The sequence below is a fragment of the Ochotona princeps genome, chromosome 1 (genome assembly GCF_030435755.1).
Source record: "Ochotona princeps isolate mOchPri1 chromosome 1, mOchPri1.hap1, whole genome shotgun sequence".
In the NCBI taxonomy this organism is placed as follows: domain Eukaryota; kingdom Metazoa; phylum Chordata; class Mammalia; order Lagomorpha; family Ochotonidae; genus Ochotona; species Ochotona princeps.
The window spans coordinates 78,124,182-78,245,776 of record NC_080832.1 but is presented as its reverse complement, the minus strand read 5'-3'; the positions used below and the strand labels follow the sequence as shown (position 1 = coordinate 78,245,776).

The 121,595-nt window shown below is 41.4% G+C and overlaps 1 protein-coding gene and 1 long non-coding RNA gene across 2 annotated transcripts; one reads left to right on the top strand and one right to left on the bottom strand.

Annotated features, from left to right (window-relative positions):
* Positions 1-2,492: 2,492 nt before the first annotated feature.
* Positions 2,493-40,777, bottom strand: LOC131479788 (uncharacterized). Its single transcript, XR_009245097.1, has 3 exons — positions 40,654-40,777; positions 3,196-3,322; positions 2,493-2,599 (listed from the first exon to the last, which is right to left on the bottom strand). It is a non-coding gene; the product is annotated as an uncharacterized LOC131479788 (long non-coding RNA).
* A 151-nt stretch (positions 40,778-40,928) lies between these two features.
* SH3BGRL2 (SH3 domain binding glutamate rich protein like 2) lies at positions 40,929-101,555 on the top strand. Its single transcript, XM_058661172.1, has 4 exons — positions 40,929-41,087; positions 79,458-79,643; positions 94,142-94,222; positions 98,602-101,555. Exons 1-4 carry the CDS (start codon positions 41,043-41,045, stop codon positions 98,611-98,613), a joined length of 324 nt encoding a protein of 107 aa, XP_058517155.1. The 5' UTR covers positions 40,929-41,042; the 3' UTR covers positions 98,614-101,555.
* Positions 101,556-121,595: the final 20,040 nt, after the last annotated feature.

Here is a 121,595-nt window from a genome sequence, read left to right as displayed (position 1 = left end):
CATAAAGGCAATCACCTACATTCTTTTCACATTCTATATCTGACAAAAGACTTATATGTTGGATATATAACAAACTATTTTATAATGAAAGACAAATAATCTGATGTTCAGAATGGTCAAAGGATCTGAAACCAGACATTTGTCCAAAAATATATGCAAATGGCCAATAAAAACCTGTGAGACTACAATCAACATCCCAGGCATCCACCTGGTAAATGAAATCTCAACCAAACTGAGGTACGATACTGCATTGCACTAGGGTCAAAAGGCAGTAATACGTCGGTGAAGAAGCAGAGAACTGAAACCCTTGGAAACTGGATAGGAGTGGAAAATGATGTAGCCACTTGGAAATCAGTTTCAAAATTTCTCAAAATGTTGAGCCTAGAGCTGCCGTCCAACTCAGCAATCTACTCTGAGGTTCGTCCTTGAGAGAAATGAGGCTACATGTCTAAGAAAAAAATCGTGGATGAATGTTCATAGCAGCATTATTCATAACAGCTGGAAGTGAAAACAATCCAAATGTTGTACTTATATATAACATTCAACTAATAAATACACAGAATGAGACACAATTTTTATAATGGAAGATTATTCAGCAATAAAAATGAACGAAGTACTGCCACAGCATGAATAAATCTTAAAAACATTATACTAAGTGGGGAACACTCACAACAAAGAACCTCATTATTATATGACTGTATTCATAGGAGATGCCCAGAGTAACAAATCTTTAGAGACATAAAGTCATCAGGGCTGAGAGACTTGAAGGAAAATGAGAAATGACTACCAAGAGTACAGGGTTCTTCTAAGAATGATGAAAATAGTCTAAAATTATGGTATTGGTTCTATAATTCTGTACATAAACTAAAAATTACTGAATTATACACTTCAAATGAGTGAATTGCAATATTATAAAATTTAACTCAACCAAGTTGTTAAAAATGTTTTTAAGCTAAAAAGAGCTCAATCACATTCACTATCAGATGGATATAATTTAAAATCATCTTGAGGGCCTGGTGCAGTGGCCTAGTGGCTAAAGTTCTTGCCTTGAACGCCCCAGGATCCCATACAGGCACTGGTTCTATTCCCGGCAGCCCTGCTTCCCATTCAGCTCCCTGACTGTGGCCTGGGAAAGCAGTCAAGGACGGTCGAAAACCTTGGACCCTGCACCCATGTGGGAGACCTGGAGGGAGTTCCTGGCTCCTGGCTTCGGATCGGCGCAGCACCGGCCGTTGTGGTCAATTGGGGAGTGAATCATTGGATGGAAGATTTTTCTCTCTGTCTCTCCTCATCTCTGTATATCTGACTTTGCAATAAAAAGAAAATAAATCTTTAAAATAAAATCACCTTGACACATTATTTTGCTACAGATATGAAAGAAACACTAAAACGTGGGTAAATGTCAAGTATTAGCATAAACACAAGAGAGTGAGAACTGTCCTTTACTGCTTAAGCAAGTGCAAATTGAGGCACCACTTCATGAAACACTTTGGCAGTATCTCCTGACCCGGAAAATAGCCTCTCCTACATTAAACAGCAGGAGATATATTTAACAATGTTTGTAGTAGCTCTTTTTACAACAGTAAAAGTCTGGGTACAGCCCAAATGTTCATCAGCTGTAGGGATGATTCAATTGGCTAGGACAGGACAGTCACTTTATTAACTGTCCCATCAAAACTGGCTACAGGGGGAAAATGAACATTCTGCAAATTGAAATTGGCTGTTATTAGGAAAGAAGAATGGCAAACATCATCATGACAAAACAAATCGCCTGTACATGCTAGCTTCTGTTTGTTTGTTTCTACTTGTTGGTTCAGACCCCACAGGTAGTATGGTTTTGATTATTTAACTCCTTCGAACTCTTGGAAGATAATAACCCCTATTATTAATCCACAAACCCAGATTTGTGGAAAGAATGTGAGGGTAGAGAAAATGGGGGCATGGCAATGGAATGGTTCCAGAGTAAAGATGGGACCCTGTGAGCCAAGGACATTGGGTCCCTTGCTATGCAAAGCGGAAAAGTGAAAAGTTGGTACAAGGCTGGTCAGTCTCCACTTGCCTCCTGGCTATCCTCCCTTAGCCCAAGAGAAATCAGGAACAGGGCTGGCAGAAGCCACTGGACCTTGCATTCACAAGCTGCCTCAAAACCTGTGTTAGTGGCCTTGAACTTTCCTCCCCTCACCCATGGACACTCAGGGGAGTGAAATCACCCTCAATCCCCTTTCTTTCATTCCTGTCCTCTTAGGCACAGGAATGCTCTCTTCACTGCTGGGAAAAGTGCTTCCTTTTATCTGAAGTGGGTGTCCAGTGTCTCTTGCCTCTATATCACTTATTTTTAAAGTGCATCTTTTCCCCAATTGCCCTCTCTGTTAATAATTCCTCACTCATCTCACCCTCTTCCCAGGTGACCCTGATGGTGTTGAATTACTCTCATCACAGCCCTCTCCTATGGCCAAATACTTACAGTCACCTCAGGAGCCCCTTCTCCAGCCCTTTGCCTCCCCTTCTTCTCCTCCCCCTCTATCCATGGTCGATACATTTGCATGTCGGCTGAAGGATTCCATGTACTGGATTTGCCCACCAGAATCATCCAGTATCACTGTTTATGCAAGGTGACAAAAAGTCATGACTCACAAATGTTACACTGGCTTTTCTTCCTCATGAAAATAGCAGGAAACTCCTCCAGGCCACAGAGACACAGGGCTTTAAGGGGTCAGCAAGGACATTTTTCAAAACAGGTAGCAGAGATATGCTTCAGTAATTCAAGTGAATATTACCCCTTCAAACAGAGTTCAACCATTTTGCCGATAAATGTGCTTAGTTTTATGTATAAAGCTTACTGATCCTGACTCCATGTGCTATGGCTAGATGAAGAACGAAAAAGCCCTTTGAATTTTCCATTAAAGTTTCTTTGGTCATCATCCATGTCAATATTTTAACAGAGTTAATCTTTCATAGGACAGATAATTCGTTTGGGAAGATGCCTGAAAGTCGATTTAACTTTGAAGCATTTCATACATTTTTTATGATAGTTGCCATAGAGGCAGACATTTGGCATGGTGGTAAAGGCACCTGCATATCATATCAAAGTGCCCAGGTTCAAATCTCCTTTTCCCCCTGAATTCCAGCCTCCTGCTAATGTGCACTCTAGAAAGCCGCAGGTGATGGCTCAAATAGTGGGGCACCACCACCCACCTGGAGACCTGGATGAAGTTCCTGGTTCCTGGCTTTATCCTGCTCCAACTCCAGTTGTTGCAGGCATCTGAGGAGTTACCCAGTTGGTAGAATGTTTCTTGCTCTCTTGCTCTCTCATTTTCTGTGTCTATTTTTCAAACAAAATTAATTTTAAAATACATAAAAGTAATGCCAGTACAACAGTAAAGGAAAAAAAAGCATGCAAAATGGGGGGAACAAATATGTTAGCTTATAGTAAATACAGCTACATTAACTGAACATTAACTTCAGCTCTGAGCTTCCTATCTTTCAGTGCAAAAAGAGAAACGGATACAGAACCAACTTTTCAAGCTAGAAAAACAGTTTGTGATTTGTTTTGAAGCCAAATTCTTAAAGAAGTGTAACAGAAAGGAAACATCCATTCATTCACTTGAAAAACATTTATTTAATATTTAGAATAAGCCAAATTGTGCACAAGATACTGGCATAGAGCATCAGGCATTTTCAAAATGATCTCTTTCCCCATAGAGCTTGGAGTTGGTTAAGATAGACAGAGAATAAACTAATGTTCACACAAATATATTACATTTGGAGAAGTGCACTGGGAACTAAGAGAATAAGGAGAACCTGGGAAGGCCTCCCTGAATGGGTGGTATTTTAAAAACAAACATTAAAATATTGTTTCTATTTATAGATAAGGTTCAGGGGAGAGCAGAAGGTCTGTTGGCATGGTGAAAAACCCCCTGGTGTGCTTGTCAGGTGTCTTGCCTAGCAATGTTCCAGAGGGACAGACTGGAGTAGATTGCAGACGCATAAGTAATACACCCAAATACCAAATACCAAAAGGCCGTGAAAGCAGAATGACAGGAAGTCAATGTGGTCCAAAGAAACAGCAGGATTTGTCCCAGCAGTCCTTATATGACACACCCATGTACTTAGGCCCATGCGTTCTTGTCTCAACTCAAGGTTGAGAGAAACGGTCTTAACTGGGTAGCTTCAAATCTCAGGTAAAAGAAAAACACATAAGACAGGTAATTTTATGATAATGACAAGTCCAGACCTCATATTTAAGGTTTCAGTAATTTAGCCATTGAAAACCCAGAAGACAGTTATCTGAAGTGTTTTTGTCATTGAGTCGAGGGAGATAAAATTCAAGGGGAGCTGGAGAAAAGCGAGGAATTGGGAGATTAGGAGGGGTGGGGGAGGAGTGAGGGAAGGAGAAAGCCTCTGCTTTAAAAAGAACATGATGTTGAAAAAAACTGACAGGCAGAAAACGAGCGTAAGTGCTGTTGCTATGGAAACACTGAACCATCTGTGTTCTTGCCTACCTAACATCAAGGGTTTATATAACCTGGTAACAAGATAAATACTAAAATGTCCTAACAATGAAACCTGATATTTTTATTACTTTTTAAAAGGGTGACTCAAAGTCAAAATGAAACACAGTATAACTGTCTTTAATATCTGCCTAAGGGAGGCATACCAGGATGCAAATACAATTTCCTTTCTGCCAGGAGTATCTAATGTACACTCAGGTCTTTGTATCTCCTGGAGACTGGTTCCAGAACTACCCCCTGCCCAAGATACCAAACTGTGAGGATGCTCAGATCTTTTATATATCTTTTATATGTGACTACACATAAAACCTGCATAGTCCCCTGTTTACTTTAAATCTTCTCTAGATTGTCTATAACACTTAATACAATGCAAATGCTGTTTAATAGTTGTTGTACTGTTTTGTTTAGAAATTATGGCATTTAAAAGTCTATACATATTTGCTACAATTTTAAATGTTTTACTTATTTATTTTTATTTATTTGAAAGGCAGGAAGAGAGACCAAAAGAAATATTCCATCCACTGATTCATTCCCCAAAACAACAGTCAGGACTGGACCAGGTCAAGTTGGAAGACAGGAGCAAAACAGCTTGGGTTTCCTACGTGGGTGGTGGAGACCCAACTACTTCAGCCATCACTGTGGCTTCCAAAGGTTGTGCATGAGCAGGGTGAGGCATTCAGGGACAGAGCTGAGACCTAAACCCAAGTACTCGGATATGAGATGCAGGCATCACAGAGTCTTAACTCTGTGCCAAACATCTGCCCCAGTTGCAATTTTTGGTCTTACAGGCTCGAACCCACAGATGCAAAGACCAATACTACTACAACGGTCCTAAATTTCAATCCTTGAGAGGCTGTTGTTTGAGTTTAATTATACCTAGGCCATGTCACAGGACTTGCAATTTATGTGCTTATAGCTGAATTAGACCTAAATTGAACCAAAGGTAGGCTAAACTATAAGAATAGTCTCTTCAAGGAAGAAAAAATTCCACTGACGAGACAATAATCCAGTTTTCTTGAAATGCAGGAGCATGCAAAGAAAAAAAAGCACTTTCTTGTGAAAGATCATAGGACTGTGGCATCCCAAACAGCAGAAAAAACAGCCTTGAACCATCTCACCTACCCATGATAGGCCAAGACACAAATCAACAGTTTCCAAGAAATATAAATTAGAATTGGGCATTAGATTTAGTATTTTCCAGAGTTTCAATCCCTGCACTGCTTCTCTGTCTTTTCAGAAGAACTCCTGGGGCCAGTACAGTGATGCAACAAGCGAATTGTCCATCTTGTGGTGCTGGCATCCCATACAGGCATTGGTTTGCATCCAGGCTGCTCCACCTCCAATCTGGTTCTCTATATACAGCCTGGGAAAGCAACAGAAAATGGCCCAAGTCCTTGGGACTCTGTACTCAAGTGGAAAATTCAGAAGAAGCTCCTGCATTCTGGCTTTGGACTAGCTTAGTGACCATTCGTGAAGTGAACCAGAAAATGGAAGACCTTCTCATAGTCATGACCATGCCTTGCTGAAAAACTTCAGAGGCTCCTACCATGTGTTTTCCTGAGGGGAGGACACCTACACATCCCTCATTACTCTGTTTCCTTCACAGCCTCAGTTTTGCATAGCGCATAATCTGTGCTTGGCAGTTTTGCTGTGCTTGACTTATCATTGTGTGTTCAGTGTGGGGACAGCAGATCCTTGTGTTTTTTTAGTTCACAAACTTCCATATGGAGAGAGCACCTCGGTAGCTACAATCAAGGAATACAAGAAGTCTCATCCCTTAATATGGGTGCCTGATTGAGATGACCAGACTGTACACTTAGAGCAGGTGGAACAACAGGATGAGCCATGCAGAGAGGTAATAAGTAGTATGATTTGCAGTGGGGAGAAATGTGAATTATTTTACTTTGGAGGACAAATGTAGCAAAAAGCTTTCAAAAAAGCTGTGACCATTCTGTAAGCCTTTGAAATGCGACTTCTTTTCTTTCTCCTTAAGAAGGGAGTCTCTTTTCTCTCCCTTAGGGACTAAGCTGGCTTTGCAATTTGCTCTAACCAATAAAATGTGGAAATCACCGAGGCTTCAGTTCAAAAGGTTTTGAATCTCTATTTTCACAATTTTAGAATGTTGCCTGTAAGAAGGCTGTGTTGGTGTTGGCATTGTAGCATAGCACGCTAGGTTGTCACCTGCAATGTTGACTAGGGTCCTGGCTTTTCAGTTTCTGATTCAAATCCCTGCTAATGTACTTGGGAAGGCAGTGGCAGTTGATCCAAGCACTTGACCAGCCCTGGTCACTGCAGTCATTTGGGGAGTGAACCAGTTAATTGAGAATTTCTCTATATCTTACTTTCTCTTTTCTCTTGCTGTATGTATTTCACTTTCTCTGTCTGTTTCTCTGTAATTCTTTCTAATGAATAAATAAGTCTTTTTAAAAGCAACACTAATTTAATCCTCCCCATTGTACATAAGCCCAAGTAGACGATGTAGTGTGGCTACATGTTGCAAGATACATGTGGCATGGCTGAGTCCAGCTCCCAGCTAATCAACCATAGAGTTGCAGCCAAATGAGTGAGGCTAAGACAGAAATACAGAATAATCACTGAGGCAAACTATGTGAATGCGAGAAAAATAAATTGTTTAGCTATTAATCACATAAATAAAAACCTCCACAATCTGGTTCCACTCTTCCATTACAGTTTAATTTCTTGTTCTCTTAACTTGTGGTCATATCAGGAACTATTTAGACAAATACTACTTAAGAGTATAACACCATTCACAGAGCATTATTCATAACAATCTTGAATTTTCAAAGTTGTGGTACATATGTAATATCTGTAGCACATTTTAAAGTGTGAGGAATTAATCCAGTGAACGCCTAAATTCAAGTTTTAAGTGCCAATTTTAAACCCATAACTTGGGAATTCAAACAGCTTAACAGGCACCTTGATTAGCCATTAATTGCTGGTGTGCTACTTAAAACATGAAAGTCAAAATGTAAGTTTTGCAAAGAAAACTTTGAACACGTGTCATTACTCCACTTTGATCTGACACCTTCAAAGGATAAATTCTTCCTACTGAGTGAGTCAAGAAATAAAAACAAGTGATTTAAGGTATGCTGAAATAGTTAGTCATCAGGAAGCACATTTCATTTGGAAATAAAATGCTGGTAAAAATATTGACTTCCAGTATTTCTTATTGGATGTACAATGGTCAACTTCCTTGTATTTAGTACCCAGTAGAAAGAATCCAGCATTTTGTACAATTAACAGTAATACAATTAAGTTTTATTGCGCTGCTTGATGGGTCTTCAGACTCTGCATTTTGCAAGTTGGGACACTGCTGTGAAAGGGCAGAGCAAGTCCTCCAGAGCTGAGAGATGCTGTGTGGAATTACCTGGCTGAGGCAAGTTCACAAACCACTTCACAACCTATTGATCTCAGCCGAGGACTCTAAAGTATTCTTTCCACTGACGGTTATGTCTAGTCTGCTCTGCTTAGTTCTCTGGCATCCTTGAAGTCATGGGAGCACATTTACACAAGTTTTAGATTCATTTGTCAGACTTGTATTCCATTTTCCGTAATTCTTCTTAGCCATATACACGTCTATAGCTAACTTCTGTATTCTCAGGTCATGGAAAACCTTGTTTTCTTCACACGGGGAGTCAGATACTCTTCCTGGAAGAATGCAAACCCTTTTATTGCCTCAACTATGCAATATGACATTTCTCCTACCATGATCAGTGAGTACATCTGGGTAGTTACAACTGGAACTGGGACTGGATCAGAAAAACAGTTCAGCCCACCTGTGAGGTGGGTGCTAGATCCGTGAGCCCCAGGGGTGGGAGGTCCTGGTGGGGCCTGAGTCACCTGGCTCAGGTCACTGGTCTTGCCTGTGTAGTGGGTGTCAGACCCTTGAGTCCTGAGGGTGAGGAGTCCAGCAGTCCTGGGCCATCAGGCCAGGGTCCTTGGGCCCACCTGTAATGTGGGTACTGGATCCATGAGCCCCAGGGATGGGGCATTCAGCAGGTCCCAGGTAGCCTGACCTTGGTCCTTGAGCTGGCCTGCACCATGGGTGCCAGGTTCATGAGGCTCTGGGGATGGGGGATCTGGCAGAGCCTGGATCCTCTGGCCCAGGAGCTTTGGCCCACCTGTAAGGTAGGTGTTGGATCTGTGAAACCCAAGTATTGGGGGTTTGGCGGGTCCTGGGTACTTGGGCCCACCTGCACAATGGTTTCTGGGTCTGTGAGCCCAAGGTGTGGGTGGTCCTTGGGCCCTCCTGTATGGTGGATGCCATGTCCGTGAGCCCCAGGGACAGGGAGTCTGGCAGGGTTCAGGTCACCTGGCCCAGGTCCATGAACCTCCTATGAGAACAGGTCCTCCTCAGTGTAAAGGACAGAGTGGCAGACAGCAGCTGTGGTGCACATAGAGAATGTGGTAGCCCATTGGGGTTCGCAGAGGACATCTGCTACCATAGCAGAGAATGGCTAGCAAAACATATTGGACAACTACCCCAGTCAAACGATGGCAGCAAATATCTTGACAAATGGAGACACTAAGGCTATGTCAGCCAGTAGACATTGGAATGGTTTCCTCATCCATAGATAGAGGAAATCGACAGCATTTCAGAACTATTGCATCCAACTGGGCAGAACCCTTGAAGCATGTGCCACATGAGGAACCTCGGTTGGAGCTGGTTGGCCTTTCCCCATCCCCAGGTATTGGAGTGGTTTAGAGGCTGGGTACGGCTTCTCCCCTTCTCCCCCACTCCTCCCACAAATGGGAAGCAGAAACAGGAAGTTTGGAAACAATTACACCCACTTTTCCCTAACCCTGGATCTTTTCCATCCTGATGAACTATGTAAACATCATCTAAAATTAGGCAAAAAATTACACTTTGGATCTTGGTACTTGCATAACAGGCTGGCAGACCCTTGAGAAGTAATTTGTGTTTTGGCTAAAATGCCACAGGTTACTGTGTCAAGGTAATTTGATATCAGGTCTTTTAAAAATCAGAAATACACATTCTTCCATTTTATTGAACCTCTTTTTTAAATTATTAATGCAGGGACATTTCCTGTTTCAAATGAGTTTATATAAATTAACAACATTTGCCACTTACTTGTACACTAATATCTGGATAAAAAATGTTAATAATACATATTGTAAATAGTGTAATACCATGAATGCATTCTTCTTTTTGAGAAAATGATTTCAGTTTTGAACACCCATTACTTTTAGAATCAAACACTAAAACTTTGAGATAGGCATAGACATTTTTTTCTCATTGTTTCATGTTGTTTTCTTATTAGAATACAAACACATTCTTCCCAATGCATTTTTAGATCCTTCAGTCTTTCAGAAGGAGTTCACTGCTGATTTTACAACCAGAACCCCATATAGTTTTTCCTGTAGCACTGGTTTTAGAAGAATGTAAATAATCTTGTTTCACAACCCAGCCTCATGCACCCAGCCCTGCTTGCATGCAGATTCATGGTGATCTCAGTTGATATGGTTTGGTTCAGCTTCTCTTACAATTTTCTATAGTTGGGAGCTTCCTATTCCCAGCAGATTCTTGCAGCTTCAAAGCCACAGCAGAGGAACTCCAGAAGGAATAAACAACAAAACCAGTGGTTTGATGGACAGACCAAGGAATGGAAAGCAGAGCACTGGACTACAAACCTCAAAATGCACAACTAAGCAAATCACGCACATTGAGCTCCCAATTTACTAGGCAGAACTTGGAATTCTCCAGTTATTTGAAATAGGAGGAGCTCTTCTTATTTTCTCTTCAATATTACCATCGCACTTTTTTTAAAGATTTATTTATTTGGAAAGCAGAGAGTGAGTAGAACACAGGTAGAGGCTGATTTTTCATTTTCCTGTTCATACCTCAAATACCTGCAATAGACAGGGTGGGTCAGGCTGAAGCCAGGAACTCAGATCTCAATCAGGATATCTCACAGAGGTATGAAGAACTCAAGTATCTGAGTCATGATCTACTGTCTACCAGGGTGTACTTTAGCATCAGGCACCTGCTACAGCGCATGGCATGCATTGACAGGAAGTTAAAATCTGGAATGAAGTCAGGACTCAAATCCAGACACCCCTTTATAAGCTGCAGGTGTTACTTATTTAAAAAGTTGGAGAGTGTTCTAGTTCATAGGATATTACAATATTATTACGCGCAGTTAATTCCCACAACCTGGTTCTTTACCGTGAGCTGGATCACACCAGACGCAAGGAGGTATCTTAGGAGGTTTATTCCAACGGGGCAGGAACAGGGTAGAGGTGGTGAAGATCAGGAAAGAAGGAAGAAGAGAGAGAGGAAGAGAGAGGGAGAGAGGAGACCAGAGAGGGAGGGATAAGAGAGACCAGAGAGCCCAGAGAGAGAGAGAGCAGAAACAGAGATCAGAGAAGGAGGGATAAGAGAGACCAGAGAGACCAGAGAGAGAGAGAGCAGAGAGACAGAGACCAGAGACGGAGGGATAAGAGAGCGAGCCGCACCTGGGGGGGCCTTTTTGTCTGCCAGGTGTAGGGGGTGGGGATTGGGAGGGATTGAGGCCAGGCCCCCAGGGGATTGGCACCTGCAGGTGAATGCCTAGGGATGGTTGGTGAGTGGGCGGAGTTGGGGAGGGGGCTGGAAGATTCAGGTGGAATGCCAGGTTACATCTGATTGGTGGATGGCTGGACCGGCGTGAACTTCATGAGCTGTGAGGAAGAAGCAATGGCGCCGGGTCCAGGGAAGGATATTGGAATAACTCCTTACAGCAGGTATCTCAAATGAGAGTGTAAATCCCAGGCTAAGCACTGGCACTTCTTTCCCTCTTCAAACCTATAATTCTGTTGGATATTTACCCCCTCTGATGTAGGGTTTTGTTGACTGCTCTGGGCTTCTATTCTTCCCATTGACATTGCTGTGTCCTAGCCTAATGAGGACAACTGTGGCCAGTACGGATGCATCACACCTTGAATATTCCTTCAATCACAAAGAATAGAAGCAGCTCTTCCTAGAAGGACATTATTGACAGCAGCTGAACAACTTGTACCAGGACCAAAACCCTTCAGAGCTTCTGGTTCTTTTATTCTTTCAGTTACCATCATCTGTTCGCCTGTATGAGTATTAATTTCCATGGTCTAGATGCAGTGTCAGTTTCCCATAGAGAGAAAACAAATTTAACCTGTTGTATTGACCAAGGGACTTGGCATGTGGCAGTTGTCTCTCTTCTGACTTAACAGGATCCAGAGCTTCCTTTACAAAGACCACAATCCCAACTGAGAGCAGTAGCATGAGCTCTTGTAACAACTATTTTATAAAGAGTCCATAAATGCTTTAGCAGTTCTTATTCAGGGCAAAAGTTCTGACATAGAAATTTTGTGTGTGTTACAAAATTCACACCAGGAAGCCAGCTTCTTATCCTGGCTGTAGCTGAGAACCACCTGGAGTGCTTGTTGAAACTAAAAACTTCCCACCCACACTCCATTCCCAATTTTGATTCATTGAATATAGGTCACAGTTGGAAATCATACATTTAAGCTGCCTAGATGATTGGCAAGGTCTGGGTACACTGCCCCCACAATGCTGAATGCTGAAATACAGAGCTCTGTGCTATAAATGTAGCAAGGCTAATTCTTCCATATCTTTGTGATTTTCCTGAGAGGCTGGAGGCCTCACATCCTTGTTCCTCCTTCATACTTTGCTTGTGGCAGGTCAAGAACCGAGAAGGGTGTGGATTCAAGTTGATCACTGACAACTAACCACACTCCCACTGGTGTTGCTAAGGTGCCTCCTCATTGGTAAGCAACAGAATTTTCCCTTGGGTGATAAGCTTTATTTTGTATTCATGACATTTGGACATTTGGATATAAGATTTGAGGCTGCTATGCTGATAAAGCAATTAGGTAACAATGTAAAGTGCAAGTTTTGTGAGGGTAAAATCTATCTAGAGGAGGAAGTGGGTATTATTTGAAGTTTCTGCTTACTAAGGATATGGTTTAGACACACCCAGACAAGTCTGATAAGAGGAGCAGCCATATCCAATAATGCCTTTTATTCAAGCATATCCCTTGCCTTTACAGACTCAACAGTCCCCATCTACTCCAGCCTGCCGCACCTCCCTCCCTCATTAAAAGGTTGCTCTCCACTTAAATAGTGTCTCTTCCATTCGTGGACTCCTAATGCATCTGGCCAGCCTTACACATTCCCAGCTCCACAGCATGGTTTAGTCAATAGAACCATCAGAGTTGTCACAACTTTTTCTACTGCAATTATTAACGACTCATTCAAGCTCACTTGATCCAACAGCTATATTGATCTTGTAGTCACAAAGCTGTATTCTCATTAGTTTTCAGGATTCCAAAGCTCTGAATCAGGCATGTCTTGGCCTAGCCACTTTTTATAACAACAGTCATATTTTCCAAGAATGCCAAAATATACTTATGGACACAGAGTTCAGAGAGGTTTGCTAAAAGTTCATCCATTTATCTGACTAAAGAGGCAAGCTGTTCAAATCTTGTTTCTCATGTATCATAGCCAATGGAATTATTGTAGTCCTACACAGAGAAGGCACATTTCCAATATTAAATTAGAGAATTTTTAAAATACCATTATTTAGTTCATTACCATTTTGGAGATATGCTGCCTGGGATAATGCCTACTTTTACATTTGCTTCCTCAAACATTGCAAGACATGTTGCTGATATTCTTATCTGGATAAAGGAGGCATAATTTAACTATCCTTTTTGATTATTGTGGAAAATTCTAAAGAGGAAAATCAGTAGAATTAATATCAAACAAAGGCTTCAGGTCCAATATTGCTGTTAATTAGTTATATGACCTTGTATGACCTTGCGCTCATTTTTCATAACCATACAGGTTTTTACATTTATTGCATACTTCTTGTATTATGTGCAAATATTTAGAGCCAAAAGAATTTCACAAATAAAGTGCTACAGAAGCTCATTGTTTTAGCTTGGAGAGACAAAGTCCCATGCCCTTGCAGCAGCTGAATCTGTGCCAGCCTGTGTGCAGTGCGACCTACTCTTCTTACCTTCATAAATGCTCACAACAGCTTGCATGTCACAAACATGACGTATATGAACCTTTGTTATAGAAACAGGTGCTTCTTGTTATTTTTATTAAATCCATCAAAATCAATCATCCTAGGATTCAAAGAAGATCAAATGAAAACATTGGGTTTCATCTCAAATAAGTCACTCCAAAAGGAGAGTGGAAGGGTACTTTGGACATTCAGGCTTAGGATCCATCTATCCTTGCTGTCTGACTCTGACTGCTCCTTGCTGGCTTTAGGGCAGGCTGAATATTTGTCTCACTCACACGGTCAGGACTATGATTTAGACCTCATGTCCTGCTGCACAATCCCCATCCTGGCCACAGAAAATTTCTCTGTCTGAGAGATAAAAGACTTAGTAGGCACCTGAATTAAAACTGATTAGTTGAATTGAGCCTGAATTTCAATCTTGGATTTACAACCAACTGGATGAAATGCTATTTGAATGAGGGTAGGGAACAAAATTACAGTCCTAACATGCAAAATCAGGAAAGTTAGACGAGGCTACTTTGACTGTCCTGTAGCATTAATATTTTATTTCCTAGCTTTACCAAACTACATAATAACCTTCCATTGTAAGACCCAGAACCTCTATGATGTTCTCATACAAAAACACATGTTTGCCCCTCTGAATTTCACTGTCCCTATCAATAAGGGGAGATTGTAGCCAGCGCTGCTTTTTTGGATTAAACAAATTGAGGATTTGAGCTACTTAGAACATTCCTGTTACAGAGAAGGTACCCAACAATGATCACTGTGATTATTTTCATTATTAACTGGCCTTAAGTTAACTACACTGTTTAACAAAGTCTCTGGTTTGAAAGTATCCAACAGTTCTGGACTGTTAGCAAATGTGGTTTCCGATAATATCTCAAATCTTACTAGTTGTGTAAGCCCAAATTGGTCACTTATCAGAACATCAGTCTCTTCACCTCTAAAATACGGATCATCATGCATCTCTTGCAGGCTTTCTGTGAGAATTAATTATGTGTAAAAGGGCCGGGCATAGGGACAGTTACATGGAGCAAAAGGTTAAGGCACTGCTTAGAATGCCTATATGTCATATCTAAGTACCTGGATTCAAGGATTGACTTAATTTCTGATTCCAGCTTCCTGCTAATACACACCCTAGGAAGAAGCAGATGATGTCTCAACTACTTGATTTCCTGTCACCTACATGGGAGATCCAGATTGAGTTTATGGCTCCTGGCTTTAGTGTGGCCCAGCCCCAGCTCTTGTGGGCATTTGGGGAGTAAACTATTTTATGAATAATCTCTATCTCTTTTTGCCTTTCACATAAATAAAAAACAAACAAAAGTTTTAACAGAAAAGCAGCAATAAAGGTTCGTAAGACTGGGCCCTGGGTTTTACAAGTTCATCATTTATGGGAGGGAACAAGCAAATGTAGTCTACTAATTTTGTTCTCCCAGTAGTGGCGGATCATGATTTCACCAGCATTGGCCATGGCTTTACTTTCCTTGAACTATCTTTATGTGGTAATTTTCAGATTATTATCTGAAACCAGTTAAGTATGTGAGTGAATTTAATCAGGCTCCAGCCCTCGATAATTTACTACACCATGCTGTCCATTATGGTGTTGTTGGAAAACAAACATGGGGCTTCTGTGCAATGCAGACCAGTGAGTAATGCAAAAACCATTTGAGTTTGACTTTGAAATGATGCTTAGGATGTTTTGGCAGCACATTTCCTCTCTAATTAAGTTCTGTACAGAATAAAATCAATTCCCATTTTCTGAGCCCACCTCAAATGAAAGCAGAAGAGGCAGCTCAAAAGTCTATTGGCTTGAAATCCCACTGTGTCCAGCATTTAGTATTTGTTATAAATAACCTTCAAGAATCCAAAACTGCCTAGAACCAGAATTGTCTACTCATTCAATCGGAAGTGTGTGGAGAACGTTGGTTCTCTAAATTCTGCAGGTGCCAGCCAAGCCTATTCCCTGGCAACTAAGCCTTTCCTGGTTGCATACAGATCCGAGAGCAGCTCTAGTGGACACTGGGCTGCCCTCCCTACAGTCAGTAGGTTATGGAAGACGGCTGGGTGGGCAGGGCTCAGGTTTGCCACTGTGGAAAGCTGGTCTTAGCTGGACTTTATCTGGGAGTGAATGTGGAGCTAACTGCAGGGCTGCCTAACCTCAGATGTGAGTAACACTCTATTTAGCCCACAGCTAATGAAAGGTACCACCAACTGTCCTTTTTTAGAATCAGAAATGAAAAGAACCTGCAGCTCAAAGTGAGAACAGTTTCAAAGGGCATCACTTATCAGTATTTTTCTAGTAACAAAGCCCGCATCAAAATCCAACTCTTCAAACGTCAAAAGTAGATCTTTATGCCTGAAATAGTCCTGCTTGAGTGACAGAAAGAACTGCATTCATAGACTGATTTTGTGACACTGTCCTACAGTTTGTGCTCTATTTCAACCCACTGTTTCTCAGGACCTTTCAGGAAAATAATGGAGAGAAGGAGTTAAGCCCTTTCAGATAGTTAATGTTTGTCCTCTGGAGATAAGGCTTTTGGGTAAACTTTAGACAGAATGTTTGCATGGACTTTGGAACTTACTGCTGTCTGAGAATTCTATTTCACTTACCCCTGAGAGCAATTATTTTGGACCTGATTGTTTAAGTGACACTGAAGGTAGGTGAGTCTGAGGCCGCAGTGATATGAAGTAGGGACTACTGTAACTTGAACTCCCCACCTCAGTCCCAGAGTTGGGATCTGGGGAGAGAGGAGAAGACAAATCTGCTGTCCAAGTGTTGAGAAGATACCACAGTTAACGGCTGCAGGATAGTCTGAATTGGGAGGTGTTTTCTTCATAAACATTCTGTTCACCCAGATCCGCCTCCTCCTGCTGTTCTTGTTTCATTGCCTCAGGGGAGACAGAGGTGAGCCTGAAGTGCAAGAGTATGTAAGCTCTCCTGGGTTTTGTTTTCCAAAAGCCAAACTTGTTGAAGGAGCTCGGTTTGTGGAGACAGAGGCCTACAGCTGGTGGAGAGCAGGGCTCCTCTACATTAGAACAATTTCCCCAGGTCTCTATCCAAGAGAAGAAAGAGCACTGTGAGCCCCTGCTGGGAGGGTGCCCACCCTCAGGGAGACAGGTGGCTGGCTGTGCTCCTGAAGGCCCTCAGGCCTTGGGAGTGTGTGTGACAGCAAGGCAGCAGGCCCAGAACACCAGCCTGCTGCATTGTGGCTTGACACACTACCACAGACTGAATGTTTGTGTTCTCCCCAAATTCATATATTGATGCCTTAACCCTAGTGGATAGTATTATAACACGGTGCCTCTAGAAGACAACTAGATTCAGATTAGGTCATGAGGTGATGGTCTCACAGTGGAATTAGTGACCTAGAAAGAAAATAGCAAGGAGTGCATGTGTTGTGCCCAGATTTTGTGATCCCCAGAAAATTATCAGGAGTCTAAAGTTGATGCAAATGCATAAGGGCGGTTTATTCAGACTAACCTAGGCTCCCAGCCACCACCCCAGCCCAGCAGGACGGGCGAGCAGTAGCAGCCACCATGGCGGTGCTGGAAGCAGGAAAAGCTGCAGCAGAAAGGGAAGAAAAGAGCGAGGTTGAACACCACAGGGTTTTTATACATTTCAGGCCAATTCTATATAATTACACAGCAATGATTGGTCAGTTTATCTGTTAACCTTTTTAAAAAAAGATTTATTTATTTTTATTGGAAAGGCAGACATACAGAGAGGAGGAGAGATAGAAAGGAAGATCTTCTGTCTGATGGGACACTCTCCAAGTAGCCGCAACAGCTGGAGCTGAGTCAATCCGAAGCCAGGAGCCAGGATCCTCTTCCATGTCTTCCACATGGGTGCAGGGTCCCAAGGCTTTGGGCCGTCCTCGACTGCCTTCCCAGGCCACAAGCAGGGAGCTGGATGGGAAGCGGGGCCGCTGGGATTAGAACCAGCACCCATACAGGATCCCAGCATGTGCAAAGCGAGGACTTTAACCACTACACTATTGCGCCGGGCCCTATATGTTAACTTTTAAAAAGATCAAGTTGGCAGGCTTTTATTGGTGAGTTTGAAGCAAGCAACTTTCAAATAATACAAACTGGTGGGTTATGGGGCAGTGAGGAGTCTTATCTAATACCAGGGGCCTCCTTCCTGAGGAGTGCTCTGCTTCTGTGACCTGCCAGGTGTCACGAAGACCGTCAGGCCTGGAGTTCACACAGCCCCCAGCCAGGCAAGTAAGGCAGAAATCACAAAAGCAGAAAACACTTAGGTTCTTCACACACACAGAGGAAAGACCCTGGAGGTACATAGCAACAAAACAGCCTTCTGTATAGTTTAGGAGGTGGGCCTTCACCTGGATTAAATCTGCCAGCGCCTTGCTCTTGGATTTAGCAACTTGCACACTGGTGAGACCTACCTGTCTATTTAAGTCAGCCAATGCATGGCACTTTGTCATAGCAGCCCAAAACAAAGAGGGATTATATCAAAGTTCTGTCTTTCCCAGCATTGAGGCAGTCCTGCAGGAAGAGGGCCCCTAAGTGTAGGCCAGGGCTACTCAGGAAGGACCCTGAAGACTAAGTTGATGAGAAGATTACAGGCAAAAGCAATATTTCTTGGATTTGTGGATAAAAACACATAAAAAAGAATAGGATGTTTTCTGTTTTCAAATCATTCTGAACTTAAATTTTGGAAAACGTAATATTCAAAGTGAACAAGTCGTCACAAGTGCTATAAAACAGACTCTTTTCTGTCTTTTGTATTTCATACAAAATATTACATTAATCTAGAGTCAACTCCTTTTTGTACCAAAGCTGTTTTGATATTTTGTTTTGTTTTGTCTTTAAAAAGACACATGAGACCAACTCCCTGCTAATGGCTTGAGAAAAGCAGAACATTGGCCCGGTGGTTGGGCCCCTGCCACCTGTAACATGCAGGCCTGGGACTAAGTTCCTGACACCTGGCTTCAGTCTAGTCAGCCCTAATTTGTACAGCCATCTGGGAAATAAACCAGTGGGTAGATCTATGTGTGTGTGTGTGTGTGTGTGTGTATGTGTGTGTGTGTGTGTGTCTCCTTCCCTCTGTAACTATGACTTTTATTTATTTATTTATTTATTTATTTATCTTTAAATATTTATTTATTTTTATTACAAAGTCAGATATACAGACAGGAGAGACAGAGAGGAAGATCCTCCGTCCGATGATTCACTCCCCAACTGATCCACAACGGGCCAGTGCCATGCCGATCCGAAGCTGGGAACCAGGAACCTCCTCCGGATCTCCCACGCAGGTGCAGTGTCCCAATGCATTGGGCCATCCTCAACTGCTTTCCCAGGCCACAAGCAGGGAGCTGGATGGGAAGTCGAGCTGCCGGGATCAGAACCGGTGCCCATAGGGGATCCCGGGGCTTTCAAGGCGAGGACCTTAGCCGCTAGGCCACGCTGCCAGGCCCAATACATAAATCTTTAAAAAATAAACTGCTCAACCTCATTTGTTTTGTCTTGCCTTTTTTTTAAAGGAAATGTATTTATTTCTTTATTTAAAAGTCACAGTTACAGGGCCCGGCACAGTGGCCTAGTAGCTGAAGTCCTCGCCTTGAACGCGCCGAGATCCCCTATGGGCACCGGTTCTGATCCCGGCAGCTCCACTTCCCATCCAGCTCCCTGCTTGTGGCCTGGGAAAGCAGTCGAGGATGGCCCAAGGATTTGGGACCCTGCGCCTGCGTGGGAGACCCGGAGGAGGTTCCAGGTTCCCGGCTTCGGATCGGCCTGTTGCGGCTCACTTGGGGAGTGAATCATTGGATGGAAGATCTTCCTCTCTGTCTCTCCTCCTCTGTGTATATCTGGCTATAATAAAAATGAATAAGTCTTAAAAAAAAAGATTTATGTATTTTATTTACTCGAAAAGGTAGAGAGAGTAATAGTGAGAGGGAAAAGGGTAAGGTAAGGGGAGAGACAGATGGTTTTCCCACTGGTTCACACACTTCCCCAGTGGTCAGGGTGGGCCAGGTGAGTAGCCTGGAATTCCATCCAGGTCTCTCACACAGGATAGCAGGAGCCCAGTACTTGGGCCATTTTCCTCTACTTTCTCAGGTGCATTAGCAGGAAGCTGGATCAGAAGTAAAGCATCTGGGACTCAAATTGGTGCTCAGATACGGGGTGCTGGTTTTGCAAGCCGTGGTTTAGCCCCTAACAACACTGGCCGCTGTGCAGATTCTTGAACATTTCTATCTCACCTAACTGAAAACAATCATGAGCAACCTGAGGTACTGATCTCCAGTCTTTGGCTATTGTAGTCTTGGTCTCTGTGACTATGTTACCACCCCTGACTTCATTTCTTTTCCCAGACCTAAATAATGTTGAATGGATACTCAGCAAGCAGATATGACTTAATGATAATGATGATGGAGTGGTGTACTGTGATAATGATCCCAAACATCTGTTGAGCATTCATGGTTCATAAGGCAGTTTCCAATATTTAATGTGATTTGAGACACTCTATGAAGTAAGTGTTGCCATGTCCCTATTTCAGATAAACAAACCCAAAAAGCTAATGTAAGAAGCTGCCATGGTAAAAGTATCAAGTTCATTACCTGTCACATGGCAGAAAAGCTAGGGTTGGCCCCAGAGGACACAGAGGTAATATTGGTCCCTGTCTTCATTTTCTAAGTCCTTCAGCTTTAAAAAAGCAAAAAATTTACTTCAACAAGAAACTGAGAATATATTTTCCCCACTTATGCTTTAAAGTAAATGTATAGATTTCTGTAACTTTCATTAAGGATGATATAATTTAAACAGGATTTGATTCTTGAACTCATGCTGACATTTAAACCCCAAAGTCATTAGTTAATGGTTCTAAGAGGGTAGAAGCTTAACCAGTTTTTGATGTGTAGCAGGTGGGCCTAGTGAGAGCTCCCTAGACCATTGGGGATGTGTCCTCAAATAATGGAGAGAATTAGTTATTAAAGTGAGCCCAGCTACCCTGCTTTCTGGCTCACTGTATCATCCTTTCTTTTCTCTCTCTCTCTCACTCTCTCTCTCACTCACTCTCTTAAGGTTTATTTATTTTCACTGGAATGTCAGATATACAGAGATGAGGAGAGACAGAGAGAAGGATTCTCCATCCTCTGATTCACTCTCCAAGTGGCCACAATGGCCAGAGTCGAACTGGTCTGAAACCAGGAGCCAGAAGCCTCTTCTGGGTCCTCCACATGGGCTCAGGGTCCCAAGGCCTTGGGCCATCCTTTTCTGCCTTCCCAGGCCACAAGCAGTGAACTGGAAGGGAAGCAGGGCCACCAGGACCAGAACGGGTGGCCATACAGCATCACAGCATGTGCAAGGCAAGGATTCCAGCTGGCTGCTGAGCCAGGTCCATCAGCCTTTCTTGAACTTCTTTCACCATTGCCATCCTCTGTTCTCACTGGACTGATGCACAAACAGTTGAGATGCCTGCTGTTGGACTTAAGCCTCTAGAACCATGCACCAAAATGGAGCTTTTTTTCAATTGTTTAGTTATAGTAAAAAAAAAGGCTAATATAAAGGCTATTAAAATATTTTTTAAAAAGTGAGACTGCATGTCCTCAGGCTTCCTTCTCAGTCCCATTTCCTGTTCTTTACCTTTATTCATCCTTGTTCTTTTGTACTGCTTTATTTTCTATTATTGCTAAGGAGACAGAGTGGCATAGCTGTTCCAAGAGAGGACAACAGAGCAACCTCAGCAAGCTTCCCAACCTCAGACTTCCTACCTGTAACATTTGGGTCATGTTCACTTCATAATGTCCTGACAATTAAGTAAAAACTCACATAAGGAACCTGGTGCAATGCCCAACTCTTTCCTATGGTTCCACAGGAAAAGCATCTCATCACTTAATCGTGACTCAAGTATGTTGGAACAAGTTGGAATCATGTACAACTGTCTCGCTGGGTTTGGATTCAGTGAGTATCAGTTAGATGAGGGTATCTGCCCATGCAGGACTGGGTGACTGATGTCCTAACAGCCCAAGCACAGATGGAAGAGTAAGGGTCTGGAAGCAGAGAGATCTAAGTGGGTTTCTAGTCATGTGACCTGGTACCTGTCAGTTAATTCACTATACTGTACCCCCAAATTAGGCATGAAATAACTGTGATGGACTTATCATGGGGAAAAAGCTAACAGTCTGAAAAGTTTCTAGCATCGTGGAATCTGATTGAGGGCACTGTATATAGAAGGAACTTCAGGGAACTTTCAGCTAACCCCCTTTGTATTACCAAAAGAAACACAGTTTTTAAGTTAGTTCTCAAAAATACTCAAGGGATCAGAGAGTGACCGTAAGAGTTGGGACTTGAATTTGTACTTCCTGTGAGAGTCAAACTCAAGGGCATAATGGAATCCAACATTTTAGAACACACACACACACACACATCTTCCTCTTTCTCATATATTATTAGTGTATAATACTCAAGATCTGTAGAAGGAATAGTGATTATCACAGCACACTAGACTGGCAATGGAAGGATAATTAGGGAAAAGTAAGTTAACTTCTCATCTTTTTTTTTTTTTTTTGTCTTCCTGCTCTCTGCTTTTTCTTTCCACCTCTGCTAGACGTGCTAAGTTCTATATAGTACTGCAGTCCAGGGAAAAGGTTAACCCTAGAGGTTTCCTTCTATATTCTCCCAGCATCAAATACCCATCTAGATACTCCATTACTGTGGAAATATCATGAACAATTTCCTGAACTGCAGAAGCAGAATACAACTCCCTTCTCGGGTACTGATTCATGGCATTTACCATTCTCCCCTAAAAATCAAGAATTCTCACCCTTAGAGTTGCAAGGAAAGTCAGAAATATTTTACACATCATGAATTTTAGAGCCGGAAGGGATTAAAGATAAATGTTTTCAATGTTCTTTTGACTACAATTCAGAGTAAGAAAATCCATTTACATAAGATTGCCTCTCCATAAACACAAACATTTTGTTTAATACTTAATTCTATTATGTTTCATATTATTGATGCTAATTATATTTTCATTTAAAATAATTATTTTGACCCATTAAATTGATTTATAGCCCCTCTAGTAGGTCATGACTTCAAGTTTAAAAAAATGCTGAAGAAATGACTATCCAATTTCTCTGTGTTATAGCAAAAAAAAAAGCAAGCCCAGAAAGATAAATCGATTTGCTCAAGTTCACACAAGAACTGTCTACAAAAACATTAATTACAGAACAAGGCGTGTAACCCAATCATCATATTTTCAACTCTCATGACACAATTCAACTACTGGATTAATTGATAAACCATTATATACAATTTTGGAACAGGGTCTACAAACTGTGGGATTCAAGGAAGAATTTCAAATTGGCATCTGGCCAAGTTTATGTTTTCAGCTATTTGGTGGCTAGAGCACTGAGAATGTAATGGGTATGGAGGACTGGGCAGAGGCCATCTCCCCTCTCTGAGATGGGAAATGAAACTGTGCTAATAATCACCACCCATACCATCGATGACAGTGAGACACATGTTGCTGAGTCCACTAAAGTACCTCTAGCGGAGAATGTGCCTACAGAGGTGACCCCCAACATGAGTCTGGTAATGTAGTGCCTGCTGGAAATGATGGGTGGAAAGGAAGAGAATAAGGTAGAAAGAGCTAACAGTTGATGATAAAAAGTGATAGAGTACAATACAGCATTGAGACAGCAAGTGGTTTAGCTTGGCTGGAATGAAAAGGAAGGCATATGTAGGTAAGGCAAGAACATGAGGTAGGCAAGATACATAATGTGCTTAGTTTGTGTTCTAGTACATAAGGTTTGACATCAAAAAGATTTGTTAGACTCTCATTTAAAATGACATTCTTAATAACTTTCTTGATCTTTGTCTAACTAGAGATTTTTTTTCTTTTTTTGTCAATCCATGTAACATTTTTTTTGTTTTAATTTGAAAAACATTACTCTGAGCCTTACACAACTACTTTTGTGTTTATGTTTTCTGTCAGATTTTGAGGGCCCTCTTTGAAAGCTCTTGAGAAAAGCTTTGCACATAGCAGACAGTCACTTATTTACTTACCTAACTAGCTCTAGGAAGAACTCAGTGGCAGTCAGAGGAATGTACCTGACAAGTTGTATACAGAAGCCTCTGATTCTAAGATAAATCCTAAGAGGACTGTTGGTGGAAGTAAGATACGTGTTCTGTGCATCATGGGACCTGGTGGCCATAGGAGATCAAAGGGATCATTTTTGGAAGGATTAGAAAGGTAATCCTTGACAACCCTTGAGGCCCTAAAGGAGAGCTGAAAGCTGCATTCTGATTTGGCGGGACTCTGGTAGCATCAACAGAAAGAACCATCGGGGTATTCCAAGGTGCCCTGGTGGTTTACTCTTAGAAAGAAGGTTCTACCCCAGGTAACCAGTTCTGATGTCTCCTCTCAGAGCCTAGACCAAAGGTTGCTTGCACAAGGGACTAACACAGCAGTAAGCAGGGGCAGACAGAAGATCCATTGTTAACATCTGCAGTGAACAATGCCCTTGACATCAACATTCACACTCTCTTGGATTGGCTGGCAGCCATCTCACTGCTTGAGAGGACACAGAGTCCCACAGTTGCTTTATGTGTGGGAGATCAACCTTGAGCAAGTGACTCAAATGGAGTTCAGGTTTCAGTCAATCATGACCGAGGCTACACCATATTAGCAGTTGACACTGTGACTTTAATTCTCAGCTGATGTGATGTAAAAAATATCTTTAGAGTCCATCATAGCCATTATCCTTACAATAACCCCTGTGGAGCCACTTCTCTGCTGAGTGACTCTGCAGTCTGCTGCACCTTACTAGTTCATAAAGGTACAGCCTTTGGAGTGAGACCCAGATGCAATGTGGTGGCACACCTTACTGATTCAATTACCTTCTGCATAAATCTCTCTAAGCCACACCATTCTCGTCTATCAAAGGGAAGATAGTTCTCAAAGAATAACCACATGTGGTCTCACCTGAAAAGCAGCTAATGAAATGCCGAATGCACAAAAATGCCACACTAATTAGTATTTTCTTGAATTTAAATGTCCTTGGCTCTTCCTGTATGAATTGTAGCACATGATAAAACATACCCATATAAATGCCAAATGATTTCTGGATTTATGTTTTTCCTAATATTTTGCACGTGTTTAAAAAAATCTGTTTTGAAATCAGGCCTGATTTCAAGGGTTTTATTTTGTGATAATGTGGGCGGCAGCCACTTTCTTGTGTCATATTTGGCACGAATCAGGGCCCCGGGCAGCTGTGAGTGATGCTTCCTCAGCAGAAGGCACTGCAGGGCTCCGATCAGAGGGCAGGGCAAGAACAACCACATGGACCGACAGGAACTGCTGGCCTTAGGATCCTACACGTGCACTTCTCAACATGTGCAAATGAGAGGACTGCGGCCAGTGACCAATATAGGAAAAGCCCAAGTAGCAAGAGAATAAAGAGAAGGGCGGTGAGGGTCCAGAAGCAGGACTCCTAAGAACCCACACTACTGACCTTCTTGGCTCGACAAAACCACTTAACCACATTTCACTCACTCCATTCTCAAAATGATTGTGTCAGATATGGCTTACTTTCCTGACAAACCATGAAGGGCTACATCTCAGCCACGTTCACGGACTTTCCCAAGATCACACTGATTGTTGGCTCATTCTCCTAGCAGGAGGAACAATGGAGTATCAAGAAACCTGGTCTTCCTTGTCTGCTTTATGCTGACTCTTAGGGACTAGATGAGATGATCTCCATGGCCCCTTCCATCTCTCCCATACTGTTTATTACCATGGAAAGCTCTGCTGGAATATTTAGAGAAGGAAGAACATCTAGTAGCTACCTACTAGTTGCCAGATATCATCACATATGAATATAATTTCTGTATGAATTGCCCCAAACTGGCCTTGAAAAATATCACTCAGATTCAACAATGATGAACATTTCTGATCCTTCTGTGCCTTTCCATCATCCTGCCTCCCTCCCTGTCTTCTGGCCTTTCTTCCTCCCTTACACACGTTCTCCCTTCCTTTTTCCTGTTTTAAATTTATCTATTTGGTGACCAGTATTATGGCAGAGCAGGTAAATTCACTGTTTCCAATGCCAGCATTGTGGTTTGTATCTTCAAAAGATTTCCAATTTAGAAGGCAGACAGAGAGAGACAGGCAGACACTGGTTCACTCTCTAAGTCCCAACACGGTCCAGGGCCAGGCCAGGCTGAAGCTGAGAGCCTGGAACTCCATGAGAGTGACAGGAAACCATGCACTTAAGCTATTAACTCTGCCTCCCAGGGTGTGCACTGCAAGGTTGGATTCGAAATGGAGCTGTATCTAATACGGGACACAGGTAGACAAAGTGGTCTCTTAACAACTGTGCCAAACACCTTTCACATATAAATAAATTATATAATAAAATCTTGAAATTTCATCCTAAATATTTCATTCTGTGTCTCCTAAAAATAAGAGTATTACATACTTACAATGCATTTTCACATCCAAGAAAATTAACAATAGTTCTATTCATGTTTAGTAGCCTGTGCAGATTAAAATTTCCTTGTTTCCAAAAGGTCATTTACAGCTTTTGTTTTTTTGAAACAAGACCAATCAAGTTTCACTCATTCTGGTTAAGCAAGTTAAGCAAGAATTGTTCCTCAAGCATTCAATTGTTTGTGTTGTTTTATGATATTGACTTTAGCAAAACCCAGTCCCAAGTGCAGTAGACTAACTGTTCCTTTTCTGGATTTGTCTGCTGCTTTGTGGTGTTAGTTTACTCCAATCTCCCTCCTCCAGTTGTTCCTGTACAATGAGATTGAGTCTAACAGTCAAATTGGAATTAGAATGAATATTTGGTAGGAATATTCCAGAGGTGCTTCATCCTTTACAATCCATCAATGAGGAGGTACGTAATGCCAGGTTGTCCAACACCAGTGATGCTAAGGATGATCACATGACTAAAGTGAGGCCTGGACTTACAGGTGCTTCCATTGAAAAGGCATGGATTTCCTTGAAAACAGCCTCCAATCTGTAAACAATATGTCCAAAACAACTGTACATTTAATCGTTAGCATTCAATGGTTTTTGTTTAGTTATATAAATTGTTTTATCACTACACAATTTTTTTCTCAGTTTTAGTTTCTTCATGTATTTGATGTATAACTATAAAGAAGAGCTTTTCTAATCTATTGGGGATACATTATAATTTCTTCTTTTTGTAAAATTCATCTTATTTACTTGAAAGGCAGAGTGAGAGAGAGAAAGAGAGAGGGAGGGAGAGGGAGAAAGAGGAGAGGGAAAAAGAGAGGGAAAGACAGGGAGAGGGAAAGAGAAAGACAGAGACAGAGAAAGATATCCTCCACCTACTGGTTCATTCCCCAATTATTCAGCACTGGATTAGGCCAAAGCCAGGAGTGCGCAACTCAATCTAAGACTCCTATCTGGGTAGCAGAGGCCCAAGAAGTTGGGTCATCTCCTACTGCTTTCCTAGACACATCAGCAGGAATCTTGAGCAGAGCAGCTAGAATTTTGACATGGAATATAGATGTCAGCTGGGCACTTATCTTGCTATGCTACAACATCAACTACATAATTCCTTCGATTCCTTCATAAAAATCAATATACACGTTATCCTGCAATTATCTTCAAGCACAGCAAGTTGTTTCTTGCTGTCTAATGGACTATGTGAATATTTATTTATTTATTTATTTTGTTTATTTCTATTTGAAACTCAGATTTTACAAGGAGATAGAGAAGGAGAAATATAGAAGGTCTTCCATCTGCTGGTTCACTCCCCACATGACAATAGCCAGAGCTGAGCTGATCCAAAGCTGGGAGGCAGGAGTTTCCTCCACATCTGCCACATGGGTGCAGGAGCCCGAGGACTTTAGCCATCCTTCATTACTTTCCTGGGCAATAAGCAGAGAGCTGGATCAGGAGTGAAGCTGCTGGGGCACAACTGGTGCCCATATGGTATCCCAGAGTCAACCCCTTTAACTTTTTAAAAAATGTACTTTGTGAAAATCAGAGTTACTAAGACAGAGATAAAATGGGCAGAGACAGAGGGTGGGGAAAGAGAGGGAAAGGGAAAGAGAGAGAGGGAGATCTTCCATTAGTTGGTTCACTCCCAAATGGCATCAACAGCCAAGGTTAAACCAAGTTAAAGCCAGGGGCCAGGTGCTCTTTTCAAGTCTCCTCTGTAGGTGCAGGAGCCTGACTACTTGAGTCATCCTCTGCTTTCCAAGGCACACTTGCATGAAACTGGACTGAAAATGAGGCAGCAGGGACTTGAGCCATTGCCACTCATATGGGAATCCATGTGTTGCAGGTAGCAGGTTATTCACCATAACACAAGCTCCATCTTCAATCTTCATGTCAGTTGCAGTCACTGACTTTTGTAATGTCCAAAGTACCCCAAATGGGACCAGAGGGAACTCCTTCAACTGGCTGCCTCCTGTATCCTTTAGAAATATCCCCATCATTCTTTGAGATTGCATTAGTCCACTCTCCATAACTGTAATGAAATATTTGAGGTGGACAAGCTTTATAGGGAGTTAGATGCACACATAGGTAGATAGGGTTAGGTCCCTGTTGGAATAAAAAATCTTATTTTTAAAAAGATTTATTTATTTTTATTGAAAAGACAGATTTTACGAAGTTGAGGGGATTGCTTCGTGGCCTTTGGTTAAGATCAAGTGTAGTACAAAATTAAGGGCGGACGGATCTGTCTGTTGGTTCACTCCTTGAATGCCCAGAACAGCAGGAGCCAATCCAATCTGAAACCAGGAGTTTGGACATATGGGCTTGAATCATATGGGGTACCAATGTTTGCAAGTGGAAGATTAGCCAACTGAGGCATCATGCCACTCCCAAGGGGGAATACTTTTAAAAATGACAAGGTGCTTACTTCTACTCCCCAAGGGATTCTAATTTTATCATGAGACTATCAAGGAAGTAATGAATCAGCTTTCAGAGGGTGCAAAAAAGCTGTTTCTCCCAAAAGGCTGCCTTTAGCAAGATGCCAATCTCCATTCCTCTGGGTTTCCAGTTTTATCATCAGAAAGCAAGGGGATAATGATTCCAACAGTAAGAGCTTTCAGCTTATTATGAGAAAAAAAAGTTTGTGTTTGAGTACTGACTCTTACTGAACCCACTGCCTGGAATGCATGTCCCAGGAGGCAGCAGACGATGATCTCAGTACTTGGATGCTTTCTGTCCAAGGTGGGACCCTGATTGAGTTTTTCATCTCCTGGGCCAGCCTGGTTCAGCCCTGGTTGTTGCACGTGTTTGGAGAGTGAACCAGTGGAAGGGCCCTCTCTCTCCTCTCTCACGCTAGTTGTCCTTATATTTCTTTTGCTATCTTTGTCTCTTTCAAATAAATGAAAATAAAGAAACATGCTTTTTTAAGGAAAAAAAAATAGTACTATGTTCCAAAGCACTTGAAAGATTTATATTTCATTCAAGTTATATAGTTAGGATAATTTGCTTTCAAATTTAGTTCGCTTTTAATTTTTTGTAATTAAATTTAATTTTTGAACTGATCTATCTATTCAACCTCAAAATTACCTAAAAATGTAGTAAGAAAAATCAATTATATTTATCTAGGTGCCCATCTTCCCTGCCTCCCTTCCACCTCACTGCTTCATGCTGATAAATAACCAATTGTTTTATCTGCTTTAGCTTGATATTTGATTATATCTATGTATATAATTCTCTACTTTTTCAGATAAAAAATTAGCAAACAATATTCACTGATTTGGGCCTCATGGTTTCTTTCTTAACAATATATTTTGGGGGCCTGGCAGCGTGGCCTAGCGGCTAAAGTCCTCGTCTTGAATGTGCCTGGATCCCATAATCCTGGCTCCTCCACTTTCCATCCAGCTCCCTACTTGTGGCCTGGGAAAGCAGTGGAGGATAGCCCAAAGCCTTTGGGAACCTGCATCCACGTGGGAGACCTGGAAGAAGTTCCTGGATCCGGGCTTTGGATCGGCATAGCATCAGCCCTTGCGCACATTTGGGGAGCGAATCATCAAATGGAAGATCTTCCTCTCTATCTCTCCTCCTCTCTATATATCTGACTTTCCAATAAAAATAAATAAATCTTGGGCTCAGCAGCGTGGCCTAGTGGCTAAGGTCCTCGCCTTGATCCCATATGGCCGCTGGTTCTAGTCCCGGTGGCTCTACTTCCTCTCTATCTCTCCTCCTCTCAGTATATCTGACTTTGTAATAAAAATAAAATAAATCTTTAAAAAAAAATAAATCTTTTAAAAAAAACAATATATTTTGGACAATGTACAGGAATCATGCATATCTTCCTCATTCTTTTTTGCTACTGCCTACTTTGCTAACAGTCTTAAGTGGTAGTGTTGCTACTGAGTCTCAAAAGAAGTAGGTTGGGGTAATTGTTTGGTCTAGCATTTTGGATATCTGTGTCTCATTTAAGAGTACCTGGTTTGACTTCTGGATCCTGTCTCCTGCTTCCTACTACTGCAGAACCACACTTTTGGAGGGTGGCTTCCTGCTAACCCCATAAAAGTCAGGAAGGCCTGAATTCCAGGCTTCTGCTTAGGTCCCAACCAACTGTGGGCTTCTGGGGAGTGAACCAGTAGATTGAAATGCTCTGCTCCAGCCTCTTCTCCTTTCATACTCTCTCTCTCAAATAAACACAAATCTTACAATCAATCCCCTTAGCTTGCTTGCTTTTATTCATGGCCTGTTCCACCTTTGTTTATCGCCCACTGATCCCTGTAGGCATTTGAGCTTCTGACCTTTGCTGAGGCTTTCCGGATGAGCAGAAGCCAGGAATGCAAGGAGGAGTTAGCTCTCAGGAGTCAGTGTGTCAAGTTCGCTTGCCATTTCCAGCCCAAGGCACACCAGCTTTCTCCTGCTGAGATGGAAAGCTGAGGAGGGATGAATGAGAAAGGGGTGCAGTTCTCATGGTATCCCCCACCTTGGTCAGTAAATATGATTCATTTACTGTGTAATTATGATGGCTGGAATAAAACAGCAAATGTTCTAAAAGTTAAAAGGAGATAGAGATCACTGTGGTTTCCTCTGATACCTTCTTCACAGGTGTTGTGGGTTTATGTTTTTTTTTTAAATATTTATTTATTTTTGTTGGAAAGACAGATCCACAGATAGAGGGGGAGACAGAATGAAAGATCTTCCATCTGCTGGTTCACTTCCCAAATGGCCACAACGGCCGGAGCCCAGCCAATCCAAAGCTAGGAGTCAGGAGCTTCTTCTGGGTCTCCTACATGGGTGCAGACTCCCAAGGCTTTGGACCATCCTCGACTGCTTTCCCAGGCCACAAGCAGGGAGCTTGATGGGAAGAGCAGCAGCCAGGACACGAACTAGTGCCCATACAGGATCCCAACGCTTACAAGCACAAGTGGAACTCATTTCCCTCCTGTGCTAATTTAAAGGAAATTTAAGAAAGGAAAAAAAGTACTTAGAATTTGGCTAACATTTAGAAGTTATAACATTTGGTTAATGGAATGTGAAGATTTTGTTGCACAATGAAGCCGAAGCTTCAACTTTCTATACTTTAAATATTTGTATGTGACATCTCTTCACTCATACTTTCTCCCATGTTCATCTCCTAAATTCATAGCATTCACATTTTCTAGTTGTCTTTTTCTGTTATACTTTATTCACCTCTCATTAGAGTGGGGTTATTTTTTGGGGGGGAGGGGAGAATAGGCAATCATTCTTTACTGCTGGGTAATTCTTTCAAAAATTTATTTCTCAATGCTTATTTCTTAGGTTGTTTGTCTTATTCGGACCTAATCTTTTAAAAATATGAGTGCATTACTTTGGTCAAACTTAAAGGGCTTTTTCACCCTCTAAATGGATTTCCTGGTGATGATTATAAGAGCAATGTAGCAGAAAGAAAACAGCCCAAAGAAATGTGTTTATCAGATAACTGATGTGTATTAGGTTTAGGACTCCTGCCTGGCTTTTGGATTACACTTATTTTAGTACATGCAAAATAAACTAATCAAGCCCTCAACAGATCACCTTTTAGTTTTTGAAGGATAATGGTTTCACAGGAATCTGAAGTACTGTGTGAGGTGCTGCAAGCTGTTGAAGTCTATCCTAACAATGAGTCAGAGGCAGACTCTTAGAATGGTTGCTGTCGAGGGTTATAGCGCACACTGGCATGAAAAACTATCAAATCAGCTAAGTTAATATTGGCATGGGCACAAAAGACTATCCTCTTTTGGAGTCTTATCATTTGCAGGTGGACACCCAAGCTCTGAACTGGCCAACTGGCTGGCAAAGTGGAGGGGGACACTCCATGCTGTTAAACTACATCAGCACCCAAAGGTGAGTGGACAGTCATTTGATGATGCTTGAGAGCCTGCAGTGTGGGAAGAGTGCTCCAAGGACATGATACAATTGATTTTGATAGTCCTGAGACAGCATCAGCTTCGTTGCACAGGGTTGAGAAAGTCTTTCCAAGGTCTGTTGGCTGACTAAGTCCATCTTAGTCCATCTAACATAAAACTTGTAACATGTAAAACATGTAAAGCTTGGCCAGGAGAGTTATTCAACCTGTTTTTCCTCTTATACTCTGATAAGGCACTTGACATCCTCTGCTTGACTAGATGAGCTGACTCTCACGTCCCTGTGTGAATCTGGGTATGCTGTCCACTGCACAGGCATCAGCAACTGAGGAGGTTCAGTCTCAATACATGCACTCCAAGGTCAGACCTCATATACTGTGATTTTCCCTGTGGACAGGTTTTCAGTTCAGTGATTTAGTTGGGGAGTCCCGTAAGAACCTCGTCTGGGGTGACCTCATACTTGACTCTCATGTGCCGCAACCAGTGCAAGGTTAGGTTCAGTCCATTGCCTGCACCAGCCAATGAACATACCAGTGGATATAGCTGCCTGGTCAGTTCCATCCTAGCTGTATTTCTCATACAAACTGATGGGTGCTGCAGCCTTGCCCAGCCCAGTTTGCCATAGGCCCAGTCTTCACACACACCAGAAAGTGCAATGGCCTAGTCAGGGTGACCCCTAAAAACTATCAACAGGTCCCCAACCAGCCATAATTTTTGCATGTGCTAGTATGTGATGTAGTCTGTCTTAGTCCTTCCCATATTCCATTTGACTCTCGTGTACGCTTGTGGGTGCTGCAGCTTAGCTCAGCCTGCTCCACAGCCATTCCCAGCCCATTTGAATGATGACAAGTGCTGCTGCTTTTCCGAACTGGTCCACCACCAGCCCTGGTTCTTTCTCCCTCTAAACCACCCGGTCTCAGCTCCCTTGCCTACCTGTAAGTGGTGGGGTCCGCGGAAGTCCCCAGAAGTCATTCCTCCCCTGTCAAACATACCTCAAGCACTCCCACTCCTGTATGCTCCCAGGTCCCCTTCCCTAGGCAATCTGCAGCACCTCCACCTTGGTGCCATGGTGGTGTATCCCAGCCTGGCATTCCTTGCCTTACACACATATCTTTAAAAAAATAAAAACAGAATAGGCAACCATGCTGGCACACTGGTACTTAACACAATTTTGGCATTAACCATGCCCAGAATTCCCATTAGTCTTAACTTTTCCTCCCAGCGGTGCAACACTTGCCTCCAAGTACAACGCAACCTGGGCAGTTGCCTACAGCTGGGGTGTTCCATTAACTTTTAAAATTAGCTGGATAAGTTGAGGTAAGCTAAATGGGCTTTTAAAAAGCTGTGTGTTTTGGGCAAATACCAAATTGTTGTTAATGTAAATTATTTTACTACACTGATCTTGAGGCAAGAAGAATTCAATGAACTTTAAAAATGTCTGATTTACGACCAGAGTGGAATTATACAGGAAGAAACAAATTTCACTAACGAGTGCCTTCATTTTGTCTTGACCTTAGTGATACTCGGGTCCATTCAGAGTTCCTGTTTGGTAAGATGTGTTAACAGGAATGTTAGTTCCCTGACATTAGCATTAATGGAAATTTTGCATATTCTAAAAATGCTTCCCCTTTTAAATATGCTACTTGAACCCAAATAATCTCATAGTGGTGTAGAAAGAGTGATATTTGTATTTTAAAGCAGCCTCTGAATGAACTGGTTAGAAGTGAGTGCAGAGAACTGAAGAAAAGAAGTGGTCACTTAAGGTGTAGGTGCTCTGTTTTTCTCATCCCTTTATTTTACTTTCAGGAAAAAGTCAAAGAATTTAAAGACCCTGTTCCTAGTAAAACTTGATGGTTTAAGGTACTAAAATGCACCAGAGGCAAATGTTCATAATTTCTATTCAACAGGCTCTTCAGAATCACTGTAAAAGCAATAATAAAAATAATTGCTATAAAAATAGCACTTCAGGTTTGTTTAACCTGACTTTGCCATTTTTCTCTTAGCTGTATCTATAACCATTTTTTTACACTTTCTCAGCTGCAATTACTCTAAATGGCCTTTATGCTTAGGGTAATGAGGAATTATAATGAATTCTGAAAACTCATTAGCAATATATTTATGAAGAATGAAAACAGTTTCTACATTCAACAATAACCTTAATGCATATTTTATGTTTAACATTAACATGGTAATCATTTACCCAGCAGTAAACTAATAACTAAAACATAGATTATCAGAAATTCTTATAACTTGTGTTGCCATTGCCTAAAATTATTCAAACAATAAATCAAGTTTGATTCCTCATTGTTATAGAGATGTTGCCTCAACTCAGATACAATCATAAGAAAACTTTACACACACTTTTATATGTGTGTGTGTGTATACATATTATATAGATATACATACATATCATATTTAGAAAACAACTCACTAGGAGAGTGCTACAAGACTAAAAAGCAAAGGGCAAGCATCGTGGCACAATAGGCTAGGTCGCCTCCTGTCTGTAGGTGCCAACATCCCACATGGGTGCCAGTTCAAGTGCTGGCTGCTGCACTTCCAATTTAGCTCCCTGCTAATGTGCTTGGGATAGCAGTGGAAGATAAGCTGAGCATTTGGGGCCTTGCCACCTTCAGGCCTGGATGATAGCTAGTCTCTTTGTTTATGCACATAACATATTCCACTTTCCTCTTCCCCAGTTAGGTGATAACTTCCACGAAGGCAGGGACTGTGTTTGATTGGCAGCTGTCTCCTTAGCATCTGACATAATGTCTGGCATGTCTGGCACTCACCGAGTGAGTATTGCAGCAAGAAATGAACTGCACACAAGGATTTTATTTTTTCTGTGGTTACCCAGTCATCAGATCTTAAAGCCTTCTCGTTACAGTTTCAATACTGTGGCTTATGCTCATCACCTGCTTTCCATCTCACAACTTTTTTTTTTTTTTTTTTAGTTTGCTGTGTTTTTCCAGTGGAAATAAAGCATTGGAAAGAAGTGTTTCTTCCTGTTACAGCAGATAGAGGAGACTGTTGCTTGAGATAAATGTGAACTGTTTCAAGAACACGCCCTAAGTGATTCATTTTTTACTTCTATTCCTTGAGTGCTAAAGGCTCCATCTCACTCAGGGATTGGGTAGCATGGTACCTATTAAGATTTTATTTGATCAAGAATCAGCCTGATTAAGCAACCTAGAGCAGTGAATGAATTTTTGCTTCTTATGAAATTCAAGTTGTATTATTTGACTTCACAGCTGCTTCATTTTCCTAATATTCTTTTATGTTGAGTATGGTTCCTAAGCTCCTTAACATCAAAAAGATTTTGTTAAGAATTGTAACTGAAACTGGCATCGAATGAAGAGGCTTACATGAACCAGATCTTTGTTATTTAGAAGGCTGAAATCACAGACATGAAACAAATGTTTATTGAGTTTATTCTACATTATGCAAATGTAGGCCATTCCTTGATTTATTTTGCATGACTAATAATCATTATTATTAAGTCATAACTGTGTGCCTGGAACCATGTGAAAAAAAATCTTGACATATTCATACATCATTTCCACTGAGCCCCCAATAATAAGCAAGACGAGGTCCTCCGAGTTAAGTGAACTGGTGAAGGTCACACTGCTGGGACATTGACCAGGCCTGACTCTGAGGCGCAGTCCTTCACCTTTATGACCTACCCCTACTCCTGGGCTCATAGCCTCCTCCCTCACGAACTTCCCACTCACAAACAGCCAAGAGCGCCTACATCTTGGGGCATTCAGGAATTGTGGCACGAATGATGTGGTGACTGACATTTCTTAGTCCGATGCTTTGGGACATATGCAGTAACAGTTTAAAGTGCTGTTAATGGGGCAACCTTGGCAAAACAGAATTATTGGTCAGGTTTAGTTCCACTCTAAAAACACAATCTGAACAGCTGACACAAACTTGATGAAAAGAACTCTAATCTATACAACAGCCTTACTGAATAGTGTCTACTGTCGTCCACTGTTGCTCTCTCCCCCTCAATCACTGATTAGCTGCCAAACAAGACAGCCTAAATCTAGGCAGATGCTGTGGTGAGGACCACTTCAGGAGCCAGGTTCTCCAACTACCCCAACTGGGCTGCCTCCTCTGCTCTCTGCTGTGATGTTCTGCACTGACGCTCAGCCATCCCCCCAGGACAAGCTGGTGCTTCTTAGGAGTTTATTGGGCATCAAACTCTAGTCTCAATGATTTACATGAGAGAAAAAAGAAACCTAGAGAACTGTTTCTGCCTAGTACCTGCAAGTGGCTGTGATTTAGGAATCTCAGTATTTAAAAATTAACAAGCATTTATTGACAAATGTTTCAAACATCTGAATGAGACACACCATGCAATTTTCAACAGCTTCCATCCCTCATACAAAGTATAAGGGTCCTTTATTAAAAAGTTCAGGGAGGGGACTGGCAGTGGTATTCAGCAGGCTAACCATTATTTGTGATGCTGGCATCCCATATTACAGTGTTCGTTCGAGTCCAGATTGCCCTATTTCCGATCCAGTTCCTTGCTAATGTGCCTGCAAGAGCAGTGGAAGACAGTCAGATCCTTGGGTCCCTGCCACTCTGGCATGGAGTTCTTAGCTTCCAACTTCAGTCTGCCTCAGCCCTGGCTGTTGCTGTCACAAGGGAGTGAACTTGGAGAGTAAATCTCTAAAAACAAACAAAATCTCCAGAGGTTTGTGGAAACAAGGAATTGAAAGACATGTTTATTATGCTGCAAAATCCTTTTGAAATCCATGAACAGTTTTTTCTCATATGCATTATTCATGAGTGTTTTAAAGATTTTTCTATGCATGGATTTCAAATTTCGTACCAAAACAGACTTTTAATTCCATGTTTCCAAGAACATTTTGAAGTCCATTCACATATGAGCACTGCAAACCTTCTCCTCTTCTACTTTACTCCCATGGCACTTGCCTGACCATCAAAGGACCATGATTTGCTATCCATGCTTTTCACGGGTGAATATTTTACAACTGCTGGGAAAACAGACTCAATTGAAATTGTGCAACATGGAAGAGAGGCTGCACGGAATGGCCACTGAAGGGCAGGAACTGCGGCCCCCTGGGACACCTGCACACTGACATAGGAGGAAAGACAGCCTCCGGCCTCCCTGTCGGGGTGTCTGCTCCGCTCTCCATGGCAGCAGTCCTCTGGCCGGACTGGCCTCCTCTTCACTTCGGTTCCCTTACTGTCCCAACATGCTCTAAGATCCCAATCCCTGGGGCCAGAACTGTGGTGAAGTGGATAAAGCTGCTGCGTATGGGCACAGGCATCTCCCATGGATGCTGATTCAAGTCTCACATGTTCCACTTTCAATCAAACCCCTTGCTACTGCACCTGAGAAAGCAACTGAGCTCCTGACCCCTTTCTCATCCTCTGGCCCGAGCATCTGTCTTTGCCCTCTGCTGCTGTCTTGGTCTTTCACTTTTCTCAATGGAAGATCTGGAAAGAGGAATGCAATGGGCTAGCATGTATCTTTAGTTCTAGTTATATTTGTCAAGTTATTTTCAAGCTTCAGTAGGCCTTACTGGGGCAAGGACACAGATGTGGTACAAACATAGTAACCAGACTGACTAGGAGTTTCCACTAACTGTTGGGTATTTGTTAGTTTCCAATTCCTTTAGCTATTTGTTATTCCTTAGCTGTTCTCTAAGTTCTAAAACTTAAAAATTCTTTCCTTGGTTTCTGTCACACTGTCACTGTTCGGTTTGGGGCTGTTCTGATTGCTCCTCCATACTCTTGGGTTCCTTGTTCTTTTTCCAATTCATAAACTTAGGAATTCTTCATGGGACTTTTCAGGACTTCCTCTCATTTCTTTCTAAACTGTGGTTTTAGCAAAATGTTAGGTTTCCCCAGGTTGCATCCCATCAGACACTGTGATTTCTCAGCCTAGACTTCTTGGATCTTATTCCTCCTTTACCCTGACACCCTGTCCAAAGGAACTTACAGATGGAACCTAGATGGTTTGTGAGTTTGAATGAGAAAACAATTTATGTCTCTATATTTTCACTAAACACTAGCTAAAGCTTACCAATTCCTTCGATTGTGAAAAAGCATTACAGAGATTATTTTGTTATTTTGTTGCCAGTAAAAATCAGAAGTGTTTTACTATTTTCCCATTTTTGCAAATACTTAAACATTTTTCTTTTTAAATTGAGAGTTTTCCCCAAAAGTTTGGCCTGCAACAGCCAAGGCTGGGCTAGACTGAACCCCAGAGCTGGGAAGTGGGAATGCAATCACCTGCTAACAATAAGTTGAGTCAGGAGCTAGGCCACATTTGGAACTCCAGCACTCTGATGTGGGACGCAGCCATATTAGTGTTAAGCCCAATGACCACTATCTTTAAATACTTATTTGCATTAATAAGACAGCATGCATAACCATATCAAACATTTGATATTTGAATAACCTTTGTAGCATGGCTTCCTTTATAATTCTGAGTCTTTCATTTTGTATATTTAGAAAAAAATTTTAACTGAGAGTGTCCACAGACTTCACCAGATTGTAAAAGGCCCTTGTCAGTCCCTTATACACATACACACAAAGGGTGAGGAGTTTGCTGTAAAATACTAGAACCAGATGTAAGAAAGACCAAGTGTTATCCAGGGATTTCACTTCTACCCATTCAAGTTAGTTCTGACAAGATGAGAAAATTGATATGATAAAGGATGTTACAGGATTTTCAACCCTGTGATAGATTGAACCATAAACAGGAATTGGCAGTCTTTCTGTACATAACCAGATACTAAGGATCAAGTGGTCTTGGTCACTCTAACACTAAGCATACATACAAAAAGGAACATGTCTCCGTAAAACTTGCTGCTGAATTTGATGCGCATCACAGATTAGAGACCTGGATTTAAGAACTGTTAGGACTCTTTGAAACTTATCTCTGCACCCTCCCCGTATCTACTTTGTTGATTTATCCCTCCATCCTGACCAGCTCCAGCTTTCATGTTGACACCTGCCTTTTGGAAGTTCTGAGCATCCATGCCACAAATTCAAGCTTTCTTACATGCCCACTTCCAATTTCAGATCCTTAGGGCAAGGAAGCTTCCCAATCAGTTGTTACATGAACATGGCTTTGTAGGCATCTGACCTACCACTTTAAGGATCACAGCTGAGCAACAGATACCAGCAAAGTGCAAGGAGCTGGGCTGACATCTCAGGATTGCAGTGTTTTAACAAGGTTCTACTAGCTCCCCTCTCCCTTTCTGAGGCAATGAGCACTTTGCCAGCCTCCTCACACCCTGCGGCCTCCCTGTCTGCTGGTAGGGACATTATTCTCCTTTAAAATCTCCTCTGTCAAAAGCCGCCTCTTCCTTCTTTTTCCTTTTATATCCACACAACACTGTATTGCCATGCCACAGTGTGTCTTGTTCTGTCACTATTTTTGTACATGTCTCTTTTCACATGCAGACAATAGGCACCCTGTGACTAAAGACATGGTTTGCTCAACTTTTTATCTCTTCTGGTACCTTTCCCAAACCAGGCTCTCAGCTCCAATTTTATGAACATATGTCTTCATAACCAAGTAATGCTACACCAAAGAAATGCTGAGTTCTTAGTAAGGCTTGCACTTACGCCGGAGAACTGCTATCAGCTCTTAGGCTACATACTTTATAATTTATAGATACACATTTTGATAATCATGGCAGCAAAATTCCAAAGACATTTACAAAGACATTTTGGAATAAAATAATCTCTTACTTCCATCTGCTACCTACTTTTTGAAGTACCTTCCTATTTAAAACTTTTCAATATTAAAAAAAGAATAAATTCCCATCAGGAGTGTATCTTCTGTGAGTATGCTATATTGATAAACCAATACACAGAATCAGCTTAAACAATAGGCAAAGTTAGAAATTTTAAGTTCTAAAAACTGCTTTCAAAAAAATACCCCAAATGACTCACAGTTGTGCAAGAAACTTCGCAAAGATCCAGGGACCTTGACATCCGATTCTTTTTTTTTTTCTTTGAACTACTATTAATTATCAGATTCCCTAGGAGGCTGTTGAATCCCCTCCTGGAATAAAAAATGTAAATACAGCACTACAGGCAAACTTTTTTTTTTTTTGTCTACTTCACTGAGAAAGGCTTGGGCTCTATCAGTCACAAAACACCAGCTATAGAACTATGCCTAGACTATTAGGAACTGCAGAAAAGTCTTCTTATTTAACAGCATCCCCCAGGGAGACCGCTGAAATTTGCAGCAGTTCTTAAAACCTCTCAGAGTTGACTCCACTGTTAACGTTAGGTGCAGAGCAACCAAGTCATTGTGTCTGGTAAGGGGTGGGAGGGTAGGGTCTGATTCTCAACGATGACAGAAGGATTCTCATTTCCCTGGGTATTTATTTATTTATTTTTGGCTATAGTTACAGTTTTGCTACGAAAAATAAAATACCAGCTATTCTGTCGTCTGGGTTTCTAATTTTCAGCGTCTCCAGAAGCAAAGAAACCCGCTCATTAACTTCACAGAATCACCCTTTTGCAGTCTCCGGAGGGGATGGGCAAACAGGTGAGTCCAGCCCCGCAGCGCCCACCAGCTCTGGACACCCTGACCAGCCGGTCCCACCTTGCGGGCGCACGGCCTCCAGTCGCCGGTCCCGGCGGCACCTCAGCGTCTTTGGGCATTTCAGGGTGGAGATGCTCTAAACCAGCAAACCGCAGTACAGAACCCATGCATGGACTTTGCCCTTTTGCCTCCTTGGCTTTTTGCTCGCATGGCCGCGGTCCTGGCCACCCCGACTTACAGCTCCTTCCCGGCTCGCGGGTTCCCTCCACACCGCTGTGCGCGCTGAGGGCATCCACCGGCGGTCTAGAAGGGGCTGGAGGTGGGCCGAACTCGGTCTACCGAGCGCGCCAGGGAGACTTGGGAACTACAACTCCCATCACGCCCCGCAGCCGGCTCCCTCCTCCTCCCCTCCCCGCGCTCCAGCCAGAGGCCGGGCGGCGCTGGGCTTTTATCTGAGGACCCGGCGGGAGGGAGCCAGGTCCCGGTGAACTTCCCCGACGGCAGCGGCGGCGTGGGCTGTGGCGGCGGTGGTGGCAGCAGTGGCGGCGTAAGCCAAATTCAGCCCCCTGCATCTTTGCCAGCCGGGATCCCGCAGGGCAGACGATCCGTCCCCGGAGCAGGGAGAGGATGGTTATCCGCGTGTTCGTCGCCTCTTCCTCGGGCTTCGTGGCGGTGAGCTCTGCTGGGGTCGGCAGCCAGCTGGGGGCGCGGGGCGCCGGGGTGGCGGGGCCTCCAGGCAGCTAGCCCTGCTGGCCCCAGCGCGTCCCGGCACGCGACGCGTCAACCCGCTGGAGCCCGAGGCGGCCAGGTGCTCCATCACACTTGGACAACAATGAGCAGGAGAGGGAGGAAAGGTGGGTGGGTGGGGGGACCCTGTGCTCACCCACCTGCCCACGCTGCGCAGCGGGAAGCCAGACTTGGGGGAGCCCCTACCCACTCCTATTGTGTGACTCAGGGATTTGGGGAGGGGGTGGTTCTCGAGCTTCGTCCTATCTTCCACCCCACCCGTTTCCTTAGTTCGGTTTTGTCTCGTTTGGGGACTTTCAGCAAGGTTATGTCTTACATTGGAGGCTTTTTTGGTCCTAAAACTAGACCTCTCCCGAATGAAACAAGTTTCGGTGGGGATTTGCTCTCTCACCTCCCTTCCGGCCACCAACTACATTTCTGGTATTTCCTCACCTAAACACAGAGAGAATGGTAAACCAGGTTTGTCCTGTTGAGCCTGCGTTGTGTGACTGATGGAATTTTGACTGGAGTGCTCTGAGATTTCTAAGTCCGTGTGAGCATGCTTGTGTGTCCCGGGTCATTCTTGATAAATTTCATCTTGGCCAACATATAATTTGTGAGCTTTAATTGATTTTTAGCTCTTCTGTCAGGTGATGGTTCTTGAATCTTTTAGGGAAAACATTTTTTAAAATTATTATTTAAAGTAGTTAAATAGCTGGAGAAATCAGACTTTAAGGAAAAATTCAGTAGGCTACTTACCAGCCCATAAGTGTTTTGAGTGATTGAGACTTGGTCTGTTAGCTTAAACTATAGGCTTATGAGGCTCTTTTGTGAGAGACATAGCAGATATGTCAAAAAGAGCAATATTGATTTGTTTGAAGTTTGATTTGGCCAACTGCCTGCCCAGTAGCTCAGTCAGCTTGTCCCAAAATTTGTTTCATTAAGTGGGTGGAGTAGAGGACAGAAAAAAAAAATATTGCTTGAACGTGCTTATAAGCCACTGAAGCTTTGTATTTGAGAAGTCAACAATATGGTAGGAAGACTACTGCTTGGAGTAGGAACAATATGTGGGAAACTCCAACTTATCTCTGTGTGCAGGCATATTCTGATCCTCAGACTCCTGACTCTTTTTGGTGTTTTTTGTGGTTATTTGTGGTTGCTTAGTCATACCTGCCCTTTGTAGCTTTTTTCCTTAAAGCTGCACTTTGTTTGGAAGGCTGTGCTGGTTCTTGAATAGATTTATGTAGACATGCTGCTTACTAACACTGCTTTTGGTTTCACTACCCACTTTGCATTCTCCAGTTCTCCAATCACATTTTATTGGTCACAGAATGAATGAATGCTTTATAGCATGAAACCCAGGCATCCTTGGATCAAGTCCTTGGGTTAAAGTCAAGGTAGTTACGTGGCTAATGTGAGCAGGTAGTATTCCAAGACAGTACTGGAACTCTACACTTTTGTTTCCTCTGTCATTTTAACTTGTATTTATTGCCTATCTGCCATGTTACTTTTTTTTTAGTTTTTCAATTTAATGTTAGATGTTATGCTAAAAATTGCGAACTTACATTTCAGTGTGGACTAGCAAGGTAACTTTTTTTAGTGAGTGGTGATGTAAAACCGGATTAAGTACCCCACCTCAGATTGAGATCCTCTGGTGTAAAATGCAGGCTTTGGACAAATAACTCAGAATCACACTCTTGCTTTAGAATGCTTTGATGTCCTCAGCTGGGCAAATGTAGTTTCTGGTCAGATCTTAGTTTGGAGAGGTGAATGAAGTAATAACATTCAAGTTATTTTAGGCTTCTGTGATGTAGTTACAATGTTTTACCTCAGCGGTGCTGGGTTAATGCTGGTACTGTTTTATTCGGTATGCAACAGTAACCACCAAGTGCAAAGTAAAGCAACTACTTTGATTCCCAAGTCAGTTTGGTTTTAGCTGAAATTTATTAAACCACAAGGCACGATTGTGACAAGAATTAGAACTAGGTAAGCTCAGAAATTTCCAAAACGATGCTTCATTTAATTAGTGATAGATTTAAATAACCCCTTGAAAGAACATCTTTGCATCTGGTTCTGAGTCCCCTGAGTTTTCTAGCTTCAAAAGTTGAAACAGCTGACACCATGGATAGGGTCATTGCCCAGCTCCAGGTGAAGTCCACTTTTAGCAGAAACAAAGTACAGCCCAAGGACACATTCCTTGCTCAGGAACGTTCTTACCAAACATAGAAATAATATAGGCAGCGAGGGATGCATTGCAGGATGTCAGATGATGTCAGAAATGTGCCAGAAATCATAAAATATGTATGTGGGAGCTGGAGGCAGATGGCAGGGAGCAAAACTGAGTGCAGTTTGGAACCTGCGAGAGAGTTTGTGAGCCCATTCTGCTCAGATTGGAAAGGGAGTGGTCCCCGGTGGAGAGAGCCGACAGCAGGACCTCGTAGACCCCTTTGGAGGACCAGGTGAACTCTTCCTCGTCTCCGAAAGAAGGAGGATAACAAACTCCATAGGGTTCAGCTGCTCAAGGATGTGTTCCCTATCCAGAGTTTGTGGCTGCCTGCTGTTCCCCAGGAAAAAGGATGTTTGTGTGGTATGTGATTTAGAAGAATCTTTACAGTCCTGCTTGCCTTGACTAACGTTTCTCACAGAAGTCTGTAACCATCATTCATCAAGGTTCCTGGAATCTGTCAGAATCAGAACGATGCCCAAGGAGAGTTTCCAGTGAAGTCTTGCCACATGATTGCAGAAATGTAAAATTGGACCCAGAAATGAGTGAGTAGCTTGCCCCTTAGCATGTCAGTCAGGACAGTGATCAGAAGTAATTGGAAGCCAGATTTCCTTTTTTTCTTTTAACTTTTTTAAAAAAAAGATTTATTTATTTATTTTTATTGTGAAGTTTCTTGATGGTTGCTCTTGCATACCGAATAAAACAATACCAGCATTAACCCAGCACTGCTGAGGTAAAACATTGTAATTACATCATAGAAGCCTAAAATAACTTGAATGTTGTTACTTCATTCACCTCTCCAAACCAAGAGCTGACCAGAAGTCATCATTATGGAGTTTCTGGGCGAGGCATGTGAATAGAAGTTAGGGAAGAGGTAGGCGTGGGCACGAAGGCATCCAGGGGCTCAAAACCTCCAGAAACTCCATTCTCCAGGTACCCACATGGCACACTCAGTCCCTTCCTCATGCATCTGCTCAGGTGTTTCCTTACCAGAAAGGCTTTTCTGATGACTCATCTGTGTTGGAACTTGCACTTCCTTCTGGTATGCAAGTGGAAGACATGCACGAACTTTGGTCATGATCTGCTGCTTCCCAGGCACATCAGCAGGAAGCTGGATCCAAAGCTCCGAGTAGCCAGGACTCAAACCAGGCACCCCAGTAGAGATGTAGCCATCTCCAGCAGTAGCTTCATCTGTTTACCACAAAGGTGTTTTCATAAAAACTGAACTTTCACGGATGTAGTGTGAAGTACAGGGTTGTTTCTAAGCTGCAGGAATGTAAGAATTTTTTTTGACTCCTCTCATTTTTCTTTTTTGAAAATTCAGTAACAGAAAAGGAAAGCAACCTTTGTGAAAAAACTCGGGTTTAGCAGGAAGCTAGGAGATACTAATTCTAAGTAATGTTTTGTTGATTTTTTTTCATGTGTAATGTGTGAAAGTGATTTTTCTTCAGTCAAGTTATAAATAAAAACAGAAGTTTGGATTTTTTAAGAAACATTTTAAAATAAAAAATGAGCATGATTTACTGTTCATATATATATACATATATATATATATACTGTTTATATATACTGTTTAAAATACTTCAGTTTTGAAATGCAGATTTAAAAATTGAGCCTGCATTGTGAGGAAGCTGGGATCAGGATCAGAGCCCAGGAACAAACCCAGGCACGCTGATTTGGGACATGAACTTCTTAACTACAAGGCTAATTACCTGCCCCTTAATGTCAGTTTTTTAGAAAGTCACTGTTCAAGCTTTCATCGTAGAAGAACCTGGTAAACCATCAGGGATTTCCACAAGGAAGTTGCTTTCTTGGGTGTTATTTTAGCTGCAGAGCTATAAACTGATTTCAGTCACATGATTGTACTCATTTTTTTATGATTAATCTACATCGTACTGTTTATCCATTATGCAAAGCAGAACTTTGGCTTTCCAAATTAGAAATTCAGTGACAATTTGCTGTTTTCTATGAAATGACAAATTAATGTATCAGGAACATTTTGTACATTTGACTCTATTATGTATAATGTTCGCCCTAGGGTCCTTTTCCAGCTATAGCTTAAGCTCATGCCATGCAGCCTTTCTATTGAGTTTAGACAGCCGGCCCTGGCCTTGTTTTGAGACATTGATTGAGGTGGCTGGGAGGGGTGAAGGTGGGCGGGCAGACAGGTGGGGATTAGAGGTTGGAAGTCTATAATGGCTGGCAAGTGAGCAATCTAATTTAAAGCAATACAGATTCCCTTTTCTCTGTTCTTAATAGGCTTTGTGAGTTTATCTGTCCACCCTGGCTAGTTATTTTGGAGCTGAGCTGTGGTAATTTAAAGGGTTGCTGTTTTTATCTCTTTTATATCTTATTGTTTTTTTCCCCAAACTGGAAAACAGACTTCAAACTAGGAATAGCCCTTAGTTAAAGGTAATTGAATGTTTTCCTTCTGGTCTCATGACAGCTTTGCTGAGGATGAAAGACCTTGCCTGCCTGCCTGCCTGCCCGCCTTCCGTTGTGCAGGCAGGTTGGGTTCACTGATAGCAACTGGGGAGCGTGGAGGCTGGTGCAACTGCAGCTCTCTGTTAGAATTTGTCTGGCACCCTGAATCTGGTTCCCTTGCTACTCTTGAGAGCTTTTTCTAAAGCAGATCTGACTCCTTGGGGGACTTCCTGGAACTGACACCTGAGAGGAGGAGCAGAGTGAGGTGTGTATCAGGGTGTGATCTGCATGGGCTTCTGCCAGCTCTGCCTGGAGCTCCGCAAGCAGAAATGGAAGTGTTGCTTGTGACTGGGGGCAGAAACTTCTAAGGACTTCAGAACACGTTTTCCATTTCATGGTGGGTGATGCCGAAAATAAAGAATGACCTTTTGTTGCTTTTGATCTGTAGGCCTTGGGAGTGGATGGCTGAGAATAAAAGAGATTCGCTTAAGTGACTTTCTTGAAAGGTCAGATCAGTGGAATTTGGTAAATGCAAATATAGTTGAAGTCAGCAGCTATCACTGCATACTAAGCTAATATTAAAAGCAAAATGAGAAACAACAGCCCACATAATTTTGAATTTGTTTTTCTTCTGTGGGTTACACTAAGGAGTGGGAGTATGATCTTCATTCAAGACATTCCTGTGTGGATTGAAGACACTACTTCTGTGCTTTAATGGCCATGTCCAGTGGTACAGTTCCCTCCAGTGGAAAATGATCTCTTCCATTAGCTTGGATCATCATTGAAAGAATTTTGGGGTTGCACTGTGCACTTAAGAAAAGCTACTTACTAGTCGAGTGTTTGAATTTACTGTGTACTGGTATATTTAATTCAGGACTTTATATGCAAGTACCTAATTCTTTCCCATCTATGAGGCATCTATCACAGAAGGGGAGTGAAGCAGTATGATTAAGGGAGGGAATGACTATGAAACCCAGCTCTGTCACTCATGGAGGATGTGATGTTAGAAAGGTAAGCTCAGCTTCTTCATCTGCAGAAGCAGAATAGGAAAAGCACCATAATATATAGGATTGCTGGGAGCTATGAATGATGGATAATTCCACAAAGGCAGCTAGCAAAGTGTCAGTGTATGTAACCTGAGAACTGTCATCAACTTCAGCATAAGTCGTGGTAATAGTATTAGAAAAATTAATGACCTTGGGACAGGTGTTTAGTACTCAAGATGCCTGTTTAAGATGCTGCATGTCCCATTTCCCAATACCCGGTTTGTTTCTCAGTGGCAGCTCCTAACTCCATCAGGCCCGAGGAGGAGGAGCTGGTAATGACTCAACTAATTGAGTTTCTTCTACCCTGGTAGGGGACCTGGATTGAGTTTCTGGCTCCTGCTTTTGATCTGGTCTGGTTCTAGCCCCTGTGGGAATTTGGAGAATGAACCAGCAGATGAAAAGTATGACCTTGACTATGTAAAATCTTCAACCATCAGAAAATTATGGATAGTATGTAACACTAAGTAAAAGCTGCATGCTCATGAAATTATGAAAATTTTTGTATATTTAGATATAAAACAATTGTTAGTTAAGTTTGAATTAATAAAAATGTTTCCATTAATTAAACAATTGCAGTTTAAGCAGGTTATTCCCCAGATTTGCCACTTAGGATTCTACTGCAATTTTAAAATATTTTATGATTCTGTAGCACTTTGTGCACAAACCACTTAGGCCATATTCACTGACTGCTATGCTAATGGCTACTGTTCTTTGCTGTACACAGTACATGGTTTTTAGAGTTCTGGCTTGATTTAAGGTTTCTGAAGCATGACAAATAGATGCCTTTCCGAGAGACAGCTGTGACAGATGGTCAGTAGCTGCCTGAAGAGCTGGGTTTTGGAGCCTTATCAGAGATGGGCAGGAACGTGTGACTGATCACTGGTACCACCTCTGGCACCAGAGGATGGCAGGTCAGGGCTTCTGTCTCATACTTATCATCCTTGCCTCAGACTCAGCATTTGCTCTCTGTCTTTCAGGCTAGAGTGGCTGGGTAGAGAATGTTTTGAGTCTGTACATCACAGGGAAGAGATATATGCAAAATCTAATTGAACCGATTGATATCATCCTCTCCCAGTGTCTGATTTGTCTGTGATTTCAGATTTGTGGGGGGGAGATTGCAAAGAGGGTCAGAATTTGTATGTTGAATGAAGATGAATGATATTTTCTGGAATCTTGACTGTAAAACGGAACACTGGAATTTGAATGCTTATGATACATAGTTTGGGCACTTTCTGATGTGACACGTGGGCAGGTGAGTGTTTGCACAACACGAAAGTGGGCTTTGTGAGAAAATGTGGCAGAGACAGGAGGGAAAAAGGCACTTATGTGGTCTCAGTGTGCCTTGTTGGAGGGCAGGTGAACCATGGTTATTTCCTGTTCCTAGAAATATGGTAACAATTTTCCTGCAGATTACTTATCCTTACAATTGTCCAACATACTATGCTGTCTCGTTCTCATTTAACAGAAGGGATATTGAGGCACAAGGTGATTAAGTCCCAAGGCTGACATCATTTAGTTTAGTGGCAGAAATCTAGATTTGAAGCCTTTTCTTCCAACGTTGTGTTTAGTGCTTTCTAAAGCCACCTCATCGTGCCACTGGAAGAGCTCTTGAGCACACTGGTGAGCACATTGATGTCTAACCTAGCAGGAAGGCCAGAATCGTAGCTCATAAACTCAGCTAATAGAAAGGAGTGGGCAAGTCTCCTGAGCAGCAGTGCCAGGGCTCCCTGGCCGGCTGCTGAGCAGGTAGTCATGGACACTATGCTTGAGGTCAGCTAAGGCAGTGACTGAGAAAATCCAAGGAAAACAGATGAAGCAGAAAGCTAATATTTCATCTTAATTGTAATTATTAATTCATATTAATATCAATAGTAATGAACATTACCATTCACATGGTATATAGGAAGTTTTAAGGGTTTTGTGTCTGTTTTTTGTGTCCCTTAACAGAATTCTGTTATTTGTGTCCTTTAAAGGAATTGTTGCCATACACATTTTGTCTCATGGAAATGGAAGCTGAAACTTTAAATAGCCTTGTCATGGAACCCAGAAGGCTCAGATGCCCAGGGATGTACCATCAGCTTCCTACTAGCCATGTCCCAGAGCAAGGAATCAAGGGTCAACCAGAATTGGGAATAAGAGGCATTGTAAAGAGACTTAAAATGTTTGTCCAGAAACTCAGTGTTTGATTTTGTTTAAATGTGAGCCGCTTGCTGTATGTGACAGTTGGGTAGAACTGACATGATACGTTGAACTGGAGGCAGCAGGATGGGTTGGAAGGATACCAGGGAAAGAGGGAATGTTTGGGATAGCTGGAACCTAGAGAATGGTCAAGGGCAGAGGTGATGTGCCCTTGGGACCTCCTGGATACCATGAGATCTGCCAACACATGATGTGATGGAGTTGGTGCCCTCATCCTTGTTATCATGAATGCTGAGTCCTCTTGGAATGGTCTTGAAGAAGCTTGTCAGACATTTCATCTGCCCCAGGTCTTTTACATGGTTTAATATTAATCCTCTTTTTTTTTTTTTTTCTAAGATTTACTCACTTCATTACAGTCAGATGTACAGAGAGGAGGAGAGACAGAGAGGAAGATCCTCCATCCGATGATTCACTCCCCAAGTGAGCCGCAACGGGCCGGTGCCATGCCGATCCGAAGCCAGGAACCAGGAACCTCTTCTGGGTCTCCCACGCGGGTGCAGGGTTCCAAGGCTTTGGGCCGTCCTCGACTGCTTTCCCAGGCCACAAGCAGGGAGCTGGATGGGAAGTGGAGCCGTCGGGACCAGAACCGGCGCCCATATGGCGTTCAAGGCGAGGACCCCAGCCACTAGGCCACGCGCTGGGCCCAATATTAATCCTCTTGCTAAGCTTGGATTCCTCACATGTGTCTGCTGAGGGACATTTAGAAGCTTAGTGTACACAAGTGGGGAAGTTCATGGAAAGAACATGGACTTCAGGCTCAGAAGGACCTGGGTTTGAATTCTGGCTCTTACTGTCTAACGAGTCATGTCTCAATCTCAGAATCCGTGCTTGTAAAGTTGATGTGGCTTTAATACAATGGCAGCCATTATTATTATTACGAGTATAATTTAAACTTAATTCTGTGGTAATTTTCTCCTCTTTTGGGCTTTTCAGCTTTAAATGAGCTGTTAAGGTTTAACTGAGGAAATAAATTGCTCCAATAATGAAATGATAGGTCCTGAGTTAGTTGGAAAATGGCATAGCCTTGGGAAGGCCCCCAGACGACATTGTTTATGAAGGTTAATGAGGGAAGAAGTCATGATCTGATTGCAAACTCAGAAAACCTCCCTGTTTTTGAGATGGCATAGTGTTTTAAAACTTTTGGGAAGATATTTTAAATATTGACAAGTATCTTTCTCATACATAGACAATCTGGATTTCCCCCTTTTTCTGAGGCTTTTAAAGATCTCAGTCTCTTGATCCTGGGCTTGCTCTGGCATACAGTGGATCTGGTGGGTCTGTCAGAGCTGAGTAGTGGGAACATCTCCATCAGGGCATATCCCTGTAGGGTTTCCATGCTCCTTAATACCTGGCCATTTGTTGTAGAGCTTTTGCTAAGTAATAAAAACTTTGTGTTTTTGCATCTATGTCAATCAAAAGTGGGAGCCCACAAAGTTACATGGAAAGACTTGTACGATAGGGTAATCCAGAAGTTTGTGGGATAAATGGAAATAAAGGATATGTTTATTTTGGTGACAGCCCCAACTGAAATCCGTAATAAACATTTCTTGATGAACTATTTGAAGACACTGCAACATAGAACTGAGTCTTAAGGGGATGTGTGTTTTGGCAGTTAGTCAAGCTGTATGTTTATGAGTATCTTCTGTGGCCCAGGGTTAGGCACATTCAAGCTATTGAATGAATGTATGGCATAATTCTGCCCCTCAAAGAATTTCTGCCCTGAGTGGGGAGAAAAAGAAACGAAGGTAACTAAGAACACTAACAGAGGTTGTATGGAATATAATTACAGAATTAATCGACCTGATAGAAAAGTGGGGGTGGGTATGATTATTTGGATGAGAGCAAAGAAAATCATTCTCATAGTTAAAAAATAGCATTTCTTGAGTTGGGAGAGTGACTGTTTTTAAGATTCTAAAAAGCTTCATTCAAAACAGACAAACAAAAACTCCAGTAGGAAATTTAAACTCATTTTTTGTGAACTTATGAACTAGAGCTGATGTTCAAAAAATGGATTTGATTTGTATACCTGTGTTGCCCTTTGTTTCAGATGTGGGACTTGTTTTCCTGTTTGTATATGTTTTCTTATGGCAAGAAAACAAAATAGGCAGATGCTGTAGTTCCATTGTGCAGCAGAGTTTTAGAGGTAAGTTATGTGCAAAGATAACTGACAGGGATGGGATGATTAATAATCCATCTTTTGGATTCCTTTTTCATTAAAGGGAAAAAAAAAACTAAACTAATTTTCCTGGTAAGGTTAAATCTACTTGTTCGATTCAGAAAACCTAGAAAAGCACTCAGGAACCCCCTATGTTCTAATTCAGCATCCTATCTCCAAACCCCCAAACATCAAAGCATTCTAAAGCAAGAGTATGACTGTGAGTTATTCGTCCAAAGCCTGCATTTTACACCAGAGGATCTCAATCTGAGGTGGGGTGCTTTATCCGGTTTACATCACCACTCACTAAAAAATTCACTTGTATTCATTTTGTTTGAGAGAGACCGAGAGACTGACAGAGAGAAATCTTCCATCAGCTGGTTCATTCCCCAAATACCAGCAATAGCTAGAGCAAAGCCATGCTGAAGCCAGATGCTCAAAACTGCATCTGGGTCGCCCACGTAGGTGGCAGGGACTTAGTTACTTGGCTGTCACCTGCCGCTCCCTGGGATGCACACTAGCAGGAAGCTGCATTTGAAGTGGAGGAGCCAGGACTCAGATAAGCTCCCTGATGTAGAATACAGATGCACCACATGGTAACTTCACTGCTGCACCCAAGGTCCTTTCTGCACTCTGATTCTGTCTTTTTTTTTTTAAGGATTTATTTATTTTTATATGCAGAGAGTTGGAGGGACAGAGAGGAAGATCTTCCATCCTCTCATTCACTCCCCAAGTGGCCACAACGACCAAAGCTGAGCCAATCTGAAGCCAGCAGACAGGAGCCTCTTCTGAGTCTCCCACGAAGGTGGAGGGTCCCAAACCATTGGGCCGTCCTTGACTGCTTTCCCAGGCCACAAGCAGGGAGCTGGATGGGAAGCGGGGCCACCAAGTATTAGAACTGGTGCCCATATGGGATACTGGTGCATGCAAGGCGAGGACTTTAGCCACTAGGCTACCACACTGGGCTGTCCAACCTACTTATGCAGCATTTACTCTCACTGTTCTTCTGAGTGCTGTGTAAATACCGCAAGCCTTTCTTAGCCTCTCCTGCTTCCCGTGCCTTTTCTCTTACAGTTTGCTTCACTTGACTGTGCTTACCCAGCTCGGTGACTGATGGATCACACCCTTTTCTGCAAAGCCCAGGGCCAGGGCCATTTCCCAAGATGCATTGCCCTCTCCCCTCCTTATCTCTTTCACCCTGCAGATGGAAAGGACCTCTTCCATTCCTGCCTGCATGGTTCAGGCTGAGGGTCTGCTCTTATGCCTCCTCCCGTCCACTGTTGGTCCTGATTTCTTTAAGATCTGTGACTCTTGTGTTTATCTTCTTTCCTCGTGAATTTATTATCAAAGGTTTGGCATGAAGCATCTTAGGAAATGGATGTAAAAGAACTATGGAGCAAACACATCAAAAATACAAAGCTAATGACTAATTGATGACAATGCCAGAGGGGACAGAGAGTAGAGTGCGTACAGGGAAGTTGCTTTGGAAACCTAGCGGCTATGAGATGCACAATTTATTTTACTGCTGTTTAAACCAGTGTCATGAATCCTTGGCATTCAATATTTTTATTGCAGTGCTACATCCATTTAGATATCAAAATTCTAGAACCTCCATGGGGAATGAAACTGGAGAGATGGGAGGAAGAGCAAAGCCAATGACAGGCAACTGGCATTGCATTTTGCCCTCTAGTGCCACCTTGTCCAGATGGCTCATGAATTCCATGGCATCATTCAAGCCCAGGGGAGAGTTGCAAGAGGGAGCTCTACAAACTGTCAGCTAGCTGCCTTCTTGAGGCAGAAGTGAAGAATTCTAGAAGCACAATTATGCTCTCTATTTGGTACAAAGTAGCAGACTTGTGCATGGACCCGGAGCATGGCAGTGTGTCACATCAGAGTATAGAAATGGAGCCCAGGCTCACAGTTAGACATAGCAGGTGAAGCCACTGATTATAGCAGGAGTATCCCAGTGCAAATCCTGGCCACTTTATTCCATATCTGGAACTCCACCTGGTAGGATGTGGACCATCACCTGCTGCCTCCCAGGATCCACATTAATGCTTGACCCTGGATTGGAAGCTAGAGCTGGGACTCAAACCAGACTCATTGAAATGGGCAGTGGGCATCCAAATACGCACTCTGCCAAATGCGTATTTTCCCTAACGCTGGGCAGCATGTTGCAACTCTTTTTGTCACCTTCTGTTATCACACCTACAGTCTGCACTTTATTAGCCTGGTGGCTGTTGTTTTGATGTTCTAACTTTTTAGATTTTGTACTTTGCTTACAATTTGCTGTGGCATTGATTGCAGTACTTCCCCAGGGAGTACCTGTCTTGGCTACTCCACCTCTATCAGCCTGCTTCTGATAATGTCAGTTTTATATTGAAGTTATTTATTGACCAGTGCTAACCCTCTTCCCATTGAACTATGTACCGAGGCAAAGTGGACAGCCTGTTTTATCACCTGTGTTCCTTCAGCTGCCCAGGCAAATTCTGGCACATCACAAGGTCTCGTAGACAATTGTTGAATGAATCTTCCAGACCCTTTTTTTTTTTTTAAAGATTTATTCATTTTTATTGGAAAGCCGGATATACAGAGGAGGAGAGACAGAGAGGAAGATCTTCCGTCTGATGATTTACTCCCCAAGTGAGCCGCAATGGCCGGTGCGTGCCGATCCGAAGCCGGGAACCAGGAACCTCTTCTGGGTCTCCCACGCGGGTGCAGGGTTCCAAAGCTTTGGGCCGTCCTCAACTGCTTTCCCAGGCCACAAGCAGGGAGCTGGATGGGAAGTGGAGCTGCCGGGATTAGAACCAGCACCCATATGGGATCCCAGGGCGTTCAAGGCGAGGACTTTAGCCACTAGGCCACGCCGCCGGGCCCAGACCCTTCTTTTTTTTCCTTTTCTGTGTTTACTTTCTTCTGTAGTTATAATTTCTCCACTTTTTCTTTGTAGTCGAGATGGAATGGAGAATTGGCTGAAGATGCAGAAAAATAAGAGCTAGAGATACCAGAATTTGGAGTCAGAAGTTAGCGGTAGTTGTGGAAGAGGCCTATGGAGAATTGAGAAAGAGGTGAAAGTCCCCAGTGGCAGTTGAGAAGGTCCTTGAGTGTCCAGTAGAAGTTAGATGGGATTTTCAGGAGATAGGACCCACTTGAGTTGCTCAGGAGTTCAAGGAGGGAGGAAACCGCTGAGGGCATGGTCCAACAAGGACAGGTCCAGGGAATGCAGGGGTTAGCATCCAAACTGTCTCCTGGGTGAGCCATCTGTATCTGCTTAGGAAATGGGAACCAGTTAGAGAAGTTGGCTTTATAGCAGTCGTAATTATCAGAAGGGTTGTTGGCTACTAAATGATTTTTTCAGATGTAAATGCAAACGTTTCGGATCATTTGGTGAGATCACTTTTCACACAGTCAAGAACTGCCTGCTAGAGAAACGGCAACAACATGCTCCAGAGCACACCCCGTGGCCGGACAGCGTGCTGGTCACTGTCAGAGGCGTGGCCTTGGACTGCAGTTCCCTTGTGCTCGTGTGGGGGAAGCACTGACCTCAGCAGGATTTCCTCCTCACTGCCGAGGGTTGTGGGCATTCCAGAGGGTTTCGCTGCAACAGCTCTTCTGCAAAGTATCCTCTAATCATCAGGAAGCACACTATGAAGAGTTGTATATAGCTTTCTGATCGGAATTTTGGAAAGTGATGCCATCGTACACTCCTATTTTTTGCTTGCGTGACTTTCTTTAGGAGGTAAATACATAATCTTGACAGGAAACATAAAAACAGTAAAATCCAACCACCTGCATATTCCATTTCATGTTTCTGCTAATGTTTTATAGTGGCTTCACATCACTAAATAATACAGGGTTGTTACAAAATGCAGGCTTGAAGGGAAGCTACCTTAGCTATGGTGTAGATAACTGTCATCACCCCCCACTGGAGCTTTCAGCTAAACTGGGGAAAGGAATGCAGAATACCTGGCTGTTACTAAACAGCGTCAGGCTGTAGTGGTGACTGTGGGTATGATGAGATGTCGGTGAGGGGAAGATCCAAGAAGGGTAGGTTAGAGTATTACCAAGAGTATGGAACTGTGGGCCAACTCTTGGAAGAGAACTGGCTGCACCATGTATTACAGCATGGCTGGCGGCAGCCCTGACTTGTACCCACTTTGGTTTGTTTGGCCTGTTTGCTCCTTTCTCTCAGTTATGACAACAAGTGTCTAGACATTAGCAGATGCCTCCTGAGGGGGAAACATCGAGAACTACTGGGTAGGCACAGTAAGGTGGAATGTGGATTTGGAGTTGATAGAATTCGAATAGAAAATGTGGGCAGCATGGCAATAGCTCTAGGTAAGACCACCAGTCATGTAAATCCCTGGAAGTATGTTTGGAGCACCCTAGGTGGCAGCAGGTGATGACCAACACTTTTCTTGGTGTTGTTCCTTTGTCATTGAGACAGAGGCTGTGGAGAGACTGAATTTGGGCACACATTAAGATGGATAATAGGATGGATAAATACAGCTCAGATAGAGCACACAAAGTGGGTTCTGAGATCTCAGGATCTCTTATGGTAGTTTTGGGATAGGAATCACTTTTAGAATGGTGTATTGTATTGTTTGTTCTGTTTGTGTGATTTGGTCTTCCACTCATCTCATTATCCCCATTAGAAAACTTGGCTAACAGCTTGTTCTTGAACCAAAATTTTGACTAATTGTTCATTTTAAACTATTTTATGCCAGTTAGACCTAATGTGTCAGATTATGTATGTCCTTGTCTCCTGGGATTTTAACACCCTAAAGCCTCTGGCATAAAGCAGGTTTTGTGATTTTGTTTCTTGAAGCAATCGGGGAGAGTGCCTTTTGGTTCATCTACATTTCCTGTGCACATAAGAAGGTCTTTACGTTAGTATTGTTTGTGTCGTGGTTGTGTGGGGTGTTATTGGGTATGTAGTCTCTTCTCTACTTGTGGATCAACAGACGAATGAGATTGTGAACCTGGTTGCTTAGCCTGCTCCCATGCCTTCTCTAGAAGCTTTGGGGCGCGTGAGTTTATGGAGTCCTCACCTGCCACTTTACTATTAACTCTCTTTTAGTAGAAATTTCTTTGACCATATTAAAGATCCCTATTTTGGGGCAGGTGGTATGGTAGAGCAGTTTAGGCACTGCGTGGGAAATCACATTCCATATTGCAGTGCCTAGTTCCTGTCCCAGCTCCTTAGCCTCTGAACCAGCTTCCTGCTAATGCGCATCCTTAGAGGTAGTAGGTGATGGCTCAGATGCCTGGGTCCTGCCCACCCATGTAGGAGACCTGATTGAGTTCCCTGGCTTCAGCATGACCCAGATCTGGCTGTTGTGGGCATTTGGGGAGTGAACCAGTGGATTCAAAATCTTCCCCCTCATATTGTTCACCTTTGAAACACAAATAAATAAATATTGATACTTGCATATGTTCAGTGTCTGATTCTTTCTGTGTGAATTGATTGTGGGATTTTTTTTTTACTTCCTGCTATTTTTGCAGTTCTGGATGTTTGTATGTTTCCTGGAGTGCTTAATTTTTTAATATTTTCTGCTTCCTTGACAATGTCTCAAAACTTGCTTGAACTTATACAAGACTTCAGACTTGATATTTTCACTTGGGATGAAGTTAATGGGATAGAAGTTCTTGGTTTCTCGATTCCTAAATCCCAGTCATTGGACAGGATGCAGAAGTGGAGAGTGGATTTTTTTTTAATCTTAGTGCCAGTCCTGACCACTGTTGCTTCCATGTTGAATTATTTGGGGGTGACTTAACATAGTTAACCTCTCTGCATCTCAGCTTTACTGTACAGTTCGATGAGTATATTGGCACAGATTAAATAGCTGGAGGAGAAATGACTCATTTCAGGATCATGGTCTAAGCACTGGCGATTTCCTATCTACTGCAACTTTAGTTCTTTGCTGAGGCAGTGTGCAAAAGTATCTTAAAAATCAATGAGCTGTAGTTTATGTTTCTCGATTTCCAGAATCCAAAAGTGCTCTTAGCAGCTAAATGACACAAGCAGCTCATTCTTTTGCAGTTCAGAGGAAGTAAATGGAGAATATTCTGGACTGAAGTAGTGTTACAAGAGAAACAGGCTCTAAATGAGCCTTCTGGCCAGAATAGACCTTAAATACTTCGAAAGCAAGAGAGCATCCAAAACAAGGGGAATGGAGGAAACCAAAGAATATTCACTGGGTTCAGTCACTGTGGTGAGGACCTGAATGTAGAGAAAGACAAAGTAGGAGGCTGTCCCATCAAGTCGGTTGTGAGGGAGTTGTGAGCACCATAGGCTAAATGCCAGTCTTCATGTGAGTTTTATTTTGTAGCTATAGGAGGCTCTTAACAGTCTTGGCTTGGTCAGCCAATGTGGAAACACATACATACATACATACATACATAACATATATACATACAAACAGTTTTAAGACACTAATGGAGATAAAATTAAATAGGAATGGTGTATCGTTCGGGATTCTTTCTGGAAAGTATGCAAAAGATAAGGTGAGAGTAACTTGACAAAGAGTGGATGTGGAACCCTCAGAGATGAAGAACCACCCCCCCAACAGCGGAAGCAGGTTTGGAGGGTGCCACATGATTGTGCTGTTGGCCAGAGTGGTGGGGGTGATTGAACGAGAGTGTCTCATTGTCGCCCTGACTAGCATCTGCTTTTTTTCATTTTGTGCTCTGTTCTAATAAGCAACAAAGTTGGAATATTTTCAAGACTCTTATTTGCATCGGGTTTGCTAGATTTCCTGTGGCAAAAAGCAGGTCACGTGATTGACCCAAATTCATGGGGTGGAGGAAGATTCCATTTCTAAGTGGGAGGAGGCACAAGGCCTCAACTATGGAGGCACAGAAGGGAGGAATTTGGCAATATTTTTATTGCCTACCACAGTGTTGTGAAAGAAGAAACAATTTTTCCATTAATTTTCCAGATCTTTAAAAACATCCCAAATCAGTTGTTACTTTCTTTTTTTTTATTGGAAAGGCAGATATACAGAGAGGAGGAGAGGACAGAGAGGAAGATCTTCCGTCCGATGTTTCACTCCCCAAGCGATTGCAACGGCTGGAGCTGAGCCAGTCCAAAGCCAGGAGCCAGGAGCTCTTCTGGGTCTCCCACATGGGTGCAGGATCCCAAGGCTTTGGGCTGTCCTTGACTACTTTCCCAGGCCATGAGTAGGGAGCTGGATGGGAAGCAGGGGCGCCAGGATTAGATCCGGCGTCCATATGGGATCCCAGCACATGCAAGGTGAGGACTTTAACCACTGTGCTATTGTACCGGGCCCAGTTGTTACTTATTTTTAATATAGCTGTTTCAAAGTACTGAGGCTTTAAGTTCTGTTTTCTGCATTTTATTTATGAAATGTGATTGAATTCAGTGATGTTTTTAAAAGGCACAGTTAGGATATTTGGTGTAAGATGATCACACAGTGGTTTGTTTTCAGTAGAGACCAGTACACTTTTTAGTCCTTACCATTGAATAAATGAATGGAGTTTGTGTGTGCGTATATATACACACACACACACACACACACAAATATATATATATATATATGTATATATATATGTGTATATATATATATATACACACACGCACACAAATCTTTGGGTGTTCCTTGTTTGTTCGAAATTCTGTTCCAGTAGTAAAAACCGTGGATGGCAAACCTCCTAACTTGACTTTGGCAAACCTCCCAATTTGGCCTGCTCTCTTTATTCCAACCTGATTACTACTCTGTTGAATCTGCCGAGCCAGATGTGTGAGCTGAAGTAAACCACAAAGTGTGTTAATGCTTTCTCAAATTTTCTGCTTGTGGTTATGTCATTCCAGTTTTCTCCTGCAAGGTTCAAGGTGTCCCCTAGAAGTGCTCTGAGATATGCTATTTTTATCATCGTCTTGGAGATTGTGGCACACATGTGGGTAAAAGAAAGAGGCAGATGGCATTGGCAGTATCTTGTGCCTGCTCAAACATCGTGGTTGAACAATTCAATCCTTTTTTCTTCAGTCTTTCCTTCAAACTGCACGTACAGACACAGAGATTCTATGAGGCAAAGCAGACATTCCTTCCCCTTTTAACTTGATTTACCTCCTAGCAGGGGAGACACACTTTAAGGAACCTATTACTTACTTAATTAAAAGTATAATTAATCTTGCACAAGAGTATTTAAGGAAACAGTGCAAATGTTTACAAAGAAGTCCTTGCCTAACCTAGATTGGTTTTGTCAGGGGAGATTGTTTTAAGAGTATGACCGGAAGGCTGAAGCCACGTAAAAAGGAGCAGGGTAAGTCATCTATGAGAGAACGATCAGAATGTTGACCACTTTATGTGGAATTCTGATACCAGAGGAAGAGCTCAGTAGAACAAATGAAGGGATCTACGGGTGTTGCTTTTTAAGCCGGTGAGATTTTAAGCGTGGCACAAGATTTTTTTCTCCAACTTGTTCAAGGTACAAATTCTAGGCTTTTTAAGAGAAGTGTAAGGGCTGACATGGTGGTCTAGCACAGTAATCCTCTGTGTCCGGCACGAGCATCCCATATGGGCACCAGTTTGAGTCTTATCTGTTCCACTTGTGATACAGCTCTCTGCTAACAGCTTGGGAAAGTAGTGGAGGATGGGCCAAGTTCCAAATGGACCTCTGCAACTATGTAGGAGACCCGGAAGAAGCTCCTGGCTCCTGGATTCAGCTCAGCTCAGCTCTAGCTGTTACAACCCATTTGGGAAGTGAACCAGCAGATGAAAGACCTCTCTCTCTGTCTCCGTGTCTCTCTCTCTCTCTTTCTCTCAAATCTGCTTCTCAAATAAGAAGAAATAAATCTTGTTAAAAAATGTTTAGTTGAGATATAGTTAAAATAACATACCTTTTACCCATTCAAGTCTACAGGATGTTTACAGAGTTGCAATTATAACCACATTTTTAGATTTGTTACCCCTGGAGGTCTCATACCCCTTAGCTGTCAGCCTCCAATGCCTTCACCTTTGTCACTGCAGGCCTGGGTCTTCTCCAGTCTTCTTTCTGTCTGTAGTGTCACTTATTCTGGATATTTTATGTCAGTGCAACGATGCAATATGTTGTCTTTCATGAATAAAGATGTCTTTTACTTAGCATATTTTTGAAATTTACCCATGTTGTAAATGTGTATCAGTACTTCTTTTTTTGTCAGTACTTCATTTTTTCAACCAAGATTTATTTACTTGTAAGGCAGCATTTGAGAGAGAGAGAGGAAGAAACAGAGCATTTCATCTTTTTAAAGGGTCGTATTTATTGGAAAGCATAGTTATAGAGAGAAGAGACAGAGTGAAGAAGAAGAAAGAGAGAGAGAGAGAGAGAGAGAGAGGAGGAATCTTGCATCTGCAGGGTTATTCTCCAAATAGTCACAATAGCCAGAGATGAGCTGATTGATGTAGAAAACTAAGAGCAAGGAGCTTCCTCCAGATCTCCCATGTGGGCCCAAGGACTTATGCCATACATATCTGCTTAACCAGACCAGATGCATGGAGCTGGATCATAAATGAAGCAGTTGGGACTCAAACCAGCACGTGAGATGCCAGCACCACCTATAGAAGCTTAGCTTACTATGCCATGGTGTCAATCCCGTAGTAATTCATTCTTATGGCCAAATAATATTTCATTATTCAAAATTACAAATACAAATTCTCCTGCCCTACTCTAGTCTTACTGAATCAGAAAGTGGGGTTTTTCCTTTTCCATAGTTTGCATTTTGAGCAGATGTACCTAGGGGTCCTGCAGAGGGGGGTGAAGGGATCTTAAAGCTGTAGAGGAGGTGGTTTTCTCACTTCTGTGGACCTTGTGATTTGAGTACAGATGTTGTCTACATTGCAAAGGTAACGGAAATTTACTGAAAGGTGTTTAAGCAGAGCTGCAAAAAATGTGTTTAACTTATATACCAAAATTGGTTGGGAAGAATCTTTTTTTTTTATTAATTATTTTGCATTATGTGACAGTTTCATAGGCTCTGGGAATCCCCCCACCCCTCCCCACACCCCTCCCCCCTGGTGGCTTCCTCCACCTTGATGCAGTATTACAGTTCAAATTCAATCAAGATTCTTTCCTTGCAAACGTATACCAAGCATAGAGTCCAGCTACTTATTGTCCAGATGAGTTGAACAGTTTCTTGGGGAGACCATTTCTGGTCCGAAGTTAGAGCTGGTAGAATATCATCCCAGTCAATTAAGAGTCCCAATATAACATCAACAGCAATTTGCAACATTATGGAATTGACATGGTTTTGAGTAACCAGTATGTTAAAAAAAAAAAAAAAAGCAAGTTCTTAACCACAACCTATGATTAGCTCATTGACATTTCAATTTTAGTTTATATACAGGATCGGCTGCTATATACCTTAAAATGGCTATAAGGTACCATTCAGCTGTCTCGTGTCTATTTCATTTTAGTATTTAGCCATTTGTTGTGTTGAAGTATAATTTTGCTGATCTTGGCAGATTTTAGGATAATCTAGACTGGCTTGTAACTCTAACAAGACATTTGTCGACATTTAAGGTGCAGAACATTTTTTTTTGGGGGGGTGTGCAGGAAAATCCTCAACACCATGGTGAGGAGTAACTAATCTTTGTGTCCCACCCAGCGAGGCATGAGCCAATCCACGCCAGCTCTTTCCTGTCAGTTTCCAAGCTCAACTTTCTGTTGTTTGTCTATTTATTTTAGGTTTTTTAGTTTGTATGATTGTTTGCTATGAGGGGTTTTCGGAGTGATCCCAATGGTCATTACGAGGGAGGGTGGGGGTCCAGAGGTGGAGCCAGGCTTGGACCAGAGAAAGCTCTCCTCCCTGGTCCCGAAGGACGTTTATTGTTCCTCTATTTCTGCGGACCGCTCAGGGCTTCTGGTTGTCTTTCCGATGACGTTGGTTTCTGCATAGTAGTGTTTGGACTTCTTCCATCCCCTGTGGAAGCTCCGGTTGGGGGTGGATGACCTCAGAGTACTCAGCCTCCGAGGGCATCCAATTCCCTGTGGCCTCCTTGGCAGTTGGGATATAGTCCTTGTTGCTCGTATTAATAGTTTGTGGTGAAGGTCTGGGAGTCTTCATGGTTGGGATCCAAGGGTTGGGAGGAATCTTACCAGAAGGTAGCTGGAAGTTTCAGAGGGATGATGGTGTGATACAGGCTGGTGGCAGTGAAAATGGAGAATCCTTGATGGGTTCAAGAAAAAATCAGGGAAAAAAGCCATGGCTTGATGGTTGTCAATTGTGTCTTCAGGTTTCTGGGTTGAGCAGGTCAGTGGGTATTGATGCCACTGCCAATATCTCTTAAATTTTCTCATAGTGTGGGTAAATCTTAGTCTCCCATTTCTCCTTCTGAAATCTTCTCTCAGACAACTCTGGCAATGAGGTGTTGAATGACATTTGGAACGAGGTGTTGAATGACATTTGAGCATATCGTATGTGGGGACTACATCTCGGAAGAGATGCCACCACCCACAGCACACTGAGCGCCATAGAGAGCACCAGTACTGCTGTGTGTGCTCGCTGTCAACTAACCACAAAGAATATAAATATCAGAGAGTGGAAAGCAAAGGTATAGCTGAAGTGTTTACACCTAGGGGTGTGTGTGTGTGTGTGTGTGTGTGTGTGTGTGTGTATACAAGTCTTCTCAAGCAAATTGTATGTATAATTCAGAACAGAGAGGCGGGGAGAGAGAGTTTGATGAGAGGAGAGAAGAGAGCGGAGATTGCAGCCAGTTCTCCAGTTCTGAATGGAGTACATCTCCAGATGCCAAGATTCTCAAAGTGGGAGGAAGCTGCACTGGCTGGTGAGAGGCCTGGGAACCTAGGGTCAGGTGAGTGTGGGATTTTTTTTTAAGTGTCTTGCTCAAGAGCCATGGAGGAATGGTGAAATTCTAGATGTGCAGTGATTTGTGCTTGAGAAGAAGGTTTTTGTCTGTTTGTTTGGGAGTGGGTAAGATAGTAACAACATTCTTAAAGGTATGTGGGGAAAAAGGAAGAAATAATGAGTGGAATTTCTAGGACCTGGCAACTAAAGGAAAGCATGAAAAGGTAAGGAGATTAACTTCACGGCAGTAAGAAATTTGAAGAGGCTGTGACTGTTGTAGCTGGTGGTGGAGAAATTGTGGAGGAGAGAGCCATGAAAGATGCTGACTTCATTCTTTTAACATAAACAAGTATTTACGTGAAATTAAATATTTAGGTATAGCCTTTAAAACTAAGGTTGCTGAATTTCAGGCATCAAATTCTACAAACTTGTTTAGTTATTCAATTTTAGTTTATTTTAGTATTATCATGCTTGACTATTTTAAAAATACACACAGAATTAGAAGCTAATATTAAGTGAACAAGCTATTCTGGCAATACTTCTTCCCAAGCGAAAAACAAACACAGGTGATATTTCAGTTAGGATTGGTTAAATTCAAGTTCATGGGAAGTAGCATTTAACCATTGGCAGGATAGAGGTAATCTTGTCTTCGATCTGTTCTGAAATATTCCTTTAAACTCAAGAACCATAAACTGATGCCCTCTCAAGTTTCAGTTAGATTAGTAAATGAAGCGATTAGATTGAATTGCACAGTAACTTCTTGATCTTAATCTGTAATTTCAACGGAGATAACTTTTGAATGACTCGAAAGTTTATGTTTAAAAATATGCCTAGAAAGATTTTTTAAGTCCTTGAGGGGCAGCAGTGGGAATATTTGTTCTTTTTCACTTGGGCCAAATCTTTGTTCTTGCAGTTGCACGTCTAGTTTGAACTGCAGCGTTCCTTACTCAGTTTCGGTATGCAGCAGAGGTGGGAGAATCATCAAGATTACTCTTGCAAGCAGCAGCAATGAATAGGGCCTGTTTGTTGCAGGGTGGCTCAAATGGACGGAGCAGTTGAACTCCATTCTGTTAATGACGAGCCTTGTGTAAAGAGGTTGAAGTTACACACATGGGGAAATCCTTTCCTGCCTGGTGGCATGCTGGGATGGATGATGGTTAGTTTAGCATAAACCTGAGCAGAAAATAAACCATCAAAGAACATGTTCTGCTGGAGAACATGATGCTCATATTCACAGGGAAACTGGTTACGAAAGTGGTAAGTACCTTTAGAGGGTGTGTTCTGTGTGTTTAAATCAAGGTTTATACTTTGGACATGATCGGTGCTTCAGTGTTGCCTCTCATTTGTAACTCGCAGCTTCTAACTCGCAGCTTCTAAGAGATGGACGAGAATAAGATAGAGGTAGGAATACCCCTTTGGCATCTGCTAGACCTTCAATATGTTTAGGCAGTAATCAAGTGAATGAATCAGTGGATGAATGGAGAAAGAGACCAAGCAGTCATAGAGTTATACTTAGATGTTCCTATTGACGCACAAGGGTGTCTGTGCTGAAGAATAGAATAGCTGATAGTTTATGGCCTTAGAATGAAAAGTAAGAATGGTAATAGTAATGCATGTTGAAAAGTTTGGCCTGCTAGGTACTGCACTGAGAACTCCACCATTTAAATTTTTTAAGAGAATTTTTTTAAAGATTTATTTATATATTTGAGAGAGAGAGAGAGATCTATTGGCTGGTTTACTCCCCAAATGGCCCTAATGACAGGGGCTTGTCAGGCCGAAACTAGTAGCCAAAAACTTCTTTCAGGTCTCCAATATATATGATAGGGGCCCAGGAACTTAGGCTGTCTGCGGCTACTTCCCCAGGTGCATCAGCAGCAAGCTGGATCAGGAGGTGGAGCAGCTGGAACCTGAATCTGAACTTCCGTATAGGATGCTGACGTACCAAATGCCAAGTTAAATGCCATGCCAGACATCCGTCCCGAAGTGCAGATTTTGGATTTTTTTTATGGAGGTGATTATGTAAATCATGAAAGCTTATGATGCCTTGAAGGGATCATTGTTACACAGTGTGAACTGATTTTAGAAGTTTTTTTTTTTGAGACATGAGGCCTTTACTCTGCCTGATTTAGATGTCCCATTTATGTTAAATCTATGGAAAATATGAGCAGTTACACAATATGCCTTTATTCCTTCATTTTCTTAAATGTATTTTTTAATCTGATAACTTTCCCCATCATAGGTGTGCTAGAATGCTGCTAGGTGAAGTACATCAGAATTTAAGTCATAACTTTTAGGGAATGTAGTGTTATTTTTCTCCCTTCATTTTTATTAATTTTACTTAAGAGGCACTTATAAGCTAACTTTTAAAACTTAGTGTGAGTGAAAAAGACATTGAAAATTATGGTAGTGGTATTAATATTTTTCAGATGTTTGGAACAGAGATTTATTTGCTTCTGGAATAGGAGTTACTTAACCATTATAAAGGAAAATAAAATGTAATCTTGTGTTGGGATATCCACATTTCTCCTTATCCCCACCCACAGTTCTTCTGTACACCAGTCTGCAGAAGTTTTTTTAGTCTCACACCCTAAAAATAATCAAAAGAATTCTCAGAGTATACATCATATATATATGATGTGCATTTATATATATAAATCCAATAAATAAATTTATATATATATGGTAATGGAATACAGCTGAAACATTATCTTTCATTTTATTTTTTTCACAAATTCTTTTTCTCTCACTAAAAAGCCTTTTACAGTGAATATTACAATATTAACATCAACTTTTTAACTTTTGTCATGTTAAAATTTTTTTAGTAAAATTGAATTACTTTTCCTAACAGCAGTTAGTTATTGATAGAAACCACCTGGAAGATGTTACATTTCTGTATTAAAAATCTCTCAGCTTTGGGGTCTGTGGCTTCTGGCTTCAACCTGGCCCAGCTGTGGCTCTTGTGGATATTTTGACAGTGAGCCAACCGATGGAGGATTCTTTCCTTTGGTCTTTCTTTTTTCTGTCACTCTGCCTCTCAAATAAATAAATCTATAAATAAACAAATAGAAGAATTTTTTTATGATAAAGCAGGGGATTAGAAAAATCTGTGTCTGGGATTTTTTTTTAAGATTTATTTATTTTTTTTGGAAAGCCAGGTATACAGAGAGGAGGAAAGAGAGGAAGACGTTACCTTTTTTTGTTAAGATTTACTTACTTATTTATGTATATGTTTATTTATTTGAAAATCGTTGTAGAGAGAGAGGGGAGGGAGCAGTCTTCCATTGGTTGCTGCACTCTTCAGAAGGCCACAGGTTCCAGGGCTGCACAGCCTGAAGTCAGGAGCTATGAGCTTCCTCCAGATCTCACACATGGGTGGCAGGGGTCCAAATACTTGGGCCATCCTCCTCTGTTTTTCCCAGGCTGTTAGTAGGGAACTGGATCAGCATATAAGATGCTGGTCCCTCATGCTGCAGCTTTACCCACTATGCCACAGTGCTGGCCCTGAAGTATTATCTTTACCTTGCTGGAACAAATCAAAAATAAATTATGGGTTTGTGTACATGAATTTGTATGTTTTAATAACTTCCAGGTAACCTACTACTACTAAACATTTATTATCATGGAAAAAGCAAATCTGGAACAACTTTCTCTTTTCTATGAAAGAAAAAAATCTTTGGGACACACATTCTGTAGTTTTAGTATTCTCTCCATAACTCAAGTTCACGTTGCCATTGTGTTACAGTACCAGCAGGTGACACTTTTAGGAGATGATTCAGTTGATTTAACATTACAAACATGGAAAAAAGAAATCATTTCATGTCAAGCAAAGAAATAGTTCCAAAAACTTTGACTAAAAAGAAGACAATGTTAAAATAATTTATTCAAGCTTGATGATGTTTATTTGTTTAATTAAAGTATTTGCATGCCTGATAAGTCCCATGGACTATGCCGATGTCACATAGATGGAAGGACACAGCCTTTCCCATCATTAAAACTGTATTCATTTATGAGACACTAGTAGTTCCTTCAAAATCTGTGTTTCTGATGTTCTGATTTATCTCTAAAACTCAAGCTGCATTCAGTCACTGCGAGTTGGCCTTCTTGATTGTTATCTTTGGCTGGGTAAGGTGGTGTTTGCTTTCAAGTAAGGTAAACTGAAATAGAAACTTGAGACACAAAACTTCTTGTGTAAGCTCGTGTGTAGTGAGATGTCATTAGAACTTGACAGCAGGTGGCATGTTACTATCCCTTGCTCCACTCCCTGTTCATGGAATGTGTGACCAAGTATTTGTTAGCAATATGTCCCTCAGAACGTAATGGAGATACTGATTAATGCAAACTTAAGCAAACTCAGGTGTTTGGTTTCTTCTGGTCTGCCTGGGGGCTGAACTTGGTCATGACTTGCAGTTATAGGATTTTCTTGGCTTCTTCCTGTTGCTTGTTATTCTACAGTGGAAAGGCTGCTCCTGTACATCTGTCACACCTTGTGGGCTCCAAACAAGAAAGAAAGTCAGGGACAAAGGGCTCTATATCCTTGTCTACTACAGTAGGGAAACAAAGCCTTGTCTAGAGGCTCCACCAAGCCAACTAGGGCTCCCACCTCACTGGCAGGCACTGGGTCACTTGGCTGCTCAGCTAGTGGAAAGCCAGATTGGGAAAACTGGAGCTCAGCCTTCATTAGAAACATCATGAATGACTCTGGGGTAAAGAGTCTAGCACGTGTCATGATACTTTCTTTTGTATACATCCTCTTTGTGACAGTATAGAGTGAGTTTTGGGGAGAAATTCAATCTGGTGGTGCCTGGGTTTGAGTCCTTGCTCTGTTCCTAGTTCTAGCTTCCTGCTGACGTGCGCCCAGCAGAAAGCACTCTGAAGCTTTCTATGTATATCAACTCAGTAAAAATGGCAAAAGTGAGTCCACAATTAGAATATCAGGGCCCAGCGGCCTGGCCTAGCGGCTAAAGTTCTCGCCTTGAACTCCCCGGGATCCCATATGGGCGCCGGTTCTAATCCCGGCAGCTCCACTTCCCATCTAGCTCCCTGCTTGTGGCCTGGGAAAAGCAGTTGAGGACGGCCCAAAGCTTTGGGACCCTGCACCTGCGTGGGAGACCCAGAAGAGGTTCCTGGTTCCCGGCATCGGATCGGCGCGTACCGGCCCGTTGTGGCTCACTTGGGGAGTGAATCATCGGACGGAAGATCTTCCTCTCTGTCTCTCCTCCTCTCTGTATATCCAGCTTTCCAATAATAATAAATCTTTTTTTTAAAAAAAGAATATCATTGGAAGTATACATTACAAATGATGAATTAATGTAGTGGATAGTCCAAAAGTGAGACATTGTTTAAAAATTTGCTGTGAACTTACATAGCTTCGATATACCCTCTCAGCCTCTGGAAGGTTTCTGTGATCTTGGGCAAAGGGTGGATCCTCCTCCTCCTCACTTTTTACTTGAAAGTCGATGTCTCAGGCCCTCTGTCCACAGGGTGGCCCCCCGCCCACCCTCCCTCACACACACCTGCATTCCAAGTCTAACCCATCCTTCGAGTATTTTAGTCAAGTTATACGAAATTTTTTCTTTTCTCTCTCTTCTGCCTATCTGACTTTTTTCCATTTGAGGTACATAAAAGACCTGATCAGCCTGAGGTCTACCTCAAGTCAGAAAAAAAGAGAACTGTGTGTTTGAAGTGTGAAAATAGGTAAAATAAAGAACTGTTGCTTCAGATATATGAAGCTTTTGAACCTGCCCACAGCCACTTTATACTTCGTGGAAGAGGCCAAATCTAGGCCACGGAAAAAAAATTATTATGTTTGAATAAAGCAAATGAGGAAATGCACATTACTGCCTAGCTCTTTCATTATTTAATTCTCCAGTGAAACTATAGGAAAAGATATTAGTTCTACAGATTGGGAAGCTGAGGCCAAGAGGGAAGCTGGGTAATTTCCCAAAACTGCATAGCTGACAAGACTCAAATTAAAACCACGTACTGTTTTTCCATTTTCCTCGTTGACCTCTTTCAGTTCCTCATTTGTCTTTACTAAAGCCACTTTCTCAAAATTGTTTATATTAAATCTCATTTTGGAAGAAATCTCATTCACACTGGTTGTACTTCTTTTTATTAATAAATCCTAAGGTCCCCAAGTGCATCGCGTAGCCGTGTGCACGTTGGAATTCCAACATGGCTAGACATGTCTGGAAGCTATGGAAGAAATCTGAAAGGGGTTGCTTGATTACATGTGCTAACTGGCAGGCTGCTGGGCAAGAACTAATCCTGGGAGAGAGAGTAGAGGCAGTAGAGGCATGCAAGCTCACTTAGAGATCAGTGCCAATGAGCATGGAGGCAGGTCTAAGTCAAGTGCAATGTAATTTATTTAGTCTGTCTTCTGATTCAGTCCTGGGAGATTCCTGAGGCCAGGAGGTTGCTGGTTAAAGCTTCAAGCATCTTCATGAGATTTCCATGGGTCACTGAGTGGTCATGCCGTGTCAGCAAGCTGGGCAGCTCAGCAAGTTGGGCAGCTCAGCAAGCTGGCCAGGCACCTGAGGGAGTGGGTCCTCACAGCCTGGATGTAGCTTTGGGTTTTCAGCAGATCCACAGGTATGGGTAGACAAGGTAAATGCCTGTCCACACATGGCCAAAAGTGCTGCCTCAAAGTATAGCTGAGGTACTTGCTTCAGTACTCCTGGGGCTCTGAGTTTGGGGGGAGTGGCTGAGGATGCATTAGTCCTAAATTTGCATTGGAAGCAGATTCAGGGAAATACCAGTGTACCAGCTTCATCAATTTGCAGATGGATCGATTTAATGAAAACATTTTGGGTAAAATAAAACAATGTCATGCACTTGCAGTTTTAAAATTAGCAACAGGATTCATCTAAGCATGAAATTACATGCAACTTTCTTTTTCAATCATTGTTGAAGATAGAAGTGAGGTCTTTTTGCTAATTCAGGGTCTTGAGATTCTTCTGAATTATTTGGCGATTTGTACTTAGGTATAGTATCCTAGACAAACAGGATTTTAAAGTCATTCGGTTTTAGGCTTGCCAAATTCTGATGTTTGGTCTGCAGTCTTGTTGGTCCAACCTTCAGTTACATTCGTTTCTGAATTATCAACTTTGTTTGCATAGCTTCTCTTGAGCATGGCCTGAAAGCCTTTGATGTGCAGCTGTGGTTTGATAATTCACTTGAGAGAGGTAGGAACAAAAACAAGGGAATAAGTAAGTGAATGAATTTCTAATCTCTTCAGACACTAAAACTTGAGCGAGGTGGCTGGAGCAGTCTGAAGGTGAGGCTTAGGGAGGATGAGCACCACTGTGGAGTTGGTTCCCAGCCTTTTTCTGCTTGTGAAAGTGCTGTCTCATTAACAGACGAGTGTTGAATACCTGCTGTGTGTCAGACACTGCCCGTGATACAGCAGTGCGCCAGACAGAATCCTCTATCTTCTGGGGATTTATATCCTAATAGTTTGCAGATAAACACATAAAACATGCAGAACGCCAGAGGCTGACTGCTATGCTAAACAGTAGAGCAGTAAAGGGGACTGGAGAGTGCTTGGAGGGCTGGTCAAGATATAAAATCTGGAGGTCAGGGTGGCTCCCAAAGTGTGGATGAACAGACTTTCCCTGTAGAGGATAGTAGGTACGTATTCTTGGTTTTGGTGACCACGTAGTTTGAGTTGAAGCCACTGAACTTTCACTGCCATTGTTAGAAGTAGCTACAGACAGTATGTAACAAATAGACACTGTTACCTTTGCAATACCGCTTTTTTAGAGGCACTGAAATTTGTATTGACTTTTTATTTAAACTCAAATATCACTTTTTTCACACAAATTTTAACTATAAAAAAAGATTGTTAAAAAATATTTTAGAAGATTGTATACAGAAGTCATAAGCTGGATTTGGTCCACGGGCCTGACTATCCCAGAGATGTGACAGTATCTGTTCCCTTAGCTGCTCTGAATGTTGTAGGTGTAACTACTGTATGTTCAGAGGATAACATGGAGTACAATTTTCATCCTTTTAAGATTTATTTTGTTTTTTATTACAAAGTTACATAGAGAAAAGGAGAGACAGAGAGGAAGATCTTCCATCCATTGGTTCACTACCTATGTGGCCACAACGGCAGAGCTGAGCCAATCCGAAGCCAGCAGCCAGGAGCCAGGAGCCAGGAGCCTCTTCTGGGTTTTCCACGAGGGTGCAGGGTCCCAAGGCTTTGGGCTGTCCTCAACTACTTTCCTAGGCCACAAGTAGGGAGCTGGATGGGAAGCAGGGCCACTGGGATTAGAACCAGCACCTATGTGGGATACCAACATTACATTCAAGGTGAGGACTTTAGCTGGTAGGCCACCACTCAGGGCCCAACTTTCATCCTTTTGAAGCACCCTTCCCATTTCAGCTCCAATGCCTTGGTTGTTGCTTTATGAAGAAAATAGTGAAATGCCACCTGTTTTTTCAACAGCAAATATTCACTCAATTATATATTTACATCTTACAGCTGTTACTTCTAGGCTGTGCTGTGCAATAATAGCTTATATATTGAAGCCTTCCTCATACAACTGTATTTTTTAAGACCTCTTAAATGGCGATTAAGAACATTCTGAGTGCCTTGGCACTTGGGTGCAAACTATAGGAAATGGGTGACGAGTGACCCACTTTCTTTATCCAGTGTGGAAAAGTTTAGAGTAGGCTGTGCAAAGAAAGACTGGATGACAGCTGCCAAACATTTCAAAGTCATGGGTTCCTGTCTTTCTGCCCATCTTTAGCATTTGTTGTTTGTTTTCATATTGCGGAAAGGGGGTCTGTACTTTCAGGTACCATGTCTGCATTTCTGCAGGAAAGAGAAGAGCTGGAGCAAAAGGGGACTTTGTCTTGTGATTCATTTTAGTGGGACCTTCTCAGGACCATCCATCTAACAGCTCATTGGCTAAAGTGTGTCATGTGACCACGCTAACTGCAAAGACATTTGAGGTAAACAAAGTGTTGTAGCTAAGCATAGTACTCTCCTAAACAAAGCCAGACTTAGCTTAAGAAGAAAGGAAGATTGGTTACTAAGTGAGTTATTAGAAGTTATTAGAAGTGAACGAGTCCTCGGCCTCCCCCAGGACCCAAGAGAGCTCTTTCCTCAGGGTAAGTACGCCATGAGGGAACTTGGGAACTGGGTTAAAATTCCTAGCTACGCCCAGCTGCTAATATCTTGCGGCTGGGTGAGTTTGGGAGGGGTTCAGGCCTTGGGTTTGGGGGCAAGTGCCGCTCCTCACAGTGTGGCGACTGTGGGGGGTGCCCCTGCCGGGTCGGACCCAATGCTGGGGGCTCACGCCAAAGACACTGCCGCAAGGCAGTGAACGAGTCCTTGGCCTCCCCCAGGGTGGCCAGTGCACCATGTGGTGCCAGGCTCTGCCTGCAGGCCACCTGGCCAGGGAGCTCTGGGGTATTGGTTGTCTGAATCGCTGCTTAGGTAGCTAGTTGAGTCAAGGACGCTAAGTCACACTGTCTAAGGCAGAGGCCAGGACAAGTGAGGGACTGAGATAAGCTGAGTCAGAGCAACCACTGGCAGGCACATGATCTACGGCTAGGAACAGGCCCAGTTGGGGAGGTATGGGGACACCTTAACTGGGTAGAGGTTCCCACCAAGGGGTGCGTGTGCTGGAATGGGGGCTGCATTCTATCTAGGAAACAGTTGTAGTCACCTGAGTCACTAGTGTGGGCTGGGATTGGATGCACCAGGCCAGTTCAGATCCCAACACCATCTGGTGTCATGGAGAACCAGAGGGTAGATGTGGGACTGATTAGGCTGGGTCTCAATCCCCTCTTGAGCCATGCGTGAGCTGTATGTGGGTATGGACGAGCCATGGCCAGGCTGAAACATCCAACAACAAGAACCAGAATGGGGTGAAAGCCAGCCAGGAAAAGCCACTGTTCCTGCTAGGACAGGAGGTGAACTGGGTAGGGTTGGCTCAAGGACCCCCTGGCATGCGCAAAATCTGGCACTGGGAGGGGTTCTGATGGAGGAGCCTGGGCAACTCCTCTGGCAGGACACAGTCCCTGCAGGTTAGCACAAGACGCATGATAGGAAACAGCCCAGAATAGGCCATGGAAAGTTTCCCACTGGCACACATTCAGCATGGGTCAGGAGCAGACCAGGCTGAATCAGTTCATGTCACCCACTGGCAAATCTGATCACCAGAACAAAGTGTGGGATGAGCCGGGTTTGGTCGCGACAAAACCAGTACACATTATGGAATGCCAGGGCGTGGTTGCCTGTACTGGATATGAATGCAGCATCCAACCAGCACACGTGAGATCCAGGAAGGGAGGGGCAGAGCCGGCAGGGTGATTAAGGGGCTGGTCCGCTCGTCGGACAGCTACTCCCACTGGAGAGCTTGGGCTGGGATGGGGACAGACCAGACTAAGCAAGGCTGCAACACCTGTGCGCTGCACGAGGACTGGATCAGGGAAAAGCCAGGCTAGGTGGATTATTCCTGCTGGTGCAAGCATAAATTAGAGTGGGTGAGGGATGTTTGGGCTTAGCCACAGCATCAACTGGCAGAAGCTGGCACTGGGGACTAATTCTGTCAAGTCAAATCACAGAACCACCTAAAGAGTGCATAAACCGGGACTGAGAGAGACCTGGGAGGGAAATAGTGGGTTCCCCCCTCTTGGGTCACTAGTCCTGCGGGAGGCATGAAAACTAGGTCGGGGGCTGGGGTGGCTAGACAGAGAGGCACTCAACAACATCCGTGAGGGCTGAATAGTTGAGTTCGTTAGATGGAACTAAGCTTTAATACCCACTGACAAGTACAAGAGCCAAATAGGATGTGGGACAGACTGGACTAGTCTGCTATACATACTGGCAGGCCAGGGTAGGGGGCGGGCCTGGTGGGGGTTATTGTGGGTCACCCCAACTAGGCTGCAACTCTCACTGGTTGATGCAAGGGCCGAGTATGTGCTGGGCAGAACCAGACTGGACTGCAACACCCATTGGTTCCAGTGCAAGTCAGGACTGAAAACAGAACCAACCCAGCAATTGAAACCACCAGCTGATCGTGGTGATGGACTGTGCCGGGCCCTGTGCTTGCTAGAACATACAAGAATCTGGTCTGGGAATACCTCAAAGTTTCTTTGGAGATCTCCCCAGTTGAACTGCTGGACTCAGAACCCTAGCGAAGAAGACAGAGGACAGAGCAAGTCAATCAACCACCTCAGCTATATGTTGGCAGCGAAATATGGGGCAAATGAAGACTCTATGATGGACTGTGTCAATCAGTGGACGACCTCATCGAGTGAAACTGGCAGTGACTCATAACTGGAGAACTATTAAAACCATTTGAGCAAGTATCTCAGAGCACGCCCCACATCCGGGACTTGGGGTAGGTGGGAAACTGGGTGGGGCTTCTCCATCAATATTCCTCTTTACCTCAGATACATGATGGAAACAATATGGACATAATACTATTACCCACTTCCCTATACCCCCTGAACCTTTTTTTTGTTTACCGTAATTAACTATGTAAAGATTGTCAACAAAAATACAATAAAAAAAAATATTGGGAGGAAAAAAAAAAAAAGAAGTTGTCTGTTGTGGCTTCCAAGAGTGTTTAAATACAGAAACATATGCCTTACACGTACATTTCAACTGTGGAAGCATGAATGTGGGGTAGGCTGAGATCCTTCCACCAGCTGACTAATTCTCTTGAATCTCTTTAGCAAATTCTTAGTGAAAAGGTGCGTTCTGTTTTGGAAAAGTTGAAACAAGGGGAGAACAGAACTCTGTGCTGAAGGAAATGATTATGTACGTTGTTGTTTTTCCTATTCTGGGATTCGGTCCAGCACACCAAGTCCCTGTCAAAGCTTCCTGTTGCCACTGAGGAAGTCTTTCCATTACCTGGGGCCCCACCCACCATTGGATGCCTTCTTCCTGTTCCCGCCTCCTGAGCGGCCTCAGGCCCCAAGGCCTCACAATCCCAGGCCTCACTGGCTCCTTTGGATGTTAATAACAACCCGTGGTCGTGTGACTCATCTTCCTTCCCGATGCTAATGTTGCAAACACTACCTTGAAAATTGTCTTTTCTGGGTTAAATTTCTGTTGTCTTTGTTTATTGGGGAGATTGGCTGTGGCATTAGTTAATTATCTGTGGGTTTAGTTGCTGCTGCCTTATTTTTCTGTTGTCGTTTTTTGTCAGAAGTATAATCTTAATTCCATGTCTTCCCTTTACCTGGTTTTTCCTACCCTAGCTCCTTAGAAACATTTTTATAGTTTGTGACATGACTTTCAAGAGGTTCTTTTTGAACATAGAGCCCAGCATGGTAGCCTAGTGGCTAAATCTTTGGCTTTTATCTGCTGGGATCCCATATGGGCACTGGTTATAGTCCTGGCTGCTCTGTCTTTATCCAGCTCCCAACTTGTGGCCTGGGAAAGCAGTTGAGAATGGCCCAAAGCCTTGGGACCCTGCACTCACGTAGGAGACCTGGAAGAGGCTCCTGGCTGCTGGCTTCGGATTGGCTCAGCTCTGCCATTGTGGCCACATGGGTAGTGAACCAATGGATGGAAGATATTTCTGTCTCTCCTTTTCTCTGGAAATCTGCCGTCCAATAAAAATAAATCTTTTTTAAAAAAAAGATAAACAAATACATTTTCATTTTTCTCATTTTTTTCTACTAATACGTAGGAGATTTTTTCCCTGACGGTATCACCAGTATATATGAAGCTTTTCCCCTTTTCTTGTTAAGCTGTATGGTGTTAAGTGATGCCTTTGAGATACAAGCCTGGGTGGGCTTTTCATGCCTCCCTCTTTTTGCAATGGAGATATTATTGCTTGCATTTCAGTCCTTAATGATATGTCACTCATCATCTCTGCTAAGAAGAAGCTGTCCTTTGCTTCCTGAGCACATTAATATAATTGGTGTTAATGATACACTTGAATTTTAGTTTCCTAAGATTAATTTTTATGTACAGCTTTCAAACAGTGGTCCTCGGGAGAGGGCTACTGGGACCTGGACTCTCTGGGACGGGAGTATGAATTTGTATGGATACAATGAAAACAGCTCAGCTTAGGGTCCTTCATGAACCTGAAAGTTGAGTACACCCTGAGATATCTGGGCTTCATTCAGTCTCCTTGACTTGAAATAGTAGTGAGAGACATAGTCAAGGTTGATAAACAGAGATATTGCTATGGTGTAAATTGTTAGGTTGGGCAGAGCAGAATTGACTCCACCACACTGCAGAAGTCAAATCAACACTTCCACCAGAAATGTTTGGAATGTGGAATCACCCTAACTTTGTCTCAAGAAGGTTAGCACCAGCCATGATGAATAAAGATTAGCGCTTGCCATGATGAGTACCCCAAGCATGCGCAAACTTCTCTTTCTCTCTTGCTTTCAAGCATCCTCTGAACCTAAGATTTTGGTGCGTAAGCCCAGGAAGTTGCAGCTTCAGGGAGTAGTTGGTTTAACACAGAGCAATTACGAAAGCTATGAGGGAGGAGAGCAAGAGGAGCAGTGGGACTGCTGCTGGTGGGAAGGGAGGAGAGGGCAAGTAATTGAAGTTGAGCATCTGGAGGAAGCCGAGTAAGAGAGGTGGATTCTCCTGTATTGAATGCTTGCAAGTCAGATTGGTTAGAGGAAGAGTGAGGTAAGAAGTTTAGGGGCTCAGGGTGTGTTAGAAGAACCCAAAAGAGAGAGCAAGATTGACAGAGGAAGAGAATAGCCCCCCACCCCCGCACCATTCATATGTTGAAGCCTGATCACCAGTGTGGTGGCTGTAAGAGGTGGGCTGTTGGCACTTGATTCAGTCATGAGGAACAAGCCCTTGTGAGTTGGGACTAGCTCCCATGTGAGTTCCCAGAGCTGCCTTTTCTGTCTTGTGAGAACCTAGGAAGAAGGCACCATCTGTGAGCCAGGATACAAGCTCTCAACAGATGCTGAATCTGTCAGCACCTAGACCTCGGCCATCCAAGCTTCCTGAACTGTGGAGAAGTCCTTTTCTCTTGTTTATAACCTGCCTGATTTATGGTATTTTGCTGAAGTAAGCTGTCTGGCGTAAGACAGATATATTTTACACAGTACCACATCTGGTGGTGAAGCTCACAAACATGCTAAAAATTCAATGGCAGAGTTGTGGTTAACTGTACATCTGTCTACTTGATGGAATTTTCAGAGATAATAAAGTTGATGCTTTTTAAAAATGCTTAATCATTAGGACAGTCAGTAATCATTGATGCATAGTTAAATGACAGGACAAAAATACAGTTATTTTTATCAGTTGTGAAAGGAAAGGTAATTACAGTCCAGCAATAAATGTATGTGGGGTATGCATGTCTTTGTCTTTGTATGTATAAGGGGTTTGGGAAGTAAGGAAGCTGTATATGTGTCTACTGTATCCCAGTATTAAGAATGAGGAGTTTCAGATGTGTGTGTGTGTGCATAAATGTACATATATATTGACAAAGATTGAGTATGTCCTAGTTTCATTTTTATCATTATCACGGACATTTGAAATGCATTGGTTCTATAGAGCTCTCTATAACGAGAAAGTCTAGACCTTGTTTGTCAACAATGGTTGCCTGAGTAGCAGAATTACAGGGCACTGTTTGCTTTGTGATTTCAAGACTTTTACAAAAGCAAATAACCTGTGTTTATAATCAATGAAGCTTGGTCATAAAGAGATAATGCTATGCTAAGAAGTGTTTATGTTCTCTGAAGGGTAATGAGAAGGATTTTAAACAGGAAAATGACATAATCATTTCCACAGGAACACACACACCAGCTGTGAAACTTTGTTCAAGATTGGTAACCTTGGGTAGGTGTTTAGCCCAGTGATTAAAACACCTGTGTCCCATATCAGGTTACCAGGTTCCTGGCCACATCAACCCCTGCTCTGGTCTCCTTCTAGTGCAGACCCTGGTTGATGTAGTGGCTGAAGTAGTTGGGTCCATGCTACCCACATGAGACTGAGTTCCTACTTCCAGCTGTTGAGGGTATTTGAGGGATGAACCATTGGATGGGATCTTTCTCTCTTCTCTCTCTGCCTCTCTTATTCCCTTTATCTCTGTTGGCCTCTTAACTAAAATTTTAAAAAGACAAAAAAAAAAAAAAAAAAAAAAAAGAAAGAAAGAAAGAAAAGAAAAGAAAAGAAAAAGAAGAAGAAAGCAAGCCCAGGTATTGTGTTTTTACTTCAGTCAGTTTCCTTGCCTGTGAAACGGAAAGAATTATATTTGCCTTGTAGGATTTTAGGGAAATTAAGTAGGATGATGAAGCCTTTTCTTTAGTCAAAGTTTCAAACTATAGACTTATTTCTGAAATTGTGTATTAGTGATGGCGAAAAGCGTTTTCAGAAATGAGAATAAAGAAATAATCCCATCATAAATTTAGATTTATGACTATACATTCTCTGATCTTAAAATAGCACTGAATTTGATGTCATATTGTGCCAGACCTGTATTTTTGTTTAAGTATACCATTTTGTTACCACCCATAGACTTGAGCCTCATGGTCCTGTGGTCAGAATCACTTTGCTTATAGCAGGTGGCAGAATTCCAGCTTCAAGGATAGAGGTTTTGCGGGTTGGGGTTCATGGAGACCATCAGTACATGAGAATTTGTGCTTCAAGCATTTTATTTCCTATGATGGGAGGTGTTAGGGTTGGTTGATCTGCCTGTATGTTGTATTTACTTCACTTCAGTTTGTTATTTATGCAGATTTTCCACAAACTAAGTAGAAAGGGCAAGTTTGTTTTCTCGTGTTTTACATGCTGTTGGAGATGTTGAATCTTGTCATCCTGCTTAAATTAGTTCCACGTACTGTTCAATTCTGGAGGCAGGTAACACTTAAAAGACCTGCACACGCGTGCACAGTTCCTTAAGGGCACTCCTGACCCCTAGTGACTGAAGAAGGAAATGGGCAGAGCAGAGGAATAAGAAGGGTTAAGAAACAGTCTAGGAAGCTGGTGGTTTATTCTCACCTTAGAAGCGGAGAGCATTTCCTCCTGTGAATTGATGAAAGGATGCTTTCATGATATGGTTACAGCTGTGGAGTATCAGAGAGAGACTGCTGCGGGGAATAAAAACGTGCTGCTTTCATGAAAGGGTGAAAAGTTGATGTCTCTGGTGGGCGGTCATGGTTTTGGCATGGCTTGGGGTACAGGGAGCTTTTGTGACTGGAAACATCCATTTCCTGGGACTGTGGGGGAGGGGTGGAGTGTGGTTATGACCCACTTAGAGCTTAGGGCATCGCTCACACGGCAGCTCTTTCTGGGCTGAGTTGTGTCTCAGAGGGCTGGGGAATGTAGGTTTATACATGCCTGTGTGAGGCTTTTGCCAGTCCTGCACTCTGCAGCCAGCAAGTAGGCAGTGTTTATCTCATTTCTTCTGTGTCTTTCTCCATCAGTGAGAAATCAAATGGTATTTCATCTGGAAGTGTGTACATATTGTTTCAGATGAACATTGCTCCTAACATGTTTGTCTTCTCTCTCTAGATAAAGAAGAAGCAGCAAGATGTGGTGAGATTCCTGGAAGCTAACAAGATCGAGTTTGAGGAGGTGGACATCACCATGTCAGAAGAGCAGAGGCAATGGATGTACAAAAACGTCTCCCCAGAAAAGATGCCTGCTCAGGGCAACCCACTGCCACCACAGATATTTAACGATGACCGATACTGTGGAGTAAGTGGCCACAGGCGTCCACAGGAAGTCTGTCTTTGTGCTGCTCAAAACGTGCAATTGGAAAGTTTTCCAGTGAAGGCTGACCTCCTCACTCACTGTGTGTGTGTGGTGTGTGAATAGCAGTGCATGTGTGTCTACCCATCTTGCTGTTTCTCTCTCTGCCTTGGAAAAGAGGATAGATAGGCAATCTGTGTGTTTGTGCACACAATACATTCTGAAGCATATTTTCTTAATAGTACATTTTGAGGGATCGAGTAGAGAGGGTTCTTGTATGTTTCTCTTAGTGTGCTTTAAATAGTTGCTAATGGTTGACTATATGCTAGAGATCAGCTTTTTATAGCTATAAGCCAGAGGAGTCATTTTGAACATAGGCATTTTTTTTTTTTACCTTCTTGGTGTATGGGCATATGAGAGAAGTCACTGGTGTCTGATTGTCTACCCACTTTGTTTAGGTTAAAAAAAAGGCCTTTTTTTTTTTTTTGCGAACGAGTAAGTTAGCACTTCTTTTGGCCATCACTCGGAACGTGTAAGCAGAGGGTATTTGGGAACATTCTTTAAGAATGCCCTACAACAAGAGAAGGCGCTGCTGTGCCAGCACGTGAGATGAAATCACTTCCAGAGCTGTCATTAGGGTGGAGGAAAGGAATAACAGAATACTCTGAGTAGATTCGAAGGAAACGGTTCTTTTCCTCCGTGTGCAGGAAGGAGAGTGAGAAATTGGCCAGAGCACCAGGATTGTTCTCCGACTTCTCTCACATGGCATCGGGAGGGGAGTCCTGAATGAAGCACTGACCGGAACACGGAGCTGGGTACTCCCTCCCCTTGGCTCTGACACCTTTGGAAAGCTACTGACTTCTTTAAGCCTCCATTTTCTCATCCTCCAACAAGGAATAGTAACATCCGTCTAACTTCACAGGGTGTTTGTGACTATTTCTAAAATACATCTTAACTAAGTTACTACATAAAAATAAAGGTTATTATTTTTGTGGAAATTTTTATGTCATGGGTTTGATTTTGTATCTTATTGGGAGCAGTATGTGGAAAGCAAGTGTGCATACTGTTCATGATTATGCAGGGTAAAAATTATACTGTTGTACCTAAAAGCAAAATGAGGTAAGAGCTGAAAATGGAAATTGTGCAGTTCTAAACACAGTAAAGCCATATGGCGACTAGAGCTAGGAGGAATGAGCAGAAATCCAGCGGTCCTGTGCCCCTCAGTCTTTGTGGGTGTGCAGGTGCCTGTCTGCTGGTTTTGTAGGTTGTGATTGACTGATAGTTTCTAAGAATATTAGTGGAGCTTGGAAAGAAGTTTGATGATACTGCTTTGTTATCATCTAGCTTCCAGAGGTGCAATTGAGGTATTTAGTGTCGCTTTTCTTTATTTTTGCATTTTTTCTATTCCAATTTTTAAGATCTATTATTCATATGTGTATTCTAATATTTTTAGTGAATTACACAGTGTAAGCTCTTTTGTATTCATTATGCTGAGTATTCACTGTGTCCTTGTAGCCAAAGAAAAATGATTGGATTACTAAGTATGTTCTTACATTGTCTTTGAACATTTTTTCTGCCTACTTTTCTGCCTGTCTTCTTTCTCTCATGTCTATTCATTTATATTCTTACATTTTTTTTTCTGTTTGCTTTTTTGGCTTTCTGTAATCAGAGTCTTCTCTGGGAAGATGATCAAATGAATTCTAAAAGTCAGTCTTCCACCTTGTAGATTTTTCTAATTAGTTTTAGTGTCTGGTTTGGATTTTACAAAGTTCAGGTCGTTATATACAGGTTTTAAACCTTTATTCTCTTTCTGTGGAAATGCGCATGGTATACATCAGAAATCAAAACTTTCTACACAAAAGAGAAGGATCTACTTCCTTTTCATTTATTTTCTTTCTCTTCTTATTCAGCAAACTTCTTTATGTATTTTATTTAGAATTTTTTTTTCAGAATAAACATTTTATTTCTTATTGATCAGGTCTTCAATAGAGGAAGAGTAAAGGAGAGAGATTGAGAGGGAGAGACAGACAGAAATAGAAACAGAATTCCTATCCACTGGTTTGCTTTTTCAAATGCCTGCAGTGTCTGGGACTTGGCCAGATCAAAGCTGGGGCACAAATACATAAGCCATCCCCTGCTGCCGCCCAGAGTTTGCACTGGCAGGAAGTTGAAATTATGGGTAAAAACTGGGTGTTATCACAAGCATTCCGAAATGTGGCACAGAAGTCCTGTGGCTAGGTCAATGAGCTAGGCCAGATGCCTGCTCCTATTTTTTATGTTTGCTTTTTTATTAAAGCATTTTTACTCTGAAACCCTGCACACAAACACACTCAGGTAAAAGCACCTTAACTGTGTTCAAGTGTATAGTTGAATGGTGGTATTAAATATATTCACATTGTTGTGAAACAAATTCCCGAACTTCTGTTTTGCGAAGCTGAAACTCTGTAGATCATAAAGAGTAAGTTCCCCTTGCTTCTGTTACTGGAAAATTGCAGCTGGCTTGTCTCGGTTCTCATTTTTTTTTCACCGAGAGAGGAATGGATCACACCCAGAGAAATGAAAGCAGGCATAGTAAAGCAAAGTTTATTAAAGTAGTTCCAGGGCCCAGCAGTGTGGCCTAGTGGCTAAAGTCCTCGCCTTGAACATGTTGGTATCCCAATGGGTGCCGGTTCTAATCCCCACAGGTCCACTTCCCATCCAGCTCCCTGCTTGTGGCCTGGGAAAGAAGTCAAGGATAGCCCAAAGCTTTGGAACCCTGTACCTGAGTGGGAGACCTGGAGAAGGTTCCTGGCTCCCAGCTTCAGATTGGCACAGCACTGGCTGTTGCGCTCACTTGGGGAGTGAATCATTGGGTGGAAGATCTTCCTCTCTGTCTCTCCTCCTCTCTGTATATCTGACTTTGTAATAAAAATAAATAAATCTTTAAAAAAAAAAAAGGAAACATGATGCTTTCCCTAGTTTGAGACTTTTGTTGCTAAAATGTATCCAGTGTTTGAGATGTGGCTATGATGTTGACACTTGCATTTTTTTATTGACATGGGTTCCCAGCCTGTGTGGGGCAAGCCTCGTTTTATGTTTATGAGTGGAAACAAAATCACAAAGTTAATCATACAGTAATGATTGTGTAATGAAGCAGGATTGCCCAATGTTAACTGAGCCTCCCTTCATGTGTGCCATAAACTAGACTTTTCTGGTATCTCTTGAGTTCCCATTTCACTTGAACAGTAATCACAGTTTAAACCACAAAGTGGACATTCTTGGGTGGGTGTTGGCAGAGAGCGTGGTCCTTGTTCCATCCCCTGAGTGAAGGTTTATGGCCTCCATATTCATTCATTCATTCATTCATGCCTGATTATCCACATGATAGCTCCTTTCCCGGCTCTCGGTAGCCACCATTCTATTTTCTAACTGTAAATTTGACCACTTGTTACATACTTTATATGGGGTTTTTTGTATAGTATTAGTCTTTTTGTCACTTACTGTCATAATCTTTAAAGTTTATCATCATGTGATAAGGTTTCACTCCTTTTAAAGAAGTGTAGTAAACCATACATTTATTACATTTTATTGATTCCTATATATACATCTAAAGATTTATTTATTTTAATGGAAAGGTAGATTCACAGAGAGAAGAGAGTTAGAGAAAGATCTTTTATGCACTGGTTTGCTCCCCAAGTGACCGCAGTGGCAATGTTGAAAAATGCAGAAAACATAGAATGTCCTTAGTGAAACATTGGATATAAGAAAAGGTGAATTCCTACACAGGCTGACCCCCTTTTTTGAGTCTTGTGTGGTCAAGGCTCTGGACATTTGTGCTTTATGCGTTGAAATCTGTCAGACCAAACCATGAGGTACTCCCATTTTATTAATAAATGTCCCCTGTTTATGGTCTGGGAAAGCAGTAGAGGATGGACCAAAGTCTTGGGACCCAGCACCCGTGTGGGAGACCCAGAAGAAGCTCCTGGCTCCTCGCTTCAGATTGGCTCAGCTCAGGTCCTTGTAGCCATTTGGGAAGTGAACCAGCAGATGGATTTTCCTCTCTGTCTCTTCTATCTAATTCTGATCTGCCTTTCCAATAAAAATAAATAGATCTTTAAAAAAAATAATTAAATGTTAAACTCATATTTGTCAAAGCAAGCTTACTGAATCTTCTGAAATTTTACAATGAAATCCACGAGGGAAGCCATCTCTGTTGGAAGCTCACTTAGCTTACATGCTAAATTTTTGGAGGAGACTATTTAATCTGAATTTGGAAATCTAAATTCTGAGGCCTTCTATTTAAAAGGTTGGACATCTAGTCAAAGAGAGGCTTCTCCATCAAATGTTTTACTGTGCATGTGTGGTTTTGGCCTTCTTCCCCTTACTAGGAGAAAGTGTTGTAGTAGGGAGGGGTGTCAGAAATTGTTCTTTGTGATTGCTGATCAGTTATTATGCCCAGAGCATAATATTAAATTTTCCTTTTTTCTATTTTTATTCTTTATTTTATGACACAATTTAAAAGGCCTTGGGTTTTCCATCCCCACATCACCCCCATTGTTCTCCCCCCAGTCTTTCAGTAGGTGTCTTCCAAGTACCCTCAGAAGTCCATCATCCTGCCACTGAGGTGTCTCCCAACAATGTAGGGGCTTATCTGTCATTTTGCCGTGAGACCATCCTTGTATTGCAAGTACGGGGATATACTTCTGTTTCTGCCTATGGACATAGTTATTTCTGCTGCACTTCCATTATACCTCCCCTTAGGTACAGTCCACCACAGGTGGAGAAGGGAAGAAGGAGAAAAATTTAAATAAAACGAAATAATGAGTCTTCATAGTGTTGTTGAACTCGTAGCAGTGGTATCAATGTGATGCTAGGGTAGTGCAAGAGTGACCAGTATCTTGCAGTTTGGTCTCTTCTGAATAATGATGGCTTTATTCATCCGTCTGTAGAAGTTTAATCTCCCTTTTCTCTTTCTGAGATGCTTGCTTCCATGTTCTATAATGATGAATCAATGGGATGTAACTTTCATGAAAGTGATGGCCTGTGCTGTGAATACTGAAGGCTTTCTCCACCCAGGCTATTGGGAGGCCATCTCAGCTTTGTGTTTAGCAATATACCTTAACTAACAAGCAAATGGATGTTGTTCCTTCTGTTGTTTTTCTTAAGTTAGTTCAATTAGTGATAAGAGAGTAGAACTGTGAGAGAGTGTGCCTTGGTAACAGTGTTAAGGCAACAAAGCCTGTTTATGGGAGGGTTGGTGGAAAAGCTGTCTTTGCCCTTGTTTGTATGTGACTTCCTCAATTTCTCCCTGAATTTCCACTTTGTCAATTTCCGAATTATTACTGTGTGCTTCATTTACTAATATCTTAATGTTTCTAACTTTAAATATTGAATAGCATTTACTTTTCCCTTTGAAAGATAAATTAACATTTTATAGCCTTTCTCATTTCCTATCTCAATATAATATGTAACTGGGGAGAAAGCATGATGTTGGTCACCCATACGGAGACCTACTAGAAATTCCTGGCTCCTAGCTTCATCCTGGCCCACACCTGGCTGTTGTGGCCATTTGGAGAGCAGACCAGTAGCTGGAAGATCTCTGTCGCTTACAGTGACTGTTTCTCTCAAGTGAATAAAATCCTGCACCTGAAAGAAGGCCCAGGCTCCTGGCTTCTGGCTGTGGACTGGCTCAGCTCTGTTGTTGGGGAGTGAACCAGCAAACAGAAACTCTCTGTCGCTCCTTCTTTCTCTGTAATTGCTTCAAATAAAAAAAAAAATGAATCTTAAAAGAGACAGAGAAAGGGCGAGGAGGAGAGGAAGAGAAAGATACAGAGATTCCCTTGGATATCGATATTTGTGTCATTCTTAAGTCGTGGGAATTTAGTAAACAGAATTCTATGCCCTCCCTTAAGGCTACTCATTAAGAGGGGCTAGCATCATGGCACAGCAGATTAACTAAGAATTCCTGCAGCAAACTTCAGTAGAAAATTCTAGAACTGCTATATTATATTATTATAATAGCATATTTATATAATATAGTTACAGAAGAGAATATAGCAAACTGTAACAAGATAGTTGCAGCTGTAACAAGTTGGGCCAAATTGTGCTGCTGCCCCAGGTGCATTAGCAGGGAGCTGAATTAGAAGTGCAAAAGCTAGGACTCAAACTGGCACCCATATGATATGCCAACCATGAAGGTGGTTGCTTTACATGCCATGACACAACCCCAGCTCCAAGGGAGTATTTCAGTAGATTTTTTAAAAAAATTTTATTCACTTGAGAGAAATAGCAACTCTAAGTGTGTGTGTGGGCCAGGTAGAAGCTAGGAGCCAGTACATCCTAGTAGGTCTCTATATGGGTGGTCAATCTTACGCTTTCTCCCCAGGTGCATTAACAGGAAGATAGATCAAAAATGCAGGACTTGAACCAATACTCTGATATGGACTGTTGATGTTGCAAGTTGCAGCTTACTTAACCTGCTGTGCTATGATGCCAGGCCTTCTTAATATATTTTAGTCTCTTCTTCACTCCTGTTCATGCTTGTCTGGCAAAAATCTGAGAGACATATCCTTTCTGTCTTAGCATTTTTTTATTTGCTTGGATTAGCATCTGAAAAACAAAATGTTATTATGATGTGCCTGCTTGGTAAACTTCCCTTCTTTTTTTTTTTTTTTTTTTTGTTACTTTAAATATTCCATCCAGTGGTTTACTCCCCAAATGGCTATAACGCCCAGAACTGAACCAATATAAAGCAAGTAGCCAGGAGCTTCTTCCAGGTCTCTGATGTGGGTACAGTGCCTCAAGGCTTTAGGGCATGCCCTGCTGCCTTCCCAGGCCATCTGCAGGGAGCTGGATGGGAAGTGGAGTAGCCAGGACATGAACCGGCATCCACATGAACCGGCATCCATATGGAATCCTAGTGCCTGTAAGAAGGGAGCTAGCCAGTTGAGCCATTACACTACACACCCCCCTCAGGTAAACTTTATAAATACTTCATTTTAAAGTCTTTGACTTTCATTGTTATTGAATAATTTCATTAGATGTAATGCTCTTGGTTTGCAATCACATTCCCTTAAGAAGCGCTGTGCCATATTCATAGTATTGATTAGAAGCCCACATAATTGCTAGATGACATTCTTTTTGGTCAGTCATTTTATGTCCCTCTCTGAAAGGTTTTGGGATACACTTGGGGGTTCTGGCATTTCATCATTATGTACTTTCAGTTTTTTTGAAATTCATTCTGTTAAGCAGTTGGTAAAACTTTTTGTGCTATGTTTTTAAACTTCTTTTTTCTTTAATTTTTGTTTTCATTTTACTTGAAAAGGCAAAGAGAAAGAGATGGAGACATCTTTGATCCACTGGTTCAGTACTCCAGTGCTGCAACATCTAGGGGTGGGTCAGGAAAGCCAAGAATCCAGAACTCGATGCCCGTCTCCCATGTGGGAGGCAAGGACCCACCCGTACCTGAACCATCAGCTGCTGTCTCCCAGGGTGCAGATTAACAGGAAGTTGGAATCTGTATCTTAACTGCTCTGCCAAGCACTTGCCCCATGTTAGGGCTTTTCAATCTACAAACTATTATGTTTGCTTTGGTGAGAAATTCTGTTTCTTGGATTCCTTCTTTCTATTGCTTCCCTTATCAGCTGCAGGATTTTTTTATCCTTGGGTGAAGTTCTGCCCTTGTGTTCCAGCTGTCACTTCTCTTAATTTCTTGGCTAATGTTGGTCTTGGTGTTCTGCATTCTGAGAAGCATTCTTTTATCTTCAATTAATAGTAGCTTGATATTTAGCATTCTGTTACATAATCTGTTTATCAAACTTTTAATTTTGTAATCAAATTCAGTTTCCAAAAGCCCTTTGTTATTGTTGTTTTACTTCTTTGAAAATAATGATTTGTTTTTGTTTTTTAGATGCACTGTCTTCTTTAATCCCTAAATTTCCCCAAGACATTACTGAAACCATTTTAGAAAGCATATGTTCTGTAATTTATCACCATGTTCAGTTCTGTCTCTTGGTCTTTGCCTCTCTTGAAAACCAGCATGTGTTCATCCAACTCTGTTGGAGTAGGGGGCACCAAGTCAGACTCAGTGAGGCAGCAAGAGGTGAAGCCCTCATTAAGAAAAGATTGTCACTCAGGCAGCAAGTATAGGATGTGTCCCTCCAGGATAAACGTTTCCGTTTCATCCTTGTTTGCTGAGGGGTGCAGAGTGACCTTGGGCTCTGCTGGTCTCTCTGGGGTCCCTGCAGTTCTCAGCAGGTGGGCACTCACCAGTGTTCTCAGCGCTTCCTGGGGTGCCCTGGCCATCCAAGAAGTAACTGCATGGCTGTTGTAAATGTCCTTTTTTACTATTTGAGCGTGCCCTGTCACAGCCTGCTGCAGATCATCCTGGTCAGGGTCTCCAGCTTGCCATTTCTGTGGCGCTTCCTTGGGGAGGATCGCACCTCTTCTTTTCCAGGCTGTGGTTACTCCTTGTTTCTTCTAGTGGCCCCAGTTGTATTTGCTTTATACGGTCTGGGTATCACTCAAAATTCTGTTATCAGTTCCCTTTCTGGGGATTGGCACAAAAATTTTTTCCTCCACTGCAGACTGGTGCTTGGCTGAGAGAAGAGGCAGATGTATTTGCTTATTCAGTCATCTTGAACCAGTATGGTCAGAAGTATTATACTGGAGTTAGAGATGGGAAATCCTGAACTTTGGGCTTGCTCATATTTGTTGTAGTTTGGCCTAAGGAAAAATTGCCAAGTAGAGCTGTTTTATAGGAAATTACCCCTTGCCAGGACTGGCACTGTCAACTCTATTTCATTCCAAATCAAAATTTCATAAAATAGAATGTAGCCTTGATGATCCTCATCCCTGAAATCAGAGGTCAACCTCAGGCTCCAAAGAAAACTAGCTGAGGGAGCCTCAATTCATCTTAAGCCATAGCAGCAGCAACCTCTACAGTCTTATTTAAAAAAAAAATATTTTTGGTTTCTTTTCTTACTTTGACTCATTTGAACTGTTGGCCACCACCATTTCCTTACTGATCATATGCTGTTTTTGTTCCCTGCAGCCCTTGTTTGCCTGTGCCACTGGCATGTGGAAATAATCCGAGTCTGTCGTTAATTGTCATCCACTGAGCTGTCGGAGGCAATAGAGCTTTTCAGACTGGCTGCTGTGGGCTTTCCTGACTGTTCTCTCGGGGAACACTAAAAGGGCAGAGAACTTTAAGATCTTTGTCTTCGGTGTTTACTTAGTCCATAACTGCCTAATCCAAATTACAGATAAATGTCCTTAAGTACATTTTGTGGAAGAATGAGTCTATTGTTAACTTTACCTGTTATAGATTCTATCATAAGCTTATAAATGTCTTTTGACATTGGTTTTCATTTGAACAGAAGTCAAAGTAATAGATGATGGAAGACTTTTTTTTTTCCCTTTCCCATTAACAAAACAAAACCCTCTGAGCCTTCTTAAAATTATACCACTTGATTTCAGGCTCCCGTCATGAGGGAAGGGAACTCAATAATTTATCTGTACAGTTCAGGGATGTTTCTTTTTTTATAAGCAATTGTCATTAGAAACAAAATGAATTCTTCATTCTTGGTCTTAAATGTAGCAAAATACACAAGCTTCTCAAGCTGTAGTTTTATCTTGAATATGATTTGTGGGTTTGTCCCCGTCCAAGCCACTGTTACCGATCATTGCCCCGTAGCTACAGAAGGTTGATGGTTCTGATGTATGAGTAACTGCTGCTGCTGATTACCAGTGCTCAGGGAAGCCTGGTCCTGTGTAAGAATTCAGCAAGCCTGTTTGGAAACCTTGTATGAGTTTTATAATCACAGACATTTTCTGTTTTGTGGTAAGAAACCTAATAATAGATAAGCTGGAAATGAAACAAATTTGAGGAGAAAACAAAATTTTCTCATTTTTTTTGAGACTATCAAAGGCCACCACAGGAAAAAAAAATTGTATCTCCATAGGGTGTTATGTTTAAATTTCTAGAATGGTATTACTCTTAATGATTGTACTTCATTAAAATGTACTCCAAAAGTACAGGTGAATTATCAAGATGTCAGATTTTAAATGATCACTTACTCTTTTCCAAAATATTGTAGATAAATGGTGTTAATCTTTTGCATGCTGGAATCTTTTGCATAATGGAAGAAAGATCTTCTATCCATGGTTGCACTCCCCAAATGCATGTAACAGCTAGGGCTAACACCAAGCCAAAGCCAGGAGCCAGGGTCTCCACCTGGTTCTCCCACATGAGCGGCAGGTACTTACTCCTTGAGCCGTTCTCTGCTTCATTCCAGTAAAACTGCATTGGAAGCAGCACTGGCCTCCATCCTGGGTACGCCAGTGTGGATGTGCGCATCCTAAGCAGTTACTTTACTGTGCCACAACATTTAGCCCCACACACTTTTTTTTAAAACCGTTAAACAATAAAAGTAGAAACTGGGTTATCTCAAGCCAAGCTACTGGCATGAAATCACCTAAAATATGGCATGTCAGTCCTTCTTTCACAAACACAACTTTTATCCATTCATTTGACAAATATTGGTTACCTGGTGTGAATTGGGTATTAATCTAATATTAACTTAAAAAAATTTCCTATAAGTTGGCTTTATCACCTGACAGGAGTTAATTATAATTACTTCAAGTGAAAATTTCTTAGCTGTTGGGTAGATCCAATTCATTATTCAGGCAAGAGGCTCCTAGCCATAATTATGTATGGCATTGAGTTAAAGGCTTGTAAAACTAATGTTGGTCATTTTTATGTGAGAAATACCCATATAAGAAATGTCATTCTGAGATTTTGAATATTTGCCATATCTAAATACCTTTGTTGGTGACTAAATGTTACAAGAACAGCTTAATGTGGTTAAATGGATTTTTGATAATGTTACATACTCTTTCTACGTAGATGTATTTGCATAGGTATTTTTATACAAATGAAAGTTGCATGCCAAATTTCTAGTTTTGTGATTTTGGGATTTGTGATCCTTTTGAAATTAAGGCTTTTTTAAAAGTATAAACATTGAAACTTGGAATATGGACATTAAGTTTCATGTAGTTTGCCTTTTGTTCTTTTATATGCAAAATATTTTTATTGCCACCTCAGTTTTTCTTTTCAAGAGGCAGAGATTGAGAGCTCCCATATACTGATTTACTTCTTAAATGCTTGTGATGGCAGGTGCTAACCTAAGGCCAAAATTTATCCAAGAAAATAATCTAGGTCTCTCCATGTCAGGAGCAGGGACCTGGTTGATTGAAGAGTCACATGCATCTGCGTTTGCTGGTATCTCGAATTAGGAGATGGAGAGATGGAGCAGGTATCAAACCCAAGCAGCATGATACGAAATGTGGATGTCTTAGCCATTAAACAAACGTCTGTCCCACATCATTCTTTAGAAAATAAAATCAATACAGCATTTATAGAGATTGAATGAGGTATTTTTCCTTCATTTTTCAATTTCTGCATTTCACACTGACAACAAAGCCTTCTAATCAAGCAGAGACAGATGAAAAACTTTTTGAAACTCAGGAACAGGGCTATTGTTTTGATGGCTGTTTCTGGTCCTCAATGTTTTTGTCTATAATTGTCTCTTCCCTTTCCTATTCAGTTAAATGGGAAGGGAGCAAACTGTCAAATAAATGGCTGCAGTAACAGGAATACTGCTGAATGTCTTAGCCTGGATTTGCTAAGAGTAAGAGCATGTAAGAGCAGTTAGAAGATAGGGTCTGTTTCTGGCAGTGTGTGGTAGTGTCTGACACAGATAAGAACAAAGTCTGAGGAGGTTAAGTGGGTGAATTCGTGGTGTATAACTCACTTAGTAGACAGCTGGGCATTGCAACAACAGCTGGCTGAGCACATACCCCAGTCAGTTTCACAGAAAGGAGTTGGTGAACCAGACAGTGGAGGTGCCGGTAGGAGAGTTAAGACTTGTCATCTTCTCAAACCTGAAGAGTCATTAGAGCTCATCCATGGCCATCCTTTGGCACCACATTAAGGGATTTACTTTGCAATGTTCTAGCAGTGAGAACTCTCAGAGCAAAGGAATTCGGAGCAACAGCACCAAATCTGTGTTTGTCAAACATCAGTCTGTCTCCACTTGAGAGAATGAATAGAAACAGGTGCAATTAAATCAGAGTTGATAAATAGGGGTGCTGGATTAGGGTGACAGAGACAGATTTAGATAAAGATACGTGAGAAGCTAAGGGATATACAAAGTAATGGTGGGGGAATGAAAGGAGTCTGTGATTCTTGAGTTTTAGGCTTTTAGAATCTTCAATGGCTGTGCTGCTTTCTGAGAAGCCCGTGGCGTAGGGTGGAAGATCATAAATTGTGATTTAGATCCTTTGTGTTTAGAAGTCTGTGAGCAGTTTGCTGCTGATGTGGAACCAGAACTCAGAGGAAAGGTCAGAGCTAGACTGTGATTTTAAATAGAATGAGATTCCCTAGGGGAATTTAAGCTGAGCAGAGGCAAAATGTGTGTGTGTAACTCTTTAGAAAGTTAGAAGTATACTAAGTTTCATGTGGTGAGTATAAAAAAGAGTAGAATGGATCTAACTGTAGTTCTCTCTGTCTCAGCTTACTGCTTTTAATGTGAGCAATAACCATACTGTATATTTGACTGCCTTTCTTTTTTAACCTTGGATTAGTGAAATGTTACTGAACTCTATGGCAAAGCTTTGTGGAAAAGAATATAACAAGATTTTCAGTCCATGTGAGTTTGCCTTCATTATATTTCAAACCCTGACCTGTTTTTGTTTAATGTAGTTAGGGTCATATTTTATCTTACATAAAGTTACAGCTTACACATTCCATAACATAGGATTTGTAAAATTCTAGAACCAGTGGAAACTTTCCAGCTGCCAAGCTGATACTGCATTCAACTTCTCAAGCTTAACAAGTTGAAACTCAGTTCCAGACTTTCCACACACCTCGTTTCCCGTCAGATCAGAAAACTCAGAGGCACTTGTTTTTTCCCATGTTCCTCCTTCTCCACTGCCATCAAACTCACACAGATTGCCTCCATCTCTTTGCTGGATTGCCAGGTGCCCTCCTAACTTTTCCCGTTTCCATTCTAACCTCCCTCATTTTGAGACATTATCCATAGTTATGTAGGTATTTTCCTTATAAAACTAAAATTACTTTGCAGGAAGCAAATCTCTGCTCTACGAATTGTTAGCTCCTCTAGATTTCTAGAATATTTTCAAGTATCCTTGTGATGCCATTGGTTTTCCTAGTAATGAGACTTTAAAATTCAGTAACTCTAAGGTATCCGCCCTGTACCTGGTTTTATCTTGAGCAGCAAACATTAGCACTTACCAGAAGTATAAATATCAAGGATCCAACCGCCAGTTCTCCCACTTCCTGGCTGTCAAACTTGGACAACTCATTTCTGAGTGAGTTTGCAAGTTGGTGGCCTGTGGTGGAAATTAAGTGATACAGTGCACTGGGCACAAAGCAAGGGAATAAAAGGGACTCTGGTCATTGTCTGCTTGCAGAATTATCCCAAGATACCATTACCAAGATAGCAAATGTTGTTAAGATGGCTTTGTTTCAACTTAGAAATGATATAGTGTGATATATGCATACTTTTGAAATAAAGTAATTGATTAACATATTGACCTAAAGTCCCTACTTGTCTCTTCTTGTGGAAGTAGAGAAAAATGATTCTGTGTCTGAGGCAAAGCTAAATGTTATAGAGAATAGTTTCCTGTCATTTTTATTTGATCTTTTTATTCTCTTGGAAGACATCATCTCAAAGAATATGGAAGACTTCAAAAGCAGAATAGCAGCACTCACATTGACACACGGAGACCTTTCTGTTTACCTGGGGATTTTTTTTATGCCTTAAATAACTGGCTGTGAAGAGTGGAGTTGGGAAGCAACCTTCCTTACTGTAGACTTCAAGTGAAGCCCTAGGTCAGAATCACTCAAGGAAAGGAAAGTGTTCCTATTTCATTGCTGTTGTCAGATGTTTTACATTTTAATCCTTTCCTAGTCTTTAGACTAGAAACTGACTGTTACCATCTTATTCAGGCTCTAGCTGACTGATTTCAATGGATTTATGTAGCTCTTTACTTGCCTGGACAGAACAATGTGCACTTTTTCACTTAAAAATGTGTCAAGGGCCCAGCGGTGTGGCCTAGCAGCTAAAGTCCTTGCCTTGAACGCCCCCAGATCCCATATGGGCGCCGGTTCTAATCCCCACAGCTCCACTTCCCATCCAGCTCCCTGCTTGTGGCCTGGGAAAGCAGTCGAGGATGGCCCAATGCATTGGGACCCTGCACCCACGTGGGAGACCCGGAAGAGGTTCCAGGTTCCCGGCTTCGGATCGGTACAGCGCCGGCCGTTGCGGCTCACTTGGGGAGTGAATCATTGGATGGAAGATCTTCCTCTCTGTCTCTCCTCCTCTCTGTATATCTGACTTTGTAATAAACTGAATAAATCTTTTTAAAAAAATGTGTCAAAATTATCAAGCACAAAGACACTTCTTTGTTTCTTACTGCTTTTATTATCTCCCCCTTTTTAGGATTATGACAGTTTTTTTGAGTCAAAGGAAAGCAACACAGTCTTTTCATTCCTGGGCCTAAAACCACGATTAGCATCAAAGGTAGGTAAATCTTGTCTTATTCTTGTTTTGGATTCATCTTTATTGAATAACTTTTAGGGACTGAGATTGAAGGTGTTAGAAAACTTCATATAATCTAAATTTTTAGTTTTTGCTAAATTTATTAGGTTGAGATGATCCAATTTAAAGACACACAGAGAAGGCTACTTTTTGTTTCCCCTTTCCAGTTGTTATTTGTTCCTATAATTTATACCCACTATTCCAAGAAGAATTACAGCAGGTAAAGTTAGGAAATATTTTAAGTTGTAAATTTATATCACAGTCAGGCCTCCATTCTAATAGGTTCAGCCTCATTAATTCAACTAACTGCAGATCAAATATATATCTGTATCTATATCTATATCTATAGATATCTGTATCTATATATATCTATAGATATCTATAGATATCTATAGATATCTATAGATATATAGATATATAATTTATAGATATATAATTTATAGATATATAATTTATTTTATTTGAAGGGCAGATTTAACAGAAGAGATAAAGAGAGATCTTCTTTTACTGATTCACTCCCCAAATGGCTGCAGTGACCAGAAGTGAGCTGATCCAAAGCTAGGAGCCAGGAGCTTCTTCTAGATCTCCCACATGAGTGTAGGTGCCCAAGGACCTGGACCAATCCTCCACTGCTTTGCCAGGCCCTAAGCAGAGGTCTGGGGTGGAAGTGGAGCAGGGAGACACTGGTGCCCATATGGGGTGCTGGTGCTACATACGGAGTATTAGCCTCCTATGCCACTATGCAAGCTCCAAAAAAATATTTTTAGAAAGTAGCATCTATTCTAAACATGTACAAATATTTTTCTTTGCTTTCTAAATAATAATATAACTACAGTATAACAGTTGTTTAGAACATACATTGTATTAATTGTTCCATAATATATAGTGATTTAAAGCAGACAATAGGATTTTGTAGGTTATAAACAAGTGCTATACCATTTTATATGAAGGAACTTGAGCACAAGCAAAATTTTGGTATCCCTGAGGGTCTAAGGAACAACTCTGAAACACTGAAGACTGTAACTTTACATTTTTGGAAATAACAGAAAACAGTGTATGAAAGGCCTTTTTGTACATTTAACTTATTTACATTAGAGAAGAGATGGTCAAATGGTCAGCCTTGAAAAAAATAACTGCAATTCCTACACCAATGAAAATATTTTTAAACCATTTTATTAAGTTACATGTCTTTTGGAAAACAAAAAAGATCAAAGCCTTACTCATGTTTTATGCTTTTAAATGAGTGTTATCACAAATGGATTCACTTTCAAAAGAAAGCATCTTTTTACTATTTATTTGTTTTTTAAATGTTATGATACAGTTTCATAGGCTCTGGTATTTCCCCTCCCCTCTTAAAAAATACCCTCCCTCTCACTGATTTCCCATATATTATTACAATAGTATAGTCTTGCAAAAACAGTTGTTAGGTCCATCATTCTGCTGTTTAAGTGTATCCTGACATTGTAGGTATGTACAGTAGCAGAGAGTCCAGTATCCTATTGTCAAGATATATTTAACGGTTTTGTTGGGAGTCCATCGTTGACTTGGAAGTAGAGATGCATGCTGGCATACTGCATTGTGACTTCATATCTCGATATGATAGTCTCTATAATACTGTTCCTCTAGATGACTCTACGTACATGAAAGTTTTCCTGTATATCTATTGATTTGTATTTTGCATGAAGGTTGCCTTATATCAAAAAGAACATATGATATTTGTCCTTTTGGGATTGGCTTATCACACTGAATATAATGGTCGGTAGTGGGGACCATTTAGTTACAAATAGTAGAATTTCATTCTTTTTAATAGCTGAATAGTATGCTTAGAGTAGATGTACCACAGTTTCTTTATCCACTCCTTTTGGGTTGCTTTCATGAAGAGAAAGCATTTATTAGGTAGGTCAATATTTTCATTTCTTCTTCTAATAAAATCCTTTATTGTTTGGTTTAAAAATAGCTGAAACTCACTTTAAAAAATTGGAAATACATAAAAAAGTATGAAGTAGAAATTAAGAATTACTACTGAGAGCTGACTTCATTGACATTTTACATGTTCTTTTGCAATCTTTGTATACATGATAATTGAGCTTTTGATTATATTCCAAGTGGAGGCCAAATGCTAAAGTGTCTATTTTAAAACACAATTGAAGTGAAAGTGCATTGCTGGGATATCGCTAAGTAATCAGTCTTCTGAAGCTACCCAGGATTTGTGCCTTCTCTGGGATATCTGCAGGAAAAGGCAGAGACCATGTGTGGTGGAAGCTCTGCAGCCGTGCCTGCAGTACAGTCAAGGTGAAAGCTTGCTCATCACTCAGTCCACAGATGGTGCTGTGCGGATTCCATTCATATTTTAAGCAAAAGCCAAACCTACACATACAGTATTTAAAGATTCTTAAAACTGTTTTTGCAAAGTGGAACGTTTGAATAGTTGTTGGGAAAACTAGAGTATTTTTACTACATTTTTTTAATCCAAGGATATTCAACAATCGAGATTTATCTTCAAGGACATGAAAGGGCATGGAGTAAGGATTATTTTGTGGGAACACAACCCCAGTGGTCATCATTATCTATGCAAAATCCTTAAACAAACAAAAAAGCCATGGATTTGCCATCTTTGTTCCTGTATTTCCCGGAGACGTAGATTCCATTGAGACTCAGTGACTGATCCTTCTATTCTCCTAAAAAATTCTTTTTAAAATTGATCGAGGTGATGCTCTGCTGGCTCTGCCTACAAACCTGAGAGGGCCTCCCTAAGAGGCCGTTGAACTTGAACTGGACAAGTGGGATGCTGGACTCTGTATGGTGTAAACTTTTAATTAGGGAATCTCAATGGAACTTGAGCTGTGGTTATGCATCAAGGTGAAGGAATTCATGATGGGGGAAGGGTTTGGGGTGAAGGGGGGGGAATCCCAGTCATGTAATGCAATGTAATTAATGAATAAATGAATATTAAAGAAAAAAAAAAGAAAAATCATGAAAAAAAAAAAAAGAAAAGAAATAGCCAAAAAAAAAAAAAAATCTAATATCCTGTAACATATACATTCTCACATAGCTTATGGGCATTGCATTAACATTGATCTTGATGCTGTTGAGCTTGAGTTTATTTCAGTAGGCTATTCCAAAGGTAACATAAGCCATTGACTTCCCCACGCATTCAGCTCACTGTTGTCCAACACCTGAATTAGCATAGCCTGGGCAGGAGCACAAGGCATGAAGTGGAAGCCCATGGCACATGATCTCTGCTGTTCACTCTCCTGTACCATTTGCAACCTTAATGGTTAATAGCAGCTCAGTCTCCATCTTTATGTAAGATAAGTAAAAATAGCTTTAAAAACAACCCAGTTTTTCCCCCTTTCCTGTCATTTATTTTTCTACTTGGCAAGTCATTTACTGTATGTATAATCTACAGTCTACGGCTTTGTCTGAATACTCAAGAATTTACTAAAAGCGGCAAAGAGAGGACTCGCTTTTCATCTCCTTCCTACTTCCCTCTGCAGAATACACTAAGGGCTGATAAAAAAGTCTACCCAGAAACCTGTGAAAACATGTTTAGTATCTACACTTGTTGTTACACAGTAGGAAAGGAACATCTTATAGCCTATCAGGCACATGTGTAATGAGATGCTGGGCTGCTCTCCAAAGAGGACGGGGCAAAGGACGGGCAGAGATCACCAACTGGTGGCATGTAGGCCACAATTGGTTATGTTACTTGTCTTGCACAGAATCTTTAATAAAATGCAAATGATTGCTAATATTTAAAATGCAGGTTCCACACTTTCTGGGAAAAAAACAGGCCCAGAAGAGAGTAGAGAAACCCTTTCCCCTATGACTGGCTGGACTGACAGTGGCTGGTCAAGCATGGTCTCTCCTAACCTTGAGAAAAAGGAATCCTTACTTACAATTTTTTACACTGAAAACTACCAGGCTTGTTTAATGGACAGGGTCCAAACAAGAAGATTGTGCTTTTAGATCCCTGTAGTTCAGGGGTGATCTTCAAAATATGTAACAGGTGGCAAGTCCTGGGTACTGACTGGCCAGAAGTGAACAGTGCCTGGGAAGCTATTGATTCAGGGAAGTGGATGCTGAGCTAATCAACTCCTGTTTCCCTGTTCATACTGTGATAGAACTGTCCTTAGAGGGAATCTCAGAAAGTTATTGGGAGCATGAAGTATTCATTATAGTATGTTTGAACTCAGAGCTTTGATTGTGAAATCCAGCATTTATGCTTATCAATTACATAGGGATGATTTATTGTGATTTTCAGCATTTCTGTTCTTAATATTAAAAAAGTAAAAACACTGCCAAAGGTGAATTATCTTGTCAGTTCAATGTAGTAACTAATGCCTATTTTTAATATACAGGCAGAATCTTAAGAGAAGTGGAAGATGATGGAGATGTATTTTGGAGCACCCCTGATACTCAGCACACACCTGTTAACCTAATGCATCACTGTGACAAAAACCACGTGTATCAGCAGTAACGTTTCTTGCCACAGAAAAGGTGTTTTTGGAAGATGTGGGTGTAATGGGATTGCATGATTGCTTTAAACCAAATCAGAACTGTGGTGGGTTTTTTTTTTTTTTTCTTGTTTTCAGATTTGCCTGCAGTTGGCTCACTTGAAACTCCTTTCACCTGTTATAGGTGTGCTTCTTTAATAATGGAAAGTTAGGTGAGTGGCACCATCAGAGAGAAAATGTTGGATCTTAGGTTACAGTAGATGCCATTATTGCATGCACTTGCTTCTCTCTAAGTTGTCCTTTATATTAGTCTGCCACGCTGTTCGAGCATTTGGGTCAGAATTTTAAAGAGCAGTGCTTTTGACAAAAGTCATTGAAGGTTTTTGCTGCACAATTTCAAAAGTTACTGTTCAGTGCTTTGTAATAACACCTATGAAAAACTGAGATGTTCTCAACTTCCTTCAATAATGAAACTCCAAAAGACACATTCCCTTATTAAGGCTGAAGCTCCTACAGCTGATTTTAAAAATTACTGTTGTGACATTTTGTGATCAGAACCAAGCAGGGATGAAAACAGTTAAGTATTTTGGACAACACGTGCTCCATTATCTTTGGTAAAAGGAAAATTTCACCTAAAGACATTAAAACTGCTGGAAACATGTATTTTAAGAGGTACACTAGTTAGTAAATTTATAGGAGAGTTATCTTAAGGCATTTTCAGCTCTAGCAATTTATTTATATGTGAGTGCACATATATTTTTAAATGCAGCTCCTCTAAAGCTGCTTATTCTATTTTGTGAAGGGATTATATTTTTTAAAAAAGGAAGATCTTGGTTAGATCTATTTTGATCTTGATGAAGCATATTAAAAGATACCAGTATTGCTATAGAATTTACTTGTTTTCCTGTGTTACTTTTCATTGGTTTCCCTACCTTACCAACTTTTCTGGCTAATGTGCAACTCAGATTCTTCAGAGTCACATAGATTTATGTCTTTGTTGCATGTATGAGCACAAGTGAGTTTTCAGAGTGATGTGTGAGAAAGGGGCTGTCCAGGGAATAACTCTAAGCAGCACCCACCTTGTCAAGCACAGGCTGCACCCAGGTTTCCACAACGGAGATGCTTACATTTTGAGTTTACACTTGCCAAACGTGCATACAGCCTTTGATAAGATCCTCTCAGAGTGCTGCCTAAATTCCTTTTCTGTTTCTAGCGTCTTAATGCTTAGCCTTTGCTTAGGATTGTGGGCAGGAGGTTTGTAAGAAACGGAAAGAGCGGAAGACTTAAAGCCCTGATCCCTGTGCTATCACCCCGTTGCCCATGTCTTACTCAGCGTGGGTTGCTTTCAAGAAGTTGTTGAATGGTAAAGCTGAAATCCACACCTGCAACTGGAAGAAAAGCATAACAGATCTACTTGACTCATACAGATGTAAGATCCATAATTTTCTCTCCAAGGGAAGTTGTTTCTTATTAATAGACATTACAGATTAATTGGAATTAAACAAGATCCAGGTCAAACTGCATTTGATTGAATCACAGGGACTAGCTAGGATTTTTTTTTTTTCTTTTCCTTACTGGATGTTGTTTGAGTATGTGAGTTTCTTAATAAGACTTAGAAGTTCTTTTTTTAAGGTACAACTATTGAAACATTTTTGCATTGTAATTACCCAGCTTAGATTTTAGTCGGCTCTTGCCAGTGAGTGCCAATAACCAGCTCAGTAAGATAGAACTCTGTAAGCTGAATTTTGGAATTGCAGGATCCATATTGCTAGACAGATCTCCCTAGAGTTGTTGGGCTTGTAACTTCTGAATTCACCACAGTTTATACTTAAAATGATTAGACAGACTACATGAATCATAGCGCTAAGCTCCTGTCACAGTTACACACCAAGACTCCTCCCTAATTTTGGAGTGTTTGTTGGGCAAAGAAACACAAGAGCCCAACCTCAGGTAGCAGTGTTCTGATAATGAGCTAGAAGCCCAGTGTGTGGCATTTCCCACGGCAGTCAGGCTCCGTGCAGCACTGGGACATCACCCTCCAGGATCATGCTGTGTTCTAAGAATACTGCATGCTTACTTGCACTCGCTGAATTCCAAACACGTAGTAATGATTTCCTTGTTCTCTTCTTTAGCTAGCTTCCTTTAGGTTTTGGTAATCACTGTCTTAAAACCTAAGAAACAGATGGGAATTGTAGACATAGATGTCATTTCAAGGGCATTTTAAGATAGAATTTTTATTTCCTGTAGCAGGCTTATGTAGACAAAGGAAACATGCTGCTAAGAATTAAATTATGTCATTTAAAGTTGATAAAACACAGAATGCCTTCCAGCTGGGTCCAAACACCAGAACGTACTTGTTTTTCCCAATTCTGATGTTTTATTAAAGTAAAAGAGTAAAAAGAAAATTTCTTCCCCACTCATACTCTAGTGTATTTTAGATTTTTGTGTGTGTGTGTTACAGATTTTTATTGTACACTCCCACTTAGCTGGTTTTATATTAAGTGAGCTTCATAATCTAAGCTAATTCTTGGCCTCTGCCTTTTTCTATTCTGTTCTGCTTGTTTGACTTTTATTATGGAGTTTTGCTTTTTTCTAAAAATATTTTTCACTTAACAGTCTTTCTTACTTGTCAGGATCCATTTTAATCTGCGTAGTTATTGTTTTCAGATCTCAATTTGTATATGTTTCTCTAAAGATTGGTGAAATCTAGAATTTTATATTCAGCATTAAAGAGGAATAAATATCAGAAATCACATATTCTGAAAATGAAGTGTTTGTTCCCTATGATTTCTCACACCTTTTTTAATTTCAGCCCTGTGCTTGGCTGAATCCCTTCTGTTTAGTTGGGAAACTTTTTTCCCCTCCATCCTTAAATCCCAGTTTTGGAAACTGCACATTCAGTTATACAAATGCAAATCTCCTGTGTCCCTTTAAAGGACCTTGCATGATGCGACAGCACAATCAGGACAGAGTTGAATCTCTCAGCCCCCTGGGGTTGGTTCAAATGGATGACCCTGTAGTCAGTCTCCTGAGCACACTGAAACGCCCCAGACGGGCAGATATGTTCACCTAATTGGGTGCAAGAAACAAGAATAGAATGGTCATGACCTCTGTTATCAGGGCCTCTTCCATGAAAGCAGAAGGAAACCTGGCCTCTTGAAGACCATATCTGGGTGAACTATTCCAAACCTTAAGTACCAGAATGGAGGGTGGGAAATGTGCCAAACTCTGAAGTCACCCAAGCAATATGATCACCACCCACCTGTGACCCGTTTTTTCTGAGCTGCTGGTTCCTCTGGTTTGGCCATCCTGTCCTATCAGTATGTACTGAACCCCCAGAATGTCATGGCCATTGTCTGATCAGGACAGTAGTGGTCTCCCACACAGATGAGGGAAACACACAAAAGTAGCAGCTACAGCCAGCTAGGCACATGATAGTTTATGGTGCTCCAGGCAGTGGCTCAGCATCTGAAAAACCACACATAATCTTTATTTTGAAGCAATCATCCATTCTGATTTATTTCATAAATGCAAAGGTATACACACACACACACACACACACACCCATATGTATAAACTAGAGGATAAAAAGTAATAACAATAATAGACCTAGGTACCTACCACCAATCTTCTTGCCTTTTGAGATGTATGCTTACTCTTGAACTTTTGGACAGAGGGAGTCCCTGTCTTCAATTTTCTATTGATGCCAGCGTTTCCTTGATCATTTTATTTCCATATATATATATATATATATCCTTAAAAATAATAAATGGAATAAAACTGAATGTAGTCTTTTGTCACTTCCTTTTTATGTTCATTGCATTTTATTGCTAAATAATTATTTCATTAATTTGAAATTTTCAATTGCTGATTATTGGACTGTTCCTTTGAAGGAGAAAAGGGGAGTGTTACCATGAACATTAAAAAAAAAATATTTACCAGTTCTTTCCATTCACTTGAAAGACATAGTGACAAAGTAGCGGGTAGAGTGGGAGAGGGTGAGGGAGAGAGAGCTTTCTGTCTGTTGGTTCACTCCCTAGATGCTGGCACCTGCCAGGGAAGGGCCACGACAAAGGCAGGAGACAGAAATTCCATCTAGGTCTCCCACATTGTGGCAGCAACCCATCTTCTGCTGCCGTCTTTTGTTGCCTTTGCAGACACATTAGCAGGAGCCTGTTTCAGAACTGGAGTAGCTAGGATTTCAGCTGGCACTCTGATATGAGATGTGAGCAACTAATCATGCTGCACTACAAAACCTGTCCCAGTGTGAACCCTGTGTAATATAACTTCTGATACACATACACATCAATGGATGCTTACCTTGAATTGCGGAGTTGTACAGTAAGAACACATCATCATCTTTGAGAAAACCAAATTGCTTTCTAAAGTAAATCAGCTATGCTGCTTCCAATATACTGGCCTTGGAAAGGGCTTTAGATTCTTGTTAGTGTTTGAGATCCTCAGACTCAATGTCTTTTTAAGCTGAGCAGTGTAAAATGTATCTCATTGTGGCTTCATCTTACATATTTTTGACAACTGGTAAGTTAAATATGTTTTATTATAGAAATTATTATGGTTTTTTGAGACATCTCTCTTCATATCTTACCTTTTTTCCTATTTAGTTTGGGTTTTACTTATTTTTAAAAATTTGTGTTTACCTTTTATCAAGTTAAGTATTAAAGCGAAAACACAGATTTTAAAAAAGAAAATTCTGACACTGTTTCCTGAAGTATGAAAAACATGTGAACCGTTATTTGGTGAAAACAAAATTGGATGCATATGTTATATTTTTTCTCGTGTCGAAATTTCTGACTTGTTGATGTACGGCCAACAAAATATACTTTGTAAAACTTCTCTGTTCTAGAAGGTTCTGTACTCAATGCTATTTTGAGACTAATCAGTTCCAAATTTTTGCAGGAAATTCGAGTCTTCAATGTGTTACAGCCTAGTTTTCTGCCATGGAATCCCTCCAGGAAGAAATCTTCTCATAATGTAGATGATATATTGTAGATGCATGTTTCCTTAGCAGGAAGCATGTGATCAACTTTCATCAGTAGGTCAAAGCAATGTTACATTTAAAAGAGCTTCTTTAAACAGTGTTTCTTTAAATCACAGGAGATTGTGTTAACCCTGAACCCACAATTGCAATCTTTAAACTGAGTGAGATCAACATCATGCTAAATGTAACCGAGTGTATTGTGCTAGCAACTTGTTTACGTCTGTATACATTACCTGGCTGTCTATTACCTGGCTGTATACATTCCCTGGCTGTCTATTACCTGGCTGTATACATTACCTGGTTTGTAGAACAAGTAATGACAATGCAGTCTTCTCTTCTGAGGCTCCTGCTAACCCGGCAAGCAGCATTTTTCATGGAGTGATTACCCTGGTATTTGGAAGCGTAGTAACTGAAGATGTGGTATTGCTGACAGAGAATAAAGATTTGAACATTTTTGTAAGATAGCACCCTGCATTGCTGTAATATGCATCATTTTTGGTCACATGAAGTTCCCTGTAACTAAACTTTCTAATTACAAGATACTAGTGCAAAAATCTGTCATCACTAATGAAATAAAAGCAAAAGCTCTTTAGAACAGAACACTGCTGTCCAGTGTGACACCTGCAAACCCCACCCAAGTACTGGGCACTTGCAGTATGCCTCCTTGGCCTTGTGATGTGTTATGAGTGTAAATATAGTACAGATTTTGAGGACAGTATGAAACAGGAATATAAACATTTCATTAATATTTATATTTATTATATAGGAATGATAATATTTTAGATTAGTTAGGTTAAATTAAGCATTGAAATTCTACCTTTTAAAAAAATATGTTCCTTAGAAAATTTAAAATTACATACATGGCTTGTGCTCTATTTCTGCTGGACAGTACTATTCTATACCAACAATTTATCTTAATTTATAGTATAGAATAAGTACCTTTAAAGAGTCTTCTGGGTTTTGGCAAAGTGTCTCCTTTCTTTGTAGTACTGTAAGAAAATGTGAACATCTTCAGGAACATAATTTTCTAATGCTGCTGCCAAGATAAATGCCTTTCTCATTTTGGCTTTATTTCATCCTTCCTGTTTCAAGTGTCTTTATAGTGAAAAGGTTCCTTTTTTTTCTGGAATAACAGTAACATTTATGTTGTCATGCTGACATCTGTGTCCAGTCTCTTGTCACTGAATCACCTTTTAAAAAAAAAAAGATTCATTTACTTTTATTGCAAAAAGGAGATCAGATTTACAGAGAAGGAGAGACAAAAATTTTCCATCCACAACACCACTCCCCAAGTGGCCGCAATGACTGCAGCTGAGCCAATCCAAAACCAGGAGCCCGGAGCCTCTCCCAAATCACCCACCGGGCTCAGGGTCCCAAGGCTTTGGGCCATCCTCTACTGCTTTCCCAGGTCACAAGCAGAGAGCTGGATGGGAAGTGCGGACACCCGGGACATGAACTAGTGCCCATATGGGATCCTGGTGCTTGGAAAGCAAGGATTTAGCCACTGAGCTATCGCAGTAGTCCCTACTGTATCATCTTACAAAGCTAATATCTCCTGTTGAATTGGTTTGTGTCTGTGAAATAACTCAAAATTTTATTTTTTGCATTTTTCTCTATTTAAAAAAGGAATTTAATGAAACACAAATATACCATCTATAATCTGCAGAAGTGATGAATATTAATAAGATTTAATCCTAGATTTCCTAAAATGTTAATTCTCTGTATCTATAAAGCTCATTTAAGCTCATGAGATTGTATGGATAATCTGCCTTCAAAACATTCCTTTCTGGTCTCTGCCGAAGGTTAAAATGTTGTGAGTATGAAGAGGAAATTCTTCCTTTCCCTGGTCAGAGGTATTAACTGTTTTCCTTTTGCTCATCCCTTAGCAAAGTAGCTTTGGGGAAAACCCGTATGGTTTGGCCACTAAAATACTTGATAACAATTCTTATTAAGTGGAGGGTTGAGTTTTTGTTATTATTTTGTTCGGGATCCTTCCTTAAAGTAAGAAAGTGATTGAATTATAGCTCTTGCAGCTCCAAGGGATACCAGCCATCTCTGTGCCTTATAGGCTCCTTCTCATACTGCCTGGGGTCCTTTTTTCCCCCTTTAAAGAGCTCTTTAGTGTATTTGAAAGTCAAAGTGATAGAAAAGAGAAAGAGATCTTCCACTGACTGATTCATTCCCCAAAGAGCCATAGCACAGCATCCAAGGGAATCCAAGATCCTAGAACTCGATGCAGGTCTCCCAAACGGGTAGCAGGGAGTAGTGAACTGTCCTTCTTCCACTACTTTTCTAGTTCCATTAGCAGGAATCTAGATCACACGTGGAGCAACCAGAATTGAAAATGTCTGATATGGCATGGCAGCTTCACAGGTGGCAGCTTAATGCACTGTGCCACAATACCAGCACCTACTATAGGTCTCGTTACTTGTTGTTCTGATGAATAACCACACCTATGCATGTTTAGTGTTTAAGCATGACTGCAACAATTTTCTACGATAAATATAAACATTTTGTGCTAACTTGATTTAGTTCATTGATGTTATCATCTAGTTAATTTCTCCCTTATTTTTCTTCCTGATATATTTTGTGTCATACACTGCTAACACTAGTTCAAACTGTATATTCTGGGCTGCAGGACAGCCCACGGCTCGATTCTAAGACTGACTCCAAGATCACTAGCCCGCATTGCTGACGTTGGTATTGGCTGTTACCTTTGCCCAGATTCGCCCTTTCCTTTTTCCTTCTTCCTGTGTAGTGGTAAGCCACTCACACAATAAGCACTGAGCCACATTCCAACCAACTACTATGCATGATGAGTGTGACAACAGCAATATTTCCACTCCACAGACTTGAAACCAGAAGGAACGACTGCAGCCACAACTTCCTTGACTGTGCCGTTCACATGCCTTCTGCTCATCAATAAGGAACTGAATGCTGACAGCTTTTTCTATTTCAGTCATAAGGTGCTTGTGCAGGCTGAATTTTAGCACTTCTATTTAGCAGGTAAAATATCACATTCTGATTTGCGAATGACAGCAGTAGGAAACCTGTTCCCTGTCCCTCATTCGTTGAGGGTATCATGCTGCTCCAAGTGGGACCTACGGGGTGTTGGAAGATACCCAAAGAAGGATAAATCTGAACTTTACTTCTTGAGAAAAGTTCCACCCACTGCATGGCAGAGAGGTTGATGGGGCAAGCAGAAAGCAGCTATCCACAGTAGGATGGGGTTAAGAGGGATGCCAGTGTAGGCAGGAGGTCTGGAGTGCATGGCATTGAGTCACGAGACCAGGCTAGAGCTGTGAGGATGAAGCTGCCCCAGTCTGACTCAATGGGCATTAGCCAGATATTCCCTTTTTCCTAATGTCCCTTTAGCACCCTCTACTGAGGAAATTCAGCACTGCTCACTGTGCAAGAGAAATGCTTAAAGGAATTCTGTCCATTATCACAGAAGAGCATATTTGGGGCCTGGATGCAGTGAGTCGATAACTAGTATTCACCATGAAATTATTTTTAAATGAATTCTCTCAGTGACTTCTAGAATTAGTAATATTCATTCAGAATATGATTTTGCAAAGTTTAGAAGACAAGTGGAAATTTGCATTGTGGGCACTGTGGATGGCCTGCTGTCAGGTGTACCAAACTTCACTGTGAGAAAACAACAACTTGGTTATGAGCTAAATCATGAGTCGCTTGTCGCCAGGACAAAGGTTACAGGAAGATGTAGGGTTCAGAATGGCACACAGGCCTATAGCTATAGCGCCCAGCAGGTGACTTATCTCAGAAGTTAAGCAGGGCTGGCCTGTTGGTACTTGGATCAGAGAGGAGCACACAGACTTCTTGCCAACCTTCCTTTGTGGCCCTGTACTCAGTGGATAAGACTTTTGAAGGATAATGCTGAAGTATGGTGCCAGTCATAGCCTGAAATTTCTCATCCAAGCATCCAACCTACCATGGATCAGAAATATTCTAGGAAACATTACATCTGTACTGAGGGTGTACACTTTGTTTACTCCCTAAACAATGTCATACAATCGTGTTTACATTGAAAGCAAGTATTTATGTAGTCTTTCTATTGAATCAGATAAATAATCTAAAAGTAATTTAGAGTGTGTCTGAGGATGTTCAAAGGTTAAATGCAAAATATAACACTATTTTCTATGACACATGAGCATCTGCAGGTTTGGGAAGCAATAGGGATTTCTGGAACCCTCTCCCACAGGGATCACTAAGTACTTAAAGCCTATACAAAGATAACTCCTCATCTAACCAGTTAAGATGATTTGCATTAACTTATTTTTAGAGTTTTGTTTTAGCTTAGTCCTAGGATTTCTCTTTAGTTCCAAAATAATTACAAAGAATCCAGTTCCATGAAGTACATTCCTATTGGCTTGCTCTTTAGTTTTACAAAAAGATCATACTATATAAAAATATGTATATTTACATATACACACACACACATGTAATGTCTGACCTATTCATTTACCCTAAAAGACAAGACTTGCAGGGATAGCCATTTCGGTGCAGTGAATTAAGCACCCACTTCCTATGTTAGAGTGCCATTTTGAGTCCCAGCTTCTCTGCTTCTGACCCAACCTTCTAATGCATTCAAGGAGGGCACAGATGATGGTTAAAGTACTTGGAATCCAGACGGAGTTCTCACTTACTGGCTTTAAGCTGACCCAACCCTGGATTTGTGTGCTTTAGGGTCTCAACCAATGGATAAAGATCTCTTCTATCATTTTGCCTTTCAAACCAAAATAAGAAATCCTATTTGTAATGGTAAGGCAAGGCATAAGGTGTTAGGAAACCATGGGTGCCAGATCTGATTAATCCAAAGCTTACATGTCTTCCCAGATTCCCCATACATGGTTAAGAGGCAGAAAAGTAATTTCATCAGATATTCTTCCTTTATTAACTAAAACTAAAAAAAAATGGAATAAATAATTTTACTGAGAACTGCACTGACTTCGCTAGCGGCTGTTCTTGGCACTCATGCCATTTCTTACCAGTGCTTCTCTCAACTTGAAACTTAATTCTTTAGTCACTGTTGAGCTTGGGACCCTGCCATCCAAGTAGGAGATCAGGACGGAGTTTCTGACTCCTGGTTTTTGCTTAGCCTGCCTCAGCCATTGTGGCCATTTGGAGAGTAAACCAGCTGATGAGAGTTCTCTCTTGAATTCTTTGAAGTAACTTTAAAAATAAAATCTTATAGAGCCTGGCGTGGTGGCCTAGCAGCTAAAGTCCTTGCTTTGAATGTGCTGGGATCTCATATGGGCGCCGGTTCTAATCCCACCAGCTCCACTTCCCATTCAGCTCCCTGCTTGTGTCCTGGAAAAGCAGTTGAGGATGGCCCAAAGACTTTGGGACAGTGCACCCCTGTGGGAAACCAGAGGAATCCTGGCTTCAGGTTAGAACAGCACTGGCCATTGTCACTTGGGGAGTGAATCATCGAATGGAAGATCTTCCTCTCTGTCTCTCCTCCTCTCTGTATATCTGACTTTCTGTATATCTGACTTTGTAATAAAAATAAAATGAACCTGTTTTTATTTTAATTTTTAAAATTGTTTTATTTTAATAATGTGCTTGATTTTTGTTCTACCAAATCTGAAAGACTTGCTAATGTAATATACTCCCACTTTTTAAAAATTTTACTTTTAATTATCATTTTATGATACAGTTCCTTAGTCCCTGAGATTTCCCTTATCCCTTTCCCAATCCCCCCCCCAGTTCCCCTATATCATTATTATAGTATAGCTCTTCATATATAATCATATGTCCATCGTTGTGGCCATGGACATTGGCAAAGAATCCAGCATCCTATTGTCAAGATATAGTAAACAGTTTCTTTGGGAGTTCATATTTGTCCGGAAGTAGAGATGCATACTGCATTGCATCCTCACATCTGGATATGATAGTCTCCGTTACACAGTTACTATAAATCCCCTTAAATGAAAAGCCACAATACAAAATCAACAACAGGAAGAAAAGTAGAAATTTCCAATGCCATGAAGTTAAATTACATGCTGCCCTGGGACCCGTCTACTAGGTGGATGTCGGGTTCAGGTTCGTGAGCCTCAGGGGTGGGGGAATCCTATGATGCTTGAGACAAGTGGCCCAGGTATTTGGACTCACCTGCAAGAACATGCCCTACTTAATGAAAAAGGTGGAGCAGTGGACACAGGCCCTGTTGTAAAAGAAGACTATGGCAGCACATTTGGTGCCGTAACAGCAGAACAGAACTAACTGGACAACTACCCCAAACAAACCATGACAGCAAATAATTTTAGTGCATGGAGCCAATGGACATTGGGAGGGTGACATCATCCTTGGATCAGTGAAATCGGCAGGATTTCAGAACTATCCAAGCCACTTGGACAGAACCCTTGGAATATGTACACATGGAGACTCTGGGTTGACATGAGGTGGACGTTCCTCATCCTTGGGTACTGGGATGTGTGGGAAGTCACAAGTGGTTCCCCCTTTGCCTTTCCCCTTCCCCCAGGAACAAGAAGAAATAGTAAATTCGGAAACAATGAACCCACCCAATTTTCCCTAAACCTCGATCCTTCCCACCCCAATCAACTGTGTAATCATTATTTTAAAAAATAAAATTTAAAAATAAAGTAAAAAATAAATAAATTACATGCTGCTAGATATGATAGTCCCTATTACACGGTTACTATACATCCCCTCAAATGAAAAACCACAAAATAACAACAGGAAGAAATAAAAAAAATTTAATAATGCCATGAAGTTAAATAACCTGCTACTGAATGACTAATGTGTCGCTGAAGAAATGAAAATCGAGAACCTTCTTGAAGAAGTTTCAGCTCCCTGCTTGTGGCCTGGGAAAGCCACGGAAGATGGCCCAAAGCCTTGGGACCCTGCAACTGCGTGGGAGACCTAGAATAAGTTCCTGACTCCTGGTGTTGGATGAGCTCAGCTCCGACCATTGTGAAAGATCTTTGTCCTAATCCCTTTGTAAATCTGCCTTTATTGGATATATTTATCCAATGAAGAATAGCAAATTGACGTGCAGAATACCAGTTCCAAAGTGGCCCTGCACTGTTGAAAACCTACCATGTGATGTTGATGTAGCTGGCTGACTGTGGTCAAGCCTACCTGTAGAAAAGATGCTATGTGGGCGAGAAGGCTGCACTGGAGGCCTCTGAACCATGAGTTCTTAGGCTCTTTGGTATGGGTTTTACAGATGTCTCTATGTCAGCGCTCAACATTGCTGCTAGTTCCAGGAGTCAATTACTCTCCCGCCTTAAGTCCCCAGTGTGTCAGGCATTAATGTGGATACTAATCACAGCTAGGGAGATTTATAACTTTATTAATTTGTAGAAAGATTCATTAGTAAATGAAATATCTGATTTCTCCAATAACCAAACAAAAGAGTCACTGCTGGTTACATTGTAAACAACTAAAATTAGAAATTCATTTTTGTGTTATTCTATATTTATTTGTTTTTCTAGTTTGATGCATAACCTTTATATTCATACATATTTTTAATCCTTACCTGTCACAGTCAGCTCAGTCACAAACAGAACTGTGATGTGAGCTCGGCAAGGAGTTAATGAGGTAAAAGAGATTCCAGACTTCTGGCAGGTCCTGTGCCTTAACCATACCCAGCTGAAATTCCATGTTTGCAGGCTGGGCACACCCACTTCCCGTCATGCACCTAATCCCCACTCTTTCCATATACCGCTAGAAAATCACGTGTATGATGATGCCCAGGTGGTGATGCCAGGAGATCACCACACACACAATGAAAACCCTTCCAGGCTTTGCCCTCTTCATTATTGAATTAAAACACCACCCTGTGCCTACTAACAGTGTTACCCATCTTCTGTTAGGGCAGGTTCTTTTGTCTTCATGGAGAGAGGCTGCCTCCCATGCAGGTTCCTAATGCGTACTGTCTTTATCAACCCATTTAAATAAATCCTGCTCTCTTATTTACACCTTGTCTGTGACTCTGTTTTAAAAGTGTCTCTCACACTGAGATGGGAATTTGGAGTGACTCCAGCTTAGAGCCTCTGGACCCTGTGTTCCACAACGTTTTCAGCTGAGTGTCTGTTCAAGAAAAAAGCTGGATTCTTCACAGGCTCCTTGTTAAAGTTAGAAATCTATCTAAAGTTAGAAATCAGTTTGAGTTACATTTTGAAACCTTCCAGAAGTCTGACAGATCAGCAGTTGCTAGATATAGTCTTTAATATGAACTGACCGTTATTCAGTATTTTTCTTGGGGAGAAAAAGTGGTTGGGTGATAAAACAACATGTCCTCTTAGCTTACAGCAAGCTTGATTCAAGTAAAACTTATGTGCCCACCAATAACTTTGGTTAGTCAAATCAAGTTGAAAATTATGTAAGTATAAAATATATGATTTAGAAAACCTTCATTTTGGTATTTATGTGTATGCATGCAAAAATGTTTTAGTGCATGTGTGTCTTTTTCTTCTAAAGAGTCAAAGCTTCAGATTTATTTATTTTTATTTGAAAGGCAATTACAGAGAGAAGAGAAACAGAAATGTTCTATCTGCTGGTTCACTCTGCAAATGACCATAAGGGCTGGAGCTAAGCTGATCAGGAACTAGAAGCTTCCTTTGGGTCTCCCACTTGGGTACAAGAGCCTAAGGACTTAAGCCATTCTCCACTGCTTTCCCAGGCCTTAAGCAGGAAGCTGGTAGATGCCAGTGCTGCTACTTGAGCTGCTAGGCCACAGCACTGGCCCCTATAAAGCACAGCTTTTGAAAAGCGACTATTTTTAAGTAGGATGTTCTTTCCAATTATTTAGTTTAAATCAGTTCAAGCTACAAAACATGACCTGTAGCAACCATCAAGAGTGAATTGAAAGAATTACAAAATCAGTAAATAGAAGCATCATTGAAAAAGAAAAATAGAATTGTAAATGTATTAACAATGCCATGGCATAAATAAGGAAACAAATAAAAAGGCAAATCCAGCATAAAGAGGAAAAATGGAACAGATGGCCTTGTCAAAGTTTGTCACCTGTTTTAAAATCTGAACAAGCAAATTTTTTTAAATCTGGCAACATAGAGAAAAACTGTTGATAAAATCAGAAAAGGGTGGTACTGGATGGTTTTGTCTAACTCCTCTAAATTCTTCCACCTACTGTTTTAATTTCATATCCTACACACCACGGATTTATATGTATGCATTGACAAGCTTTAGACTAGGATACACCTAACAGTTGGTACCTAACCAGTGAGCTTCCAAAGGATTTCCAGAATTCTAAGCCCCACAATATGTGTTGCTCCTCGCTTGCTTTAAAAATTGAATCAACTCATATTTTTGCCTGGAATTATGTGCAAGTCTAGTGGAAGGGGAAACTCTGAAATAATGTTACATAAAGAAAATGCTTGTGTGTGCACCCAGTTGCATAAATGAATACTTTAATGATTACACGAGCAAAATGCAAGATTAGAGAATAAATTTATATAAAAGAATAAAATTGATGTGACAGTTAAACACCTACATTCCATATTGGAGTGCTGGTTTCAAATACAGGCTGTCAATTCCAGCTTCCTGCTCATGCATACCTGATAGACAGCAGTGATGGTTCACGCAGTTGGGTTCCTGCTCATGCATGGAGGACCTGGATTGGATTCTGGGCTCCTGGCTTTGTAGTGGGCATCTGAGGAATGAACCAGAGAATGGAAGACTGGAAATCAGTCTCTCTCTCTCCTACTAGCAGCATTCATTCAGGTTGAATTTTGTACAGAAATGAGCTGGATGGATCAGAGGACAATGATGATGTACTATGATGAGTGTGTGTGTGTGTGTGTGTGTGTGTGTGTGTGTGTGTGTGTCTGTAGATAATCTTGGGGAAAAAATACTACATGTGCAGAACTGGGCAGTCTTTGTTAACAGGACTTGGATAGTGGCGACACCTACAGGATTGTCGGCTTAGTACAAGTTGTAGTGTGTGGGGCTTTGTGCTGCATCTCCATCCCCATGGTGAGCAAGAGCTGTGAAAAGAGCTGTAAAGATGCAATGTATCTTTTTAAAATAGACTTTAAAGCACACGATAGTTATGTAGATTCTATTGTAAATGAAAGCCTGTAGAAGAGAAAGCTTTGAAGTATTTCAGAAAGTGACCTAAGAATTATGGGTTCTGGTGCTCTTCTCAAGGGGTTTTAGTTGATCTTAAAGTAAATCAGATCCAGCAAGGCTTCCCACAGTACCAACCACAGAATCTTGCACTGGTTGGAAGGAGAAAATATTTCATCAAGTATGTCCTTGCATTTTGGTGGAGTGGCAGCACAGAACACAGTGCTGTCCTACTGAGGCCAGCAGAAAACTGGGGACAGAACATCTGTGGGTACGAAAGGAACCTTTCCTTGCCACTCAGACAGATGACCCCAGAGGTACATTTCTATTCATGCGTTCTACAAAAGTATATTAGTTGAACATTGTCTTTATTTCCTATTGCTACTGTAGTGAATTGCTTATTTTTTAGTGATGTGAAACAACACAAATATGGGCAGGTGTTTGGCACAGCAGTTGAGCTGCTTGAGAGGTCTATATCCTCTCAATAGAGTGCCTGAATTCAAGTCCTAGCTTCTCCAATTCTTGAGAGGCAGCTGTTGATGGCTCAGGTACTTGGGTCCCTGTCACCTGCATGGGCACTCAGATTGAGTTCCAGGGCCCTGGCTTTGGCCTGGTTGAACCTTAATTGCTACGGGTATTTGGTGAGCAAGTTAGTAAAAGGAATGATCTCTTTCTCCACCCCAGCTCTCTATCTCCATATCTCTCTCTGCCTTCCACATGAAAAAGAAAGAAGAAAAGTAAATAATTTTAAAAATAAAAACATGTATCTTGGAGTTCAGGGTGACACAAGTCAATAATAGATCTCAACCAGCTAAAGTCAAGATGCAGTCAGGCTGCGTTCTTTCTGTTGGCACCAAGAGAGAATGTTTCTCCTATTTCAGCTTCTTGAAACTGCCCCACTTACGGTTTGAGGTCACATCCCTTAGGCCTCTGCTTCTGTGTCGTATCTCTCCTCTAACACTGCTGCCTCGCTCTTGAAAGGATCCGTATGACTACGTTGGGTCCACTCACACAGTAATCAAAGATAAACTCCTTATTTCAGCATCTGTATTTCTGCATCTGCAAAGGCACTTTCTGCCAGTGTGAAACAACACAATTTTAGATGCCAGTTGTTAGTACGTGGTCATTTGCAATGTGAGAGAACATTATGCTACCTTCTGCAGGCATCGTAGAACCAGCACTGAACCAGGTCCAGGATATGGGATGTCCCTGCTTCTAATGAGTTGGTGTTGCAGATCATTGAATTATATTAAATTTGTAGCAGTTCAAAAGATTGAAACTACAGGGCTAGTTTAGCTGAGACTATTCGTTCATGTGTCCTTAGCAGGTGATGTGTGACCTAGGTCTAAAACATCTGAGTTACCCAGTTGAGTAATGGATGGAGTTTTAAGTAGAGCAGATAATAAATGCAAAATCACATAAATATGTAATATAGCTCAGCAGCTTCCAAAATTAAGAAAATGTCGTGTTGTGTTGTGATAGAAAATGTCACTTTACCTCATAACTCAGGTGTGTTAAGACGGATTATTCCAGGTCCAATTATATGGTGTAGCAGGTTGGGCCACCCCTGCAATGGCAGTATCCCACATCAGAGTGCTGGTGCTAGCCCCAGATGCTTTGATTTACAACTAGCTTCCTGTTAATGTGCCTGGGTAGGCAGAAGAGGATGGCCCAAGTATTTGGGTTCCTGCCACCCACAGGGGAGACCTGGATGAATTCTTGCCTCCTGGCTTCAGACTGACTCAGCCGTGACGATCGTTTCTATGTTGGAAGGTGAAGCAGTAGACGGAAAATTTCTCTGGCTCTGTTCTTGTCTGTCACTCTTCCTTTCAAATAAATAAAATAGATCTTTATAAAAAGACAAATTGTTCTTGCTTTAATTATATCTGCTCTGGGTTCAGAAAAAAAAGTTGATCTCTCCCATCAATATTGCTTTTCAGCTCTTTTAATGTAGGAAATTATGTGCAACTCTAGTCAAATAGCAGGTGTATTTTAATCTACCTTTTTATTAGCCACTTCTAATGATAAGAGGAAAAAAGCTGTTGGAATGAAGATAAGAGATAAGCAATGGATGATCTAGTGAAAATATTAAAAGACAATTTTTAGAGAAAGATATCTAATATATTTTTCATAAGGATCTTAATATACTCTGTGCTCTCACACTAGCCTCATGAAAATTTCAGTGAGATTTTCATTAAGAAAAGATTACCATGGTAAAGATTCAAAAGTGAATTGTTACGAAACATGGAACAAATGTGATATTATTGAACCATTTCCACTAAAGAGGTTGTAAAACATCTATTTTCCTGCAATTATGGAAATTCTATTTGATTTTTATCTTGAATGCAGACTAACCCAAACTCACTGCCTTTTTCACTGATTCATGAAAGATAGAAGAATGTGCCTAGAAAACCGGGGGGTCACAAATTGAATCTCCTTACCCATTCAGTTCCTTGCTCACTCAGCCTGTGGAATTTTGATAAGTGAGCATGGGAATGAACAAGTGTCTGAAAGCCTGACCTTGTGCCAGGCATTGTACCAGCCCTCCAAGAAACAGAGGAAAACAGTTTACCCTCAGGCGTCCACACACCAGCTACGGGGCACAGGTGGAGACAAATATGTGTAAACAGTCGTGTTATTTTGTGTGTTGGATATTATTACTACAACACATTCAGAATGAAACACAGTGGAAGGGTAGTTCACCTATTTTGTATCATAGAGTCTGCCAGAAAAGTCTTTTAAAAATTTAATTATTTACAGAAGTGAGACATGGAGAAAACGAGATCTTCTGTCCACTGATTCACTCCCCAGGACTGGACCAGGCTGAAGCCTGGGTTCACACATGCTTAGCAGGGGCAGCAACACTCAGGCCGTCTTCTGCTGCTTTCCCAGGTGATTTGCAGGGAGCTGGACTGGAAGTGCAGCAGCTGTGCCTCGAACCAGCACTCATGTGTGATGCTAGCGTTGCAGTGATACAGTCAGAAATCCTTAAAAGCGGAATAGCAGTCAATCAAATAAACAACAAACAGTAATTCATGGATGCTAAGCCCTTGAACTTTTATTTCACAGAAATATTGGCCCCCAGGTTGGCCTGTTACTCCCACCATGACCACTCTGCAAGGTTTGGGGATTACCCAAAGCCCCCTTGCTAGCTCCAGGCCTCTAGCCTGGAGGGATAAGGAAGGAAATGGTGGCCATGTTACCCCCTATGTAGTACCAGGTCTGCCAGTTAATTTGTGGGGGAGAGATGTTTTGCAACAAATGGGAGCAGTATTAGTATCTGGTCAGGAATTAGCTATGCAGCAGATGGAGAGGTACGGCTAACTTACCACCTGCACCTCGGATAATCTCAAACTGTGCAAACATGCTTCCTATTCTATCCGATTACATCCAATAACCAAGCCAGAAAATGTCACGCATCGCTCTTCTTTCCCTGAGAGTTAATGAGACATTTCCATATCTGTGACTGCAGTTAACATGCTGCACCACAATTCTGGACCCCCATGAACTTTTTGAAAATCTTCTAATATGTAAATTTCATTGTTTGTATCCAAAGTAAGCTTATCTTCTAATTCTATTTTCTATAAATGTTGATGTGACCTCCTTATTTTAAAACAATATGCACTTTGTTTTTATGGGAACTGTACAAAGTAAAATTTATTAGATGTCCTATGTTTGGAAGTACAACCCTGTGATGGACCACAGAGAATTTATGCATGTAACATCATATATGTCATATTTCCCAACATACTGTCTTAAATCTTAACAATTCTGAGACATGTTTTCTTGACCTGGTCTAGTGGTTCTAGACAGAACTTAGCCACAAATTTAGTTTACAGAATTCTTGATTAATTGCTACATAAAAATCTTGAAATGCCCTGAAATCTCATCATGTATATAAAACAAATTAGACAGACCTGGCCTAAAAGCATACAAAACAATTTCCATTGAATTATAAAGTTAGACAAAGTTGTCTTTTCTTTAAAGATTGATTTATTTAAAAGGCACAACACTATTCCACAGTAATCAGTTTGCCACTGTGTTTCCATTCTAGTACTGCCATACCTGTCCATTCTAGTGTTGTGGATTGATTAACAAGGGATACAAATGTTTTATACATCTTTTTAAAAAGGCAACTCTGAAGCCCATGTCTCCTCACCAGCTATATTGAAGCTACTTGTACATGGAGATAATGAATTCTGCTCACAAGAAGTAGTGATTTGAAGTTTTTGTTAACTTTTTTTTTTATTTTTTAATAACAGCCATTTCCTAAAGCATTCTGATAAATGTTTATCTTTTTTAAACCGCACAGGTGCCATCTTAATCGTAAATCATTGTAATGTATATTTTGTCTTGTCTAGTCATGTTATGTTTATATAAATGATAAGGGCATTTATGGCCAATGCTGACAGAAACCTCGATGTCAAATAAAACTGACCTTTGAGTCAGTCATTTCTAGTTAGTCTGATTTGTCAAAATCAGAGGTCACAGAGGTAGCAGACAATTCTTTAGTGCCTCACCATTGAAACTCAATGATTCCTAATAAAAAAAAACATGTTTAATGTTAAATCTTTTCACAAAACTAACAAAATTGTTTAATTTACAAAACTGTGTTTTGGGGATCGGCGTCCATGTTAAAGCTGGTAAAGGTGTCACTTGGGATGCTGAATCCCATATGGACACTGGTTTGTGTCCTGCCTGCTCCACTTGCAGGTCGGCTCCCTGCTACTGGACTGGGAAAAGCAGCAGAGAATGGCCCAGATTCTTGGACCCCTGCTACTTGTGTGGGAGACCAAGAAGCAGCTCCTGGGTTGAGCCTGGTCCAGCCTGGCCATTGAAGCTACCTGGGAAGTGAACCAGCACATGGAAGAGGTTTTTCTGTGTCTCAACATCTGTCTCTGTTAACTCTTTCAAAATAAATTTTAAAATCTTTAAAAAGAATCTTTCTGTTTTGTTTTTCTTGGGTCTCAGGGCAGTATAAAGAGAGCAGTATCTCTGTTAGCCATTTATTAAGGTTCTGAAATGACAGTCCCTAGGCTCCTGATTGTGGACTGATGATCTCAGAGAAGAAAATCAGCCACGGTTTATTACCAACATCCCTAGTGGTGTGGGGTCAGCTGATAGCTGCTGGGTTCAGTTCTGTCATTATTTCCCTCCACATGGTCGCCATAGTGAGATGGGCAATGTCTACTAGTTGAAAAAAGGAAACTCAAAGAAATGTTTTGAAATGAGGGTGGCTCTTGCATATGTGTTAGTTTTCAGCAACTTCCCTAACAGTGAAGATCAAAGACTTAATCCATTCTTGAGCAAAATACCTGCACATTCTCTCCAAGAATTTGGAGAAGTGTCTGAAGGCAATGTCAAATGACTGCAAGAATGGAACTCAGAGCTTCACCATGAATGTGTCTCCCTTTCCCAGTCAGTACTGATAGTTATCTTAGTGCCTTTGGGTTGTAGCAGAACTATACCCAAACCTCCCCAGAGCTGATACCAAAATTTGTATCTCACAGTTCTTAGAGACTGGGTAGTCCATGATCATTACACACAGGCAGACTTGGCATGGGTTGAGAGCCATTATCTACTTAATAGTTAAGGCCTTCTCACTTAGTAGGCATTTGTTGAACAGACAACCTACAGCGTCTGGCAATAGACTGTTCTCTAGGGAAGATGGACCTCTGCCTGCCATCCAGAAGTTCATGCTTCTTTCTCCCCAGGCTGCAGGGGAAGGAGCTGCTTATCACTAGCAGCTTTGCATTCAGGGAGATGCTTGGCACACTTGGAGTTCACCTGCTGTGGGGATGTCACCTAGCCCTGGTTACAGCTCAGTAATGTTCTTATTAGGTTCTTATTAGGTTTTTCAAAGCACTTTGTCCCCTATTAAGTGTGGCCAATCACTTTATCTGTCTGCACTATGGATTTGATTTCTTGATCATACCTAATATCAGTATGAATTATACTTCATACTTGTATGCACAAGTATTTGAGTACATACATTTTTATATTTGAACTTCGAAATCTCTCTATGAGGTGGAAACAACACACTGTGATGCTGAGTTGTTCCTCAGAAAGTTTGATGATTACCCTGGTGCACAATTTAATGTATATCAGCTTTATTTCATACTACCACAATTAAACATTAAGCATTAGTAATATATATTTGCTGGAGATGCCATGTAATTCTCTAGTCCAGATCATGTCCCATTGCATAAAGTTTTCTGCTTTGTTCTCATGTCTTATAAATTGGCCATACCTTAGCGTAATCCATTCTAACCTCAGTTTTTTTTTTTAAAGATTTATTTATTTTATTACAAAGTCAGATATACAGAGAGGAGGAGAGACAGAGAGGAAGATCTTCCGTCCGATGTTTCACTCCCCAAGTGAGCCGCAATCTGCCAGTGCGCGCCGATCCGAAGCTGGGAACCAGGAAACTCCTCCAGGTCTCTCACGCGGGTGCAGTGTCCCAATGCATTGGGCCGTTCTCAACTGTTTTCCCAGGCCACAAGCAGGGAGCTGGATGGGAAGTGGAGCTGCCGGAATTAGAACTGGCGCCCATATGGGATCCCGGGGCATTCAAGGCGAGAACTTTAGCCGCTAGGCCTCTGGGCCCCAAACCTCAGTTTTTGTTATGCCTATTATGTAAATCCCTTCTCTCACTGTTGATGATATGGCTTAGCGACTAATAAACTTTTTCTGAAAAGGACAGACAGTGCAATAACTATTTTAAGCATTCCTGCCATTTGGACTCTATCACAACCACTCAGAACTACTATTTTAGTACAAAATCAGTCATAGATAATATGTAAGCAAATGAAGTGGTTATGTCCCAGCAAATTTTTTGTCAACATTGAAATTTGAATTACATATAAATTTTATGTATCATGAAATATTCTTTTTATGTTTTTCATAATCATTTAAATGTGTGAAAACCCTTCTTAGTGTGTGAGCTCTGTCTGTACAGATGGCTGGCCTGATTTGATCTATGGGCTGTTTGATCTATTTGCTGTTCTCTAGCGCAGTATAATCACTCCTCAACACTGGAGGAACATTTGTTCCAGGACACCTTGAAGACCAAAATCCACTTGCACAAATACCTCACATAAAATTATGCAATGTTTGTGGACAACCTATATACATCTTCTCTTACACTTTAAAGCAGTTCTAGATTGCTTATAGTGTTCAATATAGTGTGAACATTATGTAAATAGTTGTTATACTGCCTCATTTGATAAAGATGAAAAAAGGAATCTGTATTTCCAGTCAGATGCTACCATCATAGATCTAATTACATACTACATGTGAAAGCAACAGCAAAAAATGCCACATTTAAAAAATACATTCCATCCACAATTGAACTGTTGGTACAATCTGCCCATAGGAATCCCACAATTATGATGAGCCAATTGAACACCAAAATATAGCCTAGACATAGACATTAGCCAGGATAAAACTGGTTAAAGCAACAGAAAGTAAAACCAACTTGAGCCCAGGCCCATAGCCTGTGAAATTTCAAGGTTAGCCCACATTTTTTTTTTTTGGTTTTTGGTGGACACATGAAGGCATTTCAAAAAGTACAGGCAACATGGAATTAAAGGGTTAATTCAGGCTCAAGCATTGAGCTTGATAATGAAGATGTCTGTTAAGATGTTCATGTCCTCCATTGAAATACTTGGGTTCAAGTCCTGCTTCTGGCTTCTCCCTGCTCTGGAAGACTCTGGAAAGCAGCGGGGATGTGTTACGTGGTTGGGTCCTTAGCACCCACATAGAGGGCATGGATGGAGTTCCTGGCTTGTTGCTTAGGCCTGGATGTTATAGGTATTTATGG

Bases quoted from the DNA above. Each gene is read 5' to 3' on its own strand.
- SH3BGRL2 (XM_058661172.1), top strand. From the start codon at position 41,043: ATGGTTATCCGCGTGTTCGTCGCCTCTTCCTCGGGCTTCGTGGCG. The intron at 41,088-79,457 runs GTGAGCTCTGCT...TTCTCTCTCTAG, and splicing joins CTTCCTCGGGCTTCGTGGCG to ATAAAGAAGAAGCAGCAAGA. The intron at 79,644-94,141 runs GTAAGTGGCCAC...CCCCCTTTTTAG, and splicing joins ACGATGACCGATACTGTGGA to GATTATGACAGTTTTTTTGA.